This window comes from Periplaneta americana, chromosome 17 (genome assembly GCF_040183065.1).
Source record: "Periplaneta americana isolate PAMFEO1 chromosome 17, P.americana_PAMFEO1_priV1, whole genome shotgun sequence".
Classification (NCBI taxonomy): Eukaryota; Metazoa; Arthropoda; class Insecta; order Blattodea; family Blattidae; genus Periplaneta; species Periplaneta americana.
Genome location: NC_091133.1, coordinates 116,487,168 through 116,631,346, shown reverse-complemented (window position 1 = coordinate 116,631,346; position 144,179 = coordinate 116,487,168). Strand labels below are relative to the sequence as shown.

The 144,179-nt window shown below is 35.3% G+C and overlaps 4 protein-coding genes across 9 annotated transcripts in view; all 4 read right to left on the bottom strand.

Moving 5' to 3' along the window:
* LOC138693499 (glutamine--fructose-6-phosphate aminotransferase [isomerizing] 2-like) overlaps positions 1 to 19,098 on the bottom strand; it is a 149,122-nt gene extending 130,024 nt beyond the window's left edge. For all 4 annotated transcript variants that reach the window (XM_069817509.1, XM_069817511.1, XM_069817510.1 and 1 more), the window contains exon 1: positions 18,702 to 19,098. In XM_069817509.1, coding sequence (XP_069673610.1) covers positions 18,702 to 18,708 — 7 coding nt within the window. In that variant the 5' untranslated portion in view covers positions 18,709 to 19,098. The remainder of the gene's footprint in view (positions 1 to 18,701) is intronic.
* A 7,111-nt stretch (positions 19,099 to 26,209) lies between these two features.
* On the bottom strand, positions 26,210 to 55,051 carry Pen (karyopherin subunit alpha). Its single transcript, XM_069816746.1, has 11 exons — positions 54,839 to 55,051; positions 54,640 to 54,717; positions 51,252 to 51,417; positions 47,913 to 48,060; positions 43,631 to 43,886; positions 41,395 to 41,533; positions 33,683 to 33,858; positions 31,672 to 31,854; positions 30,508 to 30,690; positions 28,563 to 28,712; positions 26,210 to 26,634 (listed from the first exon to the last, which is right to left on the bottom strand). The coding sequence occupies exons 2-11, from the start codon at positions 54,706 to 54,708 to the stop codon at positions 26,539 to 26,541; spliced, it is 1,566 nt and encodes a 521-aa protein (XP_069672847.1). The 5' UTR covers positions 54,709 to 54,717; positions 54,839 to 55,051; the 3' UTR covers positions 26,210 to 26,538.
* Positions 55,052 to 57,665: 2,614 nt separating this feature from the next.
* On the bottom strand, positions 57,666 to 85,585 carry LOC138692710 (pyruvate dehydrogenase E1 component subunit alpha type II, mitochondrial-like). Of its 3 annotated transcripts, XR_011330112.1 has the most exons (9): positions 85,373 to 85,585; positions 82,228 to 82,299; positions 81,848 to 81,916; positions 80,264 to 80,437; positions 72,601 to 72,819; positions 68,936 to 69,184; positions 67,146 to 67,394; positions 60,796 to 64,202; positions 57,666 to 60,183 (listed from the first exon to the last, which is right to left on the bottom strand). XR_011330112.1 is itself a non-coding variant. In XM_069815869.1 (8 exons), exons 1-8 carry the CDS (start codon positions 85,412 to 85,414, stop codon positions 64,017 to 64,019), a joined length of 1,260 nt encoding a protein of 419 aa, XP_069671970.1. In that variant the 5' UTR covers positions 85,415 to 85,585; the 3' UTR covers positions 57,666 to 64,016. The 3 variants fall into 3 exon arrangements, 2 of the variants coding, with proteins under 2 accessions (XP_069671970.1, XP_069671971.1); XM_069815869.1 differs by having other exon boundaries at positions 57,666 to 64,202; XM_069815870.1 differs by lacking the exon at positions 82,228 to 82,299 and having other exon boundaries at positions 57,666 to 64,202; positions 85,373 to 85,584.
* Positions 85,586 to 96,713: 11,128 nt separating this feature from the next.
* LOC138693480 (EH domain-containing protein 3-like) lies at positions 96,714 to 124,739 on the bottom strand. Its single transcript, XM_069817472.1, has 6 exons — positions 123,829 to 124,739; positions 123,625 to 123,733; positions 112,388 to 112,706; positions 109,107 to 109,277; positions 108,149 to 108,350; positions 96,714 to 107,450 (listed from the first exon to the last, which is right to left on the bottom strand). Exons 1-6 carry the CDS (start codon positions 124,629 to 124,631, stop codon positions 107,399 to 107,401), a joined length of 1,656 nt encoding a protein of 551 aa, XP_069673573.1. The 5' UTR covers positions 124,632 to 124,739; the 3' UTR covers positions 96,714 to 107,398.
* Between the last annotated feature and the right edge of the window lie 19,440 nt (positions 124,740 to 144,179).

The following is a 144,179-nucleotide window of genomic DNA, read 5'->3' as shown; positions in this document are numbered from 1 at the left end:
CGTAATAATGAAACATACTTCCTCTGAATGTTTTTTTATGCCAAATAATTTTTCTTGAACCTATCCACCTTCAGTTTTTTAGTTTCAGCGCGAAAACGCAAGTAACAATATCAGGACGATCAGTGGGTTTTTCATGTGGGAGTAAAGCAATAGCTATTTCGGGTCATTGTGGATTGTAGGTGAGAGTTAAAAAAACGTTAAGTTTGCTATACTTTCGAACAATAGACATAGCATCTTGGTATAGCTATTGCATGTAGAGCTTGAAATGTAGAGGGTAAAATCATTTTATTCTGCTAAGAGATCTTGCTGAAATGATCGGGAGACTACAAAATTTAATAGGCTTCTTATTTTATCAATATGTAATATCGTTTGTCTTTCCTTAGGAACTGTAATTTTTGCGCTCTCTCGAGCCAATACTGAATGGGAATGGCGTATATAAATATCTACACCACACCGCCATTAAGTATATGAAAAAGATCCAACCCCACTTGATTAATAACTATAAAAATATTTGATTTTTAATAACAATATTATTATCTTACGTAAGTTTAGTGATATATATTCTATACAGCCGCCACTCAGTAAATTTTAGAAATGAAGATATAATTTAAGATATTCTCTACATCTACTTACATAACCTCAAAACGTTTCACTTTCATATCATCAATATAGCATTAATATGTATAATTAATTAAAATAGTCACATCATGGCATTAACTATAATAATATTTCATTTCTAATGGTAATAATGTCATCAAACCACCTTAAGTTTTGTAGATTTTAATATCCAATACACAGCTGTACTCAGAAAATTACACACCGCAGAATCAGACCTGTAAATTATTTTTAGTGTCTTGAAGTTTTTAATAACCAATTGAATTTGAGCTCTAAATATGTCAGCAATCCTGCAGGCCATGGCCTTCGTGTAATATCCTATTGTTTATTGTATTGTGTTTGTGTTTTGTTTCATTCTGAAAAGCCATTATTTCTTAAAACTGATGACAGATGGATTTTGGAAAATAGGAAAATGATGTAGGAAAATTGATATTTCACTGAAAACTGCTATTTTTCTGAAAAACATTGGGTTCCAAGCTTCAAAATGAGGCGTCATTTATTAAAATCCGTTCAGCCGTTTCCCCGTAATTTCCATTACCAGTTCAAATTATATATATAGATAGATTGTGGTAGTTTACCACGTGAGATATAAAAGTGAGCCTTCCCCTTTCGTAAGAGGTCCTAGTCCGTATGGGACACAGCGAGCTTACTCGCTCATTCATTCATATTACAAAGAAATCGTACCAAAAGTGCCGTGCTACGGCCACAGTCTACTATATACAGTCACGAAGCTTGAGTTTTGAGGGTACTAGAAACAAAAGACTGTGACGGTACTACTTTGCATTGCCTGTAATGAGGCGATATTAGCGATCCTAGTGGTGAGCAACTACCTAATGTTTGCATATTTACTACGTATTGAGCTTCGCGACTGTATATAATAGACTGTGCTACGGCTATCTTGAATTTTGTGAAGTATGCCACATCCGTAGGGCGTGATAGGTGTGGCATACTTCACGACATCTGAGATGTTGCTGATGTTCTCTCAAATATCTCCGCAGATACAACTCGAGGAAATCGTCACTTACAAACCTTATCGAAATGATTAGGCTAATCCTGAACATTGTCCCTCTTGGAATGGAACCTCTCCCTTCTTATCCTCATCTGATTACATGAGATAAACAGTCGCAGGTGTGAGAGCTCAGAGTATAGAGATGCCAAATCTCTCCTATTTCCTGATATCTCACGTATTTGATCCTGATTTTTAACATCTCGGCTCCCGTATTTTTTCTATTCGAGTACTTTCCTCCCTTGCTTTTGCAAAATGTGTGCGTGCATCCAATGCCTACCCACTTCACTTGCGTGATTCGGGTTCCGCATATATTGCGGATAGATGGCAGGACTGTGGCCCATTTCCTAGTTGTACACCACTTCGGCGGGCCACACTGTACATGATGTGTATCTGTGGAGAGTTACGTCGTGTACTAGGGTGAGTGTATGTGTAAGTGTAGTGTCTGGAATGAGTGATGATGATGAAGATGAGGAAGGGAGAAGGGGAAACCCGGTGCCGGCACGTAGCCTACTCCTGTCGAATAGCACCGCCATGCTTAACATCCCCATCCGACGGACGAATCACTATCAACAGTGACATATGCCTGAGATGTTGCTGATGTTCTCTCAAATATCTCCGCAGATACACTGCGGAGAGATTTGAGATTTAACCCAGGCATATTGGTGCACAATCTAGTGATTAGAAGTTGTGCACCGCCATCTCTCCTAGTCCCGAGATAGAAATTTTACATGAAAATATTTTACCCCGCCGGGAATCGAACTCGGGCCGGCTAGTCTGGAGGCAGACGCTCTACCACATAGCTGGACTACCTCTAGAGAGTGCATACAAATCTTCTGTATACCTTATTTTATTTCAAGGAGTGCAGTTCGGTGGCTCCTTTGAACACCCACTTACAGATTTATGACTTCCTACACAAACACCTCTGACAATTCCATCCTGTCCCCTCGTCCCAACATTGCACAGTTGCCACAATCCTGGTGACCCTCGAAATGAGACTGGCGGGATTCTTGGAATTCGGAAAAGATGCGACAACTCTCCCTCCACGTGGATTTGACGGGAACCTGTCAATTCTTCTGAACGAGGGTTGTGATTGGTTACTAAGAAGAGAAGACAAGATTTTCGTCACAGTTAGGAAGACATTATTTATGACAACCAATTAGTAGGGGGCAGTAGAAGGTCTGTCGGCAAAGTCCTTTCTATGAAACTGCACTCCATGAAAAAAAATAGAGTATACCTTGTCATGTGGATGGCGCGTGGTCTTGAGGGAAGGGATGAATGACGTGGCCCGGTTTGTAACGTAATGCTACAGTTGGAAAGCAGTTCTGCATCGCTGTACTAGAAAATGAGAAACTGAAATCTCATTTTCGAAAAAAAAAATGAGAAGGATTTTTTGTAAATAATTCTTCATAAGCATAATTCCTGGATAAATTAACTCGTATATACTAAATCTGAACAAGAGAGAATTTAAGCGAAAATATCGAAATCGACATTTTACGGATTTACGATCATTTCTCTCATAAACCAAGATTGTCGAAATGTGCAGCTCCACCAATTATTCATTCGGGGCATTATAACACTGTATTTCTGCTCCAAGTAGCAAGAAAAATATTATTAAAAAGTAGTCGAGTTGTTAAACTACAGAACCTTAGCATAGAATAGAACACCATTGTAACCAGAGGTGCAGATCTGTGTTACATATCTCACTTTCCAACCTATTTGAACAGGTGAAACAACTGCTCGGATTAAATAATAGCTGCAATACGGTAAGATGCTTTTGTGCGAGATCGTGCGTATTTGCTTGGTTTCCGCACAAAACCAATCCGCGGAAAGTCTAAAATTCCACATTCAGTATTCCCAACCTAACACACACAACAATTTCCCTCTTCTTACCGCTTAAGTGGCATATTGATTTTACTGCTTTAGGCTTTTAACATATTATTTTTAGAGACGTTCAATATAGTAATAATTATAAATTGGAAACTTACCACTGCAATTTCACCTAAATTGCACTGTTAATTATTGTTTTTAAATATTTGCAAAAATTAAGTAAACTCTACAACTCCACTAAAGTTACTGCATTCGTGATGCAAGTAACATTAAGGAAGCCGTGAAAAAATCAACAAGATTCCAGACTCATCATAGACTGGGGGGGAAAAAGACAGACGTATATCACAGCCTGCTGGAGTATAGTAAACACAGAAAACATTTTAAAGCAACAATGTTGAAGATAGATATTTTTGTTTTGCAAATTTGCCGTCATTGAACAGAAACCAAGATGGTGATTTGATTGCAACTAATTAGAAATTCCTCTTTCAGGTATGTAATAAACGATCTTCGCACAAAATAATGTACGATACACGAGCGGTATGTTTTCTTTCAATTCTCGGAAATTAAAAAAGCTCAACTACGTTTCGCTTTTTCAAACTTTTCCTCGAACATGAAAACTTCAACATACCGCTCTTGTAACGCATATTACTATTATGTTACGTCTACGAGTATGTCATAGCAGTCACACGTTCGTATTTTTTAGTGCTGTATAAGTTTAATTTCTAACAAAATTATTCGGTGGCACATTATTTGAAAGTGATGAAGAAATGAAGAATGTAGTGAAGATATAGTTAAATTGTTAAATTGACTAGCAACATACAACGAAGAAGTTCATAAACATGTGTAACGCTAAGACAAATGTCCGATAAATGTAATGGCTCCCGATATGGCAAGTGCTTAAATGTTGGTACGACTATGAAAGCATTATAACAACTTGTGTCACGAAATAACAAGTGTTTAAATAACGGCATGATGACATACAAGAACATACTTGTGTCACATTAAGACAAATGTTGGTACTATGAGAGCATTTAAGAAATTGTGTCACGATATAAGTGCTTAAATGTTTTATGATGAAAGCATACAACTCCATACAAGAATTTGTGTCACGATAGCATATGTGCTTAAATGTTGGTATGATGAAGGCATACAAGAACTTGTGTTACGATAGGATAAGTGCTTAAATGTTGGTAAGAAGAAGGCATACAAGAACTTGTCACAATAGCATATGTGTTTAAATGTTGGTAAGATGAAGGCATACAAGAACTTGTGTCACGATAGGATAAGTGCTTAAATGTTGATAAGATGAAGGCATACAAGAACTTGTTACAATAGCATATGTGCTTAAATGTTGGTATGATGAAGGCATACAAGAAACTTGTTACAATAGCATATGTGCTTAAATGTTGGTAAGATGAAGGCATACAAGAACTTGTGTTACGATAGGATAAGTGCTTAAATGTTGGTAAGATGAAGGCATACAAGAACTTGTTACAATAGCATATGTGCTTAAATGTTGGTAAGATGAAGGCATACAAGAACTTGTGTCACGATAGGATAAGTGCTTAAATGTTGATAAGATGAAGGCATACAAGAACTTGTTACAATAGCATATGTGCTTAAATGTTGGTATGATGAAGGCATACAAGAAACTTGTTACAATAGCATATGTGCTTAAATGTTGGTAAGATGAAGGCATACAAGAACTTGTGTCACGATAGGATAAGTGCTTAAATGTTGATAAGATGAAGCCATACAAGAACTTGTTACAATAGCATATGTGCTTAAATTTTGGTATGATGAAGGCATACAAGAACTTGTTACAATAGCATATGTGCTTAAATGTTGGTATAATGAAGGCATACAAGAACTTGTTACAATAGCATATGTGCTTAAATTTTGGTATGATGAAGGCATACAAGAACTTGTTACAATAGCATATGTGCTTAAATTTTGGTATGATGAAGGCATACAAGAACTTGTTACAATAGCATACGTGCTTAAATGTTGGTATGATAAAGGATACAAGAACTTGTTACAATAGCATACGTGCTTAAATGTTGATATGATAAAGGCATACAAGAACTTGTTACAATAGCATACGTGCTCAAATGTTGGTATGATGAAGGCATACAAGAACTTGTGTTACGATAGGATAAGTGCTTAAATGTTGATAAGATGAAGGCATACAAGAACTTGTGTCACGATAAGCCAAGTGCTTAAATGTTGGTAAGATGAAGGCATACAAGAACTTGTTACACTAGCATATGTGCTTAAATGTTGGTATGATAAAGGCATACAAGAACCTGTGTTACGATAGGATAAGTGCTTAAATGTTGATAAGATGAAGGCATACAAGATCTTGTGTCACGATAGGATAAGTGCTTAAATGTTGGTAAGATGAAGGCATACAAGAACTTGTTACACTAGCATATGTGCTTAAATGTTGGTATGATAAAGGCATACAAGAACCTGTGTTATGATAGGATAAGTGCTTAAATGTTGATAAGATGAAGGCATACAAGATCTTGTGTCACGATAAGCCAAGTGCTTAAATGTTGGCAAGATGAAGGCATACAAGAACTTGTTACATTAGCATATGTGCTTAAATATTGGTATGATAAAAGCATACAAAAACTTGTGTCACAATAGCATATGTGCTTAAAAGTTGGCATGATGAAGGCATTAAAGAATTTGTGTCAAGATATGACAAGTATTTAAATGTTTTACGACGAAAGCAAATAAGGACTTACGATAGGCAAAGTGCTTAAATACTGATGCGATTAAGGGGTTAGGTACAGTTGCAGTAGTTAAAATTTTGGAAATATTCAACATTTTTTTCCTCCGTTACTGTGCCTTGTACAATAATGAAAATTGGAAAATAAAAACAAAATTATTTATTAAGAAATGTAGTTGAAAGAGCATGATATTGTAAACATGAGGTTCAGCAATAAAATCAAAGAGAGAGAGAGAGAGAGCTTGAAAAAGTTAACAAGTTTATGAGTTATGAGGGAAAAGCTTCATCACTGCACAGTGAATTGCTACCATTTTAAATTTAGGAAAAAAAATATATAAATGTATTTTTAATAGTAAACATATTTTTTCCACGTAACAGGAGGACAGTATTTTACACATACCAATTTTCATTACTGTACAAAATATAGTAATGGAGGAAAAATATGTTGAATATTTCCTAAAATTTTACAGCTGTTAGCTGTACCTAACCCCTTAAAGCATACAAGAACTTTTGTCACGATATGGCAAGTGTTTAAACATGTTACGGTAAAAGCACACAAGAACTTGTGTCACGATAAGCCAAGTGCTTAAATATTGGTACGACAAAGGTAAACCAAAACTTGTGTCACGATATATGACAAGTGCCTAAATGTTGGTATGACAAAGGCAAAGAAAAACTTGTGTCAGGATATGACAACTAAAAGTTGGTATAGAAAACAGTAACTCATAGCGTGCCATATTAAACAATTACATTAAAATCTATTTTTTTTGTTCTAAATATATATATTTTTTAAACTTAAATGAGTAATAATTTATGAACGATCCTTGTATAATATACTACTGAAAGCTAACATTTAAAAACATAACTATCTCCTTGTGTCTGCAAAAATAATTAGATCTAATTAGGCTCGGCTCATAAATGAGTATGGAGCTGGAATAGCTATGACCATCTTAACCCGTGACGACGACGATGATGATGATGATGATGATGATGATGATGATGATGATTATGATGAGAATTACTCTAACATGTTAACAAATGCAATTGCATTGTTTCAAATTCTTTTCCACAGTTTACTGGAAGAGTCAGAGCAGTTTCGAATTGAGTATTCATGCAATGAAGGGGGAAATGAACTGACCACCCTACCCCATTACCTCCTGGCCTAGTTTCCTCATAAGTGGTACCTTGTTGGTATCAATTGTGAGGTTTCTCTTCGGACAGTTGACTAAACAACAACGTACTAAGAAATGTAATTCGATGAAAAAAACACACACCCCCGGCTTAAAATATACCGAAATGAAAACATCAGACGGAAAATTGAAGGGGTGAGAACGACATAGTCCAAAGTCAAACTTACTTACTTACTGGCTTTCAAGGATCCCGGAGGTTCATTGCCGCCCTCACATAAGCCCGCCATTGGTCCCTATCCTGAGCAAGATTAATCCAGTCTTTATCATTATATCCCACCTCCCTCAAATCCATTTTAATATTATCCTCCCATCCACGTCTCGGCCTTCCCAAAGGTCTTCTTCCCTCCGGTCTCTCAGCTAACACTATATGCATTTCTGGATTAGCCCATACGTGCTACATGCCCTGCCCATCTGAAACGTCTGGATTTAATGTTAATTATGTCAGGTGAAGAATACAATGCGTGCAGTTCTGTGTTGTGTAACTTTCTCCATTCTCCTGTAACTTCATTCCTCTTGGCCCCAAATATTTTCCTAAGTACCTTATTCTCAAACATCCTTAACCTATGTTCCCCTCTCAAAGTGAGAGTCCAAGTTTCACAACCATAAAGAACAACTGGTAATATAACTGTTTTATAAATTCTAACTTTCAGATTTTTTGACAACAGACTGGATGATAAAAGCTTCTCAACCGAATAATAACAGGCATTTCCCATATTTATTCTGTATTTAATTTCCTACCGAGTATCAATTATATTTGTTACTGTTGCTCCCAGGTATTTGAATTTTTCCACCTCTTCAAAGGATAAATTTCCAATTATTTCTATTTCGTACAACATTCTCGTCTCGAGACATAATCATATACTTTGTCTCTTCGGGATTTACTTCCAAACTTACGTCTTTACTTGCTTCAAGTAATATTCCCACACTATTAACAAAAATGATTTTTTGTGTCAGTTCATTTCTTACACATATGGAGAAGCTACTATTAAAATATTATAAAAAATTACACAATAAATGACGTAAGTATACGCCGAAGAAATTATGATATACCACATCTAATAGCATTGGACTCTAAGTCTAAACCTTTAATACACTCTCTTGTAAAATTTTGTTTGTGTGTCTTAGGACTATATCTTTTTCACCCCTTCAATTGTCTACTTACAAGGAAGGCTCACTAAGTGATAATGGATTTTCACAACGATTTTTCCCCCTTACATTCCATTTGAAATAAGAAATGTCCCTATAAATTTCTACCTCCGGAGAAAACCTAGCCTTCGAAATAGGATTTTTCAAAATAATCGCTTGACACTCATGTAAGTCTCATATCTCCATTGTTATGTATGTATGTATGTATTTATTCACACTGCAATGGGTATATACCCGGTGGCAGTGGTAACTAATTACACTCAATAATGACAATAATAAACTTATTAATTAAAAATACAATTAATGATAATACTAATAATTAATACTAATAATAATAATAATAATAACAATAATAATAACAACAACAGGGAATATACTAAATTAAATGAAACGATCACTTAAATAACATTTGAAATATTCTAATTTGTATCTTAAAACTAAGATCGAACTAAAACCCACGAGTATATGTTCATATCTGCACAAGTACCTTTCAACATTACACTCATTTCGCTGTCAACTCACTCACTGCACTGGAACTACGACACATTTCACTGATTCTATCCTGATTTCACTAACACTTCAAAAACATTTCACTGTTCAAATACTTTGCACTGCCACTATAACCTATACAGCTTCACTGACAGGAACACGTTTCACTTACACAGCACACTTCACTGACACGACATACTTCTTCACTGATACAACACACTTCACTGACACAACATAATTCTTCACTGATACAACACTTCAATAACAACATATCATTTACACCCTTTAAGTACTGTGTATAATTACCGTCTATTAGTAAGGTCCTTAAGCCTATTTTTAAATACATGTTTGGTTGTTGGTAAAGCCTTTAGTAAGTCTGCACACATGTATTTATTCGTGAAGAAGAAAATGTTTAAGGCCCCAAATATTTATGCATTGCCCTCAAAATCAGGGAAGCTTATGAAAACTTACCTCTTCAACTGATTTCAAGAAGTATAGTAATTTCCATCTGTCAGTGATCATAGCATTCTTTTGGTAGACTCTTGGACCAGTAACCGAGGTAGACAGGCCATAGAAATAATAGAATAACTCCAGAAGATAAAACGGTGATAAAAAGTGCTAACAATTCCAAAGCACACAGCTCCGATTGTTCAGCCTCTTGACGTTTATGAGTTTAGGCCTTGGAAAAATTTCATTCGGAAGTTCTCTGATAGTGTTTTGTTACTTGGCACGAATATTACATTACATCAGAGAGATAATGTGATAAAATTGCAGTTCTTAACGCATAATGAGCTTTCATCTCCTAGATAGTATGTAAATATGAATAATTTCGAGGGAAAAATTGTTCCGGTGCCAGGCATCGAACCCGGGACCTTTGGTTTAACGTACCAACGCTCTACCAACTGAGCCTGGCACCGGAACAATTTTTCCCTCGAAATTATTCAAATCAACTTTACAGGGAATTATACCTGAAAGCTTGATTTGCATAATACACGTCACTGTTCGTTAACAGAAAACCACAATTCAAGTCATACAGAGTTAGTGTGCACTCAATGTTGGTTGCTTGACGGTTGTCAGCCGACTTTGAGATCTGTGGATATAGAGGGAAAAATTGGATCGGTGTCTGGTAGAGTTCCCGGGCAGCTCAGTTGGTAGAGTATTGGTACGTTAAACCAAAGATCCCGGATTCGATGCCTGGCACCGGAACAATTTTTCCCTCGAAATTATTCAAATCAACTTTACAGGGAATTATACCTGAAAGCTTGATCTGCATAATACACGTCACTGTTCGTTAACAGAAAACCACAATTCAAGTCATACAGAGTTAGTGTGCACTCAATGTTGGTTGCTTGACGGTTGTCAGCCCACTTTGAGATCTGTGGATATAGAGGGAAAAATTGGATCGGTGTCTGGTAGAGTTCCCGGGCAGCTCAGTTGGTAGAGCACTGGTACGTTAAACCAAAGGTCCCGGGTTCGATGCCTGGCACCGGAACAATTTTTCCCTCGAAATTATTCAAATCAACTTTACAGGGAGTTATACCTGAAAGCTTGATTTGCAGTATGTAAATATGTTTAAATATGGCTGGCATAAAATCGGGTACCTTGACAACAAACTTGATAAATTCGTCACTCCTGTAGAATTCTGTTTTCACGTGGGTGTACAGAACTGCTCTAAAGTTTACTGTGAGAAACTTATTTTTCTGAAATGTTCGTTGTGTAAATTTTCACTGATTTTTACAACAATTCACGCTACTGTGATCACTACAGTGAATAATTTCAGGTACGGTTACATTTCCTTATCATTTCTTCATAGACTATTCTATAGTCAATTCATGAATATTATGTATCTGGTATGTCATTTCCATAACATATATTATTATTTAAGATTCTGACAATACGGTATGCAGCTAGATGAAATTTATTGCCTGATTTGTCTAGCACAGCGTTTCTCAAACTTTTCTGAAGTGGGGACCACTTTTTCAAGTCAGAACAGCTCCGCGGACCACCTTACTCTTGTTCCCTTCGAAAGCTAATTTATCATTTATTTTGCATATTTTAATACCAGTATACTTATATTTTAATGTAGAAATAATTAATTAAAATTAATTTAATTTAATTAATTTTATATTAATATTAAGTAACTAGCCATACCCGTGCACTCCGCTGCACCCGTTACAAATAAATGTAAAGTAATTACATAATTAAAATAGGACATTTGATCCAGGGAACATTCGTGTTTGATAGAAGGATAAATCGTTTAATATGTTACTTAATTTAAATTGCATCCAAATAATTAAAATGCGATCATTTTGGTCCAGAGACACTCATTTGTGCAATGACAATTCCTTTAACATGTTTCTTAATTTTTATTACATGCAACCATAGTTTAATGAAGATTGACATCATTTAGATTTAATTTGTATATTTTATTTTACTTGTTATAGGTTTCCATTGAATTATGGTAATAACTTAATTTTAACCCTTGTTTTCTACGTATTCAGTAAATGGCGCTTGGCCCACTATGGTTCTGAACCCTTTAAATAACTTAAATTATATTATATTATATTATATTATATTATATTATATTATATTATATTATATTATATTATATTATATTATATTATATTATATTATATTATATTATATTATATTATATCAGAAGTTACTATAATAACATTATAGCATTATGTCCATCTAGAGAAACTACACTTTCCAATGGTGAAATCGGTTAATTTAGCTTCCGATATTACTTCATACAAACACAGAAACATTCTCTGTAGACTATCTTTCATAGCTTTCGATTGTTGCTGTCCAAGGCCCCTTATAGACAAAGTCATTTGTTTTTTAATTCATTACACGGCCTTAGATGGCAGTTATTTTAATTTTAAAACTCATTTATCTCATTAAATATCAGTCCTATCAAAATTTTTCAAGGAATAAAACTTATCGCAAATTATTTTTTAAAAAACTTTTGTTATGTAACATTTTTCACAAAAATCAATAATAAGCGAGATATTTCGATTTATTTAATTCTGGACCCCTTATAACCCCCCTTTTAAATAATGTATTTTGAATGCCATATAGCCTAAAATCTAAGTTACAACGAACTTTATTTATATTCCAATTTTCATCGAAATCCATTCAGCCATTATCGCATGAAAAGGTAACAAACATACAGACAGACAGATAGACAGACATACAAACAAAAATTTCGAAAAAGCGATTTTCGGTTTCATGGTGGTTAATTATATATGTTAAGACCAATTATTTTTGGAAAATCGAAAATTACCAGAAAAATTTCGGCTACAAATTTATTATTAGTATAGATTAAGTTAATGTTAATAGAAGAAAATTTCTTATATCGTCATCTGGAAAAAACAGAAATAAAAAAATAATTAATGCAGAGACATGCCCGATTTTCAACATACCTAGATGTTGATACAGCATCGTAAAATAGCCCAAATAAAAAAAATTCAACATGTAAAGATGCAATTTTGCATGTTCTTTTACTGGTGTACGACGTACAGTACGTGACCATTTCAATGTGCAGACTGGGTGTCAGCAAAACTATTAAGAAATCATAAATACATGAAAAGGTTCCATACTTTGACCCCGTTATGAATTCGGATGGTCCCTAGCTGGGTTACAGGCACGGCGCCAGATGTGCAGGGAAAAGATGGCGAGAAACACCACGTTCATAGTGCTTTAAATCCTTCTTTTGTTGCTGAGAGTAGAGTGGGAAGTCGATAGACGGGTAGGGTAAATAAATTTCATAAAATGTCAGTACTGATCTGTTTTTTTTAAGGACCACAAGGGCAGACCTCGAGGACCACAGGTGGTCCGCGGACCATAGTTTGAGAAGCACTGTTTGCATTAGCTGTTATAGCTCTGGATTGAAGATTTTGAAAAAAAAAATCATATCTCGAAAACTAGACTTTCTTGGGATGTAGAAATTTATAGGGAGGTTTCTTATTTCAAATGGAACGTATGGGGAAAAGCCGTTGTGAAATCAATTATCAGTTTATTGGTGAGCTTTCCTTGTTAGTCCAAACAAAGGTTTGGAACTATTCGTGGTCAATTCTGTAATAAAGTGAAGAATAATATTTCCAATAACTAATTTTATTATAACATTATCAATCAGACGATATGGTTGACGCAACAGTTCTGTCACTGACATCACTGACAGTGAGTGATGCTGTACACCAGATGGCGAGGCTGCGATGATGAGAGAGCGAAGTGCGTCGCATAGTGGACCCACGCGTAAGTTTCTATGGCAACTCACAAAATAACACGAAGTAAATACATGTACCACTAACAATAAAGATACGGCAATTAAGAGCTTTACAACAAGAGCAAATTTTCTCATTTTGACGACTGAGTTATTTCACTTTCTCGCCGAAGAACTCAATTGTGCCAGGCATTTCTATTAAGCACATACTGGAACGGGAAAGGGAATTGGCTGTGCCCTTCACGACATGTCAATAAACATACTTCAGGGAAACAGGAAACATGTCACCCCAGAGCTATTATTGTTTGGGCAGCACATTCGTACTACCGGACCCGTGACATTTCCTAGAAAGTGAAAGTATGAAGAAACGCGCTGCACCGTTAGATTATGTAACGATCCGTTATATCGGCAGAGATCTTCTTTTGTTTATTTTCTTTCTTTATGCCTCTTCACGTTAAAGAATATTTTAAACTTACTGTTTCCTGAGATATACAGTATGCAATGACCCCAACGTGTGAATGGCTACACAATAAGACTGACGACTAATTTGCAGTTTACCGTGTGTTAAGAAAGATTCTAAATAAATTTACAGTGACGGAATCCACACATTATGTACATTTTCTAAACATGTCGAAAAGAAAAACTGGCCGAACGGGATAGTCGCGCAAAGAACGTCCGGGTTCGATTCTATGAAAAAAAAAATCCATTTTGAATCTTGCGTACACTACTTTTAACACTTGAATATAAGTAATTGATTAACTACCGGACTTATTCGTGTTAATTATGTAAGTCTGTGCTGCTTACAGCTGTTTCGGTGCTTCATCACACCATCCTCAGAGCCTACTAGATCTCGGCGTCATCTCGAACTTCTCTGCCTGTTGTGTGGGTGCGTTTGATTGTTGAAACGTGTTGAAAAGTGGAGTCAAATAGTGTGTGTGTACTGAAATTGATCTGTGTATTGAGAATTTGATCGAGGTGTGTTTTAATGTGTTTGTATATTTCGTATTGTTCTAGTGTGTTGAGTTTTCAGTACATACACACTATTTGACTCCACTTTTCAACACTTTTCGACAATCAAACGCACCCACACAACAGGCAGAGAAGTTCGAGATGACGCCGAGATCTAGTAGGCTCTGAGGATGGTATGATGAAGCACCGAAACAGCTGTAAGCCGCACAGACTCACATAATTAACACGAGTAAGTCCGCTAGTTAATCAATTACTTATAAAAAATATGGTTTATTTAATGACGCTAGCAACTGCCGAGGTTATATCAGCGTCGCCGGTGTGCCGGAATTTTGTCCCTCAGGAGTTCTTTTACATCCCACTTAATCTAGTGACATGAGCCTGTCGCATTAAAGCACATTTAAATGCCATCAACGTGGGCTGGTATCGAACTCGCAACCTCGGGCACAGAACGCCAGCGCTATACCAACTGCGCCACTCAGGGCGACTCGATTCTATGAATAAAACGCAACGCCCGAAATAATGTTTTACATTACAGACTAAAGATGACATTTTTAAACTGATTTAAGTATAATCAGTGACATCTATCTATACATACCTTTCCACACCTGGCGCATGCACAGGATTTGAAATTGAGGAGGGGATCGGATTCTTTGTTCCCTAGTAAAACATCGTAATTAAATCTCATGACGTCTTTTATTTTTCAGTTTATGTATTATTTGATGTAAATAATTACTATCTTAGATACTTTTTTTAAATTCTGTTAACTTATTTATTGCAACTTTTACAGGATATGAAGAATTTAAGATCCCAAATAATACACCCTGTTCATTTAACGGAAATTTGTGATTGTGTATATCTACAACTACAGGTACCGTATTTTAATAAAAAATATATCTTAAATCGCGAACTTCAGATTAATTGATCCCTAAATTGCTTTATTTCACACTACTGGTAGAATAAATAGGCCTATGTGGTGACATGAAGATGATACATATTTTGTACAGTACCAATTCGTAATAATTTAGTTCTTTACCATGTAACCAATTACATTTCGGTTTATATTTTTCTTTTCTTGTATTATAATTAAAAAAAATATATATGGAAAAATGAATTTACTATACACCCATATAATATCAAGCCAATCTTTATCACTTTTGTCCACAATATACAGACATTTTAAATGACCTAAGTTATACAAGTGGATGTAATTAATTTTGCTCGATTTCACAAACAGTATCTGTTTGTATATTGCGTATGAATAAAATACTTTTGCTATTTATAAAAATCAGTGATTGAAATACGTAGATGGATGCACAAAAGGCAGTGCTTTCTTTTTTTTTTTTTGGCAAAACGCGTCAGAATAGCGTTCCGGTACCTTTTTGTTGCATTTTTCATAACAGATCCGAAAAATGTGTGAATAACTATTTTTAACACCATTTTTCTTTGAATTACGCTTAAAACTTGAAACAACTCTTAGTTGGATGAAAAGGTTAAAAACGACAAAATTCCCGTGCACCGGACAGTAAAGGCTGGTTCACAATAAACCTGGAACGGAAACGAGAACGAGAACGGGAAAATTGTTAAAATAAATGTATTTAAATGTGAGCGTTCACAATAGTTAATTGTGAATGCTCACATTTAAATACATTTATTTTAATATTTTCATTCTCGTTCTCGTTTTCGTTCCAAGTTTATTGTAAACCAGCCTTAATCATCTCCCCGTCCTCTATAAAATATTCTATACAGAGTTCCACCACCTTTTCTCCCGAAGAAAAGCACTGACAAAAGGTAGGGCTATTAGTAGTTTATAATAATATTCAAAGTGCATTACTTATGAAGTAACAAAGTAGCAAAACGTTCAAGGAGAAATTTTAAAATAATAATATAGGTATATATAAACATTCATCCTTGCATACGAAGATTGCATTTTAAGGCGCTTCTACACGGTTCAACTTTTCTTTCAACTTTACGCATTCAAGCAATGCATGTAAGATTGATATTATATATACGTAGTGAAGATGACGTTCAAAACGGCACACCATGTAGAAGAAATCAGACTCCTTGGATTTTAAATTATTTGTGGCAAGAAATTAATACCGGTATGGATTCTATGAGTAGACTATATTTGCCACGTCTGCAGAAAAAATAATTTTCTTATAGAAAATTAAAATTATTTATCTTTGGCTCTTTATTTCCGTAATGTCTAGGGAGGGATATGTGAACTGTACAAAATAATTTTACGTAGATACATTTAATCCCTACAAAATTATCTGCTGAAGTATTCCACTGAAGACATACTAATTCTATAGACATTCATTTCTTTCGTTCAATCGTGTTTAAAATACTAGGGTCTGTAACATTTCATTTGTCACTCCATCTATGTTAGAAAAAAAATCGTTAGGGCCGGTTTTGAATAAATCGCCTTTGATATGTCAGATAAATAAACTTATAGAAGCTGAATAAAATGAAATCATTTGAAGTAAAAGAGAGGGGATGAACGAAATGATAATCTAAATATCGAAAGACCTCTTTCCGTCGTATTTAGGCCTACATAAACGTTTAAAGTTTTAGCATGATATTATTTTCTAAATATTTTCTCAAACATAATTCATAATATGTAGTGTGTACTTTATTGTTAATATTCACACATTCACTCACAATTTAAGTTGTTGAAACTACTGTGAAACAAGCAAGCATTGTGTTTGTCAACTTGTTTGTTTTTACGTATCAGTTTTAGTCACAGTAAAAATAACCTGAAATACAAAATAAGTTTTAGCTAAATGTAAACAAGAAAATGGAAAACAAATCTTCCAATTTAACTTAGTCAATGTAACTATAGGTACTATTGTATAATATAAATGCCATATGTTACTTCACACTTATAATAAAAACCTGCCATAAATGTCTCGCGAAAATACCGAACACTTTTACTTTCGACGTGTTTTGTAAGGAAATTAAATTTTAAAGTTACTGAAACATGTATTAAGAGTTAACAAAAGAACACTATTGCCTTTAAACAACGTTCATTCATGTGAATTTATTTACGTCACTTGACAGTACTTCGCAATTATCTTTTTTTATGTTCATTTCCCCTCCCCCCTCAGTTTCATTTATTGTATTCCATACATCTTACTTCAGCACTGAAGCTTTAAGATTTTGAAAAACTCAAAAGTTACACAATTTTTTGGCGAGATGAGGTGATGTCTAACAATACCCTTCATACACAGTTCATCCATGTTTGCTGATTTCGAACTGAGACATTTGCAAACATATATACAATCCAAAGGAATAATTTCAACATATATTTATGAAGTAAGCATTAGCAAAATTACTGATTTTATATTATGAAATAAAGTTTTAATAAAATACGTGACTTTTGCGCGTCCCGGCAAAAATTACGGGGACACCGGACACTTAGACCGTATTTTACGGGACTTATGGTAAGCTTACTTAATGTCTAATTAGCAAAGCATTACAATTATTGTCACCATTAGGTCTAATACCTTATGTAAATGTAAATTGTACCCTTGCTGGTAAGTTATACAAAATTAATCCTTATAATCGTCATCATCCCTTAAGAATTTGGGCATTAACTCTCGATCCATTCTCAGAATTTCGCAAGACCATAGCTTAAGATAACATTTGACACCTACAAAGGGCATGCCATATACCTACACATTCCCTTCGAGAGAATGATGTATTTCCAATTTACTTCAAGAAATCGATGCATTTGTAGCCGAACACATACAATGTAAACCACAATAGCGGGTATATTGTACAAGGTGCAAATAATATTAAATAGACCTATATAGGCTGTTAATTTTATGCAAGACATAAAGGGAAAAGTTACGTACCGTACGAAGGAAACTCCTAATGTCAAGCAATAGAAAATGAATAAGAACTGAAATAATGTGGACATTTGAATCTTTTAACATTCTGTATAAGAGTTTCACTGATGAATATTACATGATTTATTCTTTCAAGAGAAAGGCATTACGAAATATGGAGAAAAAAAAAAAAGCCTTATGCACCCGTGGATATAACTACACATTTTTGTTATACATACCAAGATATTCATGACAACATCTATTTCAAGACGAAATCCAAAATAATTCAAACGCTGTGACAATCATTTAGCACTGTCAGATTTCCTGGATGAACCATTACTGTATTAGCTGTATACCAGTTATTACGCGAAGCAAAGAGTTCAAAAACCCCGCGTTCGAGTGCCACTGAATCACACAATTCTGAAGATATCGACCCATCTACCATCTTCCGAAAAATTATACTCGTATAATAGTCTCCGGTAAATGTCGAGATTGTTATAATTCCTCTGTATTTATTTGTTGTTGTTTGTAAATGAGAAGAAAAGAACAAGAAGGAATGAATGTTTTAATTACACATGACTATCACAAGCACAGACATTTCGAAAGTTTTGTGAATTAAGATTATTTATTTATAAAGTAATGGCATGAATAGAATACAACTTACCACACATGTTGATGTTAAGCCACGTCTCCTTCTAGAACACTCAGTGAAAGCAAGATTTGGACCGAATGAGCTCTTTAGTGGCACGCCTATGTGTTTTTAGCCACATTGACAGCACAGGGAGTAGGCAAAACCTTGTGTCGTCTGCTGTTACAGTTCAAACTCAGATAATGGTGATAAGTGATGAAAATTATTCGCTTACAAATGTAATTAAACAATGCATTCTGTTTACTCTGTAAATTATCATATGATGAAACATCGACTATGCAGGAAATCCGCTGCTTTATCGATAATAAAAGCCGATCAAAGTGCCAGCATTTTACTGATGGGCTACACTTATAGCACTACAGTGACTCCTAGTTAACACCATCCGATAATGGCACTTCCATTCATTAGTTACGCTTTTGCTTATATTATATGTTTTTGGGTCCATCGACCAATATTTAGCTCGTAGGCACGATGAATGACAAGGACTGTATTATTTGGTACGTCTCACATAAGTAATATTTCATATTTTACGTTGGTATTAGTAAATCTGCCTTCTATACGAGACGTTGACATTGCACGGAAAAATTAACATATTTGTGATAGTATTAAATCGACGACATTAAATGAATGTTACAAAAGATTTTCAAATAATTTCTGAAAAGTTGTATTTCTGGCAATAAGAAGAATGTCACTTTAATGGCAAAGAGAGTTTAATGTGATAACAGAAAAACGTCACTTACGATCCTAACCCCAACCCCTCTTTTCGGAGATACAAAATCCGGGGATACCGTAGGCCTACTTTTTTAATACCAAAAGACTACCAATTCTATGGCACATAATGCCCATTTCGATTTAGCCTAGGTGTGTTAACCTTGCCGAAAACGTGCCAGAGAAAGGTGATGTAACCTCAAATTTGCAGTTGAGTTGAATAATAACAAGTTTCTGCATTACATCATTGTTATGGGCTTTCATAAGCCCAGTTTAAGTCGCATGAATTGAACATTACTACAAAATTATTCATTTACATAGTCAAATAGAGTATTCAAGGCGTTAAATTTTTTTAAAGGACAAGTGCAAACAAGTGAATTCTGAGTTGCTTCTCTATACTATTTAAGCAAAATAGCTACGTGAAAAAGTTTGGACTCGGATATATCAGTCTATATGTGCGACCAACCAATATTACCTCAGTACTATTATATCAATATTATATTGTTAATACTTCGCATAAAAAAATTAACATGTATATTCACTGTACTATTTTAACATAAAGAGCAGAAGCGTACCTAATTTCCCCCCCCCCCCACACCAGATTTTAAAAGGAGCTCATGACTCACGAAAGTTTAAGAACCACGTCCTAGTGGGATTAACAAGGATATTTTATCACTTTGTCTTTTCAAATTAAAGTTATATTTGTAATATATTTACATCAACACAACAAAATGTTCTGTTTTATGCATTCTCTTTTATGATTTTTGACAATATTTAATTTTCATGTCTTTTCAAATTATAAAGTAATTTTACAATATATTTCCATTATGTAGCTACACAACTAAATGTTATGATTTTTCTTAATGTATTTTTTTTCTGTGTTTTGCAATGAGCGGAAAATGTCTGGAACAATACTGTACTTTCCTAAAACAACTTACCTCATTGATGACGGATTGCTTTAAATTTTCTATTACTTGCACATGCCCATCTCCAACAGTGCCGTATGTTTGAGCACGCCTGGTATTGTAATGTAGCTCAACGTTATATTTTTTCCCTGTAAGTGTCCACATACTCAACATTTGAACAAAAAGTCACTTTAAATTAGGGTAACCGAATTTCTAAGAAAAATACCCAGGACACTTATTAAACATGAATCAACATTTTATCTAAATATTCATTATTACTCGTGTTCATATGTCAGTGAGCAATAAGGTCCAGTTTTATTTTAAAATAAATACTATACTGTTTACTAGGCTATAATAATCATGCAAGCATATTATAATAGAGTAGCATGGATACTTGACTCAAGTCATTGTTGGCAAATTTTTATATTGCAACTACAATAGTCTGGATTAATTAGGTTAACTTATGTTTAAAAATACTTCAGGTTAATTGGATCTTATATCCTTGAACCTTTTGCCTCATATTACCTTTTAACTATTTTAACATTCTCCATGAAGATCAACTGTACAATCTGCATCCTATTTCTTTGATGAGTGAATTTCCCCTACACTAGATAGCATATTTGATGGACAGTGAGGTGGAGCCATGATAGAGGCACTTACCAATCGCATGTTCCACCTCCCAGCATTGCCTAGTTCAGACCTAGCATCACACCACTATACATTTAATCCCTTCCACTCAGAAAGACTGTTTAAGATAAGAGTCCTTAGGGGTATGTTCTATAGAAAGAGCTCATTGTGTCCTTCATGAATGTCAAAATCCCATATTTTTAGGTGGTATAGTTGTTGAGAAATGATTTATTTCATGTTAAAGTCTTGAATGCATTTTAATTTTTAAAATGATTGAACTAAGGCATTCACTCAACATCACGATTTCTGACGTCATTTTGCACTAATTTTGTACACCTATCAGTCCAAAATTAAAGTCACTTTTGAAAAATATAATAAAATACTCACGTTATGCAAGGAGCTATCAGAGAAATATTTTCTTTCATTTAAGGACAATATACAGAATTTACTGTACTAAGTCCCAAGGATTGCGAAATGAATTCATGTTTCGTTGTTTATTAAATCTTGGGTCACTCGGGTTACTTGTGAGAAGGGAGAACTGTTGAGATAATAAACCTTCACCATTCAAATACAGACACGACTTTGTTTATATGACTCATCTTTATGAGGCCTTACGAAATAGAGCTAGAGGGGACTCTCTGCAGTGAAGGAGCAAAGTTCATATTAAATCAGTGTGCCCTACAGAGTTCAATTAAATTAGTACACCCTGTTGTTGGCATTATATATTTCACCATGTTTTATTATTGCTTTAGTGTAGTGGACCATTAACTATTAATATGAACTGGAAGCAAGTAAAGAGATAGGTTTGGAAGTAAATCCCGAAAAGACAGAGTATATAATGTCTCGTGACAGGAATATTGTACGAAATGGAAATATAAAAATTGGAAATTTATCTTTTGAAGAAGTGGAGAAGTTCAAATATCTGGGAGCAACAGTAACAAATATAAATGATATTCGGGAGGAAATTGAACACAGAATAAATATGGGAAATGCCTGTTATTATTCGGTTGAGAAACTTTTATCATCCAGTCTGCTGTCGAAAAATCTGAAAGTTAGAATTTATAAAACAGTTATATTAGCAGTTGTTCTGTATGGTTGTGAAACTTGGACTCTCACTTTGAGAGAGGAACATAGGTTAAGGGTGTTTGAGAATAAGGTGCTTAGGAAAATATTTGGGGCTAAGAGGGATGAAGTTACAGGAGAATGGAGAAAGTTACAAAACACAGAACACAACACATGTATTGTATTCTTCACCTGACATAATTAGGAACATTAAATCGAGACGTTTGAGATGGGCAGGGCATGTAGCATGTATAATCCAGAAATGCATATAGTGTTAGTTGGGAGGCAGAGGCGTAGATGAGAAGATATTAAAATGGATTTGAGGGAGGTGTGATATGATAGAGAATGGATTAATCTTGCTCAGGATAGGGACCAATGGCGGGCTTATGTGAGGGCGGCAATGAACCTCCGGGTTCCTTAAAAGCCAGTAAGTAATGATGTGCAAACTACGTTTTGTTTATAGCGTGTGTTGTAATTTTGTATCGTGTCTCTTGAGGCCAGATCAAGTGCTGATTTTTACTATTCACACACGTGAAATTATTCGAAAACGAAGTAGAAAAATTAATTTATGATGTACATAACTTCTTTAAAAACAGTCTTCACCAGAATACCGCGAAAATGTAGATTTTTCTAAAACACAGGAAGAAGATTTTGAAAAAGAAATTGGTAGAGACGAGAGTAAAAAAAAAATAATATACAGTTTTATAGCAGAGTACCTTTGACTTTCAATAAATAGTTGTTTTCATATTGTAGTGTGTTGTATACTACAATTACGCATTTATTTTTCATTACAGATTTTTAAAATTTCAATGTGTGTAGCACAGAGAGATAAAATATTCAGTCAACTTTGCACAACACAGAAACCTCCTGAAAAATTATTTCTGGTCGCAAACACTTCCAGTCTAGACAGGTGTTACTGTATTACAAATAACGACCCAAGTCTCAATACTGAATACCCCTCACATCTTAGCTCTCATAACTAGGGAGTGGATTTTTAGGTGCTAAAAAATTTAAATATATTTATTTTTTATGTGCTAAAAAGTATGAAAATATTTGTTAAATAAAAAAAAGCTATTTTTTTAATATGACAAAAATACCTTACTTAGCTTGGGAAAAAAAAAAATTACTAGGTACTCACCAACCACACTTGAGTGCTAGTAGTTGGCCGAGAATTGCAGTGAACAAAGGCCATCTCCAAATTCTCTATCACAAGTGCATGCCAATTATCTCTGAACGACTTATACTGTGAAGACGATCCTTCCACATCACAGGACGTCAGACGTGCATATTTAAAGAGAGGAATGTCACAAACACAGTCAATTTCACCTACAGGCACACCCTCCAATACTTGAGCAACTTTACACATTTTTTTATATCCACTGTTTTTCCCCAAACACATTCTGGAATTTGTCCCTTAGTATCTGTATTTCTGAACCTGATAGTGTCTAGTTTAATTTCCACAGCACGCACCTTCCTGTTTAAGGCAAGAGATTTTTGGATGTTTCGAGGTTTTTTTTTTTTTTTTTTTAATGGTGTCACACAAAAACCATAGATTTGCTAATAGGAAAGCCAAATCGTTTTTTAAACAACCATCTTTCAGTATATCTTGGAGGATATCGACTGACAAAGCCCGATAACAGGCAATCACAAGATAATATATATTGCCTTACTTGATAGACATGAGCAAGAGGCGAGAGATTTGTTTAAATTAAATAATATTCATACCCGAGCTCTTATCTATTGTGTTTCACAAACAAAGCGTGGAATGAAATCATCTTCAGCAACAATAAACATTCCTAATTATGTGTTGCAAGATCTCTCCTTGTCCATGTTAATTTATTCTCTGATAATAACACTGATATGCTGCCTAGCAGTTCTCAGAACTTGAGGCGATACTATTACAAAAATGGATCACTGATACACCACACAGCATTTAGAAACACGAAGCAACCAAGGATTCTTAAAAAGATAACATACTGAGTGATATAATTGATTTAGTTTTAAAATATTTAAAAGTTATTGTAAAAAAATTATTTAAGTAAAAAATCTCCATGACTTATGTATTTATAATATATTTCCTGAAAATATATATTTACATAATTTTTTTGTGAAAATATGTGTTTTTATGTGAAATAAAATTCGGGTTTTAGACTTGAAATTTCATGTTTGGAATTTTTAACTTTGTTAATTGTGTTTTATCACACGCATAAAGAATATTTAATTACATAGGAATCCACTCCTTACTTGTAAAACAGTTATATTACCGGTTGTTTTATATGGACTTGGACTTTCACTTTGAGAGAGGAACAGAGTTAAGGGTGAAAGTTACACAATGTACAACTGCATGCATTGTATTCACCTAACAATCAGGAACATTAAATCCAGACGTTTGAGATGGGCAGGGCATGTCACACGTATGGGCAAATCCAGAAATGCATGTAGAGTATTAGTTGGGAGATCTGAGGGGAAAAAGACGAAGACGTAGATGGGAGGATAATATTAAAATGGATTTGAGGGAGATGAGATATGATGCTAGGGAATGGAGTTAGTGGGGTTTAAAAAGGGCGCGTCAGCGACTATGGCTATTTGCGCCCTTGTAGGGACTGGATTAATCTTGCTCAAGACAAGGACCGATGACAGGACAGCAATGCTCCTCCAGATTCCTTAAAAGCCATGAGTAAGCAAGTACTACTCTACCAACGCCATTCCAAAAATATTTCATTTCTGCTCGATTCTTCTGCAGAAATGAATGATACAGGTTCGTGGCAAAAATAAAAACTGTGCTTCAATGGCCAACCATAATATCTTTGAAAAATATTGGAGTGCAAGAGGTCAGGCTATTCCATCTCAAATCGACCGAAATATAGAGAAAATTGACCTTGCAATTTTTAAATACAATGAAACTTTTTCTGTCCGTAGACAACTGTGATATAATGTTTTGTGCAAAGTTTGAGGCATCAGAACTTAATAGTGTTTAAATTAATCAGATTTAAATTTATCGTATTTTCATAAAATTAGCAACTTTAAAATGTTGTGGCTACAAAACCCTTTCACCCAATGATCAAAATCACGGTTTATTTTGATGCTGAGAAGTTAAAGTTTATATTGCCATGTAAACAGGTTTTCTTATTTTTTATGGAAATGGAGAAATTTAGATTTTTCTTCATTAAGATGCCTTTGGCCACGAAAAAATATTTTAAAAATATATGGTTAGATTCCGCATTGAAAGTACAAATAAACACATTTTTTTACTGGTGGTTCATTGATAAGAAAGTATTGAAAATATCAAATAAAGAAAATAAATAGTACGCGCGTGAACTAACCAGCTGACCGAGGTGGGAGATAGCCGAGGGAAGCAAGGCCAGTAGACAAACATGTGATGTGTCGTCTAGCAGTCATGGCTGTGCTAGCTTTATCACAGGTTTTCATAAACACAGGAGTAAAATGAACGCCCAACACTCGCTTATCCTCACTTCTTGACCAGTGTGCGCGGGACTGCATCGTTCAAGACTAGGCGTGTGAAAATAATATATTTAATACCCTCGAAACTTATTGCCGAGCCACTAAGCAAACAATGCCGAATCCCTCTTAATAATGCAAAGTTTTTTCACAATATTTTTTTACATTTTTACAAATGGCCAAAAAGCCTAAAAGCGAGTAAAATCAGATTATCTGTCTCTCTGTGTACAATAAAACTAAGGATTACTTCTTAACATAACCTACCAAATGTCAGCTTCAAAATAAGCTCTCGTTCAATGTTCTGCAGTAAATGGTTCCAGAGTTCTGAGTGCTGAAAGAGGCTTGTTTTTATAAAATACGCTAAATTTGTCACTCAACAATACGAAAACCGTTTGACTTTCGATAGTATATTTTTGAAAATGCACTCCCCTCAGCACCTTGTATAAGTAGGGAAAAAATGAGAGTATAAAAAAATGAGAGGTTTTTTACCGATCGATTTCATATGGAATAGCCCGGTCAAATGACTATTGTCAAATGCCTGACATTAGAAAACATATAATAAGCACATTTGAAGACTGCTTGCATGTCAATTATGAACAATGCACAACATTTCTAGTTAGAAACCTGAGACTACTGGCTGCTAATGGTGTTCTCGATAAGGTTACTCCCCTTACTCATTCTCAGCTAAAACTTGCAATCCCTTCTTCCAGCAGTATGGGGTTAGAGGTGACAATGTCCAGACAATTCTTCTCAATACACACATTGTAATAAAAAAAAAAATGTTTATTATTCTGAACTGTACAAAGAAATGCTACTAAAATGATTTTAAACTAATTCATAAAACGTAGAAAAATTGTACAAAAAAACAAACAAGATAGAGTATTGGAAGTCCAACCTATTACCAACAACTCAATTCAGCTAATGAAAAGCTCACAGCTGCTCCTGAAATATTGGCACTTATCAATATGAATACTACAACAGCGATTTCATATAAAACTCCACTAATTTGCATATAAAAATACTTCAAGAATGACGCAAGTAATATTTTTAACAGTCTTATATATTATATATCAGTATGGCACATTAATGGTTCAGAATGAAAAACCGCCATCAGGAACTGAATTAGTATTGCTGAAGTCCAGCTGACCATTCGACTCTCCAGGAGCCAGCGTGGGGTCCTCAGTATCCTGTTAAGACAAAACAAACGAGCACATTAACACCGCTAACAAATTACACCTCTTTCCTGGACATGGGTTTCTGCATCTTTCCATTCAATTGTTCACGTAACAAAGTCACAGACTTACACAGTAGGTAGTGAACCAGAACGAATTAAACCGAAACAAACAATGCCAACATCCTGTTCTCCTCCCCCTTTTCTCAGATGTACACTTAGCAGCAAAAAGAATGGGCCGGCTGTCAATTTCTAAGTTCCAGAGACATACATTGCGCATGCTCGTCTCGTCAACGCCGTAGTTCACTAGGTAACAATTAAACCATTTAAATTTGCTGTATTTTGTTTGAGAGTCTAAAATATGTAATAAAATCGAATGGCGGGTTGATTCTAGATACATCAGGGCCCTTGAAGAGTGAAATAATAATAAAATTTATGAATACAAAATCGACTGGAGCAACTATGAACAGGAAAACCATGTATTATGCCGAACTGATATAAACAGTTGCAGTAGTGTAAGTTGTTACGGCATTGGTATACTGAACACGTTAATACTAGTAGCTCAAGGTTACAATCTCCCCCAATCTTCCTTCTTTTTCTTTTTTTTTTTTTTTTTTTTATTACAAATTTGCCATCATGTGTGTCTTGCAAAGCTATAATTATGTGGCGATTTATCTTAGAATATGCCCAAACTCTAATAAATAATAAACCTCCCTCTCTCTTTCAAGCAATACTGCTTTCTGTTAATATAACATTCTGTCTCGTCATTACGCTTGAAGATGGCACAGAAACAATAACTCATTGCCCTGGTTCAGACAGGACTTCGATTGGAGAAATGTCATTTTCTCCGACGAGGTAATTGTCTCCAATAGCAATGATAGTACTGTCCTAGTTTATTGTATGAATGACCACCGATACGCTTCACGTGAGGGTCGCGTGTTGGGGTGGATGTCATACGATGGGACAGGACTTCTGGAACGCATCCATGGTCTGTTTACGGCAGAAGTCTACAGACACATTTTGGCAAATGTAATGATCCCTTCCGCCCAAAAACAATATCCAGAAGGAACACTTTTCTTCCAGCAGGATAATCATCCGATACACACTGCCAACCGGATTCAAAGATGGTTTACAAGGAGGCGTGATGTCGACCAGTCGACTGGTCTCCAAATTCACCAGATATGAATCAGTTTCAAAATTTGTGGGCTTCAGTCAAAAGGATCCTATGCTCTAATTGGGCAGAACAACCACCCGTTCAGACACCTGAGGAATTGTGGGACAGAGTTCTAGATGCAAGGGAGAAGATGGCCAAGAATTTAGACCTGTTTCATAATCTTGTGGACTCCATGCCACGCATAATGAGGGCAGATGTTGACGCAGGTGGTTTGTGGATGAGATGCTAGTCCCCACCACAGCCTTGTTTTGTTAATATATTAAAAAATGGTTTGTTTTTGTTAATTTAATTATTTATTTGTGTTTGAGATCCATCCGGTTTTTTAGGATGTGAAACAAGTATTTTTGTTTATACAGGCCAGGTCTCGCCTATTAATAGCCCACAGGTGATGGGCAATAATATTTTTTACAAGACAGGCATAACGAAGTTTGTTAACAAATCCCATTTCACATTTAAACTAATAAATTAAGTAAAAGTTAAAATAAAAAAAATAATTTTACCGTACCGGGAGGCAAACTCTCAACCTCTGGTACAGATGTCAGACTTTTTACCACTGGGCCACACACTGCTCGTAAGGTTTGGTACATTATAGACGGACGACTTTCAATGAAGAGACACCACAGCAATGCCTTGCAGTGGGTTACATTTACACAAGTGAACCGCGCAATAGAACTTAGCATTTCTATAGACCAAGAGTCGGCCCATTCTTTTTGCCGCTAAGTGTACATCACAAAACTACTCTTGCTAAATACAGCAGAACATGTACTTACTGTTTCTGAAAAGTAAGTATCTATCATGGATAAGGCCTTTTGATAAACTTGCTCATTCTCGTGGTTCTGCAAGTGCTCGAGTTTATCCAGTCCACCACACTCTTCTACCATTATGGCAACTCTCTCAACTTCTCCCATCTTTTCTGCAGTCTGGAACAGTTACAGAAAATATTTAGAAATGATCTAATAAATTTATTTTAATTTGGAATCAATATGATATGTTATAAAATCGATTTCTAATATTCAAGTTACAAGAATTATGTTACTCAATACTATCTGGAATCAATATCATGTCTATCAAACCGTATGAATGTCTTTACGAATAAACATTTCATTTGACAACCTTGAACACAATTTATGGTGTTCAATCAGCAGGCGACAATATCACCTGTAAGTACTTAGCAAGAGTACGTGTTAACTTCTGATATCACTGAACAACAAACTTTTACCTTTTCTCTTGCTCCGAAATAAAAACAGGTGAATATTACTAATATGTGTGCACTAAATCTAAATTTAAAATCCAAATTTCCTCATCACGCATCATTTTCTGGGGAAAGTGAATTCAATTTTGTAATGAAAAAATGGTCTACTTTTTTATTTTTCAATGCTATTGATAAAATTGCAACACACTAGAGATTCAAAATGCCTCATAATACTTAAAAAATGTGTACTGGATACAAAAATGATGTTACACAGTTTAAAACACAATAATAAAAATATTTCATGTGTATAATGAGAAAAATCTCGGAATTTGAACTTAACATTTAAAAGAATTTTCTGGCTGACTTCCATTCATAACTACATCCAGGACTGTCTTTTACAAGGAACCAACAACAGACTGTAAGCATGCTGGATGATCTTCCTTTATGTCACCTTTTCATTTCAAATATTTCTTGCCGAAATCTTTCCCCTTGCTCGTCGCTTACCACTTCAAGGTTAGGAGGAAATAATCCAAATGAGAATGTAAAAAGTGTATTTTGAGAGACATATTACACCCCATTTTATCATGCACTTAACATGGTTTCCACAAGCTCGATGTAGTTGTCTGTCCTAGAATTTCTAAGGACATTTGAGCAAACATTTTTGAAAGTGCACCCTGCCATTTTTTCTGTAATGGAAAGTTTTTCTTCAAAGAGCCAACCGTAACTTTCCGAAATTCTGGACCATGAAAATGCACTCTTTTGTCTTCATTAAAATTTTCTTCTAAATATTGAAAACCATACCCCTATTTGTTCATTGCGTAGATCTCACTTCGAACTGTTACGAAATTTACTGAATAGAAGGGACCAATATCTGTTTATTTATTAGAAGTACAAAAGAACATGCCAACAATCATAAGAACCCGGATATAGGACATAAACTCATAAAATACATTATGCTTTTGTTTTGGTTTACAACCCCTAACCCACGCCAGATGTTTTCTGGACGAGCACTTATCGAAAAGTGAAATCATAGTGTATCTTAAAAACCTTACGTGATACAAAGAAAAGAGATGCATTTTCAGATTCAGCACACACAAAACCAAACCATAAGAGACACATATGACTTGAGGCTTTCCCGGTGTTTGATATAGAATAACTCTTCTCGGGTTCTCAGCCAGGTGAGTTTGAGATTAGCTTTCGACGGCTAACTCTGCCATCTTCTTCATGAAGAAGATGGCAGAGCTAGCCGTCGAAAGCTTGGAAGCTAATCTCCAACTCACCTGGCTGAGTACCCGAGAAGAGTTATTCCATAAGAGACACATTGTTTTAAGTCGAAGCAAAATTCTTTTGTTCAGTGTATTCTATCATGTTAAAACCAACACAAGATGGGAAAGAAAACTTCATCTCATCTGTTCAAACCTAAAAAATTGAACGAATATTTAATACTGGAGAAAACACACACTCCTGACAGAAAAGTATGGTAATTTCTTAAAATATCAATCTAGTTTTCACAAACTGCTAACCTGCATAATGTTGTTCAATCCATCCAAAACTACACATACAGTCTTGCCATCTTTACTTTCCAAAAGGTCACAGAAAGGTTTAAGAACACCCATCTGCACAAGCATTGCCAACTGTGACACAGATCCCCCAGATGTGAAATTGGTTATTGCCCATGCAGCTTCTTTTTGAGACTTGAAATCACCCTGTAAGAGAAATTTTTATATTAAATTATGACCACACCATCTATTCACTGCCTCCTCAAAGAAACAAGTCGAAACAATGAGGTGAGAGTTCATAACTTTCTCATTATACCAAGTACGTTGTTTCCTACTGCCAGACAATTGACAATAAAGCCACTCATCTTTTATACAAAGTACAAAGACAAAATCTGTAACACTGCGAAACAGATTTAGAAATTCTCGCTGAAATACAAGTTTTCAGCATCTCTGATACCAAAGAGTGGATTCTGGATATGCTATGTACAGCACTTTCTGGACTGGAACAGGCAGGAATGATGATGATGATGATAATAATAATAATAATCCGTGGCACTACAGCCCATGAAGGGCATAGACCGACCAGCCAGCTGCTGGCTTCGCGCCCACATGCCAAAGCAGAGGTGGACGATCATCCAACCAGAATGAAGGTATTGTGTGGTTAGCACGATGATCCCCCCAGCCATTATAGCTGGTATTCGCAACCGGATTTCGCCACCTATCGTAGCTCCCCAAGTGCGTGGGCACCAGTCCCATACACTGGCCGAAATTTCATGAGAAAATTTCTTCCCTCATGAGGAATCGAACCAGCGCACATTCTGTAACCCAAGTCCTAGGCAGGATGCCTTAGGCCGCGACGCCACGGCACGGGACAGACAGGAATGATAATACATAAAATATCAATAATGAGTAAAAATTAACAGATCGTTGTAATCAAAAACACAGTTCTGATCCATCAAGACAAAGCCAACAATTTCATCAATGATTTCGTGTATTATATAGAATAAACTGACAAATAAGACTCAACTTAATATTAAAGAACAGTACTATAATTCACAGTGTAACAAATGCACTGGATTGTTATAGAATGCATAAAATTAAGAAGAAAGAAAGACCAAATTTTTAACATTACTTCTTTTCATCATGTACCCATCATCAGCTAAACTTCAAAGTCACTGTGCTACTTACAGATGACAGAACATGAATAAGTGGCTCCAGCAGACCCGCATTTACGACTTCCTGAATCTGATCTACATTGCCGGCAGTGATATTTGAAACAGTCCATGCTGCTTCCTTCATGATGTTCATTCGGGGGTGCTTCAACAATTCTCTAAGATGGATCAGTCCACCAGCCTGGATTATTGCATCAGTCTGCAAAAAAAAAACAAATTTTATATTTTTAAACTCAATAGCGGAAAATGCAAGAATTCTGCAATCATATGTATAACAATATAATCAAGAAAATCTCTTTACTACATTTCTCCTGTGACTAAATTAGATCAATGTACACAGTGCAACAACTGGAAAATGCGAAGATTCCATGTATGAACAATCTGAACATTTCCTCTTCCATCTAGATCCTGTACAACAATCATGAAGCAACAGAAAGGAGTCACAGGAAATGTTTGGAATACTGGTCAGTGCTACTTGTTACAGCTCTCCGATTGGTATACACATCAAAATAAAGTTTTGGGAATATAAAGTCACAAAGTGTTAAGCCCAGTGAATACAATTGATGTGACATCACACACACTTTTGCTTTGGAGGGGAGAGGAGAATCCATAATGAGAACCCAATAGCTTAAGGTACAGTCACACGTCGCTACTTTTGCTGTGCAACTTTTGTACTGTAGCTGCAAAAGTTGCGTGTCGTATTCACATGTAAGCCAAAAGTAGCACACTACACGCTACTTTTCGTGCTATGCAACCTCAGTGCAGCAAAAGTTGCAACTGGAGGTTGCGAGTCTGTTCACACACAAGGCGCTACTTTTGCAGCCGCAGTCATGCTGCAGTTTTCCATCTCCGTGTTGACTTCTCAATATACATTTTGTGGTAATGTTCGCATTATTAATAAACTCATGCGAAAGCTTACTTACCTATTATTTGCTTTCTGTCCTAACTAGTATTAAAAAATTGGCGTTATTTTTACTATAAAGCTTTTAAAAACGCCTACATACTTAAATGATAACCAACAGCATATTCACGTAATCAATGTTGGCAACCCTCCTGTTTGAAACCACGCTACAGAAAATTAAAAAAGTGAATTATATCGTCAGCAAATATGCTCAGAACTGTGTTGTGCATTTAATAACTGTTACAAATAATTTATTTTCATCACATGTAACATTAAAATACATCCAAACAAAAGTATCATTGGCACATATGGGTGGCAACACTGGTCGCAACTGCAGAAAAAGTTTCAACAAAACCGATATCAAAAATGCTGCAGCTGCAACCCTGAGAACCCTGTTCACACGTCGCTACTTTTAAGCTGCACGCAGCATGAAAAAGTAGCGAGCAGCAGGTTCGGCAGGCGCTACTTTTCGGGTTGCACCGTTGTTCACACGTCGCAGTACAAGAGTTGCGCAGTTTTTTGAACTGCATTGCTGCAAAAGTAGTGATGTGTGACCGTACCTTTAGTTTTGCCACTCAACAGGAACCAAGTGCCCTAGTCTCAATACTGAATTCTTTAAAGCATACGTTTCAGAATGTCCAGATAGTATGTAGCAGTGAGAAAGAAAAAGAAAAATGACAGTAAGGGAGAGACAGAAGGAATCTTTGGATCACACTAAGATCTCAAATGACGGCAATCTATGATCTTCAGGGTAGCCGGTTTGGAAAACAATCCCCCCTCTTTGGATTCTTCCTGACTTCTGGTAACAGCACCTGTTCATGCCTGAATACCAGCCCTATTTTCAAATTGTCGCACTGTATATGTAGAGTTGTAATCAGGTAATCAACCCAAGCGGGGAATCGAACCCATGCCAGAGTACAACTCCGGATCAATAGGCAAACATTACCACCTGAGCTATGCCAGTGTTTTTCATGCTGCACATGTCTAACATCAGGATTAAAATTCGTTTATAGACAGGGAACATTTTTGCTTTTGTTATGCATGTTTTGTACACAAGGATGTCATTATCTCAATTCGAGATTTTGAACACTAATTTTTTCAGAACATATAAAACTCAGACACAAACCTGCATGTCATTGCCTGTAACAATGTTGCCAACAGCACGAAGAGCTGGGGTAAGCACATTAACTTCTGTTGCACGAAGAAGTTCAACTAATCTTGGAACAACACCAGTATCCACAACAGCTTGAATTTTGTCATTGCTTCCATCGGTAAGGTATGAGAGTGCCCAGCATGTATCAGCTACAAACAAATGCAAAGTAACAATTTATTACTGAACTTCTTAAAATCAATATATTTCTTAACTTATAGCCTCAAGTTTATCTAGACTTTTGGAGAGATAATTAAGAACCTTTATCGTATACCACTTCCATGTCTGAAATTCTGAACTCCACTAGTGTTATCTTAAATTTCACAGTATCCATCAACAATACGGGTTATTAAGATGATATACACATTTCATTGAAACATGGAGAAGTAATAAACACTTCATAAAATGTATCCTAAGAAAAGCTAACATTTATTAACAAGTTTACCAAAGGAACTGTAGTTGATTTCCTTTCTTTTCCAAGGAGAGTGGAAATGAATTTAACAGAGTAACGAAGTATCTATTCCAATCTATATCCAGGCTGTTGTAACCTCCCACCTGACAACTCTGCATAATGTTGGTAGCAAGAGATGCAACGTTGCCACAATGACCACTCACTACAGCCGACAGCTTATGAGGGGTTTGATGTTCTGCTTCATTAATTCAAATGATACTTATTATGTAACTCAGTTCTTTATTACAGTTTTTTACACTGGCTGTATTACATTATCTGCAGGAGTGAACAGCACATCTACAGTATATATACGGACAAATTCCTTCTACTGCTCGTAAAATTGACGAGTCATTCACACCAATTCTGAGGCCCAACTATTTACACAAAGGATTCTCAATATGTGAGTTCCCATTTTCTGAATGTTTTTTTTTTTGCAACATTTCACAGCAGCACTACATTAACCTACAAATTATGCATGTAGTAGTAACACCATTAACACAGTATGTAGCAAACCAAAAACCCAGCAGTGCTCCACATAGCAGCAGGAGCAGCTAATAGAAAATGCTGTTCTCATTGGTTCAGAAGACTACCACACAGCGTTCTTGAACACTTCCATAGGTAACTGCCATTCCACACCAAAACGAGTCTAAGTGCAATTTTTGAAGTTCAATAAAAATACATTTTAATTCAATAATACGAAATAATAAACTTAAAACTGAAATGGTAGAAGTATTTTATCTCCCCAAGTTCACTTTTGAAATTTTCTACATGCTTGAAGTGAAAGATTAGACTGCTACCTTTGGCACTAATCATGATTAAGTTCGTAGCTTTATATTTATTCTAGCATTCATTGTCAACTTAATTTGTCTTGGAGGGGAGACAACGAGAGAATATAGCAAACAGCTGATGGATTTAATTTGTTTTAGAATTTTTAATTATTTCAAAAATTGATTTCTTATTGCAGAAACTTTCATGTCCAGTTCATTACAGAAAAATTACAGCAGAATTGGAGAAAAAAATACCCTTATACACGCAAGAAACTTTTTAATTCATGAGCTGTTATTAAAACTAATGAATTAAGTATTAGAAATTCAAATTACTCTCTCAGCAACTATTTTATAATTTGATCAGCTGTACAAAAATGAATGTTATGTTAAATTAATTTCAATTTGCTTCTTTACTTTATATATTCATTAACGAAAAAGAAAAAGGAATGTTAAAAAATAAATTAGGTATATTAATGCAATGTTTTATTTGAAAACATTTGTATAAACAAGTCTGTTACACGCTCTATCTATATTCACTCTGCTTGGTAAACAAAGAAAAGTTGTTTGAAGTAGATGGATGTACAGTAGTGGCAAAAAAACCAGACCGACCCTTGTAGCCGATTTCAGAGCCTTCTTCACTCCAGAGCACAATAGATTGGTAACTAACAAGTAAACCTTCAGGTGGGGTAAAAAAAGAAAGACTTACCTTTATTACCATTCGATTAAGCATTAAAACTAATGCAAAATACGTAAATTTTACAACTCTAACGCAATGAACATCAGAGATCACGACCAATCAAGATCAAGTTGACATGGGCTACTTAGATTGCAAATAACTATACCACGCAGCAATGCTAGACGCGAGAGCAAAGACAGTACTGCTGAAGAAGCGCTGTCAGCTAGTTTTTACATTGTAGTTTATTGTGTAATGTTATGTGTAGTGAGCTGAAGAAGATGAACCCAGTGAATATAGTGATTAAAATTGTGGATAAACTAAATGAAGAGGGTTATAAGGAGACAGTGAAATGTCGTGGAAGGAACTTGAAACTGTTGATGATATATGACTTATTGAATAGTTATGAATCTGAAGCAGTTGAAGAAAGTCATACTCTGGACACTGATGAAAATGAACCATGAAATGACAATGTCATGCCTCATGTACGAGAATGGGAGACTGAAAAAACAAATACTACGTCAGAAGAGGAATTAAGTACTTCACAAAGTTCCGGTTCTCAATACACTCCGTCCCCTCCCAAAACATCTCGAGTCATTGACTTTGAAGAAAAATGTAAAGTAACAGAGTATTGGATTCTGCCAGGTGTACCGACAAATAAAAAGAAAAAGTTTAACCATAGGTCAGGGAGCAATATGAGACATAAATTCATGTGGTTAACACACGAAAGTCAACTGTCAAAAGATTGCAACTCATAAGTCGTATTTGGTGGTATGATTTTGGACAGTTTGGACATGTACAATGATGATCAAGTGTTTAATACAGACGAATGTGGGTTCCATAAGGAACCAGTAAAGTGTATGGTGTCGTGCAATCCAAGGGAGCAACTACACATTCCTACACTATAACGCCGGTGGTTTCTAAAGCTGGAAAACTGATGCCAAAGTTACTACTTATTCTCCAAGAACCGAAAGGTATAAGTCAAAGAGTTGCAGAACGCATTTTCCAGAGTGACAACCTTGTAGTAAAATGGAAAAACGACCAAAAAAATATGGATACAATTCTTACGAGAAATATTCCTTCCTAATTCTGCAACATGCAATCTTCTGCTGTTGGACTCGTATGGTGTCCACTGCGACAAAAATACAATTAAGCAACTGTTAGAAGAAGGGACTATGGTCTTGAAAAACTAGTAGTTAAAATCATACCACCAAATACGACTTATGAGTTGCAATCTTTGGACAGGTACTTTTTTCGAATGTATAAGCATATGATTTGACACATTTCTCATAATGTAGATTTTGATGATTCATCTGATACATTACAACAAAGCAACAATATACTGAAACTACATTCGCTTGTTTACCAGTAGTTTCCTTCTCCACGATTCCAACAGGCGCATGGGTATGGTTGGGTGTTGGCTGAATTGGGATCCAGAAGTGGACAACGTTTTCAAAACACTACAGAGTACTGTAACCGAAATGTACAAGGAATACGTACGATATGTGCAAAATCAGCCGGTATAAAGTGCAGGTGGTGTACTGAATTTGTGTTTCCAACATTTTGCATTAGCTATCACTGTTGTGAGACATATGTTTCTGGATAAAAACAAATCAGATTGTGGAATACGATGCGTTAAGTAACATGATGACCACATCATCATTTTCCTTCTTATGCAGTAATCGCTAGTTGAAGGTATGTTTACGGGCTGCTTGAAGCCTCGTGTTCTGTACTGTGTATCGCACTTGATAATTGCAGTCGAGTTACGAAATTTTAGGATTAATCATATTTTATTATGCTGATTCCAAAAATATAAGTTTAATTTTCATTGTTTTTTACCTCAGGTGAAGGTTTACTTGTAAGACTTTCGTGGTTAGATTCCTGCCTGGGAAGGAAACTTTTTTTTGTTCCTTATTCAAATTTATTCCCAATACTTTTCGATTGCAACGATATTTTACTACTAAATTAACTTATTATTCCCAGAACATGAATTTTACCAGCAATCGAAAAGTATTGGGAAAAATTCGAATAAGGAACAAAACAAAATTTCCCTCTCAGGCAGTATTCAAACCACAAAAGTCTTAGTTACCAGTCTATCGTGCTCTGGAGTGAAGAAGGCTCTGAAATCGGCTACAAGGGTCAGTCTGGTTTTTATTGCCACTACTGTACACTACAGGGAACACCCCTTACATACTAGAACAACCACTACAGAAAGGCAGGAAAACTTTGTCTGCTACATACTTGTTCGCATCTCAAGACAAACACGAGTCAAATTTATTCACACTCCCTTGTCTTTAACCTCTTCAGAAATTCAACTGTGCTGTCTCCAATTCTTTGTTGTCTTAATATCAGATATACCAGAAACCTCAGATTAAGTCATTCTAACGCTTACATAGAGATAAAAAAAATGAGTGAGGAAGAAGAATGACTCCAAAACTTAATGTGGTAAGAGGTTGGCTCAATGCTAGTAAGCTAGGTAATCTTCCATCCAGGCAGCCCAGGTTCAATCCCTAGGCCTGATATTTGACAGATAAAACAGACTTTGCAGAGATATTTCCCTTCTTTCATTCCACCAACGCTACATCCTCCCTTCATTTCATCTATCATCTGCAATAGTTAAAAATAGACTGGTGTGGAGTCTTGGGGCTAATACAGGTTTCTGAAGTTAATACAGGATGGGCTTGAGGCTCTAGACCTTATCAGGTATGGGATCTGTCAGTATTGAAGCAAGATGACCCACCTGTCAGCATCAGATTCACGAATGCTATACAAACCACTGTCGAACTTGGACAATCATTGCATATAGGGCACACGATTAAGTGCATAGATCCATCCCAGGTCTAGCTCTCAAGAAGCCAAGGAATGTTAATGTTTACTACGTGAAACAAAAGTAACTGCATATGCAAATGACTCTTGACTAAATCCAGCACTGAATGTCATTACATGAAGCTACACAAAGAACTATGTTGTTGTTTTCTAATGCCAGGCGTTTGACAAAGTCATTTGACCTCTTGCACTCCAATATTTTTCAAAGATATTATCATGGCCAGCCACTTAAGCACAGATTTTGAGGTGTTCCGAATCCATTTCTTGATTTGAGTTGCACAATGGACAGTTAGGGGACTGATATGTTCCAATTCTATGCAGGTGTTTGGCCAAACGATCATGGCCTGTTGCCAATCTAAATGCAGCTACAGACGATTTCCGTGATAAATCGGGAATTAACTGTGGATTTTGATGCAGAGAGTTCCATTTTTTTCCCTTGGGATTGTGTTATCAAATTTTGTTTGTTGAAGTCTAAGTATGTAGATTTAATAAATCTCTTCACAGAGTAATACGTAGATTTAGTAACAGGTCTGTAAGTAGCAGTGCTGCCCTTCTTTGCTAAAGCATCCACATTATCGTTTCCCAGGATTCCACAATGGGATGGTATCCATTGGAATACAATTCTTTTATTGAGTGATATTAATTGAGAGAGCATTTTAGTTATTTCTGCTGTTTGAGATGAAGGTGTGTGTTTAGAGACAATTGATAGAATAGCTGCTTTGGAGTCTGACAATATAACTGCATTCCTAAATTTATTGATGTGGCATAGAAGATTCCTGAAACATTCACTTATTGCAATGATTTCACCATCAAAACTTGTTGTTCCATATCCACGAGATCTATAAAGTGAGAAGAGACAGCACGTAACACCTGCACCGGCACCTTGTTCTCTGGAGATCAAGGATCCATCAGTGTATAAATGAAGCCAGTTTTGTGGAGGGTACCTAATATTAATTGTCTCTAAAGACAATTGTTTCATTATTTCAGTGTTTACTTCTGATTTCAGTATTTCTTCTGTTAAATTTAGATTATATTCTATATTTAATAGAGTTAAAGGGTTTGGTTTAATTTGTAAGTTTTCTTTTAAATTCGGGATATTGATTTTCTGTTTTAATTCTTGAACAATGGATATGAAACTGAGTTTTCAACCAACAGAGAGGACTGTATGAATGCCAATTGTTTCCTGGTAATCTGATAAGTTTTTCATATTGAATCAGTGCTTTTTCTTCTATTGTCATTTTGATGCTGTTAATATTAGTGAGGAATCTCATAGAATCTATCAGAGTTGTTTTGATTCCACCAGTAATGAGCCTGAGAGCTTGGTTTTGAACATATTCTATTTCGTTTATGAAAGGTGAAGTAATTAAAATTTCTCCGCAGTACGTCAGAACTGGCTGTATAAACATTTTGTATGTAGTGTTCAAAGTATTTCTAGAGCATCCCCATTTCTTTCCTGCTAGTCTTTTTAGAAGGGAGAATCTTTTACGAGCTTTTTCAGAACACAAAGAACTATACTAATCTTCCCTTCTCACACAAGAGGAGAATCAGTGAGCCAGCTGTTAAGATCTCTTGAATATGTAACTCAATGCAAGCAATGTACTGAATGTTAACTGCAGGACTGATGCAATACTGCTCCATAAGACCCACAGTCCAAGTATAATATTAATTTAACTCTATAGAATTTCTTAAATAAATACTATTAGAATCTATATATATAATTTGAACTGGTAATGGAAATTACGGGAAAACAGCTGAACGGATTTTAATAAATGGTCCCTCATTTTGAAGCTTGGAACCCAAAGTTTTTCGGAAAAGTAGTAGTTTTCAGTTTAATGTCAATTTTCCTATTTTCCAAAATCCATCTGTTGTCAGTTTTGAGGACTAATTTTACTGAATCACGGCCGACTTGATTGAATTTCAGAACAAAACCCACACTACAATAAACAATAGGCTATTACACGAAGGTCATGACCTGCAGGATTGCCGACATATTTAGAGCTCAATTCAATTTGTTATTAAAAACTGATTCTGCAGTGTATAATTTTCTGAGTAGGCTACAGCTGTATATTGGATATTCAAATCTACGAAACTTGAGGTGGTTTGATGACATTGTTACCATTAGAAATTAAATATTATTATAGTTAATATGATGCGTCTATTTTTCATTAATTGTACATAATATTGATGCTATATTCATGACATGAAAGTGAAACATTTTGAGGTTATGCAAGTAAATGTAGAGAATACCTTAATTTAGATCTTCATTTCTATAATTTACTGAGTGGCTGCTATATATAACTACAAAACTTAAGATAATAATATTGTTATTAAAAATCAAATATTTTTATACTTATTAACCCAGTGGGGTTGGGTCTTTTTCATATACTTAATGGCGGTGTAGTGTAGATATTGATATGTGTCATTGTCTTCAGTATTGGCTCGAGAGAGCGCAAAAATTACAGTTCCTTAGGAAAGATCAAAAGGTATTACTTGCTGATAAAATAAGATGCCTAGAAAATTTTGTAGTCTCCAGATCATTTCAGCAAGATCTCTTACTAGGATAAAATGATTTTACGCTCTGCAATTCAATTTCTACATGCAGCAGCTATACGAAAATGCTATTGTTCGAAAGCTTAGCAAACCTATTTTTTTAACTTTTGCCTACAATCCACAATGACCTGAAATAGCTAATGCTATCGTCCTGACATTGATACTTGCGTTTTCACGTTGAAACTCAAAAACTGAAGTTGGATAGGTTCAAGAAAAAGTATTTGGCCTAAAAAAATCCATTCAGAAGGAGTATGTTTCATTATTATGGAAGCAAATAACTATCATAAAGACAAGTATTCTTCATTGAAAATAAATCTGAAAAATATTTACTTGAACGTCTAACGAACTTAGTTTGCAGCAGCATTTGCTGCACAAGCCACTAGTATATTCTACATTTTCATTCCGCAAACCTGATTCTTACCGAGAACATCAGTGTCAGCATAATGTAAGAGCCTATTGAGTGTAGACAGACAGGTCTCGACAATTTCAAATGGTGGAGGAGGATTCTTGTTGCGACACAGATTAGACAGCGTCCAAACAATATTCCGCAAGAAAGAAACCTGAAAACACGAAGACACATTCAACACACTTTTAAAGATCCTTCACTTCATACAACATATTATGCAAGACCAAAACTACTAAATTTAATATTTTAGACATTAAGAGGAGGTAAACAGTATGACTAATCTGTTACACCATTTAAATTCTTAATGTCTAGAAAAGTAAGAGATAATAGGCTATATCATTATCGTCTTAAGTTGTCACTTATCAGTTCATTCAGTTACAATACATGGATTAACCTTGGAACAATAAAAACTCCAACTCTACTAGCTTGTGCATGCAAAAATGAATTTCAGAAGTGAAGAAACAATTTTCTTCACTCTCTCGACAAAAGAATCTCTTCATACTGATTTGTTACTATACTAAAAGCCAGGTTATGAACTGACTAAACAGGAAGTCGTTGGGTGGACGAGGAAAGTGCTGGTTAGAGGGGTAGCCTGTGCAGTGATGACACGTTGAGTGTGTGGGGAGGAGGGGAGAAGGAGAACGGAGCTTTTCATTGGATCTCACGTGAAAATGTCGTCTAATGAAAATCTGGCAACGGAATCACAGAGACAGTGGAGCCAGACTTCCTAGTTCATTTGCAATACCACATGCATTACAAGTCTCATTTCGTACCAGTGCCATTAGCTCGTGCTTTCTTAAAACAGTAATAATACTTACTTACTGGCTTTTAAGGAACCCAGAGGTTCATTGCCGCCCTCACATAAGCCCGCCATTGGTCCCTATCCTGAGCAAGATTAATCCAGTCTCTACTCTCGTATCCCACCTCCCTCAAAACCATTTTAATATTATCTTCCCACCTACGTCTCGGCCTCCCCAAAGGTCTTTTTCCCTCCGGCCTCCCAACTAACTCTATATGCATTTCTGGATTCGCCCATATGTGCTACATGCCCTGCCCATCTCAAACGTCTGGATTTTATGTTCTTAATTATGTCAGGTGAAGAATACAATGCCTGCAGCTCTGCATTGTGTAACTTTCTCCATTCTCCTGTAACTGCATCCCTCTTAGCCCCAAATATTTTCCTAAGAACCTTATTCTCAAACACCCTTAATCTCTGTTCCTCTCTCAAAGTGAGAGTCCAAGTTTCACAACCATACAGAACAATTGGTAATGTAACTGTTTTATAAATTCTAACTTTCAGATTTTTTGACAGAAGACTAGATGACAAAAGCTTCTCAACCGAATAATAACACGCATTTCCCATATTTATTCTGTGTTTAATTCCCTCCCGAGTGTTATTTATATTTGTTACTGTTGCTCCAAGATATGGAAGGTAGCTGCGAATATATTGAATGAGCAGTTGTGGACAGCCGATAAGGGGTTGTCCTCCAGCTTGAGGATTGGGCGAAGGGCTAATAACCCATCACCGTAAAAAACAGCTTGTTACGAAACCTAACAGTAAGCCTCGGAATTGGACTGATTCTCTGGCACGACCACAGCAACAGAAAAAAAAACAGTAATAATAATCGAATATACTCTTACATGGCTCATTCAGTATAAGATCATATCCATTAAATTATTATTATTATTATTGATGTACAAAAATAGCTAAGTAGTAAATTCGATTTATAATGACAACTCAAAATAAAATAAAAATTACTATAATATATCTTGATATATTTAGTTAACACTGTATTATTATTGAATTGAATTGTTGTTCGTTTAAATTAAATGTCTGAATTCCTTATATACTTCTTTATTATATTAATAGTTGAAAACACAGCTACGACTTATTTTAAACATATCGGTGACAAACACCGAACACGCTTTGAATCTCATGCCACCATGTGGCAACAGAGCTCAGAAAGAGAGCAACAGAACGGTTCTTCTGGTTTAGTCAGTTCATAACCTGGCTTTTAGTATAGCCTCGGACATCTGAAGACAGCATCAAGTGGCTGATGAGGCCAAAAAGGCTCATTTTATATAATGCGTATTTCACATTTCAAAGGGTACTTCAAAGAAAGAAAAGAAAGTTTTTTTTTTTAATTTACTGGTTTTCACCTATTTAACCATTTTCTCTCCTTTAATAACCATTAAGTGACAATTTCATACAAATTAAATGAATTTGGTCCTTAATATTATATCAACTTACTGTCGTGTCAGGCTTAATAAGTTCTAGTAATGCAGGCATGGCTCCGTAGTTCAGCACCAGGTCTCGAGCTCCCGATCCATCACCAGCAATGTTACCCAAGGCCCACACAGCCTGCTCTGCCACATGCATGTAAGACGATCCAAGCAGGTCCACTAATTTTGGCACAGCACCGTACTTTACGACTGTGTTAGTTTGTTCAGATGTTCCTGAGGCTATATTTGTAAGTGCCCATGAAGCTTCAAACTGCAATGATGGACTGAAACAAACACCAGTCAGTCAAAATCTGAAGAGGGAATCACAAAAATAGAATATCTTTACAAAAATTTGTATTAACATGTAAAGGTAAAGGTATCCTCGTAACATGCTATGAAGGCACTTGGGGGGCATGGAGGTAGAGCCCCATGCTTTCCATGACCTCGGCACTAGAATGAGGTGGTGTGGTCGGCACCACGCTCTGACTGCCTTTTACCCCCGGGAAAGACCCAGTACTCAATTTTATAGGAGGTTGGGTGAACCTTGAGGCCGTTCTGAAAGTTTGGCAACGAGAAAAAATCCTGTCACCACCTGGGATCGAACACCGGAACTTCCAGTCCGTAGCCAGCTGCTCTACCAACTGAGCTACCCGGCCGCCAGTATTAACATGTTAATTTCAAAAATTCTGATGAATGCACTATACTAAAGGGGGGGTGGTGGGATGTATCAGTAACTCCTAACCTGCCCACCCAACTCCTCTTATAAATGAATGGTGGTTTTGTTAAGGCGGGGAGAATGGAGAGGAAGGAAGGAGCTAAATTCACTGTTTATCTTAGATTTTTCACAAGTCTTTGCTTTATTATAGTTGCGACACTTATTCCCGGCGTGACTCCTCTTTGCTTACGTCTTAGGAAGTGAAGGCTCTATAAAGTCTAGGTAGGTAGTATCGTTCGCCATTTTTGTTCTTTCGTTGCCGAGCTACCAGACGAGGAATCTATTTGCCACACCGTTAAACATTATCATGTTGTAGCTCCTATGATAATAAACGCACTGTAATTCAGCAAATAATTGAGAGCAAATAACATCTTTGTGTGCTTTCTACGAACGCCAACGAAAGAGCCAAAATGGCAGGCGATTATATTAAGTATTTATCGAGCCATAAGAAATGAATAACATCTTCCTCAGCAAATCACAAGACGCACACATTTAAATGTAGCCAACCTGCAACGCGATTGGCTGCCGGAAATTAGAGCGACTGGACTATAGTAATAATAATAATAATAATTATTATTATTATTTATTTTAGCTGGCAGAGTTAAGGCTGTAAGGCCTTCTCTTCCACTCAACCAGCAAAAAGTGTATATACATATGCATGAACTTACAAAGAATTCAACAATTTGATTTAGATGAGAGTTACATGTATACAAGAGTTATTTACGAATTAAACAACAAAATACTATGAACTATTAATTAAACACTGAAATAAACTGTGTAGCAGAATTAAACTAAAATACATAGAATGTTAATATATTTCAAATGATATTAGATAATAGAAAGAGATTATTATGAGACAATTTTGAAAATACAGCACAATCAGGATGATGTCTAAAGAAAAAAGTAACAGTGTAGTCAGTGATAGTTAAAATCAGTATGATTGGAGTGAAATGCTAATAAGGTTATCTTTTAAGCTGTTCTTAAAGGTGTTTGTTGTCTTGCAGCCCCTAATACTTTGTGACAAGGAATTCCATTGACGCGAGGTGGATATTGTAAAAGATTAGGAATAACAAGATGTTCTATGAAGAGGTATATTTAGCGTGCCACAGATAAGTGATCTGGTATTTACGTCGTGGTTAGAGTATAGATAAGAGAAATGAGACGAAAGGTAATTTGGTGTTGAGGTGTGCAGAATTCGAAAGAGTAAAGACAAAGAGTGTAAAGTTCTGCGTTCTTTAAGTCGGAGCCACAAGAGACTTGCGAAGGACGGTGATATGTGATCATATCGTCGGATGTTGCACACGTATCTGACACATATTCTGAGCTCGCTGTAACTTGACTGACAGTTCAGAACTTAGGTCACTTAACAAAACGTCACAATAATCGAAGTGCGGCATTACTAGGGTTTGTATTAGGGTAAGTTTTAGTTGCGGGGGCAAGAAGTTTCTCAAGCGACTCAAAGAGTGAATGGAGGAACAGATTTTTTTTTATCGTTTCTTTAACTTGAAAATTCCAACTTAGATTATTATAAAAAAAGAAGCCAAGATTTTTTACAACAGATTAATAAGGGATTAGCGTTTTGTTAAGGGTAACAAGGGTAATGGTACAGTTACATTAATGTTAACTAATGCTGAGTTCTTGGCAATAAAGCCAACCCCTAAAATGAACTTTTGTCTCACTACTAGTAACAATTCTACAGAACCCTTACCGAATCTTTCATTGAACCTGAAGTCCTACAAAAATGAAAGATGCAGAAACAAGCAGCACAAAATTACTGCATTCTTAAATTCACAGAGTTATTAAAAAGTGACAGTCTAGATATGCTGCACAATACACTTCAATTTCCTCACATTTCTGTTAGGAGCTGTTCCATAGGCCTTACAAAATAATATCTTCAACTGATTAACCTGCATTGTAAAGATCAACATACCAGTATCTGAAGTGTAGTATAATCACAAAACCAATATAAATGTCTTCCTACATATTTCTTTTCTTAGAAAAAATGTTTATAATTACAGTAGAGTTGCTATTATCTATCCAACTCGAGTGAATCTCATGAAGAAATGAACATATAGTGATATTTCATGACTGGCCATCTATTTCATTACTTGGCATAAAGAATATTTCTCTAATGGCTAGTACATGATATTTACTATCATTGACTGAGGAAAAACAAAGTGGTGAACAAAACTACAGAGCATAAAGAATATAGTCCGATATATTTTATATTTTACGGCTTTTTTAATTTCAGTAGTAAAACTGTACGTTAAATAATTACATTTTAATTTTAATTAAATATAGAATATAATCTAAATTTAACAGAAGAAATACTGAAATCAGAAGTAAACACTGAAATACTAAAACAATTGTCTTTAGAGACAATTAATATTAGATACCCTCCACAAAACTGGCTTCATTTATACACCGACGGATCCTTGATCTCCAGAGAACAAGGTGCCGGTGCAGGTGTTACGTGCTGTCTCTTCTCACTTTATAGATCTCTTGGGTATGGAACAACAAGTTTTGATGGAGAAATCATTGCAATAAGTGAAAGTCTCAGGAATCTTCTATGCCACATCAATAAATTTAAGAATGCAGTTATATTGCCAGACTCCAAAGCAGCTATTCTATTCAATCGTCTCTAAACACACACCATCTCAAACAGCAGAAATAACTAAAATGCTCTCTCAATTAATATCACTCAATAAAAGAATTTTATTCCAATGGATACCATCCCACTGTGGAATCCTGGGAAACGAGAATGCGGATGCTTTAGCAAAGAAGGGCAGCACTGCTACTTACAGACCTGTTACTAAATCTACGTATTATGCTGTGAAAAGATTTATTAAATCTACATACTTAGACTTCAACAAACAAAATTTGTTAACACAATCTCAAGGGAAAAAATGGAACTCTCTGCATCATAATCCACATTTAATTCCAGATTTACCACGAAAATCGTCTGTAGCTGCATTTAGATTGGCAACAGGTCATGATTGTTTGGCCAAACACCTGCATAGAATTGAAATAAATCAGTCCCCTAACTGCCCATTGTGCAACTGAAACCAAGAAATGGATTCGGAACACCTCAAAATCTGTGCTTCAGTGGCTGGTCATGATAATATCTTTGAAAAATATTGGAGTGCAAGAGGTCAAATTACTTTATTGTCAAATGCCTGGCATTAGAAAACAACCAACCAACATTTTAATTTTAAAAATATTTATCATAAGATTACATCATTCATTATACTGTGGGTTGGCTGTGATACCTTGCAGATGTGCGCTCTTCTAAATGATATTCTAGATGAAGCTGTTGAACATGGGTCTACAGTTAACAAGTGGTGGCAGATAATGAATTTTCTGGTAAACATATTTGAAATTAAAATATTTAAATGTTATAACAACTGAAAATGAAAGAAACTGTAAAATGTAAAATTATATTCTATATCCTTTATTCCAAGAGGTGTACTGTGATAGACAGCCAATCATAACATCACAACACGTGCATTTGTTGACGAGGCTTTACTCTCTACATTTAATGTGTTCAAATGTATTATTCCAAAAGTTTTAAGGCATTAATAGATAGATTACATACTTGTCAAACCGAGTCAAAAATTCCACACATCTGGGGACAATGCCAGACTGGATCATTGCATCAATTGGTGGATTTCTCTCACGACTAAGTGTCTTCCGGGCTGCTTGAGTTGCTACAAGTTGCGTGTGACAGTCATTGCTGGCCATACCTATTAAAAATTAAGAGAGTTCAAAATTATTCAGACAATGAACATTCAACTAAATTTATCACTTTCCAAGTTATTTCTTTCTACAATGTCTGAAAAACTCTAATCTACATGGTTTTGTAATTTGTTGCAGAAATGAATACAAAAGCATTGTTGAGAGAAAGGCTTTAATTAACAAGAAGCTTAAATTATACCCATTAACTATGAAATGAGATCTTATGACTCATTCTGAAGACAACATAAGCCAAACTGACACGAACTTTATTATAAAGCTTGTACCTCCAATTCCTCAAAATATTTGTTACACTTAGGGACTGTATTTTCTGGTAATAGCGATATGCACGAAATTTTACACAATTACTTTCTTTGCTACATTTACTCTTCTACATACGTAAAAGATCGTATTTAAGCAAAACAAACTCGCGAAATTTGAATGATTGATTATGCGACATAAGTCGACAAACACGAAATATATCCCCTCTACTGCAAAAACCATAGTTAAGCACCACTGTTTATTGAGCTATAATTTTATTTTTACTACAATTATATTCGACATGCAAACATTTCCAGAAAATGTCGACTCACAGATGCCTAATATAAACAAAATTCATCCAATAGTTTAGGAGAATTCAGTATTCTTCATGGCAAATCTCCTGCATATGACCTTCAACAGCTTCACAGCTCCCATGAAACAGAGGAATGCAGCATTGCCTAATAAATGAGTATTGCTATCAAAAGGATGTTGGCAGTTATGCCTTGACCAAAACTACTTCCGACTTGACAGTTTACAGAGATGGGGGAGCAGTGTTGTCATGTTGCCCATTTTTCGTGTAAGCGAGCGCGCTGCCGATAGAGTGCAGTAATGAACAGCTGACATGAACACATACATTTCTAACCAATTTGTTTAACACTAGGCATTAAAATTTGTGTACATTATTATTTTAGCAGCAGCAGCAGTAGTAGTACCATATTATTCAACACAATACAGTTAGAAAAGCGTCGAAAGGACTCTAAATTTTAAAAATAGATTTAAATTTAATACGAAGCCTTTACTTGTATGAGTGCCGGTATTCTTCAATGTAATATTGTTAGAAAGCAGTTGAAAAAAATGTAAAAATATTTATGATTAAAAATCTGCACGGCCTTTTTCTTTTCCAATATCTTTAACAGAGATCTTATTAATTTTAACACAAGCAGCAGTTCTCATTACAACTTGCGCCAAAGGTAAAAGAAGCCCGTCATTATCTTTTTTCCTTTCAAAATACTCTATCACATAACACACTATCTCTCGCGCTTGACTAACGGGGCACCTTGTCCAATATTCTTTGTTCTCCGTCCTTCCGACATTGCACAAGTCACCTGTTTAGAAAATCTCGCAGAAATAGAAAACACACACTAGTCACACACTCCATCCATAACAACGAAGATAATAGTGTAATATAATTTAAACATAATTATCGATACACTAAAACAATAATACTTCTAAATAATATTTTAATTCACACAAAGCACGCGCTAACCAGCCAACTCAAAGTCATTCGTGCACTTTTCACCACTAGGCCATGGTATTCACGTGCTACTTGTAAACATAGACACGGCAACACCGTCCCGTTACCATGGTTACGCTTCTCTCATGATTTGTTGATTTGAATGGTTGCCATGGTAACATGCTAAAGGCGCCATTTGTCAGGTCGGAAGTAGTTTTGGACAGACCATAGGCATTTATTTAATTCTGAAATTCAGTAGCATGCTAGGTATAAAGAGAACGAATTTCTATGTACACCCCCCCCGGGGGGGGGGGGATCCCGCAATTTTAGTTCAAATCATTCCTCTGTACAATTATGACGAAGATACGAGTTATAGCTCAGCATTAGAAGTCCACACATTCTGGAACAAGAGTGCTGCATCACTCAAGATACATAGTTATAAGAAAACAGAAAACAAAAACACTCCATATAATCTCATGATTCTCCCTCTGTTTTTATACGTTGCACAAGAAACGGATCACTTCTCGTTTGTGTGAAGGAATATTTCTGTTACACCATGCCACTGAGTAATTAGTAGTGATAAACGAGAGACAAAAGGTTTTGTTTTACGGTAACCGCCATGCATAACAATTGATATTTAAAGTTAGAGTTTTTTTTTAATATCCCAGCAATTTTAACAGACAAAATATTGAATCTCGACCTTTCACCAAGCAAAAACACTCCTTTAACTCGCAGTAACTCTGAAACCTGTAGGCTAAAGATTTTGAAGAGTGCCAATTTTTAAAACCAATTTCCATTATTTCTCAACATTTCTCTATCTTTCAGCCTCCGTCTAAAGTGAAAAATAAGGTTTGCTGCTTACCAACTTTTGAAGGTGTAAACATCTATTTTGAACAAATCACTTCTCGAAGTTACTATTTTTTTTCTTTTTCTTTAGACAACGATCTATCAATCATAAAAATTACAGCACAACTGACTATCACAGGAGCTATGACACAATGAATGTTAAAGCCAAAAAGAGGTTATCTCCACCCTCGCACTTCAGTATTGCTGTCTTTCTCTTGCACAGGCCACACATATTACAATGCCACGCAGCGATCTGTTATTGGTTCTCGGTCATATGCAGAAGATTTTTTTGCTGAGAATAGACAAGTGGATTGCCCAAAATTACTTTTAGTACTAGAAATGCTGAAAACTTCTCTGCAGAAGTCTCGAGATTTTCTGCATTATTTCCTCTTCATGCTTCTTATAATAGGTGGAAGCAGAAGAAACCAAGAAATGAGAAGAATGATCAGGAAATTAAATAACGAATGTGGTTGAAATAAAAAAGTAACAGAAATCAAAGAAGAATTTAATTCTCTAAAATGTAATCTGTCCATATCTGAATTTGAATAAAATTATTCCCAAAGTAACCACGACCATTAACTGATCCAATTACTGAATTTTATTTACTTTTGTTATAGAAATAAAGCAAAAATATAATTTTGTTTTATTATTTTTATTTCTCAATTTCTAACACAGTATCAACAAAGTGGAAGAATCTCAGAATGACATTTCACCATACAAGATCAGAGACCTCAATCAAATTTCATCATAAACTCTTCCACAGAATAACTATGTTACAGAGTCTAATGCTCTGTGTAGAAAAATATATGCAGTAATTTCCCCCTTTCCAGCCATTTAAAATGACTAAATAATGAAACTTACCTTCAATAATTTCTGTTATTGACATAGAAACAGATGATTGGCTATTTTCTTGCAATGGCAGTGCAGAATCATCTTCAAAACTGATGTTTCGCCTCTTGAGCAACTGATCATCCTTTCGGGCTTTTCGTAGTTCCACACTAACCTCATTTCTACGTCTGCGCATTTCCTGAAATAAAAGTAACAACAATTACATATTTAATCCTGTTATTTGCTCAAATCCTATCTCACAAATGATTTGCTCTATTAACATGCTACGAAGTGAGTCAGCCAGGGCTAGACCGGCATCAGAGGAAAGTCATATGCATTTAACTGCTGTGCCATCGCAGTGATCAGACCCCTTAAGATGGACTACTTTATCCCACCTTAATTTTTTGTAGTGACAAAGCATAGTTCCATCTCAGTGGTTACGTAAACACTCAAAACAACTGTTACTGGGACAGTGAAAATCCACACCATTTTCACGAACCACTACATGACAAAATAGGGATACGGCGTGCAATGAGCAGACTAAGACTGATCGAGCCCATTTTCTTTGAGGAAATGGTCAACATACAAAGATATTTTACTAGTTCGTGCATTTAAAATTATTGCTCTATTGTCTGATACAAAAAAGGGTAAAATGTTACAAGTTATACTCAGAATGCAGTATAAGTATTGAGGGGTATCTACGTCAAAGCAAGATCTACTGAGTGGAACATTGCTTTAATAATGGACAAATTTCTGTCTGATGAATAGCATTCAAGCAAACTAACTTCAAATAAAGATCTCAATATCGAGGCAGTTAAGGATATGAATATGACAGACATGTCGAAATTTAGGACATTGCAAATGAGTTTAATATTAACCTTCTACTGGTAACATGAATAGAACAGCATTTGTTGGTAACAGGGATCGCATATCACCCCAGGCATTTAACGTGCAAACTAACAAATACAGTAGATATATTTATTTATGAAACCATTTTTACTATTGAATTATGACTTTCCTACACACAAAAAGTACCGTATCTATGAATGATAGAGTTTTAAGGTGCCAAAAACAGTCTACAGAAATATCCTTACTCTGCTCACTACAAACTGATCTGCCACACTTTGAACTATCTGTCTTCACTCTGCCCTTTTCTCGAAAGCAAAAATAACATTAGAATATTTGTTTAGTTTGATGGATCTGAGTTCGATCTCTTCCAGATCCTAGCCTCGTTTCATTCCTATGAAAAAAAGATGGGCTCACAAAGAGCTCATGGACAAATTCTTGTCTCGTCTAAATATAATTTCATTTCAGGAGATACAAGTTGGAAAGCCAGGTTCTTTAAAAAATCCCCCCCTTTTTTTTAGGTTTCGTTGACGCATTTAGAGCAGCTAGACTCAGAATTCCAAACGACATACCTACAGAGTGGCCAACGACACGTGTATCTTGAAACTGTGTAACCATGTAACATTGTCATACAATCATTTTAAATTTGTTATTGATGTAATTGTTACCACTTGAGGGCTGTCAAATGCACAACTAATTTTTGCAGAAGTGAGCTAGTTAATATGTGTAGTTTTTACCACATGCGTGTCGATTGCACATTTAATTTTGGTGGAAGTAAGCTAGTTAATAGGTGTAATTTTTACCACGTGAGTGTCTAATGCACATCGAATTTTGCCAGCATAAGTTTGTTAGAGGAAGACTAGGGAGTGAGCCGCCAGGGTGAGGCATCGAGAGACAGACAGAGAGCAGCTTCCGTGCGAGAAACTGAGTGGAGATAAGTTTCCCTACCACTGTTCTGTTCTTTCAGATTTAGAGGCCACAACACAACAGCGCTGACAGGAAGACGACGACTGTGACAAGATTAGAGTGAGTAAGATGAAAGAATGGCCAAATGTGACAACATTGTTACACATCTCATCTAACTCAATCTATCCTTGTCACACAACTACATCAGCTTCCTGTCACTTTAGCGCTGTTGTGTTATGGTGGCTAAAAGTAAATGTTTAATTTATTTTATCAAAAAACGCATTTGGACGTTAGGCAAAGAAAGTTCAATGGCCACATAATTACGTGCACGCAGTTCATCATTTCTCTAATTTTATTGTAGAGCCTATGTGCATGTATCCTGGAAGTATAGGTAATTCAGTAGAAAACATTGATCAATATGACAGAAATAATAGAGTATCAGTAACAGGTTAGGTTAGGTTTGGTTTGTTCAGATTTTTGATATGCCTACCAAAATATTTACACGCAAGATATACCAAAAACATCAACAAACCAAACCTAACCTGTCAGATCCTCGATGTCACTAATGTCCATCATATTGACCAACGTTTTCTACGAAAAAAAATTATAATGTATAATTGAAACTAAATACTAGGCCTGCTGATACTACTGATTTGAGAGACTAGGTAATTTTGGGCTAAACTAGCACTGAGGTAGTTCCCTTCGTATTCCGCTTATACACCTTGCATATGACTCTTACAGGTTAGGTTTGATTAGTTTAGGCTTTTATTGTGCCTTGTATAAGCGATCAACTGCATCTCCGCAAAAAAATCCCTTAGAAATTCAACGATTTTCACTTCCGAAATCACCGGAACTACCTCAGTGCTAGTTTGTTTTAGCAATGATCCCAGAACGGTTACAGCACAGGCCAATTCAAACTTTTAACATAATACGAAAATAACACATCTAGGCCTAACACAGGAAAACCACAAAAATACAAATTAACTGCACGATAGGGGTGTACAGTAACTTTCCCCATGCAACAATTACAGCACGGTTCTACAGCAACAATATAAGCATAATGATCAGTGAAGTTTACAACAAATGGTTTTCTAGATATCCGTTCGTGATTTACCCAAAAAGCATTATTATAGTCTTCGATATGAGTGGATTGTAAATGTAAACTGACATGAGACTTCTATTTAACGCGGTTGAATATATTCTACCAGAAGTAGGCCTACTTGATAACTCAATTGCATAACAAAGTCGTTCCCTACTCCTTTAGGAAGAGTCCGTATTCAGCATTTCGTAGATATTCCACCGATCCTCAAATTTCACGCCATTCAAGTTACACGGAATGAAGAACAGCTAATCAAAGAAAAAGGAACAATACAATCTCTCAAATACTTAATGAAAGTAGAAATGGCTTTTCGTTGAATAGGTTAACCAAAATAAGTATTATCAACAAACCTTTAAATAATTTACTCTTCAGTAATTTTAACGTATCTACCAAACATCAAGTACTTTGGTGCACCTTTCACTAAAACCTAAGACAGAGTTTTCAATTTAAATAATAAACTAGGGTGTGCGAATATAAGGGCCTGTTAAAATACGCGCGTCCTGCTTGTTCACGTTGAAAAAAGTTGAAAAAAATTGACTGATAAACCAATAATATAGATATTGAACTTACATCTGCATTCTTTCCCTTATTTTTGAAAGATGTTAATCTGTTTGATCCATCGTTTTCTTGAGATGGCATACTGCACACCTTTAAAAGACAAAACAAAACAAACATCCATTATTTAATGCTTACACAAACAAATTCCAACCAAGAGATTGGACACTTTCTTGAAATAATGATCACAAATATATTCCATTATAATACTTACCGAGTATTTTTCACAGCCCTACGAAATTATTACGATTTAAACACCACTGAGACTGTCGAAATCCAACTAATACAAAAGATTGAAATAACCGTCAAGTACACCGAACCCAGCAAGAAACTTCGTTACATACGGCTCCAATCACAAGCAACCACAAGATTCAAAATAATGAAGTTCTCGTCTTCTCATTGGTTGAAAATGAGAAATAATCTACGCTATGATTGGTCACTTTTCTCCTTCATAAGGTCACCAACATAAAATGAAATTCGGTTCGGTGTAATAATTATTATGTGTATGTCTAAAACTAAATGCTAAATTACAAGTATTTAAATTATATTTATAAGAACTTTCTACTCAAACCAATTGGAGCCAATCTCCTTTGTGTGAGATGATTGCTATAGGGTCGCTAATATCGATGGTTTATAAAATGTAGACTAGTTTATGATTACCTCAATAGGGTCGCTGGTGTTGCAGCACCTGTGATCATGTAGGAGTTACGCAATTATTTATGTTTTGTTTTTATGATTTATTCCCCATAATAATTATTAATAAATTAATAACATTGTCACATTTATGTGTTTGCTTAGTCAATTATCCACCTGGCTATTTAATCTGGATATGACCTATTGAAATCTGCGTTCTATGATGCTATTATGAGTATAATAATTATTAACACACCGCAGCCATAAAAAATGTGCGGCTTTCTTCGAAAGATAAATAAAGCAGGGAGTCCCACATCGAAAATATACTTAAAGTAAAAGAATCATAACAACTCTGAATGACAGAGCTCTAAGCAAAATTAATCATTTCTCGCGCAGTCAAAATTTGGAGGCAGAGTATTGAGCCCATCGTACAGTGGTCCAAAACAGAAATCTAAGGGGTCAAAATTAATATAACTTCTCTATGTAACAGATTTTTATGACACTTTGTACAGTAGTTACAGGTAGCATATTTGTTTTGTATACAAACTCTTAGGAGCTACCCCATTATAGGGGGTGAATTTAGACAAAATTATCAACTTTTCTCCTGTCTAACAGATTTTCATCAAACTTTGTACAATAGTTACAGGGAACATATTTGTTTTGTATACAAACTCTCATTACATTTGTGTAAAACAAACTACGGTACCCCAGACGGTCTAACAGATTTTCATCAAACTTTGTACAATAGTTACAGGGAACATATTTGTTTTGTATACAAACTCTCATTACATTTGTGTAAAAGAAACTACGGTACCCCATTATAAGGGGTGGATTTAGACAAAATAATCAACTTCTCACCTATCAAACAGATTTTATTCAAATTTATACAATAGTTACAGGTGACATACTATTTGTTTTGTATACAAACTCTCATTACATTTGTGTGAAAAAAAAAAGGCTACCCCATTATAAGGGTTGGTTTTTAAAGAAATCAATAACTTTTCTCCTATGTAACAGATTTTCATGAAACTTTGTACAGTAGTTACAAGTAGCATATTTGTTCTGTATATACGAACTCTTATTACGTTTGTATAAGAAAAACTATCCCAAAACAGGGGATGTACTGTATTTAGACAAAGTTATTAACTTTGCTTCTATACCTATATAAGACTTTCAGATGTTGATGTATTGCTTTTTAGTGAGTTTAGATTCTAATAAAATGACAATACTTCAGGGATATAAGGTATTTGCAGCGAATATGGTGAAAAATAGGCTTTTTAAAAATATTTTGCAGTCCTTTTCGGACTGGTTTCTCTTCTTTTATTCTATATGCTGCATCCCTGCACTCTTCAAATTTTTTTTATTTTAGTAGGTTATTTTATAATGCTTTATCAACATCTTAGGTTATTAGTGTTTGATATGACGGTGATAATGTCGGTGAAATGAGTTCAGGGTCTAGCTCCAAAAGTTACCCAGCATTTGCTCATATCAGGTCAAAGGAAAACCTCAACCAGGTAACTTGCCCTGACTGGGAATCGAATCTGGATCACCTGGTTTCGCGGCCAGTCACACTAACCGTTACTTCACAGGTGTGGACAGCACTCTTCAATGGGAGCTGACTTGCAAGACATACTTTATTTGATTTATCCTTAACTAATGACTGTATTAATCTACACCTTCTTTTTGAACTGCCTTTCGAAAATATTGTATAATTTTTTTCTTAAAAATATAAAAAAATATTGAAATTCAAGAGCACACAGGAAAAAGAGCCTCATTGCATTTTTCCAGATATTGCGATATTGGCACCATATGGACATTATCATGAGGCAAGGCAAACTAGAAAGGAGCTCCTTGTGAGAAATAAATCGCTTCTGAAATCTTCCCGCACAGGTGAAGAATAGGTTTATAACCCTGATTAAAAAGCTCTTTCCTAAAATTTAGGAAATGTTGATGAATTCATTTTTCCCATGTACCCTTCAAATTATATTCACCTTAAAACCCCGAGCAATTTTTATTCACTACATATCTGAGAACTTAAATACCAAATTTGAATTATCACAAAATCTACTTTGCAAGGACCATTTTATCGGAACGGAAATGCTGAAAATTTAAAGTATGAGAAAACAGTGCAAATCTGAGCATGTCACAGCTGAAATTTGAAGCACCAAGGGACTTTTAAAATTGGTGTATGGACTTCAAAATAGTGCTACCATACTAGTGGTCCTATTTTTTAAATAGAGGGAGATATGTAATATTTTATGTCAAAAATAAAATTGTGATTTTTCAGAGAATTTCTTCAAAATTCACTCATGGGTACACTTAATAGCTGAACGATCATTGCCATAGTGGAATCATAGCTTAAAATCTTAATTCACTGGGCTGAAGGGTGATGAACAATAAAAAGTACAAAGTTTTCATGTTTCTTTATTTATAATCATTCTAATACAATATGGAGGTACAATATTCAATACTATGATAATGTCACCTTGCACTTTGTGCCACGTTGACTAGTGCCACTATCACATCATCTTGTTTTAAATGCTGTGCATCGACATTTCACATTTTTATACATATGTAAATTACCTCCATGATTTGTTTTAGCACCATCACAATATTAACTTATCCATTTTGAGTAGAAAGAGCATATGGCTTTTAAAACAATACTGATTTTAAGCTACGAGATTTGAAGTAAGAGACAGCAGGTTACAGATCCTAATTTAGTTCTGGTTTTCATGGTTATATATAAGGAAAAGGGGAAAGATAAGGATTTCAAGAATCTGTAGAAATTTTACGAATATTATATACAAGCACTTATTAAAACAAATAAATATAAATTACATAACTTACTCTTTGACAAGCTGCTTGAAAGCATATGATGATGAAGTTCACGGAACTCAGGATTAAAATAACCCAGGCTAAATGTAACTGAGTGTCATAACATGATGATCCTAAGCATGTCATGTTGGGATAATGGAAGTAGTACTAGTAAAATGGAGACAGATAATTGTGTTAACTGCTGAAGGAAATGGTCTTGTGTGAAAGTCTTCATGGCAGAACATTGGCATATGAACCATACAATAAAATATTATACATTTCACAATATTTAAAAATAAAATTACTTATATAAATGCCATGTAGAAAAGTAAAATTGACTGACAAATATCAATGTAAATGCCATGAATATTTGCGAGAAAAGGAGGAATAATTCTTTGACAGCCTGTACTTCCTAGGAAAGAATTCTGGTGCTCAATAAATAGACGAATCTGTGGCCACAAGGCCATTCTGTGAGTTACAATGAATAGCAAAATATCATTCACAATAATTTCGAAACAGTGAAAATGTGATGCCTAATCCCAATAACAATAAAATAAAAAGCAATACTTGCTTAACCAGTTTTCTGTTTTTAACAACTACCATAGGTTAGGGTTGTCATATTTAAAAGGCAAAAATCTGGGACATTTTACTTTTATATTTAAAACGTGTGAAATGAAGAAGGGACAAAATACATTAACTTTCTTGTTTTGGATGGTGTAGTAAATATACTGTCAAATAAATTAAACTTTGGGGGGAAAAAAAGGCTTCATATAGGCTACACTTTTACAAAAAAAAAAAAAAAAATAAATAAATAAAAAAATTATTAATAGGCCTATACAAATTTATTCGTAATCAATATTTTCAATTGTTGCAAAACTGGTACAATTGGTAACCTAATAACAGGATTTCCCAACAAAAATCTTAATTTTCTTCTTGACATTGTTCTGGATAGCAGTTCTAAAATCAGCAAGGAATTTAGTTTTTTTTTTTATTTTAGTAGGTTATTTTACGACACTTTATCAACATCTTAGGTTATTTAGTATCTGAATGAGATGAACATTATAATTCCAGTGAAATGAGTCCGGGGTCCAGCACCGAAAGTTGGGTTGAGGGAAAACTCCGGAAAAAAACCTCAACCAGGTAACTTGCCCCAACCGGGAATCGAACCCAGACCACCTGGTTTCATGGCCAGATGCGCTAACCATTACTCCAAAGGTGTGGACAGGAATTTAGTGAAAGGCAATATTGTTACATAGAAGGAACTTCAAATATCAAACTCCGAAGCAAGAGAGAGATAGAACAAAAAGTAATAGTGATTTCTTTCATTCAGTATGAACTTCGTTGAATTGTGAACCTAAATCCAAATTTGTGTGTATTAAAGTTCTTTATTTTTAAGCCCTTTGAGCTTTGGTATCCATAAATTGAAGAGAACAAAATCGTATGAAAAGAAAAGAAACATTGCTGAAAACTGGAATGTTTGTGTCTCCCAAGAATTATTTTTGGGATGCTGGGACAAAGATATCCATTCCGGAAAATCTGGGACATATGGCAACCCTACCTTAGGTATACAAAACACTGTATATTTAGTTACTGTCCAGTTGTCATTTGCATATTAACACATGACATAACTGCCTCCAACCGTCTGTGTAGAAGAATGTATAATAAAATACAAGGGTATGTACACGAGTAATATTTTTGTGTGCAATATCTTACAAATGCAAAAGGAGTTCAGGAAAACCACCATAGTGGAAAAGGTTAGATTAGCAGTTGCTTCCTCTAATATCGTATTCATGAAATAGTTCAGCAGTCAAGTTGTGACTAGTACGACGTGAGTATTAAAATTTTCCTGAAGTGGTGTGAGTGGGGAGGAGGTACGAAATTCGTACACAACACTAAACAAAAGATATTGTACGTATAACTTCCACTATTCCAGCAGTTCATTATTGTGATCACATTTCATGTTCATGTAAATACAGATTGAAAAATACAAATACAGTATTTTATGATGTCAGTTTTTTCCTGGAAAACACACACTATGTGGACGAGTTTAAGCAAGTTGAAGATATTTTAATATTCACTTCTATTGTTTATTTCCGATAAGTTATATTATACCTTTGGAACAACTGGATAATACCCACGGCAGAGCAATGTCGATAGTCAACATTACTCGCTGGCCACTAGTCATCGGGCCGTACCGAGCCGTGCCAAACAAAACACAATCGAAATGGTGGTAGTAAAATTCGCGACTATATTCTTAAATAATTCACTGCATTAGTCAAGTGCAAGACTTCTGGCATCTGTTGCATTCAAACAATTATAAAATACGATAATCTGGCCCAGGGAGCATCCGTTTTTGATGCAAAGATAATTTGTTTGGCTTGTTTCTTAAATAAAATTACGAAATGGCGTTCCTGTGCTTAAGATTTAATAAAAAACGAAATATAGCAAAACTGTTTTGTCCCGAGACTCTCATCTAAGTCACGTATCTACTTCAATATATTTGCGCAAATATACCTTGTAGCTAACAGTGGTGCTATCTCTCAGTAATGTTCAGAACGAAGGAGATACTGTAGAGAGAGAAAATAAACAAATTTCTCCCTCCAACGACGCCACACACCAACGTTGTGTTCTTATGTTGGTGAGATTGTGTATTTAATTAAATTTGGTGCTAAACGTAACGGCACGGTTCAAAGATACCGTGGGAATTCTCCAGTTTAGTGATACCTTTATTTTACACTAAAGTGTCTATTGATATAAATCCCATCTAATAACTTATCTTTAGGTCATAAAGTTCATTTAACAAACGTTTCCATCTTTCTCTAAGGCATCTTTAGATTACAATAAAAATAACTATTTACATATTTAAATAATTTCAAAGCATTATACTATAAACAGTATACTGTGAAACAGCATACACAACACAACACAAATCAGCTGATCAGCACAAAACACAATACTGATGACACAGTAGAATTGCAATTATCCGAACTCCAAATATCTGGATTGCCAATTATCCGGATCACGTTTCAGGATAGTTTGAAATTGTTTATTCAAAGAAAGTTGCATATGTTTAGGTTTTTTTTAATTTCGTTTACTGTACTACCACACGTAAATATGAATGGAATATGGAGAGTTCTTATAATTTTAATCCATTTAAAATTCTATTTTGTTTCAATATGCGTAACTTTGTTTATTATAAACTGTAGGTCTATAGTTAGTTTGCATTTTTAATACATGCAGTAGCTTACTACAGTTGTTTCTACACCCTTTTCTTTTCTGATCCAATTATCCAGATTCCTACATATCCGGATCATACTACCCCCCCATTAGTCCGGATAATTGGAGTTCTACTGTATTATAATACAGTGAAACCTGTTCAAATCGGAACCTGAATAATCCGGAATCCTGTCTATTTCGGAACAATTTATTGGTCCCGGCGAAATTCATATGTATTATGTGTAATTTTTCATGAATAAAACGGAAACTGTCCAACGCGGAAACGGAAACTGTCTGCTACTGTTCAAAACGGAAATAATATTTTGGACACACTACTTTAATGTAAACTATATTTTGAAACAGTATGTGCTTTCAAGGAATGTACGAAATATTAGTAGGTCACTAAGATAAAAACAAGTTTTCTTTGTAAAATTTTTGAGGGTGCGAGGGTGTGTTGGCCTGGTGGTCATACATTTTATTACCCTATTGACTAGGCAGACGAGTCCCTTCAAAGATGTTGAATGCTTTACTCCTGTATACTGTCGTAGCTGGGTAGAACGCAAGTGTATTAGTGATTTCGTGATTAAAAAAAGTTACGTAAAAATGTTGCACTATCATTAATTGACAGTTATCGAGGAAAATGAGAAACGAAGAGTATGGAAAATAATGTTGAAATTTATGATTGGAAAACTCAGGTGTAACTTAACACTTTAAAAAATAAAGGCCGTATCATGAATGAGTGGCTTGCGGTCAATAATGGTGACATAAAAGGAAACAGAAAGCAACTGGTTACATAGAAATGAATGAACTGTTGTGGGAGTGGATTGTTCTTGCCCTTTCAAAGATCATGCAAATTTCTGGACCTATTCTGCAAAGAATACCCTTGAACTGGCAAAGAAATTAAATAATCCAGAATTCAAGGCTTCTAGGCTCCTAGTTCAATTAAATAATGTGCTGTGATATACAGTACAGTATTATATTATTGTGTTAGATACTAAATTTAGTGTAATTAATAAACTTTATAGTGTTTAATGAGTGAGTTGCGATACAACTTATACACGAAATGAGATTTTCATCAAGATCATTCACCAATTAAATAAGTGACAGGAAGCTGCTTTAATGTCAGTAGTGTTAAAAGGAATATTTTGTAATTCCTACAATTTGCGGCGTGCCATTTTGTTTTTCATTTATACAAATGATAAAATAATCCATTTTAACTTCACACCTGAATAACACGGAAACCTGTCCACAATGGAAAAAAAATTGGGACCATGTCACTTCCGTCTTGAACAGGTTTCACTGTAATATGCTGTGCTGAAAAACTGACACTGGCAGAAAAACCATTTTGGATTTTCTAAATATGTACACTGCTTGTTTGTAAAGACATAATATTTACATAACCAAACAATTATGAAACAATTATTGTACAACAGCAGCATAATCATAAGCATGTAATGAAACCATTTGAACTAGGCTTCAAGCATTCAAATCACCTAATATACTTCGTCATTTTATAAGATGTTCATGACATAGTTGGTCAGAAGAATATAATTTAATTTCAATTTTTTGTTCTAGTGCTGACCTGCTATGGCACTAAAATCGTCCTCCAGTGGCTTAAGGAGGGAAAGCTGGTGATCAACAAGATCTTCCAGCTAGCTAGGTCCAGTGGACCCATTGACCAATAGCAGGTGTGGTCCTCCAGACATTCTGGGGGTTGTGTGTGAATGAAGTAGCCACCAAAACGTTAAAATATGGTGTTCACTTAAATCGGCTACAACTTGCCATTTCCATATCTGTGCTTCAGTGGCTGGCCATAATATAGCTATGAAAAGTATTGGAGTGCAAGAGGTCAAATGACTTTATTGTCAAACATCTGGCATTAGAAAACAACAACAACAATTTCAATTTTTAGATAATTTAAAATGTTTTTAAATTCTTTAAATGTGTAAATAGTGATTGTTATTGCAACCTGAAGATGCCTTCAAGAAAGACGAAAAAGTTCGTTAAATCCTAAAGATAAGTTATTAAACAGAATTTGTATCAATAGACATGTTACTGTAAAGTAATAAAAAAGAGTTGAAGATAATCCAGCAGTAATAGGTTATACATCATTAGTCCCAATTGGAAAATGTAAGTAGTACTTCACAAGAATTCACGTAAAGCTACATTTTCACGTCAAGATGTCTGCTAAGAGATGTTGAAATTATAGATTTTTGTACTTTAAACTCAATATGAAACAAATCAGGGAGGTGAGTTGTGATTCACTTACATGAACTACTAGAGTATTTGTCGTTAAAATGTGCCAAAATGCACTTCCTTCACTACACAAGCCTTCCAATTCAAAGAGACCAGACTTACGTCTTATACACTTGATTCACACGAGTTGATTCCAATGGCAAGGAATGTTGGAGAGAAAAAAATTATTTCACAGATTCTTTTGTACTGATAATGAATTTTAAAAGATAAATTATTTCATGACTTGATTTATATAGTTCAGCTGGGCAGTAAAATCAAATGCAACAAATGTTAAATTGTTGACATTAGGAACTCACAATAAGTTAAATTTTCATTAAAAATTACAGAAAGCTTTAATAATTATAATTACTATTTACATGTAACTTTCTTTCATACATAAATATAAAAAATGTTCCTTGCTTTCAATGGATAATAACAGTTCTTAAGGAATTGAAATTGATAGTTTATGGCCTCAATGTTGGTGAAGAGCGTATCTACAAGTTTACAGCCATCCCAAGAGACTTGTGAGGCAACTGATCCCATGGCGTCGTGCCTCTGACCGCTGGCTCCTTCATGTCAGCATAGATGTCTGTCGTCAATTCTTCTAGTCCCACTTCTTTGTCGCTTTTCGCCTTCTTTACATTCTCATCCACAACTGCACGAATTTCACTTTCCAATTTCTGAATTAAAAAATACAAGTTAGCAAGTTTGCATTACTAAAATCACTGAAATCAATAAATACATGAAAAGAAATTTATATAATCATCATGAACTTCGTCCTTTAGACTATGAGATCTGTAATGGTATTCTAAAAAAGATGACCTTGGTCCCTCCACTGATATCTCAGTCTTCTCTGATCTCTGTGTTATTGATTTATATAATAATAATTAAGCTGCGGATTTATGCCTATATGCCTATTTTAATCCTTAACCTGAAGACGCAAACTTTTAGGTTACATATCCATTTTAAGGCACTGTGAGTATTATATGCGAATTCTAAAGTACCTATAATTGCCTATTTGCTTATAAATGACTAAAAGTTGCCTAAATATCCGTATTATATATTATATTATACACTGACGGATCCTTGATCTCCAGAGAACAAGGTGCCGGTGCAGGTGCAGGTGTTATGTGCTGTCTCTTCTCACTTTATAGATCTCTTGGGTATGGAACAACAAGTTTTGATGGTGAAATCATTGCAATAAGTGAAAGTCTCAGGAATCTTCTATGCCACATCAATAAATTTAAAAATGCAGTTATATTGTCAGACTCCAAAGCAGCTATTCTATCAATAGTCTCTAAACACACACCTTCATCTCAAACAGCAGAAATAACTAAAATGCTCTCTCAATTAATATCACTCAATAAAAGAATTGTATTCCAATGGATACCATCCCACTGTGGAATCCTGGGAAACGAGAATGCGGATGCTTTAGAAAAGAAGGGCAGCACTGCTACTTACAGACCTGTTACTAAATCTACGTATTACTCTGTGAAAAGATTTATTAAATCTACATACTTAGACTTCAACAAACAAAATTTGATAACACAATCTCAAGGGAAAAAATGGAACTCTCTGCATCAAAATCCACAGTTAATTCCCGATTTACCACGAAAATAGTCTGTAGCTGCATTTAGATTGGCAACAGGCCATGATTGTTTGGCCAAACACCTGCATAGAATTGGAATATATCAGTCCCCTAACTGCCCATTGTGCAACTCAAACCAAGAAATGGATTCGGAACACCTCAAAATCTGTGCTTCAGTGGCTGGCCATGATAATATCTTTGAAAAATATTGGAGTGCAAGAGGTCAAATGACTTTATTGTCAAACGCCTGGCATTAGAAAACAACAACATATATTATATTTCAATTTATTGACTATTCTATCGATATTTTTTAAATCTGTAATTTGTTTCTTTTTATCCAGCAGCAAATATTATCCTGACAAACCCAAAGCTAACATCTGATCTTGCTTTCATCAAAGCAAACTTTGGAAAGCTGCCTGCTTACAAACGAAACTGGAAACGAGGAGTATTCCACTGCTCAGTGCTGTGCAAGTTATGAAGAAAGTAGAAACTATTCTTAAAGAAATACCAAGCAGTGTGGAAGAAATAATGAGAAATAAGTATTTGAAAATTGTGAAAAGAAATCCTGGTTGGGAGCAAGTGTCATTGCTGATTGGAAATGACATTGACATTACTGCGTTCCTACTGGTTTGGTCCCCAGCTGGGATTGGATCCCTGAAGTATTGCCCCATCACTTCATGTGAAGTAGAGAGAAGTTTCTCCCAAATTAAGAACATTCTTACAGACAAAAGGCATCAGTTCTCATTACAACATTTTGAGCAATATTTATTCACTGCCATAATGGCATTACTATAGAAATTACGCTACGCTATGGTCATGTTAGCCATTAAGAATTAGAAATTATTAGTGCCTTTTTAAATGCCTACTTTAGAATTTTGAATGCCTATTTTGCCTGCTTATTTCAACTGTTTTTAGTGCCTAAAAATCCGCAGCTTAATAATAATAATCCATGGACCACAACCCTTGAAGAGCCCAGATCGACCAGCCAGCTGCTGGTCTCACGTTCACATACCAAAGCAGAGGTGGACGTCATCCAACCAGGTGGAGGTATCATGTGGTTAGCACAATGATGCCCCCAGCCATTATAGCTGGCTTTCGCAACTGGATTTTGCTACCTATCATAGCTGCCCAAGTGTATCAAGATGCTGGGTAGGCACCGATCCCATACACTGGCCGAAATTTCATGAGAAAATTTCTTCCCCTATGAGGACTCAAACCAGTGCGCATTCCATAATCCAAGTCCTACACATGATGCTTTTACAAGCCACGGCACAGGACTATTGATTTATATGTGAAAGTTAATTTTGGAAGTTCCTTCCTCCCCATTCTTTGTATATGGTTTTCCCACTGTTCTTGATAATGTTGAATATCTGTGATTATACAAGGAACTTGCAATTTTTCTTAGAATCAGAACAACTGGTAATATAACTGTTTTATAAATTTTAACTTTCAGATTTTTTGAGAGCAGAACGAATGAGAAAAGCTTCTCAGCTGAATAATAACAGGCATTTCCCATATTTATTCTGCGTTTAATTTCATCCCGAGTATCATATATATTTGTTACTGTTGCTCCAAGATATTTGAATTTTTCCACCTTTTCAAAGGATAAATTTCCAATTTTCGTATTTCCATTTTGTACTGTTTTGATCACAAGACATAATCATATACTTAGTCCTTTCGGGAAAAAAAGTATACACCACTTACAGAAATTAAAGAATACCTTTATTCAGAAGAAAATTTTGTATACTTTATCTACCTTGCTATATTAGACTTGCTAAAAGCAGGAGGCCTAATGGAAAAAGTACTTAAACCATATTCAGGGATAATGTGAACCATAAATATACAGATACACTGCCTTTTACCACTGCATTACCCTTCTTACAGAATGCAGAGAATACAGTCATGTAGTCACAAAGTCTTAAAAAATATGTTAAATGTTAAATTTCTTTAGAATTAACAGAAATTTGGGAATTTTTTTATGAACATGATGAGTTCATGTAAAATTTGGGTCATAACTATAGAAAGTATTACGCACCTTAATTTCCTCTGCAGTTACCAACTGAGCTGCTATGATCTTTTCTTTAAAAGATGTTACAGGATCTCTTGTCTGTCGAACTTCCTGTATCTCTTCTCTCGTCCTGTAGCTGGTGCCAGGATCTGACATGGAGTGACCGCTATAGCGATAAGTTGCCATTTCTAAAAGAATAGGGCCTTTGCCACTTGTGCAGTAATCAACTGAATACCGGGCTGCTTCTCTTACAGCTAGCACATCCATGCCATCCACCTAAAACCACAACACATTATTTTCTTCTGTAACAATGATTATATTTTCCTAAATATAAAACAACCATAATTTCCAGACTTAAACTTCAGGGAAAAAATGTGCCCTAAACTTTTATGTTCACACAATGTTATGCTACCTGATGATGCCAATTAGGTGAGAGTACTAGCAGCCACTTAATTTTTCTACATGATGTTCACTTATTGAGTGTTTCACAATAAATATGACAGTCAAATGAAGGCCCTTTGTTTATTGACTTATCTCAGAATTTTGTTAACAAAAACCTAATGGTTGTTGATGAAATGCATAATATTTAAACAACTGTTAAAAATTAAATGTTTGTTAGTAAAACTCTTGTTATAACATATTTAACGAAGATTGACAAAACCGGCCATAAAGGCCTATTCACAATTAAAATTAAACATAACCGTAACATAAACACAGAAGTTTGCGGCCAGGCTACCAAATGGGATCATTCACAATGATTCACATAAACACTGACATTAACATTACCGTAAGACGTTAACATGAAAGTTTGCAAACTCCAAACTTTCATGCTTATTATTAATAGGCTAAATATTTAATGAATTTCAATCTTAAGGCATATAAACTTGCAAATGTTTATTTGCTATTTAATAACAATATATGAACGTTTTCGCCGTTTAGGGCATCTTCAGATATAACAAAACATATTATCTGGACCTATGATAACATATTATGCAAATAACAAGGAAAATAGAGAACAATATATGTGGTACATGAAATTCATGAGCTTTATGTAGATATAACATGAAACAGGATGAATATTGAGATAATCTTTGAATTTGAACTTAGACTGGACGAATATTTTATTTTATACATATAGCTCATGTTACAATTAATATACAATGTTTAAAATTTGTCTATGATGTTAATTTTAAATTTAAAATGATGATAATAAAATATTTAAAGTAATCATGGCTGAAAGTTGTCGTAAGTTACAAGATAGTATGCGTAGTTAATGTTCTTGTGTTTTGTAATTATTTCATGTACCACATATATTGTTCTCTATTTTCCTTGTTATTTGCATAATATGTTATCATAGGTCCAGATAATATGTTTTGTTATATCTGAAGATGCCCTAAACGGCGAAAACGTTCATATATTGTTATTAAATAGCAAATAAACATTTGCAAGTTTATATGCCTTAAGATTGAAATTCATTAAATATTTATTAATAATTTACCAGGCATATTGATATATTAAAATGAATTGTAAAAAATTATTCATGCTTATGCTTACGTAATTTGCAAACAGAACACAATCGTGGAGCGCTGAAGTATACGACAGAATATGAGGAAATGGCGTCGTTGTTATGTTTCCATGGTTACCAAGTATGTTTGCTGTTATGTTTATGTTCCCATCGTGAATGATGGTATGACTTCTTGATTTTACTGTAACGTTTGCATTCTTAAGTTAACGCTTACGTTAAGTTTAATTTTCATTGTGAATGAGCCTTTAAACTGGTAAATTTTCATAACACCTTATTTGTTATATGAACGTACCCATATTCCTGGCACGTAGTCACCCCGTGTGTAGTATGAAGTACTGGCAGATGCTCTATCCGCACTAGTTCCCATACCATAACCATTGTTTTCACATATAAAAATACATGGGAGATCCCATAATTTGGCCATGTTATATACTTCAAAAACTTGGCCTTGATTAGCTGCACCATCTCCATACAGAGAAACACAAACTCCATCTGTGCCGCTGTACTTTGCAGCAAATGCAATTCCTACACCCAAAGGAACCTGAAATAAAATTACATGCATTGTCTAAACTGCAACATAAATAACACAGCCCAGATCTTATTTCACTGTTAAAGGCATGACAGAAAAGTTCTGGGAGTATAATCTCAACTTATACCATTTGTTTGTAGATTTCAGAACAGCTTATGACAGCATTAATAGACAAGGATTATACAAAATTATGATCCATCAAGGGATACATCCAAAGATAATCAGACTCGTCAAGATGACCATGGCAGAAACCAAGGCTCAAGTGAAGATATATGGTGGTTCAACAGAACGATTTAATATTGATAATGGGCTGAAACAAGGGGATGCTCTAGCACCAATGCTCTTCAAGCTTGCTTTACATTGAGTGATAACACAGACAGGTATAGATCCTAACAGCACTTTAGTTTACAAAAGCATTCAAATAGTAGGATACGCAGATGACTTGGATGTTATGGGACGGTCGTTGACAGCAATAGAAGAAGTGTACAAAGACCTGGAACAAGGAGCCGCTAAAATCGGGTTGCAGATTAATGCAAGTAAAACCAAACGGATGACACAAATAAGAAATAAACAGAATATATACAACCCTCCTAATCTGATGATAAACATGTTTGAAGAAACTGAGAAGTTTAAATATCTTGGAACAGTAATGACAAGTAACAATAACGAATTAATTGAAGTACAGAGTCGAATCACTGCAGCCAATAAGGCCTATTTTGCATTAAGCGCAATATTGAAATCTAACTGTGTGCACAAGGAAACAAAACTTAAAATATACAAAACAATTATTAGAAGTATTCTCTGTTATGCAAGCGAAACTTGGACACTATCTAAGGAGACAGAAGCTAAACTAGGTATATTTGAACGCAAAATACTCAGAAGAATTTTTGGACCGGTGCAAGAAAATATGCAGTGGAGAATACGTTATAATAACGAGCTATATAAATTATATAGAAGTTTCGATATTGTTACTTTCATCAAATTAAGGAGGCTTGAATGGGCCGGACATGTTTATCGGATGGAAGGGAACAGAATACCAAAGAAGATCTTAGAAGGGAAAATACATGGTAAAAGACCAATTGGAAGACCCAAAAATAGATGGATAGATGCGGTAACGATCGATTCTCAGGACTATCTCGGAACAACTGCCTGGAGGAGATTAGCACAGGACAGGGACAGTTGGAGGAATAAAATTGAGGAGGCTAAGGCTCGACTTTGGGCTGTGATGCCATCGTAGTAGTAGTAGTAGTAGTAGATCTTATTTCAAACCATTGTCAAATGAAATACCGTATTTTCTCGAATCCCAATCACTTTTTTCTCGAAATAGACAAGTACAAAATATGGATGCAGGGCTTATTCGAAATGAAGTTGCCAACTTCTGAGGTGGTAGCACATGCCATTATCTTCCTGCACGGGTATTTCAATTGTTAACTTTATTAAATGGCGTTTGGATTAGCAGCACATGTATCAGAAGCAAGTTCAAGTGTGGTAGGTGTATAATTTGTGCATTTTATACAGAGTGTTCTGAAAAAGGATTCCAATATTTAGAGAGGAGGTAGTATTCAGCAAAACAAAAAATAAAAGTCCTACAAACATGTGTCCTAAAATTATAATCTTCCGAGAAATGAGCATCATCACTATAAGAGCAGCATTTCTTCCACTGTGAGCTCTTCGGCTAGAGGAAACAGAATGCAACCTCGAGGTCTTCAGCAGGGTTATACAAAATACTGTTCCTTTTGTGTGAGTGGGATAGTCATGCAAGAGATAAACACTATATAACTAAGTTGTGGCCCCTTAGCCAGAAGTTAGAACCAGGCATTAAAATTGTTATTAGTATGCCACTGATGAGACCAAAATAATATCACCAACATTGCATATTAAACTGGGACTTATGAAAAACTGTGTAAAGAGTATGAATAGAGATTGAGAAGCTTAAAGGTACTGTTTTCATAAATTTCCACGATTCAGTGATTCTAAAATCAAAGAGGGAATCTTTATAGGTCCACAAATTAGAAAGTTAATGCGTGATGAACATTTTCATGAATTTCTAACAGGCAAGGAGAAAATCGTTTCGAAATCATTCAGTTGTACATAATTTTCTTGGAATAACAAAGCGACAAATTATAGGGAATTAGTGAACAATATGCTGATGGCATACAATAGAATGGGGTGCAACATGTCTCTTAAAATGCATTTCCTCCACTCCCACCTGGACTTCTTCCCTGAAAATCTCGCAAAAGTAGGTGATGAACATGGGGAACATTTTCACCAAGATATCACTTCTCTGGAAAGAAGATATCAGGGTAAAAGGAGCACTACAATTATTGCTGGTCAGTAATAAGGGATGTCCCAGAAGTAAAATACAGAAGAAAGGCTAAAAATCCACGTCTGTAAGGTATGTACTTATATGACATAGGCCTAATATTTAAAATTTCTAGAATTTTGGTTTTTATTGAATATCTTTTGAACTGCACCTGATAGAAAAAAATCCAATGACATTTTCGGAATCGGTACATTAATTTTCATAAGAATCAGATACCTTCACCTCGGAGGTACAAAAAAAAAAAAAAAAACATTTACTTGTTATTTGGTGGCTAATGAGAATAGTAATATGTGTTACAAGAGCAATATGTTGAAGTTTTCATGTTCGAGGAAAAGTTTGAAAATGCGAAACGTAGTTGAGTTTATTTAATTTTTGCAAATATTAAAAAACAATAATTAACAGTGCAATTTAGGTGAAATTACAGTGGTAAGTTTCCAATTTATAATTATTACTATATTGAACGTCTCTAAAAATATGTTAAAAGCCTAAAGCAGTAAAATCAATATGTCACTTAAGCGGTAAGAAGAGGGAAATTGTTATGTGTGTTAGGTTGGGAATACTGAATGTGGAATTTTAGACTTTCCGCGGATTGGTTTTGTGCGGAAACCAAGCAAATACGCACGATCTCGCACAAAATCATTTATAATATATTATATAGTTCAAAATATCTTGAAAACAAGAATCAACGACGTATCTTCGTTATCATTTTCGAATTTAGGAGGTTAAATTACACTATAATTGATTGGTTTTACTTCCGATACATGCAACTTGTTAAAATTTGTTGACCAGTGTAATGATTAATGATCAATCTATTATTTACATAACAGAATATGAAAAACATTATTCTTTGATGTTGACATGGCCTCTTACCTCGTCATCAAAAAGAAGTAAAGTTTGATTAATGGTGAATCTTCAAAGTGAAAGGAACACAGGAGTTTTCTAAGTATGTATTTCAATTTAACCTGCCACTATCACTTCATACGCTTCATTATTTATACATTGAAAAGGTTCTGTAGGTTAGAAGGATTATAAATTTATGTAAATCAGAACGTTTCTGCAACGAAAATTTAATGGTTATCCAATGTCCACACTTATGACAAATTACCTGGGCTCCAACGATGCCATTTCCTCCATAAAAATTCTTTGCATACATGTGCATAGATCCACCTTTACCTCGGGCACAGCCAGACTGACGTCCTGTCAGTTCTGCCAACACGCCTAACTGTGGGACACCCATGACATAGGTCCAACCATGTGCTCTATAAGCAGTGATGACAGAGTCCTGTGGTCTTAGGGCAGCTTTTATTCCAACAGCACATGCTTCCTGTGATAAAAATAAATGTGTGTGTTCAACAACTTCATTTACTGATATGTTCATATTTTAATTTTAGGTATGTACCAAAAAGGAGAAAAAAAAAAGGAGCTAATGAATCAGACCTAAAATCTGGGCCAGAAAATTAATTAAAATTGTCTATATCTTACAGTAGTAAAAAATGAAGAGAATAATTTCTTTGAATTTCAAAACGATGGTGAAGAATGGAAACCTCCTATGTCAAATTTTCCTATTTCTGGGTTATAGTACCAAACAACTCATAAAATATTCACGGATCGTTGCGGTAATTTCCTGTGTCGTATCACACTTCCAAAATTATTAATTTTTAAAAAGAATTTAATTATAATTAATTTTATTGATATATGTGCATGTTTAGAAAAGGTTTTTTCGCTCTCCTGAACACTAACGATTTTTGACATAGGAGGTTTCCATTCTTCACCATTGATAAGCTAAAATTAGTGAGATCTTTCATGTCACAGGAAAGAAAATATGCATGGAGATAAGTTTCACACTATTGGCTGTCTTTAAAGTACAAATGTCGTTATTCTTAAACTAATATATCCGCTCATTATTTCATTACTATTTATTCATGCTGTTAAATTATGTAGCTAAATTAGTACGTTTTCAGAATTAATATAGAGTCTGCTAATTACCAATATTGTGTTCAACTGCATCAACTTATCTTATGTTCAAACATATAACATATTACATACACCTTTATAAGACTGAAGGAGAAAACTTCATTATGTTCCAGATCAGAGAAGAGCTTGTTATGTTTCATAAAACATTGTTTTCATTTGTAAGAAAAAAACATTACAAAATAAATCAAATGGTGTAGCAACAAAGCATAATGAGAAACTTCTTGTAATCATATGCCAAGCAAAAAATTTGTATCTGAATAGTTTTGACGATAACTTGCTTATACAGGGTTTTTCACATACAACGCAACTACCTGCCTACATCTCATACGCCATGTCTACCGCATATGCCTAGCACAGTTGCCGCGTCACGGCCCGGCTTGTCTCACCTGAGTTGTGCGTAAACTAAGAAGTAATGTGACTAGATTAAGCTTACATTTATTTATAGAAGGTGCTTAAAATGACGTCCCTCTGCTGCTAGAGAAGCCTGGCACTTTTGAACATGTTATTGAACACTTGAATTTTGGTTGTTGAAATCACAATCACTGAAATGCTAAATGAGGTAACGATTTTCTCGGACATCTTTCTAAGGCTGCTCCTATTTCGTCTAATTTTTCCTCGGTTAGAACGCTTGGTTTCCTAGTTTTCTTTATGTTTAACACGGATCCAATCTCTCTCAATTTTTCTAGTAATCTGCATAAGGTCAATTTATTGGAAACATGTCACGAAATTTCTGTTTAAAAGCAAGCTGACATTCCACATACGACTCTGTTCTTGCATAGTTTAACACAATAAACACTCGTTGCTCCGCAGTGTATAACATAGTGAACGAAACTACACACAATAAGAATGAACAAATGTGTACTCAATCACACAGCGAACGAAACTGAACGAGGCCTAGTAATACGCACTGTTTACAGCTAAGACACCTCCAAGACTAAACTTATGATGAAAGATGAGTGTTACGAGAAATGGGGGGAGACCACCAGTTGCACAATCGGTGAGTTTTGCCTTCCTGTCAAGCTAATGCTATCCTAGTAACACAGGAGACCTCGAGTTGCGTCGTACATGAGAAACCCATTACTTTAGACTGAATGTGCAATATTAATGTTGCAAGTTTTTATTTATTTTTTTATTTTAGTAGGTTATTTTACGACGCTTTATCAACATCTTAGGTTATTTAGCGTCTGAATGAGATGAAGGTGATAATGCTGGTGAAATGAGTCCGGGGTTCAACACCAAAAGTTACCCAACATTTCCTCATATTGGTTGAGGAAAAACCCTGGAAAAAACCTCAACCAGGTAACTTTCCCTGACCGGAAATCGAACCCAGACCACCTGGTTTCGTGGCTAGACGCGCTAACAGTTACTCCACAGGTGTGGACATGTTGCAGGTTTCAAAATGTAACTTTTTCTTTCCTTTCTTCCAAGTTGTATTTGTTGTTGCTGTTAGAGTGGCTATGAAAACGACAAAAGGAACAAAACTCAGTGTATGAAATTAGCATTCACTTATACCACAATAGACCTCAGGTCGCAGTGCTTCGTCGGTTGTACCACCCTTCTTCACAAAATCATTTACTATATTAAATTTCGTATTTTTCTCTCTGCAATAATTAATGTTAATGTTATGCTTTATTTAACGATGCTCGCAACTGCAGAGGTTATATCAGTGTCGCCAGATGTGCCGGAATTTTGTCCCGCACGAGAGTTCTTTTACATGCCAGTAAATCTACTGACATGAGCCTGTCGCATTTAAGCACACTTAAATGCCATCGACCTGGCCCGGGATCGAACCCGCAACCTTGGACATAGAACGCCAGCGCTATACCAACTCGCCAACCAGGTCGACTGCAATAATTATCTCTACAAATGTGTATACACACGTTCACACAGATATATTCATTCCTCTCCTTGGTTCTTAAATATATATGCAAGGCAAACTCTGGAAAGAATGACGATGACAGTTATGCAACATGAATCCAGTTTGAGTTCAGAACTAGTGGGAACAACTGCATGCTATGAGGTAAAAAGGTAAAAAGGTAAAGGTATCCCCGTAACATGCCATGAAGGCACTTGGGGGGCATGGAGGTAGAGCCCCATACTTTCCATGACCTCGGCACTAGAATGAGGTGGTGTGGTCGGCACCACACTCTGACCGCCTTTTACCCCCGGGAAGGACCCGGTACTCAATTTTATAGGAGGCTGAGTGAACCTCGGGGCTGTTCTGAAAGTTTGGCAACGAGAAAAAATCCTGTCACCACCTGGGATCGAACCCCGGCCCCTCCAGTCCGTAGCCAGCTGCTCTACCAACTGAGCTACCCGGCCGCCTGCATGCTATGAGGTTGAGATAAAAATAAAAACTCAATGAGTAACGTGAAAACAAAGATTGAACACAGAACTAAGAAATAATGAGACTCAAGAAGTGATTAAATTACGTTAATTTTAAGACAAGGTTGATTCTTCAGGCATTTTTATGCTCTTTTAGTACTACATGGTGCATGGACGTATTCAGTAAGGGGACACACAGTAACAAATTTTTCACATTTCATTCCTGGACGGTTTCAGTAGGATGGTTATTAAAAATACATATCAGCATGCAGGTGTTCTTTAAATTGTGTCTCTTTTCAAATAACGAATGTTCAAAAGGCATGACACCAAGTTATACTGATGCTATCATTTCACAACAGACTTGAAAATACATCCCAGTGCTATGGAAAGAAAAGACACACACAGTCCATGCATCAATTTGTATTTTCTTCATAAAAGCACTCCTTGAACTATCAAATGCTCACTTTTTTTTTTTTACTTCTCTTGCATTATACATCAGCTTGAAGAAATAATATTCTTCCTAATGGGTATTATGATGGACTGCCTGGGGTTCCTCTACTGTCCAAAATAAAACATTACTGTACATACTTTCTCGCAATACATTTTACTTAACTCACACGTACAGTCTTACAAGGGAAGTATCACACCCCACGTGCCAAAACTTATCTCGAAAATTTGGTGACATAACCGATGTGCTACGAGATCACATGCAAAACATTAGCTGCCTGTTTCCACTGCAAGGCCCCGAAATCGAAGCTGGAATCCTTCTGTGGCCAGACGATAACACAGCGCAGCTGGACATCCCTGCCTCACTGGCGAGCGGAGTGGAGTGCGTGTGTGAAATGGAGTAAACTCTCTCGCGTCCCATCTTCTCAATGAAGTATAAACAAGAGACAGAAGTGACTGGTATCGATTGAATATCATTCAAGTTATCTTGTGACCTTTCCTGTCGCCCGCTCTTCCTTATCGCATTGTTTGATTCGCATTCCTTCCGTCGGTATTCCGTCCTTGCGAGACCTATAACCCTGTAGTCGTCCGCTTGTATTACTGACCTTGACTCACGTACGTCTGTTCGCTGCTGATTGCCACCCACCGCTCCACTGGCTTGCACACAGGAAGGGCTGTCCATTCCAACTAGTAGCGACTAGTATCCACTTCCCTATTACTTACATGCAAAATTCCGGGGTTTATTTCGTGGCCTTGCAGTGGAAACAGACAACTAATATTTTTCACGTGACCTTCTCATAGCACATCGGTTATGTCACCAAAGTTTCGAGGCAAGTTTCGGCATGCTGGGTGTGATATTTCCCTTGTTAGAAAAAAGTTTTGCCACACAGATACTTTATAAGTCCCAGAAAGGAGGCAGTGCGCATGATCAGAGAACGAGCGACATGGTTCACAAGAGAATGACTAGTTGAGATAATAAAATTAGTTTTGTTTCCTTGTATGTCTGATCATGCACACTGGCTCCTTTCTGGGACTTATAAAGTATCTTTTTTCTAAGACTGTACTTAAGGTTTAGTACAAATACAAATTATGAGTCACAAAGACTGGTGAATGCATTTAGTGCTTATTTGTGTCTAATAGTTCAGACCATTCATCAGATGGATATAGGCTATGCCAACTTTGTAGAATGCAGCATAAGCAGAGAACCCAGCAGCAAAATGAACAACTACCACCTACTACAGTCAATTCTGGATATAGTGAACTCAGTTGTAGTGAACATTCAGCTATAGTGAACCTAAATCGTTGGTCCCAACCCGCATACATTAAAGAGTACATTAATATATCTGTTTATAATGAACCCATACTTCGGTTATAGTGAACCTAAAAGCTAGAACTTCCAAGAAAATGCTGTAATTTTAAAAATAACCAAAATTATAATTTATGAAAACCCTTTCTTGTACAAACTTCCAAGAATATGTTTAGAACAAAATTTCAAACCTGCTACTCCATAAGTGCATTGAAAGACAAAGAGAGGATTTGTTCACCTTCTTGGACAGCTTGAAACATGTTTAAGAGAATAGTGTACCCAGTGAAAGATAAAGGAAGGATTAATTCTGACCCCTTTAAAAGAATAGGAATAGAAAGTGTTTTCTTTTGTAAAGGGGAATAGAGTAATGACCAAAGGGTAAGTACAAGAAGGATTGGTATACAGGGTGGACCGCTCGAATGTACTTAATTTCAATTGTATGTGATTGGTGAATGGTTGAAGATAGACCTTTATAGTAACCTTCATCTTACGATGTTTGGTGACGTATACACGTCCGTTGATGTGACATATTAATGATGTCACATCAACGGACGTGTATATGTCACCAAACATTGTAAGATGAAGATTACATTTGTAAAGTTTCTTTCAACCCATAAGCAGTGCTGACTAGATCAGACGCTATGGACAGTACTCTATAACAGAGTCGCCAGTATGAAAGAATAATTCCAAGCCTTTGGCGTGAAACGAACTCGATAGCTCAGTGGTAGAGCGCCTGACCGGAGAACAGGAAGTCGCTGGTTCGATTCTCGCTCGAGGTTGTGAAATTTTTCTTTCATACCATGGCATGATTGTGACTATAATAGTATTTAAATTCATTTATGGTAACGTTTATATGAAAGGAAAACTCAACAAGTTTCGAATCCTGTTGGTAGATGGTGCACAGACACAGTTTCTTTTCGTAGATTGTATTGATTGTCAAAATGGCGACACCACAGATGAAAACGCAAACTGTGTTGTGGTATGCACAGTTTAAATCAATTGTTAAGAGTTCAAAGGGAATATCAGTGAGTGTTTAACCATGATGCTCCAACTGCTAAAAGCATTAAGAAGTGGCACGATACATTTTTAGAGTCGACGCCAATTCGGAAGGCTGTTGTCTGCTAGCGTTTGCATCGACAGAGACAGATAGAGCATGGCAGCGCACAACATTGCCACATCGTACTTCACGAGCACGTGCAATACAAATAGCGCAGGAGAGAATTTAAATTATCAAAAGACAATAATGACCTTAGCCATTGATTACTGTAAGCATGACACCAAACAAACCCTCTTTCCTTCACTAACAATATTCTTTGCATGGTTCTCAATCCCACACCACATGCTTCTGCAATCGTTTCTTGCATGTTGGCAACGTTGCTGCCAGCATCAAGATGGCCAACAGCATTCTGCTCGTTAACGTTTTTAAAATAATTATACACCTTAAACACTATTTTCCGCGCCTGCTTGTGTAATACTTGTCTTTTTATAGTCTCTTCTTCCATTTATTTACCTTACATACACACAGTAAATGTTAGTTTTACTTATTCAATGTCTTGAAATACTCGCACGTGAACAAACGAACTCGGGAAGTGCTTGTTATAGACTGATGTTGATTGGTTCTACTGTACGAGCTTGTGACATCACATACCAGAAATGCTACGGCGCATATAGAAGCTAACCACCTTCCGAAATGCCGTCTAGTCTAGATACAGGATGGTGTTGAAGAAGCATGGTGGTGATCGTAGAACATCCGACGAAATGGTTGCAAATGTTCAAGCCGCGTAAGAGCGAAGCCTGCGTTAAGTCATTAAGAAGAGCTTCGCGGGAACTTCAAGTACCAAAATCAATATTGCAACGAATTGTCCACAAAGTCTCAAACCGTATACTACAAAGTGCAGTTAATGGGGGCTAAGTCAAAGATAAAGTATACGCCACCCCAGTCAGAGACCTTCGTGGTCTTCGGGAGCGCATCATAGAGGCTATTGAGAGCATTCCAGAAGACATGCTCCAACATGCTTGGCAAGAAATTGTTCATCGCCTTGATATCATCACAGTGGCAGCTGGAGCTCACGTAGTGATATGGTGATGTGCATATCGAAACTTGTTGAGTTTTCCTTTCATATAAACATTACCATAGGTTTCTATCTTCAACCATTTACCAGTCACAATACAATTGAAATCAGGTACATTTGAGCAGTCCACCCTGAATAAAATTATGTACTAAATAATAATTTTTGCTTGCTTTAAACAATAGAACAACACTTAAAGGATTAACGTTTCTAATAAAAGATGTACAAATTATAAAATCCAAATGCAAAAGTGCAGTTAACTAACATTCCATAAATAATTACAATTATATAATATTAAAAATTTGTATTTTCAAGCAAGAACATTTGCACCTTCTAATGTGTGTCGTAACAGATTGTTTTAAATTTACTGTTCTAGCTGAAACAAGCACTAGATCATTTTCATACAAACTACACTTTTTGAATTTAATGCTGAAAACATAACATTGGGCTGACATTTTATTTCGGTTGCCAGTTCTACTGGTGCACAAAATAGTGTAATCATTACTTCTTACAGATCTATAAAGTTCAGAATTTGCTAGTCATGCACATTTGCTTACAACAAAATTGAAGTCAGAGAGCACTTATTTTAACACATTTTATAAACTGCTATTAAATATTTTCGTCTTCTACAAACGGAATCCCTTTACCTGTCCGGAGTACAGATGGCAAAACCCACGAATAATTTTCTCTTTATACATATTCCCAGCTGCTGTTTCCATTCTTCTGATGGTGTGCATCTGTTCATACAATGTCAGAGCATCATCACGTGTCAAGGAAACATTATTAGAGGGTCCTGTTTCAAGGCGATGAAGACGAAAAGGCTGAAATGATAAAGTTGAAGTTTTATAAATCTCTCATATGCAGGGCAATTCCGTCTGTTTCTGCAATTTGCATCATGAATGTTTTCTATGAACAGACTACTAACTACTAAAGCATTAGAATATATGTCAGCAATATTTTATGACAACTCAAAAATGTATGTGAATTCACTACTTGGTAGGAACTTATAATGTAAATCTTGGAATGTAGGCTTTCACGGCCGGCATTGATAGGATGCGTATTTTCCAGGCTAGAGGGCTGTAGTCTGTCGGTGTTACAACCAAATGTTTCGTCCACTACTCCGGTGGACATCTTCAGTGGCGTGGTACACGTGTGCGGAGAGATCTGCTATGTGTATCAGGAACTGGCATTGAGACTGGTAAGCACGTCGATATTTAAGGTGTGGGGCTGTTGTTGCTTGTTGTTGTCACCGCGGTCCGCACCAGTGGCTTCGGTGTTCTGATTGTTTGTCGTAGTGTCTAATTGTCGGAGAAAGGGTTTGATGTGTGTGCTTCTGAGGGCTGGATACCAAGCTTTGTTGACCTTGAGTCCTTCCTCCTTACAGTTAAAGTTGTTTTTGTGTTTATGAATCTCAATAGCTTCCCGATGTAACCTGGCATAGAAGTGTGGCGTAGTGCTTAGGATGTCATGTCGTTAGAATCCCGTGTTCGTGTGGGTCAGTGTATATAGGTACAACACAGCGTAGCTTCAAGATCCAAATCACCGAGCATAGCAGGAACTGCCGTCTAGATTACGTGGACAAGTCGGCCGTAGCTGAGCATGCTTATAATGATGGGGATCACAACATCAGGTTCCAGGACACGAACATCCTAAGCAGTACACCACACTTCTATGCCAGGTTACATCAGGAAGCTACTGAGATTCATAAACACAAAAACAACTTTAACTGTAAGGAGGAAGGACTCAAGGTCAACAAAGCTTGGTATCCAGCCCTCAGAAGCATACACATCAAACCCTTTCTCCGACAATTAGACACTACGACAAACAATCAGAACACCGAAGCCACTGGTGCGGACCATGGTGACAACGACAAGCAACAACAGTCCCACACCTTAAATATCGACGTGCTTACCAGTCTCAATGCCAATTCCTGATACACACAGCAGATCTCTCTGCACACGTGTACCACGCCACTGAAGATGTCCGCCGGAGTAGTGGACGAAATGTTTGGTTGTAACACCGACAGACGATGGCCCTCTAGCCCGGAAAATATGCATCTTATAATGTAAAATTTTGGAGTATAGTAAGTTATTACAGCAAATGTGAACACATTTTTATTGAAATATCATACAAATTGAATGGAAGTATTACCTCTGCAACACACTTACAACTGATTCATCGACAGGATGCTAATATTCAGTAGAAAACTTTAACTCGACTTAAGCATTTACCTTTGTTTCAAATGTTGCTTCCGTTGCATAGCTTTTCTTGGATGATGTAAAGAATGATGAAATAGCTTTCTGAAAAATGAAAGTAAATAAATGAGCGAATATATTAAAATATGATATGAAAAAAAAATGCACCAATTAAACTTCAAAACAATTTCCAAGGGGAGAAACCAGGGTAACATAAGTATAGGAACACCATTTCGTAGCGCTTTAGCAAGACTTGTGGCTACTGTTGCATTCAAACAATTAAAATATGATAATTTGGTCCGGGAAGCATCCGTTTTTGGTGCAAAGATAATTCGTTTAGCGTGTTTCTTAATTGTTATTATGAAATGGCGTTCCTGTAGTTAACATTTAATGAAACCAGATATGGTGCTATTTACCATCGACATTTCCATAAAGTCTGGAGCCATTCTCGTTGCTATATCCTTACTCGTCTGATACCACGTCCCAAACTGATAGCAGTGTAACAGACAAACCACAAATATATCAGCATAGCTAAATGTTCTGTGCTAGACAGCACGCTTGCTGCAGAGTTTGGTTTGATTTGTACAACAGTGTTGCTAAGAAATTTTCTATGGAGATGTGCAATGTGTTACAAATTCGGATTTTATATGGATTGTATTAACATGACTTTATCAATGTAATCTGTTTTTATTTCAGTTATATGTTCAATAAAATCCAAAATAAAAAAGAAGTTATAGATTAATAAAGACAGTCATAAAATTCCGTAATTTGTATCTCAATGTCTATTATGTTGGCAGATGAAATAACAACTGTTTCTAATGTATTTTATATAGTCTATAAGGTGAAGACATTTTATATGGTATCTACGAGGGTCATATCCTAAGTCTTGCCACCTATGTTATACCTTCCAAATAACCAAAAATGTGGTTAGTTCAGTATATACGTTTGAAAACCTGATTTACACTCTACAAGATGCCACTGCCAGATTGCACCTGTGTGCATTGGTGGCTAGTTGACAGCACACGCAAAACTTAATATGCTAGAGGCTGTACCCCAAGATGGATGTAAGTAAAGTTGAACAGCGTCATACGTGAAAATTGCAGTCCTCTGTGGCAAAAATGCTCATAAGTGTCATTCTGAGCTACGAGAAGCATTGGGTGATAGTGCGTTGGAACATCCTCCCTACTTGCCTGACCTGAGTCCATGCAATTTTGATCTCATTCCACAATTGAAGAAGCCGCTGTGTGGGAAACAGTTTGCAAACAGGGAGGACATCTCAACAGTGTTTCGACATATAGACGAATCGCATACAGCTTATGGTATTCAACGCCTGCATCATCATTGGCAAAGATGTGTGGAAACCTTGGGGGATTATTTTGAAGGGTGTTAGCTGTGAGTAACGTACTTTTTTTTCCTTTTGTGCTTAATAAAATAATGATTTCTATTTACGTATCTTTCAATTTCCCTTCCCCATCACCTCAAGTACCTGGATCCAATTTGGTATTAGCATTGCGAAGCACATTCCAGTGACCTTCAATCACATATAGTGAATTTCTATTCCTGCAACTTTATTGGCTGATATAATATAGTTGCCATGACTTGTGAAATGACCCTCGTAGAAGGAATTCTGTGGGGGGGGGGGGGAATGGGGAGAACTCATACTTTCGAACACTACTTTTCAACATCTTTGGTGCCACTTTATTCAGAAATAACAATGTAGAATAAACTTCAAGGAAACAGATGCTACCTATTCGAAAAACATATTCTAGCCCTTACACAGTGCATTATCTTGACACTAAGCAATAACACTTTTAACTGTTTGAGGTGCACGTCAGCTTCCATTATCAAACCCACAAGATAGTCACTAAAGACTCTCTTGGACAATCATCATTACCATTAATTGTTATTAGTAACTTATTAGAATAAACAAAATAAAGGGGGTCCAGATCTTAATGGAAGAATTAATAAAAGAAGCCAATTGGCTTATTCATAAATCCGGGAAAAACCAAATACATAAAAGTATCGAGAAGAAACAACAGCAAAGAGGTAGCCTATTTAAGATAGGTAACCAAGAACTTGAGAAAGTCGATGAATTCCAATATTTCGGACATAAAATCACAGATAAAAATTTAATAGAAATCGAAATTTTTCATCACATTTCAAAAGCAAACAGATGTTTTTTTTGCTCTGAAATCATTAATGATTTCCAAAATTCTTACTACAGCCATAAAAATAAGATGCAACAAAACAATAATTCTCCACATTTTAATATACGGAGCAGAAAAGTGGATTCTAACAAAGAAAACAGAGGGGGCACTAATAATTTTTGAAAACAAAATATTGAGAAAGATTTTTTGACCTCATTTAGGAAATGGACAGCGGCGAGTCAGAATTAATAGGAAACTAAGAAGCCTGTATCTGGAACCAGATGTTGTAATACTAGTTGAAAGTACATAAGACTGAGGTGTTAGGACATGTAATAGGAAGAGAACAATCCTTCATGAAAGTTACTTGGGAAGAATTACCAGATGGAAGGAGATTTTAGGGATGACCCAGATTCCACTGGAATGACCAGGTGCAAGGGGATCTGGAAAGAATAATCATGGTGGAAGATAGAAAGTGTGGTGCCTTAAATATTAAACTCCATCTTAAAAAAAACTTATAAATTCCACAATTTTCACTTTCAAAGTCACCTGAACTTCCCGTGCGTTGGTTTCGCCTATCCTTATTCCATGATATGAAAAAATATAATATTTATTTTTATTTCTACTATATATTATTATGAATTAGGTACCGTGCAATGTGTCGTCTCACTTTGGGTATTATATCTCCTCACTCCAAATTTCCAAAAAGAAAAGTAAAAATCTGAAAATTTGTAGGATTTCAACAGCAAACAGTCTGTTTGTGGACAAGAGTTCCTGTTTTCTACATTTTTGGTTGTATCGTGGGCACCATGCACACGACCAAATAAGAAATGGCTAAACTAGCGCTGAGGTAGTTTCCTTCGTACTCCGCTTATACACCTTGCACATACGAATCTGTGACAGGTTGGGTTTGGTTAGTTTAGGTTTTTGTTATGCCTTGCATATACGATCAACTGCATTTCCACAAAAAATTCCTTATAAATTCAACGATTTTCACTTCCGAAATCGCTAGAACTATCTCAGCGCTAGTTTTACTGACACGCCTGTTAGCTTTTAATTAAATATAGCTATAATACATTGTATCAGAATTCCCGAAGGTGTTGGACATCACAGTTTCTTTCTCTTCTCATTTTCATGATTGTATGTCCGAACCTTCAATGTAACAGCAACTCGTTTGCTTCCTTCAGCAAAGAATAAAGGAACATAATAGTCTGTGCAGTAGTGACATTATGTGGGCTTCTATAACACATGTGGCAAAGGAAGACTCATAACCTAAAACTTTGTTACATGTATAACAATTACTCGTATCTTCACAGCATTCTCTTCTTTCTTTAACACTATTCATTATATACAATAAACATACCCAATAATTCCTTCGAGAAGAAAAATAACAAACAAAATTATGCAATTTACTAACTTGGCGCTGAGCTGCGTTCTTTCCAAAGTTCCAAACAATCATCTTGCTGACAGGAAATAATTTCTCTTAAAATATGTTTCAATTTTGTTGCCTCTAATAGCTTTTAAACTACAAGTATGTGCTGAACCTCCCACCGCAAGACAACTTCAGTGGAAGTGAAGGGCATACTCAACGCAAGGACATTTGTAGATAAAACCTATACCTTAGAATACCCAATGTGCTTATTCAGACATCAAAAAAAGTTTGACACATTTATTACAGACGTGATCTCATGGTGTCTGACTATACACCAAGGTCGCCAACATCGACTTAACGAATTATTGAATAATATCCTTAAAAAAATAGTATATGGATAATTCAAACTCTTTATTGATCATAGACTTGTAAAGTCCAAATACTTAACATTGTCAATACATTTTAAATCACATATGAATCAATGCCTTTTTACATATCTAATGAAATTACGGTATTTTAATCAAAATTATCATAGAGAAGTAAAACTTCGTAATAAGTGACTACTGATATTGAAACACACATTTTAAAATATTTTAAGCGCCATTTGTTTTTTTTTTTAATTTATTATAATTATATTATGTATAATAATATTTTGTTCATGCTATTTTACGAGCGCTTCTGCATTACGAATGAAACATAGGACGCAAAAACACAAACAGTTAAAGCTAATTTTTATCTTATTCCGTCGTGCGTAAAACTTTATTTACTTCACCGCGCTACCCTGGATAAATAGCGAATAATTCATTTTTCACATAACAAAAATGTAATACCATATTGATGAAGAATTAAGTTTTCTTAAAAAAAAAAAAAATCCCATCCCCCCAAATGTTTAGCACACTATTCGGTAACTATTGAGAGTAGGATTGTGATTTTTATCCATACCGATAGAAAATCTAACAAGTGATAATTTATCCTCCTGGCATATTTTAATAGCATGAACGGTTTTCGTTAAAATATTTAATTTAAAAACAACTAATTTTAAGCCACTGAACAATCCGACGAGATTGCAACGTTGTAGCTCTCATCACATATATAACAGACTAGCCATCTCCATGTTAAAAACGGTAATATGTGGAAGAGAACCACCACCAGGATCGCCACTGCAGGTTGGTAACGACTGCTAGGTGGATGTACAGTTGATCCATACAATTCAAATGAGAGTTACAACGTGATTTCTTTGGTAGTCACTAGATGGCAGCATAGTGAAATAGGTTTAAATTGTTGCCTCCAAAGCCCATAAGGATGATCAATCTATTTTATGTGATCTGTGGTTGTAGGCAGAGAGGGAGATAGAAGGTAGTTCACCTAGCAAAACAGCCCTGAGTTTGTTGACTTCTTACATCCGCATTACGAGAAGAAAGAGCAGTGTGTTAGCGGCAATGTTGCCAGGCAGCTGAAATTTTCAACTTAATTTTCTAATTAACTGTGCATCTAATCACAAAACGTACTATAATATAGGTTTTCTATTAAGTGTACCACGCCCCTTTCAATCTGCAGGGTTATTTCACTTCAATTCTGTATAATGGCATTCATTCATAGTGTTGCCCAAGGACAGGTCTTTCACTGCAAACCCAGCACTCTCCAATCTTTCCTATTTTCTGCCTTCCTCTTTATCTCCGCATACGATCCATATATCTTAATGTCGTCTATCATCTGATATCTTCTTCTGCCCTGAACTCTTCTCCCGTTCACCATTCCTTCCAGTGCATCCTTCAGTAGGCAGTTTCTTCTCAGCCACTGACCCAGCCAATTCCTTTTCCTCTTTCTGATCAGTTTCAGCATCATTCTTTCTTTATCCACTCTTTCCAACACAGCTTCGTTTCTTACTCTGTCCATTTCCAAGGAAGCTTTTAATAGAAAAAAGGGGCATTTTCTGCGGACCTCTGGAAAAAGAACTAAGAGACTAGTGAAGTGCTTTGTATGGAATGTGACATTGTATCGAGCAGAAACATGGACACTACGAGAAGAGAAGAGAAATGACTAGAAGCATTTGAAATGTGGATGTGAAGAAGAATGGAGTGTGTAACAGAATAAGAAATGAAGCTGTGCTAGAAAGAGTGGGAGCAGAAAGAATAATGCCGAAACTGATCAGGATGAGAAAAAGAAATTGGGTGAGTCTCTAGCTAAGAAGAAACTGCATACCGTACTGAAGGATGCACTAGAAGGAATGGTGAATGGAAGAAAAGTTCGGGACAGAAGAAGACATCAGATGACAGACAATATTGAGATACATGCATCGTTTGAGGAGACTAAGGAAATAATAATAATAATAATAATAATAATAATAATAATAATAATAATAATAATAATAATAATAATAATAACCTCCGTAACAAAAAATAGTTTTGGGCATATACAGTCTAATATCATTTTATTTATCAAATAATATTGTCTAAGATTGAAAGTAATGGAAAAATCGTTTCAGCTGATTTTGAATATATCGTCATTTTGTTTAATTTTTTAAACACGTATTAATATAATTTATGTGCATAATTCCCGAATTGTAGAGTCTTAGATACCGAATACGAACAAAACAAATCCAGCAACGTAGAAGACAGATGGCATATTTAAATGTACGAGTGCTGAAAATGTGTATTTCCACGAAAATTCCAATACTTTGTATATGGTAATCTGAAAGAAATAAACAGAAAGAAAGGGGAGGGAAGAAAGAAATGAACCAAAATTACCCTATTTCACACTTTTTGAAATGGCGGAGTTTCAATTAGTACCAGTAAGCTACAAAATCTGCTGAATTGCATAAATACCAATATGACCTATGTGCCTTTCTAGTTGATTGATAGGTGTCACATTTACGCGTTTCGCAACATTTTTTATCATGCTGATATTTCCTTGGACTGCCAGTCAATATAAGATATGGGTGCATAATTTACAATAGAAGAAGATAAATTAGTACATTTGCATTTCACCGAAGACACATTTCATTGTAATGCCAAGGAACTCTGATTTTATTTATGAAATGTATGTTTTGAGTAGATATTATACGTATTTAATTAATTTTACAGAAACTTACATAAAATAAATGAGCATGTATTAGAGACGCTTCCTAAGGTAACACAAATCGCTATTTCAAATTAATAGGACTATTCAAATGTATCTTTAACAAGGAGGACAAGACTAACTAGTAATAAGGAATATCACTTTTATGGACGTCGTACAAAATTTTGTCCAATATTCTTTTGAGAAGATTAACTCCATATGTAGATTAAATTATTGGGGATCATCAGTGCGGTTTTAGGCATAATAGATCGACTATTGATCAGATTTTTTGCATTCGACAGATATTGGAGAAAACATGGCAGTATAAAGGCACAGTACATCAGTTATTCATAGATTTCAAAAAGGCATATGACTCGGTTAAGAGAGAAGTTTTATATAATATCCTTATTGAATTTGGTATTCCCAAGAAACTATAGTTCGATTAATTAAAATGTGTCTTAGTGAAACGTACAGCAGAGTCCATATAGGTCAGTTTCTGTCGATGCTTTTTCAATTCACTGTGGGCTAAAGCAAGGAGATGTATTATCACCTTTACTTTTTAACTTTGCTCTAGAGTATACCAGGAAAGGCCAGGTTAACAGAGAGAGTTTGGAATTGAATGGGTTACATGAGCTTTTTGTCTATGCGGATGACGTGAATATGTTAGGAGAAAATCCACAAACTATTAGGGAAAATATGGGAATTTTATGTGAAGCAAGTAAAGAGAGAGGTTTGGAAGTAAATCCCGAAAAGACAAAGTATATGATTATGTCTCGTGACCAGAATATTGTACGAAATGGAAATATAAAAATTGGAAATTTATCCTTTGAAAAGGTTGAAAAGTTTAAATATCTTGGAGCAACAATAACAAATATAAATTATACTCAGGAGGAAATTAAACGCAGAATAAATATGGGAAATACCTGTTATTATTCGGTTGAGAAGCTTTTGTCATCCAGTCTGCTCTCAAAAAATCTGAAGGTTACAATTGATAAAACAGTTATATTACCGGTTGTTCTGCATGGCTGTGAAACTTAGACTCTCACTTTGAGACAGAAACAGAGGTTAAGGGTGTTCGAGAATAAGATGCTTAGGAAGATATTTGGGACTAAGAGGGATGAAGTTACAGGAGAATGAAGAAATTTACACAACGCAGAACTGTAGGCCTACACATTGTATTCTTCACCTGACAACATAGGAATATTGATGTTTGAGATGGGTAGGGCATGTAGCATGTATGGGCGAATCCAGAAATGCATATATAGAGTGTTAGTTGGGAGACCGGAGGGAAAAAGATCTTTGGGGAGACTGAGACGTAGATGGGAGGATAATATTAAAATGGATTTGAGAGAGGTGGGATATGATGATAGAGACTGGATTAATCTTGCTCAGGATAGGGACCGATGGCGGGCTTATGTGAGGGCGGTAATGAACCTCCGGGTTCCTTAAAAGCCAGTAAGTAAGTAAACAGCCCCAAGTAAGCTTGCTTTCTGGACAGACCTCGTAAATGCGCTTGAATAGCCAACATTTGTACAAGCACTTGTTTTGACACTATTAACATGGTGGAAGAAAAAAAAATTAACTTTTTTATCTGCTCCCATGAGAATGTTTACTTATCAAATGGTGTCCTACGAATTACGATTGTTTGAAATCACACAATCACCAATAAGTTTAATGTTCCACGTAAGTATATGGATTATATGAATCCCCTGCCCTGTTTTCAATTACTGATGTGTTGCAGTGAGTAAAAAATTTCGTCCGTCTTCTTATGTCTATAATATTAATTTTAGTTATTAAAATACTATGAATAGTTGTAGATAGATTAATTATATAGGGTATTCATGAATTTTACTGGAAGCAAGTAAAGAGCTAGGTTTGGAAGTAAATCCCGAAAAGACAAAGTATATGATTATGTCTCATGACGAGAATATTGTACGAAATGGAAATATAAAAATTGGAAATTTATCTTTTGAAGAGGTGGAGAAGTTCAAATATCTGGGAGCAACAGTAACAAATATAAATGATGCTCGGGAGGAAATTAAACACAGAATAAATATAGGAAATGCCTTTTATTATTCGGTTGAGAAACTTTTATCATCCAGTCTGCTGTCGAAAAATCTGAAAGTTAGAATTTATAAAACAGTTATATTACCGGTTGTTCTTTATGGTTGTGAAACTTGGACTCTCACTTTGAGAGAGGAACAGAGATTAAGGGTGTTTGAGAATAAGGTGCTTAGGAAAATATTTGGGGCTAAGAGGGCTGAAGTTACAGGAGAATGGAGAAAGTTACACAACACAGAACTGCACGCATTGTATTCTTCACCTGACATAATTAGGAACATTAAATCCAGACGTGGTCCTCCAGCTTGGGGGTGGGCGAAGGGCTAACAACCCATCACCGTAAAAAACAGCTTGTTACGAATTCCTACAGTAAGTATAAAACAGTTATATTACCGGTTCTTCTATATGGCTGTGAAACTTGGACTCTCACTCTGAGAGAGGAACATAGGTTAAGGGTGTTTGAGAATAAGGTGCTTAGGAAAATATTTGGGGCTAAGCGGGATGAAGTTACAGGAGAATGGAGAAAGTTACACAACACAGAACTGCACGCATTGTATTCTTCACCTGACATAATTAGGAACATTAAATCCAGACGTTTGAGATGGGCAGGGCATGTAGCACGTATGGGCGAATCCAGAAATGCATATAGAGTGTTAGTTGGGAGACCGGAGGGTAAAAGACCTTTAGGGAGGCCGAGACGTAGATGGGAGGATAATATTAAAATGGATTTGAGGGAGGTGGGGTATGATGATAGAGATTGGCTTAATCTTGCACAGGATAGGGACCGATGGCGGGCTTATGTGAGGGCGGCAATGAACCTCTGGGTTTCTTAAAAGCCAGTAAGTATTCATGAAATATCCAGTCTGGCTCTCTCTATCTCTCTTTCTCCTCGTCCTTCGTGTACATGTCATAACACTTTACTGCATTGCTAAAATGTAATTTCATAAAGAGGAAGCTTCTTTTGAAATTATATTGTACATTTATATGCTCTGAATTATTGTAACATTATAAAATGAAGCGATATAATATATTTACGGCAATTTATTTAATGGTACTGTAGCTACTTTGTTGCCTGGTGCGTCAAGGACTTTGTCCTTATTTTATAGGTAGACAGAAACGATATACAGACGATATACTCGTTGGTATTGGAACAAAGAACTGATAACTGACTTAGTTTTTTATGTGCAAGTCAAATCATATTTCCAGAAAGCTATAAATTCCCTGCACTTCAGTGAAGTACGTAATAGTCATACCATATTTTCTATAGACTGTAATATATTATCACTGGTCACAACTTAATAGTGAACATCAAGACATGAATTATTCGACAGCAGTCATCGTTATTATAGTGGCAGCACTGTCCATTACATATGCTGATGTATGTGTCTCGCTGTGCTCGTGCAAGAAAAATAAGACGGTGGTTAATTGTAAGAATAAACAAATAAAAACTCTACACACAGATTTTTTTAAACTACTGAGGAATGTTGAGAAACTTAATCTGGATGACAATCTTCTAGAAACTATACAGGTTGAAACATTAGATCCTCTTCGACACAGCATCCAGGAAATTAGTATCAATAAGAATTATATTACATCGTTACACAGTTTTCTATTCAGGAATATGACTAAACTCCTAGTTCTGAGACTAAATGGAAATGTATTGAATTATATAGACGACAATATCTTTTCTGGGTTGATGAATATTAAAACTCTCACAATTGAAGGCAATAAGTTGAAAATATTGCAAGGAGTATTACTGCAACATTTATACAATTTGAAAATATTTTCAGTTTCAAAGAATTTTGTTCCAAAACTTAATGACAGTTTTTTCAAGAATAACACAAAATTAGAAAAAGTTGATTTCTATGGGAATGTTCTCACCAATATAGAAGGAAATATATTTAGACACAATTGCAACTTACGAACTGTAACTCTTGGTGCAAATAAAATACAGTATATACATCATGATGCATTTATAAATTTGAAAGATCTTGAATTTCTAGATCTTAGTGGCAACAGAATAAAACACTTACATGCCAAAATGTTCATTAACTTAAGAAACATAATATCACTGCAGTTGTCTGGAAATAAACTTGAAATGCTTAATGTTGATGTTTTTCAAAGTATGAACAAAATTAATCGCTTATATTTATTTTCGAACTCAATTACGTTGTTACATCACCAAACCTTTATAAATATGACCAGTCTTTCAAGATTGGACATATCGTCCAACTTACTGAAATACCTTGATTACAGAACGTTCAAATCTCTCACAAATTTAATGGTTCTGATGATAGCTGAAAATGCACTAACTATATTGGATAATCGTCTGTTCTTATCACTTAGTCAAGTGACCATTATAAGTCTAGGGAATAATTCCTTGCAGACATTTGATTATACTATCCTCAAACCACTGACAAAACTCTTTTCACTTGACCTGCGTAATAACCCATTCATTTGTGACAGAAGACTATGTGAATCTTGGAAATGGTGTAATGCACATAAAATCACCTCGCAGGCCACTTGCCTAATGAATGAACTAAATGCTGTTGAATGGGGCCAGTCTTGCAGTATTCTTGCTACAACTTTGAAATATACGACTACAGTTTCAGCTAACATGACACCTATCACAAATAATCAGAAAACAGCAATGGAAAACAAACGAGGTTTTCTGACATCAGGTTCTACTTATGTCACAGATCCTCCAAGTACCAGTACTGTAATTGTACCTTTGGATACTATGTTATCAGTAAGTCTAGTTCTAGGGATCCTTGTTGTCACACTTATTATCTGTCTGTTACAAAAATTGTGGCGTAAGTTGAGGAGTCGGCAAATGCAAATACAAGCTGGAACAGAATGAATTCATTTTTTTACTTGGTTATTTAATGACGCTGTATCAACTACGACGATATACTACTAATAGCAAGATCAAAGAAGGCATTTAATTGAAAAGCTAGAACAATACGAAATATACAAACACACCCCGATCAAATTCTCAACACACACATCAATTTCAGTACGCACACACTATTAGACTCCACTTTTCAACATCTTTCAACAATCAAACGCACCCACATAACAGGCAGAGAAGTTAGAGATGACGCCGAGATCTAGTAGGCTCTGAGGATGGTGTGATGAAGCACCGAAACAGCTGTAAGCTGCACAGACTTACATAATTAACACAAGTAAGTCCGCTAGTTAATCAACAAAATTTTGTTGAACTTGCATAGAGTCGTTCGGAATAACTCTCACTATTAACACAATAAATAACAACCACACCTCTCCATGGAGATGAGAGTGCATACACAGTGTGCAGTGTTTCTGGGATCGCCTCATATATACGGTGCTTCAAAGCACACCTAAAACCCCCTTTTCTTGGAAATGACATGGCACTGTGCGTTCACGAAAAAAAATTTCGTTACATAAATCTGTAAGTATAAAGAATCGAGTGGTGGTACTTGTATTTTCAGGGACAAACCGGAAATAGGGGTAACCAGGGTCAACTTTGGAAATATCATTAATAGTAGTGCTGTAATAATATACAATTTAGGTCAGTATATTATTAAAATACCAAGACATCGTCATTCAAGTGATGTAACAGTGTCCACATCGGCAGAGGTTAACTTCTAGCAGTGACAATAGTGGAAAGTGTGAAAATAAGTGTCAGCAGTGGTAATGAACTAGCTGTAGAATTCAACTACTGAACTTACAAATGATGGCAAGTCCACTAAGAAAATACACAAACGAAATTTTCAAGAAAAGTGAAAATCAACTTTCCCAAGTATAATTAATTGCATGATAAAACTGCGTTTTTTTGTTGTTGTTGTAAAATGGCCGGAAAGCTTATAGAGGTTGTAATGAAAATTCAATTAGACTGTCTCTGCTTATCTGTATTACAATTATAATTTATTGATGTCTTACATTAACGTTTTCGCAGAAAGCAAGGCTTGACTGGAGCCCAGGGAGTGATAAACAACAACTAAATGAAATTGTAAGTTAAAACATAAGAAGTGATATAGTCAACTCACGCACAAAACTTCCATCAAAGTGTATGTTACGAATATTCTAAATTTCAAGTGCTCCAATATTATGTGTGTTTATCATCGAACAAACAATACAAAGAATCTTCAAGATTTATTTATACTCAACAATACAGTGCAATTAATCCACATCAAATAGGTAACGACTAGTTGCCCCAACGAACAGTCACGATAAACATTCGTAAAATTCACAGTGTTAAGTATTTAGATAACGTCATAGAACAATGACCACATGTTGTTAATTGATCTTAATTGATTGTTTTAACAATCGATAGTATATACAGTAAGTGTTTTATGGTCCATGTAACCACTGTAAACATGTACGGGTATAGTATGTATATTCACACACACACACACTATCCAAGACCACAACAATGTACCTATTGACCAGGTTTAAATTTAAATTTAGTATCATAAATACATCTGAAGATGGTACACTGAAGTACCGAAGACGTTAATGTAAGACATCAATAAATTATAATTGTAATACAGATAAGCAGAGATGGTCTAATTGAATTTTCATTACTTATTAGTCAGCTTATCGGAAAAATCAATACAAGATGAAACTATTATAGAGATTGGTTTTAATGGCTTCATGAAAAATCTGATTGTCAGAGAGAATATTTTTAGCAGTGTAACTAATGTAAATTCAGATGTGAACATGTCCAGCCGGATTTCTAATGTAAAACAAGATGAAAGAATCTAGGATTGTATTACTGAAGACAGTGTCTTCTTTAAAATTACATACACTGAAGAAATGTTTATATTTATGGCCTCAGTGATCATTCGTTACTCATATTTTCCCAAGTTTAGATAGAGGTTGGCCACTCCCCCCACCAATATTTTACAGAAGTCGCACTATGCATGTATGCTTAACCAATTTCTATCAACCAGATCTAAACTAACAAGGGAACTATAAGTGAGCTTTTGTCGAACCCTCTCCTCAAACTGCACACACACATCTCCAAAGCAATAAGATAAATATAAAAAATCAGTCTTAATACTTGAGAACTTACTTCGAATTCTGTATTACGAAATAACGACCTGTGCTTAGAAGCAAACATGCTCATGGGGGCAGATAAAAAAAGTTAATTTCTTTTCTTTCACCATGTTAATAATGTCAGAACAGGTGCTTATACAAATTTTGGCCACTCAAGAGCAATTACGAGGGCCGTTCACAAAATAAGTTTACCTGGGGTTGTTTACAAAAAGAAAACACAATTTCATGGAGAGTTTTGTTGGAACAGGTACAGCAATTGTTGAACTATTTTTGAACATATTCCCCAGCAGAATCGAGATATTTGTTGTCGACCTGGTTGGCGAGTTGGTATAGCGCTGGCCTTCTATGCCCAAGTTTGCAGGTTCGATCCCAGGCCAGGTCGATGGCATTTAAGTGTGCTTAAATGCGACAGGCTCATGTCAGTAGATTTACTGGCATGTAAAAGAACTCCTGCAGGACAAAATTCCGGCACATCCGGCGATGCTGATATAACCTCTGCAGTTGTGAGCGTTGTTAAATAAAACATAACATTTTTTTTTTTTTATTTGTCATACCGTAGGGTCAACAGAGAGGTGCAGACAGCTGTCACACTGGTTGCGATCCCAGGGGGCAGACTTCTACGACACAGGGATACAAAAATTAATCCCATAAATGTCTCAGTTCCGATGGGGAATAAGTTTAAAAATATCTCAACAGTTGTTGTATCTGTTTCAATTAATCTTTCAATGAAATTTTGTTTTGTTTCTGAAAACTGTCCCAGGTAAACTTAATTTTTGGATAGCCCTCGCAATTGCGCTATAATGGCCAAAATTTGTTTAAGCACCTGTTTTGACATTCTTAAGACAGTGGAAGAAAAAAAAATTAACTTTTTTTATCTGCCCCCATGAGCATGTTTGCTTGTCAGAGTAGCTGAGTTGCCATCTGATGTGAATGCCTACACTGTCACTTGATATACAAGATAATCTTGTGCATTTAATGCATTTAACTCACTTTATCAGCCAACTGAACACTAAGTATACTCACGGTTAGGGACTAATAAATTTTACGATTATCTTTTATTTCACCTTTAACTTCCCAACCTTATAGAGTTAGTCTGGGAAGCTAATTTTTTGTATTTATCAATCTGCTGTTGAGATGTAACAATGTGCGCCATTTCAGGGCAGATTTTGATATGGACTCTAACAGTTACCTTTTGTGTGTTTCAGTAAATAACAGAATACCTCAAGTAATCTATAATGAATAGTTTATTACATTTACAGCAACAAAAATGTCTTTCTTGTATCATAACTGTTTACTAGTTTCTAAAAGTATCTCACATATATTGAGAAAAATATATTCACTTCTTAATAATAAAAATATGAAAATTATGAGCATTCTAATACAATTCAACATTTATTTTTCACTTGTGGCTTGAAGTAAATATTTACAGTAAATATGTATATCAAACTGCACAGTGGTTTCATTGACTGTGCGAGGCCTGCCTTTCCAATGTCTAGTCTTTACTATTACAAAATGTCCATATAATAGTTTTACGTCATATAATCCATCTGCAAACCAAAGATGCTAATACATTCTTAACATATATTTCTATCATTAATTTACAGAATAAATTAATTTATCAACGTAGCCATATTTCGTAGTGCGAAATCTGCAATTCAGGCTAATGTTCCATTAACTTCAGAAGAGAGAGTGAGAAAAATCTATATCAAAATTAAATTTCTACAAAAATAGGTACCGGTGGGTACCTTTATTGTGGACTGAAAGAAAACGAAAATGCAGACCTTTTGACAAAGTAAGGTTATGCATTCCAACAAAGATTTAATTCTGAGATTTCGTTTTATTCAGCAGAATTAATACTAAAGAGAAATTATAAATGGACATTAACGTACTAAAGAAGTTAATGAAAATAAATCTTGATGCGAAATTTTAAACAATATAAATGTGATTCCTAATTGAGGACAACATTCTAAATGTGCTTTGAGATACTGATGAAAAATACACTGCGAAATGCATGTTGAGATACCTACAACACTGTCCTTTGGCGCACAAATGAGTCACAATTGAGCTACGACAAAGACAATTTAGTATGATATCCTCATATGGATGTTCCTCCCTTAGATTTAATAAAATTAAATTTTAGAAATTGACACTTATCACATTTAGAATGTTAGGTTTTTAATTTTCCAAGAACAGCAGTGGCTATCTTCAGACTAGTGACTAACAGTGCATCTCTTCAGAATTGGAACTTATAATCACCAAAAAGTGTTCTCTGTAGAGAAGAATATTCAACTATAAACTTGCAGCACATACTAAACTGTAAAGCTATCGAAACTTCAGACAAAAGTGTTAATAACATCACAGAAGTTTACTGGTATATCAGAAAACAAAAGGAGAAAATCTAACCTTATGAGCATTTGTTTAATTAATTTTAATTTCTGTCAATAAGAACTATTTACTTAAAGCTAAGTTGTGCTCCTGCAGTACATTATATTACATATATACACATGCATCTGTACAATGTAATAATACATGAGAACTTTGATGTGTAACGATTTTATAAATAAACATATTAAAACAAGACTGGAAAGTATTTGCCTTCAATACGATTTTAGACTTTCATGGCATTTAGTGTGGTGGGACATAGCTGGGTTTTTGCTATCTTATAGACGTAGGCTTTGGAATTATCACCGTCATCATGGAAGGCAAGAAAAGGGGAACCTACCTGATGAAGCGATTACCGAGAGCTAATTTTCAAGGTGACATAATTCTGAAGAACAACTCTTCTTTGTTGATAGAGCTGATATCCAAATCTAAAATACTGCAAGTTTCTATGTCTTTGAGACTATAATACAGCACAGAAAAAAAAAAAAAAATCCACCAACGCACTGTAATAATTTTCACCTAAATAAAGTGCAATTGTAATTTGATAGTTTAGTCTATAATAATAATAATAATAATAATAAAGATGATAAAATCTATACTAATAATACACTTGTAATCTATTTGTGTTTGGTAATTTTCGGTTTTACAAAAATAATTGGTGTTAGCATTTATAATAATGGGAAAATCCTACAGGAGTTATGATTTTATTCTAAAACTAGTATGTAACTGGAAAACTTAAGAAAAATTAAATTTAGAATGTTATTTCTATTCAGTCTTTCTTCTTCAGCACGTTTCTGTTGTTCAGGACTAAATTTACGTTTTATACTCAGCTCGGGCATATTCCCCAACGTATTGTGCTCCATATTGATCTCAAGGTGTCCCAAAATTCTTATATTTCAATAAAATTTCGAAATAAAAGAAAATGTAATAATTAAAACATGTAAACTTGTCAGAATTTAAACATTAACTGGTCGCCATGACAGTTTTAAGCCATTTCCAGTAATATGATTGGCTGAAGTGGTCATATCCACACTTGAAACAAACTACATACAGAGGAGTCTGATTATGAAAATAACAACATACTTCAACGTTCACAAAAGCATGTAAATTATCGTTTCCGAAATAAACGGACAACAGATTTGGAAAGAGAGCAAAAAATACTGTAAGAGCCAATCCTTAACTAAATTTCGATAAAAGATGGCATATGTCCATCTTTGATACCAGATCTATTCACAACCCATACTTCGTCAGCATATTCAAGAAGACATCTGAAAAACACCTGATTTTTTTTTTTAAAGAATATGGCAATCTATGACACAATGACTGCAGGCTTGCATTCAGGCTGAAGGCAGTTATTTTTTTTTTACATTTCCTGTAACGGTAAGCAGCTCTACATTATTGAAGTAGAAACATGACTATAACTTGGAACTAAGATCAAATGGGACAAATGTCTATATGGACTTTTTGCATTGTTTTTGTTTCCTGTCAACTGATGAAGTGGGTTCCACATGTTACAAGACACTCGGGTATAATACAAGTGTGAGGATGTCATTTTATTAATTTTAAAACATTAAACAGCACAGAAGTTTAAGAAGTACGGGGGAACACAAATTCAAAACCATTTTCATCATAGGAACATCATTCAATAATTTATTTTCTTATTCTGGGTTCCAGACATACCAATCACTGTCAATGGAAAAATATATATAATATAAATATGCATACACATATTCAATAAACATTTCTTTTCTTTCTTCACAGTACAAGAATCATGATTTCTTATTATAATACTAAAGCACCATTCCAATTATATTCGTATTCAAATTTCCAGATAATATGGAAATTATAAACTACAAGCAAGGTCTGTGTGTGTGTATGTGTGTGTGTGAATGTACATGCCAAGCATGTCCATGTATGTATTTATGTATGTACACACACAGATGTACTGATACAAATGCCACTTACAAGAGTATGATTGTAGAATTTAACACGTGACCTCTAATGTTGCATTACAAAAAGCAATTTCACTAATAATGTGGACAATTATAACATACAACATTCTTCCTCATTATAGTCTATGTCTTTGGCATGAAACGCTCAGTTTTAAAACATTGCACATTTTACTTATGTTACATAGATTACAATAGAGAGGAATTATGTTAAGGCTGCAGTACAGAACTTCATTTTTTTTATTACATTACGAAGTTATAAGCCATCTAGTTACACAGTATGAGCCACGTTTCATTTCAGGAGAAAGTACTGAAAATAAACAAGACAGAGGTTAATAAAAGGCTTTTGTAAAATAATAATAAAAATAGCATTATATGCACACATTCATTTGAAAAAAAAAAGTGCGGGTTTAGCAATTAAAGGCTAACAAATTTCGTGATCATGAAAACTGAATAAGCACACATCTTTGGCTAAGTTAGAGACCTGAAATCTAACACTGTCTTCTAATTACGAATCGCACACTTCAGTAATAAAATGAATACATATATGTATCAATTATTAACATGTTGAAAATTGAAGCGGGGAAAGAAAATAACTTCTATAAAGTCTGAGCACTTGACACTACCTCCCTTCAACATTTTATAAATCCTTCTCACTGCTGCTAAGGAAACCAAGACACAAATCTGAGCTGTCTCCTGAAAACTTTCCGTCTTTATGCAAAAAGTAAGGAACCTAATCAACAATAATCATAAACATTTACAAAATAGATCACCTTTGTCATTCGAAATAAGGTTTCATTCTAAAAATGCTTCTTACTGGCCAGCTTTAAAATGCAAAGCACACATCTAAACTGAACACACCCCAGACATACCCAACTTATTTTACTAATTCCATGGAAGATCAAGTACAGCTTTATACCATGAAATTCTCTCTTTATGAAGATACAGTAGCTCTATATTAAAACACATCCACAGCATAAATAAAAGCACACGATTAACACAGTTTTAAATTCCACAGCAAAGAAATGCTTAGATATAAATTTTGTCTTCCATTTTAAGTCAAATATTTGTATAATGTAATGCAGAAAGTTCGCTTCTACTTTAGATACCGTAAAGGAATGAAAACTAAGACAATTTTATATTTATCTGAAACTTATAATTTGGTAAAAACATTAAAAATATTTTAGCAACATTCATTTATTCCTCATTTCTCGTGAAAAACAAAAACTGAACAGACTACAGTGGACTTTATGTTGTCAGCAAACAGCTAGATACATTAAGAAGATTGATTGATGAAGACAAAGGAAGATAGTGATAACGTACAAAGTTCGGTTAGATAATATTAACAGAAGAATGTAGTCTAAGAAGAACACGAATTTAGAAAACATATCTTTAATAGTACATTATGATACAAGGTTGAAAAGTGCTTTTTACAAAATCGAGGAAAAGTCTGAAAAACGAGATTTTATAATGCACTTTACAAACGTCTATTGTACAACAATTTTTGCACCATCATATTTTTAAAATTGTAAATACAATATATCTTGCATTTTAAATTTAGAGCAATATTATTCCAAAGCGTTCGCAAAACTGCACTGTAATAGTAACTAAGTAACAATAAGTGCACTGTAATGGGTCTATTTCAGTATAGTTTTATGTTGTGAAGAATGGTTTCCCTAGTAACAAGTTTCTGGGTGGGAATTTTAACTTTCAAGGCCTAACCTCAAAAGCTGTAAATACAACAAAAAAACAATTGTGCAAAAAAGTAATTTAAGTGATATATTTTATTCCATTACAATGAAAAAAAAAAAAAACCCTTCGGTATATTTCAAGGTCTACTGATATTCTATACATAACTGAATTTCTGTGTTTAATGCTGATGGTACATGGTTTCAGATATAATATTATCAGGAGACCAAGTTTTAATTCTGTATTAGCATATCTAGAAAAGTACATATTATGTATTCTACATTTGGTTTTCAAGCATCAATTAACAAATCCCTACATGTCTGGACCTTTTCATCTCTATGCTATAGAAATTTTAACAATTCTCCAATGATCTGAAAGCCAAGCTCGGAAAAAAAAAGGGAACATTCAAGTGACAAATTAACTTCTTTTTAATCTCTAGCACTGCTTTAGTTTTCAATACACTGCAACATAACGACCAAAACATAACATCATGCCAAGCATTATATCAACTACTACCCTATTTACTTATGCAAACCTGAATGTAATAACTATACAACATTAAACAACTGTTTGAGAACTTGTAAAATATTGGCTTCGCAAGTTTCTGGAGAAAGGAGTCAAGCAGTGCAAATTTAACAACAATGTACAGTAAAACTTTTTTTATACATTTTTTCTGAAGTCCCTGCAAAATTTCTATATTTTCCATGTTAATTTATTTCGGTTATACGTCTTTCCTTTATACTTTTTTACACTTACATGGTGGTATTTTAAAACCCAGGCGATACAATCTAAATCAATTTTGTTCTAAATTAGTTTTCTGTGAAGATGTAAGAACGCGAAAATGAGTACATGTTCATTGTTAAAATTGCGACCCACGTTGAAATTCGAAGCTGTCCAGGTTTGTCTCCAACAATCTTTTGTCCTTTAATGACGTCATTACTGCTTTAGAAACAGTGAAACATTTTATAATACTACATGATGTAGCTGAATAAATTACAGAAAAGTTTTCACAATTTGAGGGTATCGTTTATTCCTTAGGAGCAAGCAGTCCAAAATAATTTTTTTTTTTTGTAAAATAATTACGTGTTAAGTGAAGGTCAAGGTAAGTCATGGTTTAATTCGTTCTTCCCATACTACAGTCTTCAAATGCTATTTCAGATGTTATTAAATGTTATTTCAGTAATATGTTTTTCTCGCTTATGCGTATTTTTCTTCAGATCCCTGTAAAAAGATATAAATGAAGTTTTACTGGATAACATTACATTTTCTATTAAGTATTATGGGAATCAAGAGCATAGTAATTACTACAAACACAAAAGTGAAATAATTTGTGGTCACAAGTAAAGAAGCAACTTCTGACAGTTCTTTAATGTATATTTTTGAACTCCCATCCGCTCTTGGAATCCTTCAGCATCACTGCTCTCATTTGTCACAGATTCATTCTTCATTCATTGTCTTCATTCAGAAGAAAGCAATAAGAATTATCCCAGAAGTACCAAGCAAAGCACATTGTAAACCACAGGAGTCCATCTTAACAGTTGTTAATGAATATATTCTGGAACTCCTTCTTTACATCAAAAAAATCTTTATGGCTTCACCAGTAGGATGGATAAACATGAATATAATACTCGGAATAAAGAAAAACTGGACATACCATTTTGCAGACTATCCAAAGTTAAAAGTAGTCCTAACATGTTGGGCTGTAGAATGTTCAACATGTTACCACAGGAAGTGTCACTTGACATATTCAAAGTCAAAGTGAAAACGTGGCTTCTTAGAAACCCATTCTATTCTGTGCAAGAATATTTTCAATCAGAAAATCAAGCTGTAGATATCTTTTAGGTTTCTTTCTCTGAATTGTATTATTATTTTGTAATATATTAGGAAATTCTCATAAATTGTTAAGTTAATTCTTGTTTTAGTGTATATAAACGGAGCAAATCAAATAATATTTGTGATCAGTGTGTTACAATTTTCATCTAGATATTAGCCTATTTTTGATAATCTTGACTCTCAATTGTAAACTCTAAGGAGTATTTGTGATCATTTTGTTTTATGTTTAGTGTTGTAATAGAATAATTTTCATTTTCGCACGATAATTTCACACGTGTAATTTGACAATGTCATTAGTTTTTGCTATAACGACAGCTAATAAATACTATACTATACTATTCACATTCCTCTATGCATTTATTATGCGGGGAACTTTTTTTTAAATTTTACTGCGAAAAATTGAGGTGCGTCCATTACGCGAGTAAATACAGTATTGTTCTGTTATAATTACATGATTCAGCTTGTTCATATACGTCTTCAATAAACTACAAATATGAAACATAACTGACCGTATATATCGATTGTAATAATGGCAGCATCCATAGATAAGGAAGACTGGAATAGCATATAAACTGCAGTTTTACTATTTTCATGTAATATTCTTATTAATGTTGTGGTGATTCAGAGTGTGTATAGGAAAACATATATACCTACAGAAAATGGACAAGGAAATACGAACAAAAGGGAGGCAATAAACCAGGGAATGAAACAGGGATGCCCATTGTCACCAGCAATTTTTAATGTATACATAGACGCAGTCATTGAATAATGGCAAAGTATTTTAACAGAACATTTTATAGTCGACAAAGAGAGCATAGACACTCTTTTGTTTGCTGATGACCAAGTGATTTTCAGTAATTCAGAGGACAGTTTGCAATAGCAACAAATAAGTTATTGAAATAATTATTAAAGATTATAATCTTAAAAAATCATTAACAAAAATTAAAGCAATGGGCTTTCTGGGGACTAAGCATCTAATGACCAAAATAGTAATCGAGGATAAAATAATTGAGCAGGTGAGTAGTTTCAATTGTTTTGGGTTGCAACGTATCCTACTGCGAAAATAACGATGTTAACAACAAAATAAATAAATTCCAGAGAATGTGCGGTACAATAAAAAGAACTTTATCCCGGAAAACACTAAAAGAGACCCAACTAAAATTCTATAAAGTAATGACAGTCCCTGTTCTTATGTATGGCAGCGAAAACTGGGCATTGACTCGATCAGAAAGAAGAAGGATAGAGGCTGCAGAGATGAGATTTTTGAGATCAGTGGCAGGATACACTCTATTGGACCAGAAAAGAAGCACAGACATAAGGACGCAACTGGGAATTTTCAACTTAAACGACACATTAGCAAGACAATAGAAAAACTGAAAGGACATATTTTAAGGATGAATGAAGACAGATTCCCCAAAAAAATACTGAACTACAGACCGGAAGGAAGGAGGAATGTCGGAAGACCCCGCAATAGATGGGAGGACACTTTCCAAGAGGAAGGAACAGGCCACCAGGCCTAAACCTTGAAGATGATGATGTTGTAAAATAAAAATATATGAATACTTTAAAATCAATTCATATTAAATGATAATGTGAACATGTTATAAAGTCGTATTTACATGTTTTAAAAAAAATTAATCTCAGAAAAATAGTTTTCCACCTCACCTCCTCAGAAAATGATATAATTTCGTATCGGAATGTCTTTTGCAGCCCAGTGTACATATTAGGTCTATAAAATTTATGTATGTTACAGTGGCGGCTTCTCAAGGGGGTTGCAGGTTTGTACACCTCCCAGTAATGTTCCTAATCTCCTGGCTTTGTTACTATTAAAAATATATATATATTTTTTTTACTATTTCATTCATGACTATCTGCAGCTGGCGTCTTGTTTTGTACGTCTGCAGGAGCCTTCGAGCCTCTTGGTTTGCAAAGATGTTGAAAACCTATGAAAGGTAGTTTATAGAGATGTTCAGCTAGTGTGGGGACAGGGGGTTAGAGGCGTGGTCTACTGCTTTCCTCATTGAGAATTGTTTGTCGCACTCCCTGACATGGACACCAACGTCAGTGCAGAAGAAACTAAATTCACTGGGAAAATATCTGTTTCAACTAGACATTTTTCCGAAGTAATAAGCATGAAAAATGTATTCATTCGGCTTGTGCAACAAACAGTCGCATATTTCGCATATTACTTTCTGAATATGCATCCACACAAACGGCACAATACATAAAGGAGCTTGTATTTTGCTTTAAAGTTGTAAGAGTTGTCATTCTGACAATAAGTGCTGCTATCTCCCGACAGCATACGAAAGCTGCATTTGAATTTTATGAACGAAAACGTTGCACTTGGTACTTGGTAGCATTCTGATGACGATTCTGTGCTCAAATGTTTTTCATGAGGGTAAATCGCAATATAGAGAGCTCCGCCCACGACCCCTTCCACTTTTGGACTTTCTGTATAAATAGGTATGCTTGTATTTAGTCATTTTACTTATTAATTGCATATACATAAGCCTTATATGTATACCCCCTCAGGTATACACGGTTTTAAACTTTAAAGTAAAGTATGTTTAACTCCTCTTCGATATCCATTGTGCACCACCATATTTTCAAACCACCAGCCGCCACTGGTATGTTATTTATTTGTCCATAAAACAAACAAGAAAAGTGATTTTCCAGAGTAACGAGAAAGCAACAGACTAGGTTCGAACCTAAGAATCCAGGGCGTGGTGATGACAATACCATCAATTGGATAAGGATGTGAACTCTTCTGTTCTTTCACTCCTTCATTCTGCTGGTAGAGCTGTTTTGTTCCAGTCATACATGTTGCAATGACATAGAATGTTAACAAGTACAAACAGTAATTGCTTGGCTTTACAAATTTACCTGACAAAGTATTTAATCTAAAATTATGTAGAAAATAATATGTAATGCCGCAAGTCACATTAACACAAGTTTACACATGGAATGAACGTACATAATTACATTGTAATACACAAAAAGTACAACTTCAAAAATTTTCATTACTATTAATATAATATGCTGTACATTATTTATATAAGCTTCATTTCCTTCAGAACCACCTAATGATTCATGTTTCACATAAACATGATAATCCAAAACCCTTTCCACACCATTATTTCACACATGTAATATAAATGCCATTATCAGCCTGGGCAACAAAGACTGATTCTTCTATGTTGAAGTATCTTACATTGCTGTGAAAAATGGGAACAATCCTGGTCTGTAAGGCCACAAAATATATGCTATATCATAAGTTCTCGAACCTGCAAACTTTTTATCTCTGCAGATTGCAAGAAAAGTGAAGAAGTTACACATTCATGTACTCACAACTAAGAAAAGTCAAACTGAAATATCATATGTTCTATAATTTTCTACAGAAAGAAGCTTAAAAGTTAAAGGTTTTTCATTCTCATACCATTACTGAGGCCAGTCGGCATACAACTTCTTGCGATTGCTGAGAATCCCACGATTATGCCAGATTTTTATTATCAAAATTTCTTTATATGTACAATTATTTACAACATTCAAAATGGACATAAATTTATTACAAACCCCATTTCATACAATTCTCCTTAAAAAATAAGAGGGCATAATGACTGTCATAGCTATAGGTTTATGCTACATTATTTAATGAAATGGAATATAAATGCAGAATGTCATATTGCAAATTTCTGTTTTAATTAATTCATAATTCACAGAATTCAGATTTGTTTCATTGACATCATAAATTTGCCAAAACATTTAATATTTAATCTAATAAAATGAGCAATTTATTTCAAAATTTAAAAAAAAAAGAGAGAGAGAAAGAATTAAGGTGATTTACAAGTCTCTTGTCTGTATATAATGCAAGATTAAGCTAAATATTGCTATCATGGGGTTAAACTTATTTCCAAAACTGAAACTGTACACATGGCACAATATCTGAATATGATTAAATAGCATCAACGAAAATTGAAAACCCAACATAAAGATAATACATGAATACAAAATTTCCAGAAAGCAGAAGTGGCAGTTCTTCATATTTGAAGCATATAGAGAGTTATAGCCGGCACCGGCATCGAGGAGAAGAGCTGTGGTCCCTCTTCAACACACTAGAAACACGAGGTTAACTGTTAATTTGATCAATGATATTTCAGAAGAAAATGTGAGAACTGTTGTTTCAATTTAATACTAGATGGAAGTTTTCAGCAACAGCCAACAGTTGCGTTTTTATACATAGTTAAATGTATTTTCTAACATTTAGAACAGAAAATACAAGGTGGGTCAAAAGTCACTTTCCTCAATATCTGTATGTGTGTACCTAATATGAAACCTAAGAATGAATATTGGGGAAAGCAACTTTTGACCCCATCTTGTTTATTATTCCAATACACGAAATACTATATTTAACATAGAAAAAAAAGTTGCATTTAAATACGGGTAAGACACAATGTGGTGGGTAATTCAGTACGAACGAAGGAATACTCTGAAAGTATTCCCTTATCCAAATTTTTATGAATTGTGAGTCCTACATATTACATTCAGCAATCATCCAACACTCCACACCTAATTACATGACAAAAAGCCACAAATTTATTAAAAAAGTGCTTCTTTACTAAATTATAAGATTATGTATGTACACTGACGTACAAACAGTGTAACTGTACATATTTCCTAGCATCAAAGTGGTACACTGACGTTAACGGTGATAATAATAATGATGATGATGCAAGTCTTTTATGTCAAAACGATTGTGCCTAAGTGTTAGTGTGTAAATAATTTAGTGTTAGTTGAGAGTAATGTATGTTACATGTCTCGTTTAGACGGTGGTATGAGATGGTCTGGCAGCTCAGAAGGGAGGTCATGGCCATCCAGCTTGACGTTTATCAGGTGCATGGCTAATGCAAACTCATCTGCATCTAGGAGGCCATCCTTATCGATGTCCGAAAGTTTCCAAATCTTCCCGAGAACTGAATTAGGCAATTTCGATTTCACCATCTCACTTTTAGCAGCTGAAATAAACACATGAAATACATGAACATAGGCGAAACATAACATTTTAAATTTTTTTAAATGTTTACATGTTTAATAGGGATCACTTACAAAAGGGTCACTGATTACGTGTGTGTAGAAATATTTCGTAATTTTATTTAACACTGGAATAACGGAAGTTCTACAGAAAAGTTACATTATTACAGCAATTTATAGTTCTCTAAAAATATAAGTATATATCCAATGCAACTGACACATATGATAGATCATGATTTTTATTATAAATTGAAAGGATCTTTATGTGTAGAAATAACATGAAATTACGACTTACTCAAAATTGACTGTAACAATCAAAATACCCCTCATTTCTCGTGAAAAACAACAACTGAATAGACTACAATGGACTATAGTGGACTTTATGTTGTCAGCAAACAGCTGGATACATTAAGAAGACTGATTGATCCCTTATTTTCAGAATTCTTACAAAATTCGTAATATTGAAGTGACTGGCCTCTTTTTTGGGAGCAACAGACCATTTCTAAATTCTTTCAGCAATACAAGGAAAAGTATAAGCTTCATAAAAAGCTCCAAGACGACATAATTTACTACAATTGAATCACAATATTGAAAAACCCCACATGTCCATAGTTTTTTGAAACTGAGTTATATATGATTTCGTATTCTAAACATGTAGACTCATGATATTATGCAGAGAACCCAGCTTAATTTTCACATTCTAAAAGTCTGATATTAGAACAGGGATCCAAGCCACTTACCGGCACCTGTCACTTTTCCATCCACTGGGTTCAAAGTGTCGAACATGGCATCATATTTGTATCTCTCCTTGCTGACTATCCACTCCGGTTCTCCAGATCCTGCATCAATTCCCTCTCCCCGCTTGTAGCCAAATGGACTGACTGTGTCTTCAACACCTTCAAATGCACCACCTGAATGAAAACATAATGAAAATCACTAAACACACCAACATACAACAACTTTAATTTATGTATGTTACTACATAATGTATTCTAGTCATGATGCACCTCAATGATATCAAACTGAAGTAGATGATGTACATGACTGTACGTCCCATTTAACCACCTGTCTTATATTGGCAATTAAAAAAAAGACTCTCATACTTATTACTATTATTATTTTATTACTATTTTATTATTATTTTTTAAGTGTTATTAGCATTATATGGTACTAATTTTTATTGTATTTATCTGATGCATGTAACCTATAAGATAAAACATTGTAATAAATATAAATTAGATCATTTTTTAAATTAATATCAGTATATATCTTCAATAAATGATTCCTTAGCATCGCCACAGATACACTTGATTGTACTTGTCTCCATATCTTGTCACTAGAAAGTTCTTGAAATTTATATTTTCCCCGCCATTCATAAAATATTTTGATATGATACCTCTTGCACAAAGGAGAGATCTATAACTGAAACTCGATTAATATATTTCAGTATTATTTGTATTTATCCAGGTAATAATGAACAGTTTGACTCGTAGACATTTGGTTTTTGCAGCATTAACTTCCCATGATTGTACGAGAAGATTCGAAGAGAACGGCAGTTACGTAGACTTTCAGCTCCCCACTACTACCATTAATGCACAACACAATGTCAATACGGCGGTTGCTGTCGTCTGCGATACAATGAACTTTTCTGTTGATTTTCGAGTTCGTCATTTTTTCCGGTTATTATATGCTTATTTAAGTTGTGTTAACTCTCGCTAATGGTTTTATATTTTATTTTATCCGTCTTAGTATTTATTTTATTATTATAAATATTTTTGTTTTATCGCTGTTATTATTATTATTATTATTATTATTAATGAATTATTTTGTATTACAATCTTTGTATCATTTCTGTCACGATTATTCTATTGTTGTTGTTGTTGTTGTTATTATTATTATTATTATTATTATTATTATTGTTGTTACTATTATTTATATCATCAGCATTATTATTTGAACCCTGTAAAATTTATGTAGATTACTGGACTGTACCCGAGCATGAGCATATGCTCATTTCGGGTATCTATTCATATGTATTCAATTCAAATGTAAATTGTAAATAAATTTGAATTTGAATTTGACAATTTGACTATGATGTACTGAAGTACATAATTATATTTCCGTACAGGAATTCTACATTACCATATGGTGAAGAATGGGTAGAACAGAGAAAATTCTCTCTGGCACTGGGATTCGATCTCAGGTTTTCAGCTCTACATGGTGATGCTTTATCCACTAAGCCACACCAGATTCTAGTTCCAATGCTAGATTGAATCCCTCTCAGTTTAAGTTCTACCTCTCAGTTTCCCTTTGGTGGCTTACCCTCATGCACTGCGTCACAGAATATGTGACAGTGGCACAATGTCCAACACACTATGTACAGAGATGCACTCATTACAAGTGACTAAGTGGCTAGAATCCAATAGAACAAGGCGCTGTCTTGAATCACGAAGTGGCTTAGTGGATAAAGTGTCAGCACGTAGAGCTGAAAACCTGGGTTCGAGTCCCAGTGGCGGAGAGAATTTTTCTCCAGTCTACCCATTCTTCACCAAATACTCTCATATTTACAAGAAGCAGAATGATTCTCTAAATTATATGTTATTAATTACACAAATTTCTAGAACATTGGTGGAGTGACAGTAGGAGGAAGAAAAATAAAGTGCATAAGATTTGCTGATGATATGACGTTCTTAGCACAAGAGGAGATAATACTAAGGGATATGCTACTGGAGCTAAATGACAGCTGTGAAGATAAATGAAAAGACAAAGACCACGGTTATCAGAAGAAAGCTAAAGAAAGTAAGCATGGGAATTCGAAAAGAGGCAATAGAACAAGTGGTCAGAAAACATAACTCCTAAAAAGGCCTTTTTTGCTGAAAGCACAGCCCTATATAAAACAGTTCTCTTTCGTTTGGTATTTGATATCTCCATCTAATCTTATGTTATTTTCATTCACATTTGTATGTAAACTAGAACTATGATTTGTATAGAAAAAATGAAAATAAAAATGCTTGTATCTCAAAACAGATTTTTTTTTTGGAGTTATTATGTTTTGAACAAACACCACAGATATTCTTGTAGCCTTTGTGCAGAATGAAGATTGTCCTTAAAGTGACCACATACTTGAACACTCACATTAACTAATCCACAAAAAGAACCTTCTTGTCTTTAAAATATACACATCTCACCTTTACGAATTTTCCGTATCGATATGTAAGTAACACTGTGTATTCACAGTTGTTCTGTAAAATGCATGACCTGAAAAGGATCACTAGACAAGAGCCAAACACTCAACTAACACTGCCTAGCAGCTTGAGTGAAAAATACCCTACCACTTTAATGGCTGCACAGCTACAAACAACGTACCGGTACATGTCATGACTAAGTTGGAAAAATACCTGAGAAACTTTGCACTTTAAAATAAAATTATCCATCTAATATAAAAAATATTTCCGTTAATATTAGAGGAGAAAAATTCGCTCCGGTGCCGGGGATCGAACCCGGGTCCTTGGTTCTATGTACCAAGAGCTCTCACCATTGAGCTAAGCCGAAGTTCAATCCACAGCACTGGATCGAACCCCTCTCCTCAAGTGTTTTTCCCTTTTTGGCCTGACTCCAAGTTGGGCATGTATGCTGACGTTTTATATTAAGTCAACTGCCATTATACAAGGAGCACACTCAGTTGAGTGACTTGGTGGCCGGGATTCCACAGTAATAGACACAGTAATCTGTACAGTAATATGCACATGTTGTTCGAAGAATCTACGTGAAGATTATTATTTTTTGGTCCTACAGAATACAGCTGTTATGGTAACAATTAATATTAGAGGGAGTACTCGGTACGTAGAACCAAGGACCCGGGTTCGATCCCTGGCGCCAGAGCGAATTTTTCTCCTCTAATATTAATTGTTACCATAACAGATGTATTCTGTAGGAGCAAAAAATAATAATCTTTACGTAAACTATTTCTGGTTTAATTTTCAGGATCGTGACACAATTGAGATAAATGATAAATTCCAACCTTTAACAAGTGGCTCAGAGACGGTGTGGACTTCGTCATGAGGAATCATGGCCATGAGGCGAGCAATGTCCTCTGCCAACATCTTATCCACCACCTCAATCAAGCGGGGCTTCAGTGGATGGAACTTCGTGAAATCGTGGTGTACAAGCAGTTCTTGCATTTTCTTCATTTCTGGGAAGTCTCCAGGAGAGATCTGGTGTTCTCTTTGCAACTGATCATAGATCTGCCCCAAATTCTTTATGAGCTCCTTCTTCTTCCCCTCTTTGCCGAACACTGAGGGCATGTCCTTTCTTAAAGCACTGATAATATATGCATGGACCTGCAAAAGAACAATTAATAATAAAGCCAAATGTTGAAACTCCAATATTTTGTTCTTAGTTTATTATTTAACGACAATGTATCAACTAGCAACCCTTAAACGATTAACTACAGAACTTTCTAATGCAGCTCAACCAATGGGATTAATGATTAATCAAGAGAAAACTAAGTATATGGTAATGCCTACCGCCAAAACTAGAAACATTCCTCAAAACATATCAGTAGGAGCTATGACGTTTGAAGCAGTTAAACAATTTAAATACTTGGGTGCCATAATCGATTACAACTGCGATATGAGCGTAACTGTTAAGGACGGAATACTGGCAGGCAACAGAGCATACTTTGCGAATGTTAAATTGCTTAGTAGTCTGCTAATTACGAGAACAACCGAACTAAACATATATCACACTTTAGTTCGACCAGTAATAACATATGGATCTGAGGCATGGACACTAACTAAAGTAGAAGATGATCTTCTACGGTGTTGAGAGAAAAATTCTAAGAAGAATAGACAGAGCAGTTTATGAAAACAACGAATGGCGGATATGTTATAATGAAGAAATCAATCAACTGATTGGAGAACAAGATATTGTCAAATTTATAAAATCCCAGAGGTTGAGATGGCTGGGACACATGCAGAGAATGGACGAAAACAGAATTCCCAAGAGAATATTACAAGGGAAAGTCCATAACAGAAGAAGGAAAGGAAGACCTGAGAAGAGATGGCTGGATGGGGTCATCAGGGACCTGGAAATAATGGGAGTGAGGGGTTGGAGAAAGAAGACTGAAGATAGGGTGGAATGGAGGACTGTTGTATGAGCGGTCAAAACCCACCCAGGGTTGTAGTGCCAGATGATGATGATGATGATGATGATGATGTATCAACTACCAAGTTATTCGGCATCAATGAGTGAGTGAGTGTTAATGTTTGGCAAACAAAAAAAGTGAAATGGCTTTCACTGTAACTAAGAGAGTTTCTATTGTGGAACATTTACTGAGAAAGAAAGCTTACAAGAAACTGAAGTGACGTTTTAGATGAGCATCCGGAAACACAAGTTCCTTCAAAATTGTAGTTATAAACATCTTCAGAGGAAGAGAACTACGGAATCTGTGTGTTATTAAAGGGCTGTTGTAAAATAATAAATTGAATACACTTCGAATTGAGTCCCAAAAAATCCTTGCAAGTGAAGGGTTGTTACTTCGAGTATTACATTTAAATTTAAGGAGGCCTAATATCATGTTTCATTTATTTATTTAATATATTCCTATTATTCAAAACAGGCAACATATTTGCAACCAAGACCTCTTCAAGTGATATCTCTATCCAGTGCTTTTGCTTCAGTGAAGTCTCATTTTGTAAACCTATGGATCAACAATTGGCTCTTTTCTGACAAAGGAAAAATTTTACAGTCTGTACAAAAGAAACCAAATGACTTGGAAATGTACAAAAACTTGCCCAGACATGTTCAAACATTTTTAACAAGCACCAGAACAGATAACATTGTCACTCAATTGTACCTACACCGATTTCACATTTCTGATAATGCTACTTGTCTGTGGTGTAATAATCATGATGAAGATCTGGAACACATTCTTCTATACTGTCCATCCATAAACCACAAAAGAAGTGAATTAAAATCATCAGTACCATTTGCAGAAGAGACAGCCCTGCAGTATATATTGACTACACCCCAACTCTGCCTACTAGCAACAGGCATCTATAATGAACACCAATCAAAATACCCCTCATTTCTCGCGAAAAACAACTGAATAGACTACAGTGGACTTTATGTTGTCAGCAAACAGCTGGATACATTAAGAAGATTGACTGATTCCTATTATTCATTACTTAACATATTATCCATTCTTCCATTTATTTATAAATTTAATAGAATATTCTACATATTATACGGGATGTGCAATGATGAAACTGGACTTTTTGTTGGATTTTCTTGTACATTACTGAAAGTTTGATTCAGCATTTCATTTGTACTTCTCCACATGGTTCCACAGAGACCTGTCTGTCAAAATAGGTGAAGGACTTGCACAACAAAATGATGACAAATCGTAACATTTTTCTGTTTGTCGACAACTACTTGCATACCCCAAAAATGCTAGTTTAACTAATTAACGCACAGAAATGAAATTTCACAACAACATTATCTACCACACTTTGATTATGTGTACAATAAATCAAGGACGTGGCGTGAAAAATGTAGAAAATAAACATTTCATCCATCTTACTTACAAATGGCTTTTAAGGAACTCGCAGGCTCATTGCCACCCTCACATAAGCCTGCCATTGGTCCCTATCCTGTGCAAGATTAATCCAGCCTCTATCATCATATCCCACCTCTCTCAAATCCATTTTAATATTATCATCTCATCTACATCTCGGCCTCCCCAAATGCCTTTTTTCCTCAGATCTCCCAACTACTGTAACACTCTATATACATTTCTGTATTTCACCCACAAAATTACAACATAAATCTTTAAATGTCCTCATAATTGATCAACAAAACAACCAATTTCGCGCTCAAATGTTGAGCTTCACATCTGGCCACCAGGAGTGACTCAATTCTCTACTTTCCTATCATAACATGTGCTGTGCATTTCTATTATTTTGTTTTTCTGTGATAAACATTCATGCCTTAGGTTGAGTTGACTCAATGCAGCGATTGTAATGACCTAAAAAAAGAGTTATAGTGGATACCATTTAGCAGTCATCCCAGATGCCTAGCTGTGGCTAGAGGGAAGACGTTAATGAAACTGTGTACAAGAGACACTTCCAGAACATATATTGACAGGAGAGGTAGAGATGGGAGCAGAAAAACAATTATCACTAGACAAATGGAATAAATAAACAAATCAATAAAAACTGTGTGTTGATACGTTGGATAGAGTTTATCTGCTGTATAGAGCAATACAATGAAATATGAATCAACCTGAGTGCCAGTAGCCCAAGTATGATTATTAAAATATATTTTCATTGTAGAAAACAGATTAAGGAACAACTATCATTTGTCGGCCTCGGTAGCATAGTTGGTATAGTGCTGGCCTTCTGTGCTCGAGGTTGCGAGTTCGATCCTGGCTCAGGTCGATGAAAGTTAAGTGTGCTTAAATGCGACAGGTTCATGTCAGTAGATTTACTGGCATGTAAAAGAACTTCTGCAGGACAAAATTCTGGCACATCGGCGACACTGATATAACCTCTACAGTTGTGAGCGTCATTCAATAAACCATAACTTAATGCAAATCTGAACAACTAAAAAAGTTAGGCCTATACTGTACTCCAACCTCGAGAAAGTCTCCAGGGAATGAAGGGAAGGGAAGTGAATGAATGTTGTCATAAGATGTCATAAGGTCACACACGTGGGTACTCATATCTCTATTGGCTATCTCTCAAAGCACAAACCATAACACATTTTTATACTACCCTAGTTACAAAATTAGATCACTGTTAATCTCTTGATCTTTTAATCCCTCCGTACAGGAAATAACATATGGAGGAGAGCGCATGATTTTTAAACTGACGTTATAAATCTAATATTATCTATCTACTTCGCTCCAATAGATGACGCAATAGTAAGCACATTCCTTTCACGGTTTATCTCCTGGTTGGAGAACAGTATTTGACTCTTTTACGGAAAGATCCTGTTCTATGTAAAATTATTACAAATAATATATCAATTGAATGGATCAAATCATGAAATTATTTAGGAAATATCTGTGTTAATTATAAAGATACGACAAAAAAATTCTAACAATCTGCAAAAATTACTGAAACAATCAATAGCGTATTTAAACCCTGTCAAGAACAACACACAAGGCCCAAAGTCTATAAGCACTTGTGCAACCAGAGCTACATATGGCAGTGAGACATGGACTACAAGAAGATCTGATTTGAGAAGTCTACCAAGTATTGGGATGAGACTTATTAAAACTGCAGGAGGTTCATTGCTGGAAAGAAAAAAACACGCACGCACGCACGCGCGCGCACACACACACACACACACACACACACGGTGAAAGTGAAATAGTCATAGACTGAAAGGGATGATAGGGTACACTTAAATGAATAAGAAATCTATATTACGTTTTGTGATTAAATACACAGTTAATTAGAAAATTAAGTTGGAAGTTTCAGCAGTCCGGCAACATCGCTGTTAACAGTTCCCATTCTTCTCGTAATATAGATGTAAAAGGTCATTGAACTCAGAGTATGTGAACTGCTGATTCTTTATTAGATTTTCTATCGATATGGACAAAAATCGCGATCCAACTCGCAATAGTAACCGAATAAGTGTGTTAAACAGTTGGGGGAAAAAACTATGAAATTTTCACCAATATGATATTACATTTTTTGTCACATACAACATGAGCTATTCACTCTGAAAACCTGCAGGGTTATTTCACTTTCACCACATACGTTCACTCTACCAAATTGACCATTCCCATGTTATAAAATGGCAACTTATAAAAAGAGAACAACCACTAGGATCTCGACTGTCGAAAATGAATTTTCTGGTAACGGCTGTTAGATGGAAATACAGCATTACTTCATGCAATTCCATGAGGTTATAATGTGACTTCTTTTGTAGTCGTTAGGTGGCAGCATAGTGAAATTGATAGAAGTTGTCTTGAAAGTGTATTGGGCTGATAAATCTGTTATATGTGATCAGGGATTATATACAGGAATATAGAATTCAATGGAAAGAGCATGTCTAGAATATGGATCTCACCAGATGGTCTAAACAAATTTTGTCCTGTTCCAAAAAGGCCAAAGAAATTTAGGAAGACACAAAAAAAAAAAAACCCGCTGGCATGAGATCGTAACAAATCCACCAGGTTATAATACGTATTAAGTATATGATGATGATATTGGTGGTGGTGGTGGTGATTAGTTAATTTTAATATCTGATTTTTCATAGTGCTATTTTGATAAGTAAAATGTGCTTTATATTTTTATTATAAAACACTACAAAATAAGAACAATGACAAAAAGCAGTTCAACATTTTTGCGAATTTTATGAAAGACTCTGCTGAAACAATAACCTTACGTGAAAAATGTTCCTTTATAATCCAAGACCTATCTTGCTGGCTCATCAATCAATTTCATAATCTTTTGTTGAACCTTGATATTCTATTGGTTATGTAATCACTATCTTTGAAGGCACAGGTTGATAAGTTCTAAGTCTATTCTTATGATTCATGTACTCCACAAACTTCTTGCCAGTAATATTTCTACATCATTATATCATTCATTGCAATTTGAGCTCGAATAAGATAAGATTCTCTCGTATTTAAGCACAAAAATGATAGATTTCTACAGGATGACAATTTTTTAACATGTTTAAACCCATAAAATTTACCGGTACATTTCTAAAATCAGAATTATCTCTTATTCTTCAGTTTAATTATATAATTTATATTTATAACACATATACGGTGTATATTGGATATACAGGGTGATTCAAGAAGAACAGTAAATATTTTAGAAGCTGGTAGTTTTAACTATTCATACAAATATATAAGGGGTTCACAACCAGAGTGGACCAAGTCCGTCTGGAATAGTTCTGAGATATTGAGTCTTAAAGTTCCTGGCTCATGCTTAGCAACCTTCACCTTCCATAGGAAATGCTGCTCTCTGTGGAGTAACAAATGAGTTATGGACTTTGTCTGTTATGGCAATTAATAAATATAAGTTTTCTTCATCCGAGATTGTATTAATCCACAAACTGATCACTGGTAGACTTGGTCCACTCTGGTTGTGAGCCCCTCATATAATTTACAATGTGTGCAGATACAGCTGTCTGAATGTTACTCATAACAAGCTTTACTAGTGGCAAGAAGGAAAGACAGATGACTTCATGACAGTGGCGAAGCTAAGGTGTAAATACTGGGCATGTTGAAAAAATCTGATTACCTTTAATCATTTTACAGAGCGTATGTTTCTCAGCTTTACTATCAAAATTGTTTGTGACACATCCCATTTTCATTCTCAAACAGAAGACAGGTATAATAACACAACTTATTTGTCTCGGAACACCCTGTTAGCCAAGGATATTACTTATACCATGACAACTATCGAAAATTTATATTTTGCCTTCCTCCATCCGCTATTTTAATATGTAAATGTGGTGTCGATCTCCTATCTTTGTAAGCACATTTTGTTTCATACGTCTGACTTGAAAACAATTTCTCTTTTAATTCTACAAATAATTACATACTCTCAGTTTAAGTCATTTTACACAAAATTAATATGAAACTTTTGATTAAACTAACACTCAACAATGCAGAACATTCACAAAACACCAATACAGCAGAACAGATTAGTGTGATGGTGAGGCTAGCCACGTTGCGCACTGAGATATAGCAAATCAATACTCTCTCCCCAATCCCCTGGCCCCTCAAGCTTGAGAGTCAAGGTCGTAGCTTCTGCCACAAACCTCTCGCACTGAACTCTCCATCCTGGAATGACTGCCAATAATAAATTTAATATACGAAATGATTGGAGTGAAACTAAGTGTTACAATACATAATTATTACAAACTTATTGACCTACTGTTACTAGATATAACAACTCAGTTTCTGGGTAGACTAAGCCTCAAAAGTCTCTTAAGAGCTTCACCAATGCTTAATGATTACATTTAGTGCTTATTTAATGATAACAATACATTCAAAGAGTTCAATACACTTTTCCGCTCTACTGACAACAATAAGTATTATTCTTCTGTGGTCATCTTGTCATTCTTTCACAAGAGCAGGACTATTCATACTGTGGGCGACCAATTCATCCCTTGTGTTTACTTCCTTTTTATATACGAGTACTTCAATTTTAATTCACCTTAACAGACAACAAGAGTAAGGTCTGGGGACCTGGTCAATGTACAGTAGTGGCAAAAAAAAAAAATAAAATAAAATCCAGACTGACCCTTGTAGCTGATTTCAGAGCCTTGTTCACTCCAGAGTAAGATAGACTGGTAACTAAGACTTTCGTGGTTCGAATCCTGCTAGGGAAGGAAACTTTTTTTTGTTCCTTATTCAAATTTATTCCCAATACTTTTCGATTGGAGCGATATTTTACTACTTAATTAACTTATTATTCCCAGTACATGAATTTTACCAGCAATCGAAAAGTATTGGAAATAAATTTGAATAAGGAACAAAACAAAGCTTCCTTCCCAGGCAGGATTCGAACCACGAAAGTCTTAGTTCCAGCCTATCATGCTCTGGGTGAACAAGGCTCTGAAATCAGCTACAAGGGTCGGTCCGGTTTTTTTTTTTTGCCACTACTGTACATGATCACTGTGACCAAACCATCATTCGGGAAATGTGAGATTCAAAAGAGTATCACCTCATGTGCAGAGGCTCCATCATGTTGGAAGAACATGCTTATCTTTGTAGCCAAGAGAACTGTAAACTGCTGTTTCTCTCTAATGGACAGTGCTGTCCTCGGACAATCCCAGAAGAATGACATATACGATTCCTTTGTATGTAGTCAATAGTACGTAGTCATTTTTGTAGTTGATTTATACAATTTGCAGAGCTTTTGTGCATAACATTCAAACAGCTGTATCTCCACACCCATTGGAAATGGAACACATGTTTATACGAACTTTTTTTTACTCAGAATAGTCCACACTACCATCCACTGGAATATTTACTATTTATTCTGAGTCACTCTGTATAATACGATGTGATTATTTTCTTGAATGTCCTGCTGCCAACAGGTCACAACAGACAGGCAAAACCTTAGTACCAAAAACATTGCCCATGTATGCACAGATACCAGAGCACACCGAGTGCTTTAGAAGTGATTTGAACTCATCTTCGGGTCAATAAACTGTATTATGTCGTGCGTTGCTGATAAACGGTAAGTAAACATCAAAACAACGGAAGTTTATATACGTATGTAGGAACACAACTGGATAGAGACAAGAAATTTTGAAGATTCTGGAGTGTTTTAAGTGCTAAAAAAGTAACAGAGAACATTTTTGTTGTAAGAAAATTAGCTCTGAAAACTGCAGATAACATTGAATACATTTTTTTTAACATGACTGATTATGAACATAGACATGTCATCTTTCAAAATGATTCTGCCAATACTCATACAGCTGCAGCTTTAGGCTAAACAAGAAGTATTTGATGATACTTACTTACTGGCTTTTAAGGAACCCAGAGGTTCATTGCCGCCCTCACATAAGCCCGCCATTGGTCCCTATCCTCAGCAAGATTAATCCATTCTCTATCATCATATCCCACCTCCCTCAAATCCATTTTAATATTATCCTCCCATCTACGTCTCGGCCTTCCCAAAGGTCTTTTTCCCTCCGGCCTCCCAACTAACACTCTATATGCATTTCTGGATTTGCCCTTACGTGCTACATGCCCTGCCCATCTCAAACGTCTGGATTTAATGTTCCTAATTATGTCAGGTGAAGAATACAATGCGTGCAGTTCTGTGTTGTGTGACTTTCTCCATTCTCCTGTAACTTCATCCCTCTTAGCCCCAAATATTTTCCTAAGCACCTTATTCTCAAACACCCTTAACCTATGTTCCTCCCTCAAAGTGAGAGTCCAAGTTTCACAACCATAAAGAACAACCGGTAATATAACTGTTTTATAAATTCTAACCTTCAGATTTTTTGACAGCAGACTGGATGATAAAAGCTTCTCAACCGAATAATAACAGGCATTTCCCATATTTATTCTGTGTTTAATTTCCTCCCGAATATCATTTATATTTGTTACTGTTGCTCCAAGATATTTGAACTTCTCCACCTCTTCAAAAGATAAATCTCCAATTTTTATATTTCCATTTCGTACAATATTCTGGTCACGAGACATAATCATATACTTTGTCTTTTCGGGATTTATTTCCAAACCTATCTCTTTACTTGCTTCCAGTAAAATTCCCGTGTTTTCCCTAATTGTTTGTGGATTTTCTCCTAACATATTCACGTCATCCGCATAGACAAGCAGCTGATGTAACCCGTTCAAGTCCAAGCCCTCTCTGTTATCCTGGACTTTCCTAATGGCATACTCTAGAGCAAAGTTAAAAAGTAAAGGTGATAGTGCATCTCCTTGCTTTAGCCCACAGTGAATTGGAAACGCATCTGACAGAAACTGACCTATACGAACTCTGCTGTACGTTTCACTGAGACACATTTTAATTAATCAAACTAGTTTCTTGGGAATACGTTATAACTGGAACTTGAAAAATTCAGGTTGCCCAAATTGTGTTTCTGGTCTGTACATACATGCCACATTGGAGCTGTTAGTATCAGGACATTAAAGAAGTGTAACTACCAGAAAAAAAATGTATTCCAGCTATATTACCTTATCCTGCGAGATAATAAGTTAAAGAATGTTTTTCCAATGCAGAATTAAATGTTTATATAAAAATGGCATACAAAATATAAACATTACATTTTTTTACCATTTGACAATTTAGGTAGGTTAAAAAGTTATTATTATCACAGGTCCCAGAAAAGAGCGGCTGGCCGTGCACTAACAGTTTCTCCCACGTAATCGACCTCCAGTAGCCATATGGCATTCAGTGTGCTTAGAAGTCGTGTAATGAAACTCTCAATTCTTCAAGTGTACAACGTTCGTGTATAAAGTTTAGTGATTATTGTCACCCGTCCAGTGAGATTCAGAATACGCTGTATGCACCAATGACAAATGACCAATGGACGTCAATCTTATGACATCATATCTTCTCAGTTTGGCCAACATAAATTCCCATAGGCCTAAACTCACTACCAACATCCCACTGTCAAACAGACCCAATTTTTTATATTCAAGACTAATTTGTTAGTTATCGTAACAAAAAGAGAAACTTTCATTACACGTCTGACCGAGATGTGCTCTGAAAGAGTTACTTAGGCCTAGGTTATGTTAGGGTTATAATAATTTTGTAAAACTTATTTCTTTTACACCAGCATGACATTCAGTGACTTCACAAGCTCCATTAGGGTTATCCAGCAGTAACTGAAGTTTACTTTTGAATAGCCATCCACAGAGTTAGCTCTGTGATAGAGTGTCTGTCTCCAGACTAGCCTGCCCGGGTTCGATTCCTGGCAGTCAGAAATTTTCATGTAAAATTTCTACCTCAGGACTAGGAAAGATGGCGGTGCACAACTTCTAATCACTAAATTGTGCACCAATATGAATGGGTTAAATCCCAAATCTCTCCGCAGTGCATATGAAGGGAAGACATATGTCACTGTTGATAGCGATTCGTCCGTCGGATGGAAATGTTAAGCCTGGCGGCCCCCTTGGTGCTATTAGACAGGAGTAGGCTATGTGCCAACACTGGGTTTCCCCTTCTCCCTTCATCGTCCTCACCCATTCCCTACACTACACTTACACGAACATTTAACATACATTCACCCTAATACACGACATAACTCTTCACAGATACACATCATGCATAATGTGTCTCGCCGAAGTGGTGTGCAATTTGAAAATGAGTCACAGTTCTGCCATCTATCCGCAGTATGCGGAACCCGAATCACGCAAAGTGAAGTGGGTAGGCATTAAACACACACACACTTTTTGAATAGCCAGTGAAATAGACACAATAGAGTGTACAATTTTGGACGCTAATATAATCTTATTACCCTACAGTTAATATTCGGTTAGATTATTAGAAATGAAGCTAATACTAAATGAAAGTCAGCATTAGGCATAACATATGCAACTGCAGAAAGTGGATGTTCAACGGAAAGCCAAAAGAAGATTCACTTAGACCTATTTCGTTACAATGAACATTAATTCTGATTAATGCGTAAAATCATATAATAATATACAGTCTACTTGGTGGTAAATTATTAATTCTCTCCTATGAACAGATCTCAACTTCAAAATTAACTACTACCGTACATCTGATATGTAATATTATATTATGTTACCTTGGCTAATCGCGCTCTTTTGATCAAATCATTCAACTTACGAAGAGCAGCATTCCTGGGAAGGGACTGCATGTCCCTGAATAGGTCTTGCTCTTCGTCTTCAAACAACCTATGGAAAGAGAAGTTGCATTTAATAGGTTAGTTAAAAACAATAGGTCTACAAGGTCATTATTATGGTTGTCTTACTAGGATGAACTAGCTTACCTCCTATTCACATCGTATCTCAGAGGCTGATCCCAAAATGACCCAATATATACTCGTGCAACTTCAGGAGTCTGAAGTACCTTCCCAAGGGACCACATTAATGCACCGTAAACTCTCATTAACTGCTGATGATCCACCATATCGGCTTTATTAAGGACAATGCGAATTTTGTCGTCATGTCCTCGCAGAGCTTCAATAGATCTTCGGAATTCGTCTGATATATCAAGTTTATGTGCATCAAACAAGAGAATAATTCTATCCACTCTTTCCGCAAACCACTCAAGTACACCTGTGAAGTCATATCCTCTATCCACACGTTGTTTTTCACCGGATAAAATTCCGGGTGTGTCAACAATAGCCATACCCTTAAGTACTGGAGAATTTACTAAAGAACACTGAAAACGATTTAGAAAAGCATTTCCAAATTTTGTTAAAGGTCTAAACTGCTTTTTGGGATCGACTACTAAAGCATTTCCAGGAATCACGCCCTCTTTATCATCGTACATGACAGCAATAAACCGATCAGTAGTTGGTTCTGGACCAATTCTAATGCCGGGAAAATCTTGTTCCAATAAATATTTAATGAATGTAGTTTTCCCTGTAGAATACTGTCCAACAAGTAGGATCATGGGTTTAGCATCAAAGTCGGGATCGTCCAACATCGGTGAATGAAAATCATGAAATTGGTAGAACTGTTCCAAAGGAAGTAACTTTGTTTTATAAATTTTCTTGAGTCCTTCGACGACATTTTCGAAAAGTTCTGGTGTCTTCCTGTTTTCATCTTTGCTAAGCCAACTGAACATTTTTACACGTGTACACAGTCCACAATTGTCACAAATACACAAATAGAGAAGTTAGGTTACGTCCGCACTGTCCCCCACTTGGCAATCTACTGCCTGGGCGTCTTCTACACATGACCTGGAATACTGATGACGTCACATATGAAAATGGTGGCAGACAAAATAATCATTTTATCATATCATATCAATAACGAAATTGTATTTACAGTATTTCTGAAGTAGTTTTAAAATCATGTAGTACAACGATATATTATGTATTTCGGGGTGTTCTTATATAACAAAGATAAATAGTTAACATCTGTAATTATTACGATAAATGAATAGGAGATGTCAGCACATTAATATCTGCTTTATGAAACATTAATTATTGGTCAATCTTGACATTTATTACGGAACAGCAATAATATCCGATGACAACAGAGACTTGAACTAGATATTTCAATTTATTTTATAAGTGTGGTCACTTCCAATTCGTATTCCATTTTCTGAATGTAGAATATTATGGAGCTTCTAAAGATACGAATCATGCTGTCTAGACATTTCCTCATGAAGTTAATGATAACGACTAACGAGATGACGTTGGAAACAGGGAAATGAATGTTTCTCGAGTAACATCTCACTCAACGTAATTCAGAACTGTTCACCATTGATCTTGCATCGCAGTCATTTTACAGTCGATTCGACGATTGTTTATAAAAAAAATTCAAGAGACATTTGGAAAATTGTGTATAGGCCTAATAATAATAATAATAATAATAATAATAATAATAATAATAATAATCGTTCCAATAATTTATTTTTTCTACCATAAAGACTAGTAGGACTACCTCTAATCCCTTAAATAGTTAATAACGCCCCCTTACCAAATATTATTGAGTTCTTGACATGTATTTAATTCAATCTGTGATTAAATAGGTGAAGGACTACGTACATTACTAATGTTTTTCTTGGTTTTCATGTACAATTACATTTCCATTTATTATCTAGGTATTATTAAAAAACCTAACTTAGGTAAAGTCGAATCAATCAGTTGTGCACATCGTTAATGCAAGTACGAATGTTTTACTAGTTTCAAGTAAAGATTCTTTGTTATTTCTTTTAAATTGGTTACTTAAAGACGCTTTAACAATTACCTACTAGTGTCGATGGAATTGGTGATATCGAGATGAGGTCGAGGATTCTCCATCTGATTACCTGACATTTGTCTTAGTGTTAGGGAAAACCTCGGAAAAAACCCAACCAGATAATCAGCCCAAGAGGATATCGAACCCACGCTGGAGTGCAGCTCTGGATCAGGAAAACACACCAATAAAGTACAAAGCTAGGCTGAAGGTTACACATAGACACCATTGTAAGAGATCTGGAAATAAGGGGATTACAATTAGAATCAAGACAGGCAATATTCTACAACTATTATCACTAATACGTAATATGAGTTAGTGTAGGGTTTCCAGACGTATTGAAAAAAAATACGGGACAAATCAGTTATCACTGAGTAAGTTTAGTATGCGCACCCATCAAATATGTCAATCTTTCAAAATATGTGTGTAGTAAAGTTTACTACACAAACACTTTACTAACTAAGGGTAAGTAAACAAATAGCAAACAAAATTGTTAGGGAGCATATTTGTATTAAGTTTAAGATATTTATGTAAATTACCTTCAAATTGCTTTTACTAAGTTATTACAGAAATAGCTACAAAATACTCTACTCATATTTATGATAATATTCTTATAAATCAATCTACCTTGGTCTTGCAATATTTTCCTGAAGAATGCATTTCACTTAACAATTGTTTATTTTGAAGAATAATGTCATGAAAAGCAACACAATCCTCACTGAAGAATCATTTTACAACAAGTATTGATTTTACAGTTTTTACAGACAATTTACTTTTCTCAACAGTCCATAGAGCGTTCATGCGAGAAAATAATCTTTCGACACACGCATTTATTCCAGGGATACACATAATGAACTCCACTACCCTCTTCAAATTTGAGGGTTCTCCTTCAGCACTTTTAAAAAGATCCACCCAGACTTCATCTAAACGTTTGGTGTTGCCATCACTCGCCTTAAGAAATTAATAACTCCACAATAATATAGTTTCATAATAGTCCATCTACAGTCATCTGCAGTGATGAAGTGCGATGTTTGTAATTTGTAATATAGAATAGACATTTAACTTTTCCGTTTTTTTCTCAGATTAGAGCTCTAAAATACGGGACGGAAAGCTGTCCCGAAGAATTTTCTCGGCACGCATTAACGAAAAACGGAACGATCCCGTATTTTACGGGACGTCTTGAAACCATATGTTAGTGGCTTCTTAAGTTATATTAAGAACTTCATATAGGAAAGGTTTTTGAAGTTCTTACTTCAGATACAGTCATCCGACCTTTTCTGGCGTGTTTTAAATGTCAGAAAAACTTCAATTATTGACCTAGACCTCTTTTACCTTCAGATCATTGGCGGCTCGTGAAACCTTCGTACGGGATAATTGAGAATCCTTTTACACGATTGATTAAGTTTAATTTATATCGTTTACTTGTAATTACTTGAGTTGAGACACTACAGATACATGGACTAACATTTTGGTAAAGTGACTGATAAAAATAAAAAATGGCTAACCTTAACAAAATATAAAATCATACTTCAATTAAAAGTATTTATTCAATTTGTTTCATATTTTGTATATAAATTCCCTGTAATTTTCTTGCTGTTAGTAAAAAATTTAACAAAAGCTGCTTAGATATTTTTTAATATCCATTATTAAAGCTCTAGCATCTCTTCGTGCTTCCTGGTTAAGCTCATAGATGACATTACTTGTCAACAATGTGACCATAAAACGTTTTCAAGAAAAAACGTAAAACTGAAGAGGAAGACATTAAAATCAATACAGAAAATCAAGTAGGAGTCAAAAGCAAAATATTGCTTAATTTTCGCAGAAACAGAACTTCAGTGAAACATAATGGTTAGTTGAAACGTGTATTCAGGCTTCTGCTCAGCTAGTCACAGTATTGTATACCGGTAATAGTTTATTTGAAGACTCACAATCACATAAATTTCCAGACTCTAGACACACAGGGGAATTTTCTTTCACAAGGAAAATTCTCCGAAAACTGAGCCCGGGAATCAAACTCAGGACCACCAGACCACAGAGGCACAATGAACATTTTAGCTAGATAGATATTAGTATGAATTCATTGTTCTTTTTTTAATTTATTTATTGGTCGACCAGCAAACTTGCTATACAGACCACTCTTAAATTATGTCATATCCCATATACAATAGCTTGATGAGGTTGGCTGTAAATGCTCCTCGATTTAAATTTGTTTTTAAATTAATTAATTAATAATTTCTGTGAAATGTGATAACTATTTATACATGACAAAAATATGATGCTGAGTTTCTGTGTTATTGCGATTAAATTTTATGACATATCATCTGTATCGCTAAAAAAGATGTCCTGATGTAGTTTCCTTTTAAGTCTAGATGGTTGACAAGATCTTGCTCCAATGTTATATGTCACAGCTCCAGGAACCGTGGCTACGGCGCGACGTCACATTCTTAGTCATAACATGGCCAACATTGAACAAATTTATAGGCCTACTGTATGTAAATACTCGTTTAACATGAGTTTAATGTAGCAATTCCTTTGTTTTTTAGAACGTTGAACATGTATTTATATTAGACGCTTGTCAAGATGGCCACGACTAGACCATGATAATCACGTGACTCCGATTCGTGCCCTAGCCTGTCTTTCTCGTTAGCACCGTCCAGGAACGCTAGGAATTTTGTTGAAGAAAGTAATTCATTGTTAAGCGCCTCGCTTAGACATATTTTGTTTCGCGGCACTGACAAAGTGAGCGTGCTTTTCTGCTTTACCCTGGAATATTAACCTACGTAAATTTTACGTACATAGTCTTCATAAACTGGCGCGTAAACGTCATAAAATACAACATAGCGCTGTTAACGGATAAGCATCTATGCTATCAGCGTTTAGTCTGCTTTCGAATGCCATTGTTGGTGGTTTAGTTTGTGATTTTATCTGTGATTCAAAGGGATTGTTAAGGTAGGCGCCCACTTATCGGAACGGATCGGATTTTTATTCATTGCATTATTTTAAATGGAGCATCGTCCATTTCATCGTATCGCCTCTGTCCGCATGACCGGATTCCGTTCAGAATTCTGGCCAGAGAATTCTAAACGGAATTTCCGTGCGGTCCAAGATCGAACTAAAGGATGTCATGGCTAATATATAGATTGCAAGGCCTCCAATCGCGGTAATATTGAAGGTGTAATGAAACGGATGACGCGAAGCTTATTTTATTATTATTTACTTACAAATGGCTTTTGAGGAACCCGAAGGTTCATTGCCACCCTCACATAAGCCCGCCATTGGTCCCTATCCTGAGCAAGATTAATTCAGTCTCTATCATCATATCCCACCTCCCTCAAATCCATTTTAATATTATCCTCCCATCTACGTCTCGGCCTCCCCAAAGGTCTTTTTCCCTCCGGTCTCCCAACTAATACTCTATCTTATGCATTTCTGGATTCGCCCATACGTGCTACATGCCCTGCCCATCTCAAACGTCTGGATTTAATGTTCCTAATTATGTCAGGTGAAGAATACAATGCGTGCAGTTCTGCGTTGTGTAACTTTCTCCATTCTCCTGTAACTTCATCCCGCTTAGCCCCAAATATTTTCCTAAGCGCCTTATTCTCAAATACCCTTAACCTATGTTCCTCTCTCAGAGTGAGAGTCCAAGTTTCACAACCATACAGAACAACCGGTAATATAACTGTTTTATATATTCTATCTTTCAGATTTTTTGACAGCAGACTAGATGATAAAAGCTTCTCAACCGAATAATAACACGCATTTCCCATATTTATTCTGCGTTTAATTTCCTCCCGAGTGTCATTTATATTTGTTACTGTTGCTCCAAGATATTTGAATTTTTCCACCCCTTCGAAGGATAAATCTCCAATTTTTATATTTTATTATTATTATTATTATTATTATTATTATTATTATTATTATTATTATTATTATGAAGAGCTTTACAACACTATTTGATGATTAATTAGGAAATGCGGACCAGTGAGCGATACTATAATAAAAATACGAACACAACGAACGAAAATTTTCCTGTAAGTGAGCGCCTGCCATTAATCTTATACATGGTTAGTGTAACTAGAATAAAAATACAGTAAGTAAATTTTATGATTCATCATGGTCAGTATAATTAACATATTTTCAGAACTAACACTTCATGTTCGGTACACTCATGCGTACATGTACTAGATATCGAATATGGATAAGAAAAAGAAGAACCCAGCTACTGATAGTGACAAAATTATGCAGATTTTGAATGATGATATGTCTGAATCGGACTATGAAGATTTGCTAGAACTTGATTATGATCATGATGACGATAAAGAACCAGATTTCTTTGCGACCTTTAGACTATAATGAACCTGAAGATATTGAAGAAATAATAATCAATAGGGACGTTGAATGTACCGTTGAGTTACCTGTGCCAAGTACCAGGAAGAGGACTAAAATCGTGCACGCTTCTGTACCTCAGCAGAAGAATAACAGAGGAAAACAGTAATTATTCCAACAGTGTATATTAGAAGAAAAGTCTGTCATACTAAAAATTCCCTGAACAACAAATTTTCGGAAAAATGGCTATACCTGGAAACAAGCACCAATACTAGTAATGAAACTGTTCAGCAGTAAATTAAGGTGTATGTCTCAACAGATAGCAGTCAAAGTGTTGTAATAAATGAAGAGTGGAAAACCTAAAGGAGCTAAGCGCCAAAATCAGAAAAATTGTAATATTATTGTATTTGTTCCTGGAATTATTTTTGGTTCCTAATTTTTTAATTTTGAACATCGCACGGCAACGAAACAATGATGTTTCTGAATCGGAAATAAGGATCCGGAAATCTGCCTGTTTGGAAATAAGGCCATTCGAAAATGAGGGTCTTCGGAATAAGGGTTTCGAAAATATGACCGGGAACGAAAAGCAAGTGCCGCAAGCTTCCGTTCAGAATTGAACACGGGGTACATCCATAATTTACCTGAGTACATTTAAATAGTTATAAAGTAAATCAGGATAATGTCTGAAGAAGTAAAAGGTAGCTATATTTTTTCAAGTTACTTCTTTTATGACGTGACGAGTGAATGGCATTGACCAAGATTAAATAACAGAGCTATAAATTATTATCTTTTATCTTGTGAACAGAAGATAAGATTCCATTTCTTTTAGTTAATTCCCAGAATCACAGTTTTTCTACTATAAAACGTTCCTGAGTTCTGTTGCATTCTAGGATTTTCAGGTTAATGTTTAATCGATAAAAGAAGTGCAGAATAAAAACGTTGATAAAATGACACTTCACAGAATCATGTTGCTTCAAGTGAGAGAGATTGACAGTCGACTGGAAAGACGCTATTTCATTCTGGACGTAAGCGTATCTTCTAGAATGCTCTTGAGTGCCTGTTGCATGAGTAATAGGAAATTGTTTCGCTGATGACTAAGGAGCGGATTTCTATGTAATTAAATATTATTTTTGCGTGTGATAAAACACAATTAACAAAGTTAAACATTCCGAACATGCAGTTTCAAGTTTAAAACCCGAATTTTATTTCACATAAAAACACATATTTTCACAAAAAATTATGTAAATACATATTTTCAGAAAATATATTATTAACACATAAATCTTGGAGTTTTTTTTCCTTAAATAATTTTTTTACAAGAACTTTTAAATATTTTAAAACTAAATCAATTATGTCACTCAGAAGTACGTTATCTGTTTAAGAATTCTTGGTTGCTTCGTGTTTCTAAGCGCTGTGTGGTGTATCCGTGACCCATTTTTGTAATAGTATCGCCTCAAGTTCTGAGAACTGCTAGGCAGCATATCAGTGTTATTATTATTAGAGAATAAATTAACGTGGACAAGAAGGAGAGATCTTGAAACACATAATTAGGAATGTTTATTGTTGCTGAAGATGATTTCATTCCACGCTTTGTTTGTGAAACACAACAGATAAGAGCTCGCTCATGTGCATCAAGTAAGGCAATACGTCTTGTTGTGATTCCCTGTTATCGGGCTTCGCCAATCGATATCCTTTAAGATATACTGAAAGATGGTTGTTTAAAAAACGATTTGGCTTACTTTTAGCAAATCTAAGCTTTTTGTGTGACACCATAAAAAAAAAACTCGAAACATCCATAAACCTGTTGTCTGAAACAGGGAGGTGCGTGCCGTGGAAATTAAACTAGACTCGCTACCAGGTTCAGAAGTACAAGTACTAAGGGACAAATTCCAGAATGTGTTTGGGAAAAACATTGGATATAAAAAAATGTGTAAAGTTGCTCAAGTATCGGAGTGTGTTTGTGACTTCCTCTCTTTAAATATGCACGTCTGACGTCCTGTGATGCGGAAAGATCGTTTTCCAGTACAAGTCGTTGTTCAGAGATAATCGGCATGCATTTGTGATGGAGAATTTGGAGATGACCTTTGTTGTTCATTGAAATTCTCGGCCAACTACTAGCACTCAAGTGTGGTTGATGAGTACCTAGTAACATTTTTTTTTTCTAAGCTAAGTAAGGTATTTTTTTTTCATATAAAAATATTTGTTTATTTTTAGCAAATATTTTCGTACTTTTTAGCACATAAAAATAAATATATTTAAATTTTTAGCACATAAAAATCCGCTCCCTACTGATAACTGATACTGCTGAACATTCACCTCTTCATGCCGATGTTAAAAAGTACGGAAGCTGTTCTCCATATCTTCTTGCGCCTTCACGAGATACAAGAACTTAAAATATTACAGTTAGATTGTACAATTTGAAACTAAACCCTGGTCATTTGATAGGGGTAACTTTGACAGAGAATGATATTTCACAGTGCTTTGCTGTCTGTCAAGGAAATATTATTTATTGTACAGTAAAAAAAAAAAAAAAAAGTCTTCGCAAAACTGCACTGTAATGGTAACTAAGTAGCAATAAGTGCACTGTAATGGGTCTATTTCAGTATAGTTTTATGTTATGAAGAATGGTTTCCCTAGCAACAAGTTTCTATCTTTCAAGCCTAACAGCAATAACTATAAATACAACACAAACACGATCGTGTAAAAATATATATTAATATACATTAATATTTTTTCTACATGTTGTGCAGTATGCAAGATAAAAGCATATTAATATTATCATAATCTGATAAATATTAATCAAATATGTTTTTTTCTTGGTTATTTAACGACGCTGTATCAACTACGAGGTTATTTAGCGTCGATGGGATTGGTGATCGCGAGATGGTATTTGGCGAGAGGAGGCCGAGGAATCGCCATAGATTACCTGACATTTGCCTTACGGTTGGGGAAAACCTCGGAAAAAACCCAACCAGGTAATCAGCCCAAGCGGGAATCGAACCCGCCCCCGAACGCAACTCCTGATTGGCAGGCAAGCGCCTTAGCCGACAGAGTTACGCCGCTGGCTTATCAAATATGTAAAATACATTTATTAATGTCATTAGTTGATTCAGATAATAGCTGTGAACAATTTTAGAATCCGAATGACTTGTAAAATATTCTACGTACAAGATTCTGTAATGTAAAAACAAAAATTTGTATTATATTTACGAAAAATTAAAAACTCTACCACTGACAGAGAATGTTCTTGTTGTAATTTTATATCTCCTTTCCTTAAAATATTCTACGTACAAGATTATGTAATGTAAAAACAAAAATGTGTATTATATTTACGAAAAATTAAAAAATCCCCTACTGACAGAGAATGTTCTTGCTGTAACTTTATATATCCTTTCCTTAAAATATTCTACGTACAAGATTCTGTAGTGTATGTATTATATTTACGAAAAATTAATAAATCCACCACTGACAGAGAATGTTCTTGCTGGAACTTTATATCTCCTTTCCTTAAAATATTCTACTACAAGATTCTGTAATGTAAAAACAAAAATATGTATTATATTTACGAAAAATTAATAAATCCACCACTGGCAGAGAATGTTCTTGTTGTAGCTTTATATATCCTTTCCTTATATATTCTACGTACAAGATTCTGTAATATAAAAACAAAAATATGTATTATATTTACGAAAAATTAAAAAAAACCCACCACTGACAGAGAATGTTCTTGCTGTAAATTTGTATATTCTTTCCTTAAAATATTCTACGTACAAGATTCTGTAATATAAAAACAAAAATATGTATTATATTTACGAAAAATTAAAAAAATCCACCACTGAGAGAGAATGTTCTTGTTGTAGCTTTATATATCCTTTCCTTAAATATTATACGTACACGATTCTGTAATTTAAAAACAAAAATATGTATTATATTTACGAAAAATTAAAAAATCCACCACTGACAGAGATTGTTCTTGCTGTAACTTTATATCTCCTTTCCTTAAAATATTCTACGTACAAGATTCTGTAATGTAAAAAGAAAAATATGTATTATATTTACGAAAAATTAATAAATCCACCACTGACAGAGAATTTTCTTGCTGTAACTTTATATCTCCTTTCCTTAAAATATTCTACGTACAAGATTCTGTAATGTAAAAACAAAAATATGTATTATATTTACGAAAAATTAATAAATCCACCACTGACAGAGAATGTTCTTGCTGTAACTTTATATCTCCTTTCCTTAAAATATTCTACGTACAAGATTCTGTAATGTAAAAACAAAAATATGTATTATATTTACGAAAAATTAATAAATCCACCACTGGCAGAGAATGTTCTTGTTGTATCCTTTACTCTTTACCACTCCACTCTGCTGCTTTATGGGTTGCGTTCTAGTGTATAGGAGATGTTTCACTTTCGTTGGATGAAGTTGTTGGTTATACCACTATTGCTCCCAGGCCTACAACAGATGATGAGAAAACAGTTCTCCTTAGTTAGTGGTATTTATCTATAGTCTGTCATTTTGCCCTCCAGCAATACCAGTCACGTGACATGGTTGTTGGTTTCACATCCAGCAGCTTCAAGCTCGGTCTATTTCCCGATTTTAAAGTGGTCGTCTAATTCTGTTTCGTCACGAGTCACTCATCTCGTTGTTTTAATTTCATACACGTGCAAATCCTTCCGTGGTTTCGCGTTGTAGCTGGTCAGGGCCACCACATTCCATGTTACGCAACACGTTTGCCATCTTCCAATTAATACTGAACTGCAATGTCAGTGCATGAGAGCACAAACAGTGTTGTGTGGGGCTTTGCAGCTCGTATGCACCAGGGCTCATTTACACAGAACATGAAGGGGCCTTTGGAATGGAATTTAGGGAGAGTGGTATTATGACCTAGCACTGCGACCTTGAAAGATCTACTGCGCTGACCCTCAAGCTAGGCGCATTCTCAAACCCACACCGGCTGACTACACTAAGGTTCGCTGCGTACCCAGATTTCGAGCAGGCAACCCCACTCGCCCCTAAGTCAACCTCCTCCGTGCGTCGCCAGCCGGCGTTCGGGGAATGCTATGGAATGATGACGAAATGGAGAAATGTTGACGGAATTATGTAGATGCCCAATATGGAAAAATGAGAGAACCCGAGAAAAAACCCCACTGCGACTTTGTCTGCCACAAGGGTCATTATTAGGGGGCGTATGTTGATGAAAAGTCATCTACCTATTTTTCACATTATGACGATGTCTGTTAATATAGAAATCCTTTCTATGTTAATATCAACGTAATAAATAATTTTCTATAGTGCATTTTTAAACTAATAAGTCATTTTTAATACTTTGAAGAACTTTTAGATAATTTGGAATGCATTTTACTTTCTTCTTTACCGATAGATCTGTTAAATCATTTTCTAAGCAAATAGATCAGTAGTAATTACCTACTGAATAAGCGAAAACAGTGAAGTTTGAATTTTATAGTTTGGAACAGACTCTAAAGCCCAGTGGCGGCTCGTGATAAAATATTATGTGTGTTCACAATTTTGTGGTTCCAGAATCGAAGAGAATTTGAAATCGTACGTTTAGTCTAATATGAAATGTCATGATTCCAATGTTCCACTATCGAAAAAAAACGTATATAAATTCAAAACAACATATAATAATAATAATAATAATAATAATAATAATAATAATAATAATAATGAAACTCAGTCTTTTTATTTCCAATTTTTCTTGGTAAGCCAGTTTACCCAGTTCTTTACTGTTCAAAATTACTTGAACAGAGTTCATTGTTTACGTTTGTTAAAAATGCATACATACCACGATCTCGTTATTTACAAACGCGTGTGTTCAGTAATATATTTTGATTCACAACACACTGATACACTATAGCCTATACCAGTACTGTAATCCCACTCGCATAGATTACTATAAATACATGCCAGTAAATATTATTCTTAAATATTATACACTGCCATACAGATACTTAAATTCATACCACCGCCACAGTCAGCCAGCACGTGTTTGAAAGCCAAACTATGCTATTATGCCGACACTGAAGTATAGTAATTCACAAACTACACTCTCGTAGCAGCACTGTACACGTAAGTAAACGTTCCTACAGTCAAATGCTGACATCTACAGGCTATTAAATTTCCTCCTCGAGATATAGCACGTGAACGATAGGCATCGATGGACCTGACATCTGTAGGATAGATACTCATCATGTTCACTTAACGCTTTGTGCTCTTGACGAGTCATAAGCGGCCAGCTAAAGACAATTTTCTCCCGCGCATGCGTGAAATTCCTGTAACCAACTCGAAAAGAGCACGGCTTGTACGTGAACGGATGTTGCCAAGTTTACATAAGAAGTTTATGCAAGATGCGGGAAGTTTAAAATACTCGATTCTGATATTATACATCCCCACTACGTCAATACGGTATCAAATAATAAAACTAGTCGTGCATTAATGGAAACAAGGTGTTCACGTGCTCTTGTGCTCTTATTGACGCACCGCCACTGCTAAAGTCCATCCCTCATTCCACTGAAGGCTTCACTTCACACAACGGAAGTAATATAAAATGCTTGACAAAGCTTAGTTTAAGTGAGGGCTTTGGCTGACCACCCCTGATTGAAACACATTATAGACCCTCATTAAAATCTACAGTTTTCCCTTAAAACCTTCATTTTGTTGCATGTTCTTTTCCTTTATTTTAGCTAAATTCCAGGAAGTTGCCTCATCTTTCCGAGATTTGAAGGGCAGTCATTGAAAGAAGGTGACTAATTTTTAAGAAATTGTTGTGCGAGTACGGTGAATAATAGTTAAATGTCATTTTCTTTTAATTTTATGTCATTTTTCCCATTAGTTTAAGGGCATTTTAATTATCATTTTTATTAGATTTTTAGGTCATCAACATCCGCCTCCTAGTCACTATGGATTTTTCAATGGAAAATCCGGTGCCTGACCGGGATTCGAACTCGGAACGCCTGCGTGACAGGCTGAAGATCTGTCCCAGCGGTCGGCATTTCATGCGGCATAGCTATGCAGGGGCAGTTCTAGAGGGGGTTCATTACCTCATCCTTCCACTCGCACTCATTTTACGTAGCACAGGCCGAGTACATACACAAGTAGTTGTGACTGGCGATCAGCATGTCTGTTTCCAAACCATTAAACCTAAAGCGTGCAGAAAAACAAATATTTGTAGAAGAATGGGAAGAGAAATTCTTCTATTGTGCAAGGAAGAAAATGTAATATGTTTGTTATGTTCTACACTACTTGAAGGGTTTCATATTACTACCATAAAGATACATTATACAAAACTCCATTGTCACTTGTACTTTGTCATAATATTAATACTGATAAGGAAAAAGCGTTGCCGAATATCATTTTTTGAATCTTCGCAAAGAAGCCTAAATCAGGGAAAATTTCCCAAATTTAAAAGTTTCCAGAAAATTCAGTACAGTTCAAATTAGGTCATTTTGTGCTAGGTTTATTTCAATGTTTGGCTCCATATACAGGGTGATTCACGAGGATTTACCGTCCCTTACGGAGCTTATTTTCGAAAACATTCTGAGCAAAAAGTCATATAAACATTTGTCCTAATCTCAATATTTTCAGAATTACATTTATTTGAAGTTGTTTATAAAATAACATTATTCTTGAGTTTTAAGGGTAAAAGAATATTACAGATAAAGAATGAACTATTCACGAGTATTATTTTTTAATCAGCTAAAGTTCTGAAGCTAGAAATATGTTGTAGATTCCATAGTTGCTTGCATGGACTTCTGTAGTTTCCTGAAGGGAAGGTCAACACTTCTAGAGCAAATTCACTATCAAAGAAATATGATGCTGATTGTACAGTTCATCTTCATGGAGAATGTTAAAATAGTTAAAAGGTAATACGAAACAAAACATTTTGTTATGAAAAAAGTTTAGAATTACAGTGACATGAATATGATGTAAGGTCAAACTAACCTGAAATATTTTTAAACAGATAAGTTAACCTATTTAATCCAGACTAGTTGCAAAATAAAAAAAAAACTGTCAACAATGACTTAAGCGAAGTATCCATGCTACCCTATTATGTACTTGAATAATTATTATAGCCTAGTTATTGTAAACAGTGTAGTATTTATTACTTACTTACAAATGGCTTTTAAGGAACCCGCAGGTTCATTGCCGCCCTCACATAAGCCCGCCATTGGTCCCTATCCTGTGCAAGATTAATCCAGTCTCTATCATCATATCCCACCTCCCTCAAATCCATTTTAATATTATCCTCCCATCTACGTCTCGGCCTCCCCAAAGGTCTTTTTCCCTCCGGCCTCCCAACTAACACTCTATATGCATTTCTGGATTCGCCCATACGTGCTACATGTCCTGCCCATCTCAAATGTCTGGATTTAATGTTCCTAATTATGTCAGGTGAAGAATACAATGTGTGCAGTTCTGCGTTGTGTAACTTTCTCCATTCTCCTGTAACTTCATCCCTTTTAGCCCCAAATATTTTTGTAAGAACCTTATTCTCAAACATCCTTAATCTCTATTCCTCTCTCAAAGTGAGAGTCCAAGTTTCACAACCATACAGAACAACTGGTAGTATAATTGTGTTATAAATTCTAATTTTCAGATTTTTTTGACAGCAGACTAGATGACGAAAGCTTCTTAACCGAATAATAGCAGGCATTTCCCATATTTATTCTGCGTTTAATTTCCTCCCGAGTGTCATTTATATTTGTTACTGTTGCTCTAAGATATGTGAATTTTTCCACCTCTTCGAAAGATAAGTATTTATTACTTTAAAATAAATAAAACTGGATCTTATTGCTCTCTGACATTATAGAGGGACATCATTTTATTTTTACTTCAAATTTTTATTGTACTGAGTTTTTGAATGTACTTCACTCCCACTCCTCCTACTAATGAAGTTCAACCGTCCTCCACACAGATACAAGACCGCATATACAGTCAAAGTAGCCTTACGGTCATAGTAAACAGTACGTTCCAAAAATATGTTCGCGTTTTGCTTTGACGAAAGAGCTTTCAATATTGCATCATTTTCCATTTGCCTACGTCGCATCCCGGTTCCCCCCACCTGCTTCTATTCGCATCTCTGTAAATGCTAGTGGCTGGGCTGTCTTAGCTCTTTTCTGAGAACATTAATTTCTGTTAGGAATTGGACGTCTACGTAATATTATACCCATACAATTGTTTAAAATAACTTAAATAAAAGGGCTTCGTTAAGTAATTAACTGTAACGTGGTTTCTTCCCTTTCTACGACGCTGCGACGTAACCACTTGGACGGAGAGTAGATAGCATGTGTGAGTAATTTTATCTTTCCGGATCGGGCAGAAGTGAAGATTAAATTTACAGTAAGTAAGGTCTCTTTTATAGAGTAGGTACAGAATTATTTCAACATTAGTTACTGATACGAAGTACGAACCTGGTAATTGGAATTACGTACAATAGTCTACAGTGCGATAATATGCACATTAGAACTGAGCCTGTATCGAAATGAATGGCCACCATTTAAAAAAATGTGTTTAAATATCCATATTATGATTATTTTTCAACTTAACTTCATTCTCTATATTGTACGCTAATGTGCTGTAGACAGTATAATATACACTACATAATGAATACGTCCGCATGGAAAGCTCAGTTCGTGAGTAAAAACACTCATTGTTAATACTGTACTGAATTTTGATTAAACAAAATCCTAATGAAAATTATGAAACTCAAAATCGCGAAATTTCCTAGTTTACGTAAATGGATGAACTACTTTTCTTCCCTCCTATACCTAGTAAAGTGATTTGTTTGTATATTACGCCAGTATCATCGAACTCCAGTCGTGGAAGGGGGTAGCAAACGGTGTTTCCGGTTCTTAATCGTTGATCCAAAGGTATAGCCAGGTTGATATTAGAAATGTTAGTAAAAATAAAATGATGTCCCTGTATAAACACAAGTAGGCCTAATAATGAATGTTTAGATAAAAAATTGATTCATGCTAACTTTAATAAATGTCCCGTTTTTTTATTCTGGAAATCTGGTCATCCTAATGTACACAGTAGTACTTTGCAACAAAATTAGTGACACTTAAAGTACATCATTCACGTTTATTTAAAATGTATCACCATTTTCTACAAAGAAGAGAATGAGGTAAGTCGCTTTCGTATAAATGTGTTATATTCTATATTTGTTTTAATTGCTTGACTATACCGATGAATACTGTATCTTGATTGAAGCATAGCAATGCTCTGTATGAGTCCCTGTACTACTCTGAGTTGCTGTAAACAACACGACTTGTACAGGGACAGCATTTTATTATTACTAACATTTTTAATATTAACTTGCCTATACCTCTGGATGAACGCCGTTTGCAACCCCCTTCTACGACTGGAGTTCGATGACATTGGCGTAATATACAAACAAATCACTTCACTAGGTATAGGAGGGAAGAAAAGTAGTTCATCCATTTACGTAAATTAGGAAATATTGCGCTTTTGAGTTTGATCATTTTCATTATTTTTTTGTTTAATCAAAATACAGTACAGTATTAACAATGAGTGTTTTTACTCACGAACTGAGCTGTCCATGTGGACGTATTCATTATGCAGTGTATATTATACTGTCTACAGCACATTAGCGTACAATATAGAGAATGAAGTTAAATTGAAAAATAATCATAATATGAATATTTAAACACATTTTTGAAAATGGTGGCCGTTCATTTCGATACAGGCTTCAGTTCTAATGTGCATATTATCGCACTATGGACTATTGTACCTAATCCAAATTACCAGTTTCGTTCTTCGTACTAGTAATTCATGTTGAAATAATTCTGTACGTACTCTATAAAAGAGTGCCTTACGTACTGTAAATTCAATCTCCACTTCTGCCCGATCCGAAAAGATAAAATTACTCAGACATACTATCTACTGTCCGTCCAAGTAGTTATGTCGAGGGTCGTAGAAACGGGAGGAAATCACGTGAAGTTAATTACTTAACGAGGCCCTTTTATTTAAGTTATTTTAAACATTTTTCGCACAATAGATCTTTCAAGGTCGCAGTGCTGGGTCATAGTACCGCTCTCCCGAAATTCCATTCCAAAGGCCCCTTCATGTTCTGTGTAAATGAGCCCTGGTGCATACGAGCTCCAAAGCCCCACACAACACTGTTTGTGCTCTCATGCGCTGACATTACAGTTCAGTATTAATTGGAAGATGGCAAACGAGTTGCGTAACATGGAATGTGGTGGCCCTGACCAGCTACAACGCGAAACCACGGAAGGATTTGCACGTGTATGAAATTAAAACAACGAGATGAGTAACTCGTGACGAAACAGAACTAGACGACCACTTTAAAATCGAGAAATAGACCGAGCTTGACGCTGCTAGATGTGAAACCAACAACCATGTCACGTGACTGGTATTGCTGGAGGGCAAAATGACAGACTATAGATAAATACCACTAACTAAGGAGAACTGTTTTCTCATCATCTGTTGTAGGCCTGGGAGCAATAGTGGTATAACTAACAACTTCATCCAACGAAAGTGAAAAAGATCTCCGATACACTCGAACGCAACCCATAAAGCAGCAGAGTGGAGTGGCAAAGAGGAAAGGAAATACAGCTATTTTAAACAATTGTATAGGTATAATATTACGTAGACGTCCAATTCCTAACAGAAATTAATGCTCTCAGAAAAGAGCTAAGACAGCCCAGCCACTAGCATTTACAGAGAGGCGAATGGAAGCAGGTGGGGGAAACCGGGATGCGACGTAGGCAAATGGAAAATGATGCAATATTGAAAGCTCTTTCGTCACTGGAAAACGAGAACATATTTTTGGAACGTACTGTTTACTATGACAGTAAGGCTACTATGACTGTATATGCGGTCTTGGATCTGTGTGGAGGACGGTTGAACTTCGTTAGTAGAAGGGGTGGGAGTGAAGTACATTCAAAAACTCAGGTACAATAAAAATTTGAAGTAAAAATAAAATGATGTCCTTGTATAACACGAGACGTAGTTAAGGGGAGTTGGTCATTATCGCATGCAAAATAATGGTAAAAATAGCCTATCTTCTAGCAGTCATAAATATAATAGTCTACTATTTATCAGTGGTCTTTCATTTTTGTTAGCTATGTGTATATACATATTAAGCTTTAAAATGAAAAAGAATGGTGACTCTAGAGTAAATCTGTATCCTTAAATTAATTTTTTTAATTAAGCACAACTTTTTTTATAAATTCACTACATGTCTGTGATTAGGTACACTCTATTTACTTATTATAACACATATTGAATTGAAAATTTGACCACTTACTGCTAATAGATACTAAAACATACCCTACTAAAATTATTCATATATCTGTAATATTATGGGTATAGGGCTTATAGTAATCATCACCGTCAATAAATTAAACAAAAATTGAAGATTAGTATAAGCCCTATGCCCATAATATTACAGATATTTTAATAATTTTAGTAGGGTATGTTTTAGTATCTATTAGCAGTAAGTGGCCAAAATTTTAATTCAATGTGTGCTATGATAAGTGAATAGGGTGTACCTAATCACAGGTATGTAGTGAATTTATATAAAAAATATGTTTAAATTCAAAAATTAATTTAAGGGTAAGATTTACACTAGATTAACCATTCTTTTTTCATTTTAAAGTTTAATGTGTATACATATATCCCTAAAAAATTGAAATAGCTGTGATAAATAGTATTATATTTATGACTGCTTGAAGATAGGCTATTTTTAAAATTACTTTGCATGCGATAACGTCCAATTCCCCTTAAAAGGTTCGGTGTCCGAACTTCCATCCGTAATGATAAAACATCTCATTACGGAATTTGTATGAATGTCATAAACTTTGACATTACCTAAGACAAAAGCGGACAAAGTACAATTTACTCAACTTGTGCTCAAAATTACTTCCAGATTAGTTGTTGACACGACGTAACATTCGTGTAAAAGACTATGACAGCGTTCTGGGCCTAATCTCATAAGAACATCGCTTTATACCGCACAGCTTTACATTCAACTCTGCTTCAAGTGCCTTCAATATAAACGCAGAGTTATTAGCAACAATTGTCATCTGGCGGACTGCCCACGGCTCGCCCCAAAAAGATCTTCCTTTAAAATTATGGTCAATTGTGGATATCCTCTTCATCATGATTACTGCTAATTCATTATGATTGAAGATGCGGTTCTGAATTTGATCCTCGGAGAACGAACGGTTCCTGTATAAACCATAAGCGGTCTTATGGATAACTAACATTAAAAAAAAATAAAAAACATTCATTTATTAATCTGGAATGAAATATTTGCATAACGGTATAGTAGAGCTATTATGTAGCCTACTCTTCAAATCAAGATATTGAAATTTCTATAAAACTTATTTTCAAAATACAGACTACTTTTTATTGGTAATTGAAGAGTGTGATACAAAACGCGTTAAGTCCGTTACTATTATGAAAGAACTGTATTTTTTGTATCCACCGGTCTACGAACTGAGCGAGTTTTCAAGTGGCATGAACAATAACACAAACTTTTGGACAAGGATTGGCGTTGTTTTGGAAGAAAACAAGCTGAAAATTAATGGCAGAGGGCTCAAACATACGTAAGTATACTTACTTACTTGCTTACAAATGGCTTTTAAGGAACCCGAAGGTTCATTGCCGCCCTCACATAAGCCCGCCAGCGGTCCCTATCCTGTGCAAGATTAATCCAGTCTCTATCATCATACCCCACCTCCCTCAAATCCATTTTAATATTATCCTCCCATCTACGTCTCGGCCTCCCTAAAGGTCTTTTTCCCTCCGGTCTCCCAACTAACACTCTATATGCATTTCTGGATTCGCCCATACGTGCTACATGCCCTGCCCATCTCAAAGGTCTGGATTTAATGTTCCTAATTATGTCAGGTGAATTGTACGAAATGGAAATATAAAAATTGGAGATTTATCCTTCGAAGAGGTGGAAAAATTCAAATATCTTGGAGCAACAGTAACAAATATAAATGACACTCGGGAGGAAATTAAACGCAGAATAAATATGGGAAATGCGTGTTATTATTCGGTTGAGAAGCTCTTATCA

Excerpts from the sequence above, each read along its gene's own strand:
- LOC138692710 (XM_069815869.1), bottom strand. The coding sequence starts at position 85,414 with ATGATTGTTTGGAACTTTGGAAAGAACGCAGCTCAGCGCCAA. Across the intron at positions 72,820-80,263 it reads GCCATCTGTACTCCGGACAG|GAAGCATGTGCTGTTGGAAT; the intron begins GTAAAGGGATTC and ends TTTTTATCACAG. Across the intron at positions 67,395-68,935 it reads ACTACGTGCCAGGAATATGG|GTGGATGGCATGGATGTGCT; the intron begins GTACGTTCATAT and ends TTGTGGTTTTAG.
- Pen (XM_069816746.1), bottom strand. The coding sequence starts at position 54,708 with ATGCCATCTCAAGAAAACGATGGATCAAACAGATTAACATCTTTCAAA. Across the intron at positions 48,061-51,251 it reads AATAACAGAAATTATTGAAG|GTATGGCCAGCAATGACTGT; the intron begins GTAAGTTTCATT and ends AATTTTTAATAG. Across the intron at positions 31,855-33,682 it reads TTACAGGCAATGACATGCAG|ACTGATGCAATAATCCAGGC; the intron begins GTTTGTGTCTGA and ends TTTTTTTTGCAG.
- LOC138693480 (XM_069817472.1), bottom strand. The coding sequence starts at position 124,631 with ATGTTCAGTTGGCTTAGCAAAGATGAAAACAGGAAGACACCAGAACTT. Across the intron at positions 123,734-123,828 it reads AGATACGATGTGAATAGGAG|GTTGTTTGAAGACGAAGAGC; the intron begins GTAAGCTAGTTC and ends CTCTTTCCATAG. Across the intron at positions 107,451-108,148 it reads CCACCGTCTAAACGAGACAT|TGTGTTGAAGAGGGACCACA; the intron begins GTAACATACATT and ends TCGTGTTTCTAG.